Genomic DNA, 144179 nt, shown 5'->3' with positions numbered 1-144179 from the left:
TCCAGTAGTTGTGGCGAGGCATCGTGGGGAAAAGACTGCAGAGGGAAGAAAGGGTGTTCTGTCAAATCAGCTCCTCTTTCTTATTTAGAATGCCCATCCCACTCGCAATGATTTCATAAAACCACACACTAGGGAGATGCACAAAGGATTTTGTGGCTCCCCCTGTCCTACTTACTGGTGCTCAATCTGGAAATTCAGGTGGCCAGTGAACCAGTCATTGAACGGGGACTGATCCACATTGCACGTTGCCTGGAGCTGCAGGGGGAAATATAAGAAAGGATGTGGAACAATGGAACTCTTTGTTTCACACAAAGAGACTGCAACTGAATGAGGCACAGTTATCTTTTATGTTCCTCTAAGTAGCAGCAACTGGATCCCACAGGAGTAGCATTCCAGCCAGTTTCTCAAGGGAAATGGTCAGAAAGGCAGGTATCCCACCTTTCCAAAAGATGCTTTGCAGGTAACGACTGATTTACGTGTGTCTAACTGACACATGGCTGTGCACTGTGGCCAGAACAAGAACAGGGACAGAACAGGATGGGACAGGGCAGAGCAGAGTGGAGCAGCCTTATGCACCCTCCGCCATTGCATGCCATGACACGGAACACATCCCCCACATAAATTGGGAGTTGCCTTAGCATTCCTTTCCCACAGAAATAAAAATGGGCAAAATATCCTCCATCCCAATTTGCAATTGGCTCAGCTTTTGTAGTAGTTGTTGTTTTAAAAAAGAAGACCTCTCAGAAAAGCTTGAGATTTACATTTTAAAGTACTCCTAAGCTCTAAAAGACTGTCTGGAGGAGTTTGCCCAGCAACACCAGTCCCCTGCCAATAATCCCCCCCACCTCACTTTTCTACATACACTAAGATATCTCTGGTGTTATTTGATTCCCAGCTTCCATCAGTCCTAGCCAGCATGATAAATGATCAGGGATGATGGGAACTGTCAGCTGGAGAAGACCATGCTGGCTACCTCTTTGTGGGACAGGGGAGGAAAACTCGCAGCAGGGAAAACTGGCAAGAGGCTGAGGATTTTTCAATGCCACCTGGATATCTTTCTGGTTTTGGCCTTAGACCCGACTTTCCCTGGCTCCTCTGGATTTGCAATCAGTTCTTTCTGTTTCTGTGCTCTTTTCATTTTACTTATATGCTACTCAACCAAGTTCCCCAAATTCTTTACACATACAACACAATACAGAATCTCACTAGAAACACTAAAACAAGATAAAAAACAAATCACAAAAACAAAAAGCCCAGCAAAAAAAAGGCCAAACAAAAATCAGTATAAAAACACAGCAGCCAACTAAATTTAAGTCCGCAAGGGGGAACTTTGTGCAAATTCTAAAATTGTAATTTAAGAGGTTTGGGAGAACGAGAAGATATTCAGGTTGCAGCTAAAAAGACCATAGTTGTAGGCACAGGACAAGCCTCCCTGGGGGCTCCACCACTGAAGGCACCATGTCCCTAGCAGGTGTCTGCTGTACTTCCTTCGGTGGGGGAACATGGAGAAGGTTGCTTTTTAAAAATAAAAAAAGAGCTGATTGCTTTCAAACTTTTGTTAGACTGCCTTGGACATTTCTATATATAATGGAAAGGTAGGATGTAAATACAAAAGGTAGGATGTTTTAACAAATGCATGAATGAATCCCTGTCTGACTCTACATTAAAAACTTCTGTGCGGTCAGAAGCACAGCCGAAGCATGAGTGGGGGTGGTATTCAGTTTGACTTGCCAAACTGGAGCTATATTGTATTCCAGTACCCAACCACCCCTCCATATTTTTGTCTTTTGCACCATCACTAGTCTAAAAGTGTCTGTGATGACTCTCAGAGCCCCTTCAGACACCCTTTCCACTGCGCATTCATGATTATTTTTGTTCATGATGTTACTGGGGTGGTCAGACGTGATCTCATTTTCAACATCGTTTGCGTCGCTTCCAAATGTTTTGGGGTGGTCACATTGCTTCATTTCCAGTCAGTGCATATACCATAGTTCCAGTAACTTTTTGAGCCACAAATGCTCTGCTTTATTTTGTCCCACTTTTGTTGATCAGTTGCCCCTCTAGACAGAAATAATGTAGTAGCATTGGGGAAACACTGCGGAACAAGCCAAAGCCACTAATAATGCACCAGTTTTGTGCCAATAACGTTTTGCGTAACACACGCACAATAAAACACCAGAAACTAATTATTTGAACAATAAGAAATTGTCTTACCTGGGTAGACACCCAGTCCATATTTCTATCATAATCAATGTTCATTGGGATATGATTCATTTGTGAAACCCAAGTAAACCAAGTGGACTCTAGATACCTGCCAAGTCAAATGCATTTATTATTATTATTATTATTATTATTATTATTATTATTGAATTTCTATAGCACAATCCATCCAAGGACCAGAGTGGTTTACAATATAAAAACACAAAGATGCATAACATAGTAACAAACAAAACAATATCCCCCCCTCCAGTTTAAAAGGACATTGATTGTTCACTTCCGGGTTGGCGCCATCGCCGAATGGCGGACTCCCTCCGAGCTCCGGAGGGAGTCTGCTCGGCAGGGGCTGGGTCCTACCGCGCCGGCGACGCGGGGACCCTCAAAAACCACGGGCACGGAGCCCGTGGACATGGGGACTCGGCTGGCACCGCTAGCGCCCTCCCGACTCGTGAAGGAGCCTTTTTAAAGGCTTCGGATCGGGTGCCGGGGAGTGGCGTGGTGCTTTGAGTCCATTGCTTCCCCTGCCGAGCGCAGCCGCATGCCATTCGACGGAGAGCGCTGACTTCTTCCATTGGAAATTCGGACTATCAACAACAACCCGTGAGTAATTGGGAAACCGGGTACAAAAGGAGAAAAAAAGAAATTTTTTTCGGATTCGGCACGAGCGGGGGGGATCTAAAAAGGAAGTCAGTCCCCCCCCCCGATTGTAAACATTCTAAAACAAGGACTGGGTAACCAAGATCGAAAGAGAAGTTTATTGCTGACAAAAATCATTAATTCCACGATGGGAAATTACAAGAATTGTGCTGGAGGAGAAGAGTGGAGGGTGAGAGGGAAAATGCAACCCCCCCTGGGAACCGGGGCGATTCGTAGAGCCTGGCGAAGAGAGACGGAGACTTTGACAGCTGTCAAAGTAGCTGTCAAAGTTGGAGAATATAAAGAGGACTTTGTTACAAGGACTTTGCTGGCTAATTCTGTTACAATTTGACACAATATGGATATAAACTGTCGGAAAATAAGGAACAACAATTTGACTTTTGGATTAGAGGATATAAAGTTACTACAATCCCCCTAGAGGGGTTTCGGGACATTACAAGTGGTCGTACGTGGAAAATCACTCTGGGATTCGCACAGGACTTATCTTCTGGGAAAGCTGCAAAACTGACATAGTATTTTGTCTACAGAGGTGTTTACATTAAAAGGAGACACTAGAATTTTCTATTGAAGAAAGGAAGGGACTGGACGTAAGTTTTTGTTCCTGAACAACAAACCTCTGTAGAGATACCAGATTTCGGAATAAGAACGTTTTAGCAGCTGAACAAGACAAGAAACCTGAGAAAGTAAGGAATAAAAAGAACAAAGGACTAACTACGACACGGAAAGAACAATGGGAGGAGCAGCAAAGACCAAGGAAATTAAAGGCCTCTATTAGACTGGATTTTTGAAGTTAAACATTATTAAAATAAATAAATTAAAAGAAAACCGGCAAGGTGGAATGGGAAAAATCTGGCCATGGACTTGAGACCTCCAGGCTGACAACATATAGACTGATGGACATGTGGAATTCAAACCGGGGAAGGGAAGGGGGAGTTTTGGAATCCAAAGGCTAATGTAACCATCTTTTTGAACCTTCTTATATTTTTTATCTTCTATTTCTTTATATAACTTTTGTATATCATGGTATTTTGATTTGGCATGTTTAAAAAAAAGGGAATTCGTGGAAGGAAATGGGGGTTGATCTTGGGGAAAAATCTTTTTTCTTTTTCTGTTAATGATGAGGGATGATGATAAAATTGTATAATTTAAATTGGTTAATGGGTTAAACATATTAAGTTTTAAACTGGGAGTGAGAGCTTGTGGAACCAAATTAATGAAAGGGGAATACAGTCGGGGGGGGGGAGGAGGGAGTCCTAGAAAGAAGATAACGAAAGTAAGGCTCTAAATGTATTCTATCTTTTCTTTTCTGTTATATTTTTATATTATTTGAAATTCTAATAAATATGATTTAAAAAAAAAAAAAATAAAATAAAAGGACATTGATTGTTCAGTCAGCCAAAGGCATGGGAGAAGAAGAATGTTTTTGCCTGGAGTCTAAAGATATCTAATGAATGTACCAGACGAGCCTTCCTGGGAACAGCATTCCACAAGTGGCGAGCCACAACAGAAAAGGCCCTTTCTCGTGTTGCCACCCTCCAAGCGAAAGGACTCAATTGATGATTGCAGGGTCCGGGTTGGTTCATACAGAGCATTGTCATACACAAAAAACACATCTTGTTACTTAACTTGGTATGTTGATCTGGGATTTGTCTGGTAAAATCCATCACAGCCATATTCAAGCTGTTTGCTGAGGACCACTTTACATATTAAAATAGAAACAGGTACACATTTAAACTTCAAAGAGTACACCCTTCACTGTAAGGTCCCTGCCCCACACCGATTGCATACATCATAGCATAAAAAGGTAAAGGTAAAGGTACCCCTGACCATTAGGTCCAGTCGCAGATGACTCTGGGGTTGTGCGCTCATCTCAGTCTATAGGCCGAGGGAGCCTGCGTTTGTCCGCAGACAGCTTCCGGGTCATGTGGCCAGCATGACAAAGCTGCTTCTGGCGAACCAGAGCAGCGCACAGAAACGCCGTTTACCTTCCCACCGGAGCGGTACCTATTTATCTACTTGCACTTTGATGTGCTTTCAAACTGCTAGGTGGGCAGGAGCTGGGACCGAGCAACGGGAGCTCACCCTGTCGCGGGGATTCGAACCGCCGACCTTCTGATCGGCAAGCCCTAGGCTCTGTGGTTTAGATCACAGCGCCACCCTCATCCCACTTCATGGCATACTTTGCACTAAATCTGTACCTCTATTGCTCTATTACTAGAATAGGCGAAGCAGTCCTAAGAAAATATCCATAGTAAGTGAGAGCAAGGCTGCCTCCACACCAGAAATCTTCATGTTCTGGGATTTTTTTTCAATGCCCTAAACATATTTAGTATGTTTATTTCAACTCATATTTGGTAAGCAAAGCTAAAATTGCCCATTTTGAATTTGACAGGCTGTATAAATTTGACAGGCTGTATAAATAACTCTAGAGCCAAAAGCAACTGAACTAAAATACTTGATTAGGGAAAAGAGAGAGAGGAAGTGTTGCAACGATGGAGGACATAATAATCCTCACATAACCTAGGGGGGGAAAAGACAGGAAAAATAGGTAGAAAAGGAAATTACGGTAAATGCCTGAGGAGAGGGGAACTGAAATTGGAAATGTGTGCTTGACAAAGGCAGGAAAGGAAATTGCTTGATGGGAGTTCTACTTCCCTAAAGGTTGCCTTTTCTGCCTTTAACCACGCGGTGGCACCAAGCCCTCCTTGATGTCTTGCTGCTGAATCTGGAGAAACATGATTTCCAGGTATACAAAATTATTGTGCCTCAAAACAATTGAACAAGGAGCTGATGGGAGGTGATGCTAGATGTAATCCTAAATGCTTTGGGTGTAAGATATAAGGGTAGTTAAACTGACTGGGAACAGTGACAGCTATGTCAACATATACACAAGTGGGAAAGGGGATTAGTTAGATGAAAGGGGTGACAACGCTGTTCAAATCGTTCCAAAATCCTTGGGAGATTATTTAAAACCAAACTAAAGGAAGCTTCCAAGAAGTATACACAGATTTAGGAAAGACGCCATCAAATTAGCTGAGATTCCTGCATTGCAAGGGGTTGGACTAGGTGACTCTCTTCCAACTCTATGATTCTATGAAATTCAGGAGGCTGCCAGTTAAGGAGCAGAGTCAAGGAAGCTTCCTTCAGAACAATGAAGCTCTGCCCAGATGAGGAGGACTCAGGAATGCAAACTGCAGGATAATCAGCATACAGCGACAAGGATGGAAATGAAAAGAGAATTTGGGGAGTGTAATAAATAAAAAAAGAGTGTGTCTGCTTTAAAAAAAGCCCAGCAAAAATATTTGTTTAGATACCTCAAAATCAGGAAACTGGCCAAGGAGGTAGATAGCTGGGCCATTAGACAACAAGGAAGTAAAAGGTCTGCTATGGGAGAATAGTAGTGAAGCTGAACGCATTATTTCCATATTTTTTCATCTGAAGAAAGCAGTGGTCAGATACTCGACTGAACTGGATTTTTAAGGGAGGGAGTATAAAGAATTAAGCCAAATAGGGGCAAGAAGAGACTAAGTCCTGGGATTTATTGACAAACTAAATAAACCCCTGTGTTTGGAAGGAATTAACCCAAGATCTTGAAGAATTCAAGCTGAAATTGCTGATCTTCTGACATTTGTGTCACTTAGATTTGTGGAGTTGGAAGGGACCACATGGGTCGTCTAAGTCAAACCCACTGCAATGCTGGACTTGTCTATAAATGGACCATAATTTTAGCTTGATCAAAAAGCAGTATAAAACACTGTTATCTCTGTCTTATTGATACAATCTCTGTCCATATTGTTAAATATTGATAATTATTTAAAGGGCTTTGAGGGGTTTACTGAAAATTATTTTATTATGTGCACTGCTTAGAAATTTTCCTGAGTAGGCAAATAACACAGGACTGGAAAGTAGGCAGTGTAACAATTGCTTTTTAAAAACCAGATCCACAAAAGATATAGGAAATTATATCCTTGGCATTGCAGCTTACATGTAAAGTAATAGAGGAAATTTTATTTGCTAATGCTGACTAACTATGAACTGATGTTGACTAATCAGGAAAGAAATAGCACACCGGCTAATTTATCCTGCAAAAACTATTTTGAAATCAGTATGTGGGCAAAGCTGCTCTTTTAGCTGCCATGTTTTCCTTTCCCATATAATGCAAAGTACACTGCTGAGAAGATGAAAGTGACAAGAGGTCTGTGTGTGGCCAGTGACAAACCCAAGCCTCCTGCCTGGCTTAACTTTTTGGTATTTCTCCTTTCATGCAATACAAGCCATGCCTGATACTTACCACCAAACCACAACCCAAATATCTAGCTAGCATTTCATTCATCTGTTTAATATTTTAAAAAATATCCATATAAACCATGAAGAGCATCCATTAAAACAAGAAATACAGCCTAAAATCAATAATATCTATGAAGCAACTGATGGTTGCTGCTTCACATACAGTAAGAGGGAAGGATATAGCATCAGGATCTGCTCTAGTTTTTGAAATTGACATGTTCAATTGTAAGTTTTTGAACTGCTTTAAAATGTATTTTAAATTGTTGTAGCCCACCCTGGGACTTTAGGGTAAAGGGTGGGTTTTAAAAAACAAACAAGCAGATCCATGTGACAGTGTCGAATGTGGTGGTAAGCCAACTTGCTGTCAATCCCCCATCTCCAATTTATTTACTTGGCCCTTGAGTACTAAGTAAAGTATTTCACAAATGAAGCAACGCAATCATTTGTGCTACTTAGCCTGCAGCTATGCCCAGTCCCGGATCCGCAAGTGCAAAAGACTGCCCTGCCTCCCTGATTGTGAACTTTAAGCGACGGATTTCAGGACTGCTTAAACTGATTGGCAGCAGCTAAGATCCTTGGCTAAGTGTACAGGGTGGTGCACAGAAATTAATATCAGAAGAAAGCAAATGAGAGAACAAAGGCAGGCCTGACCTTTCCCCCTTCTGTCCCCAGGAGTTGAAAAGGAGGGATTTCTCCTTTCCATTTTTTCAGAAGGCAGGTTACCCTATCCACCCCAAACAAACACTAAAGCAACCTCCTGTCCCCACTTGCATTTTGGCAAGCCCACTGGGCCTATGTAAGGTCCCTCTCCCACTCCTCTGCTACATTCCCACAACCGTTCATGGTGCTTAGAATTAGCTTAGATGATTCCCAGCTTTTGGAGTAGCAACTCTACTGTGGCAGGGCCCACCACCAACTATGCTTAGGGCTCAGCCCCCCAAAACACAGCAGCCCCAGCCAACATGAGATGCACTGATGCTGGATTGAATGCACCTACCAACTTGCGCTGCAAAGAGGCAGCGTTTGCGTGCACCCACACCAAACACAGACGTGCACTTCCAGAAATGGAAACACAGGCAGGCTAGGGTGCACTTGGTTTTACCTGTCTCTCCCCGTCCCCCTAGCTCTTTACCTCCACCCCCATCCTACCAACCATCCCCTCACAAGTCAATTGCCAGCCACGGGTGATGCTCCCGCCTTCCCCAGCTCTGCCAAATCCCCAGGCACCCAAGTCACAGAAGGAAATGAAGTGCCAATCTCTGACGGTCTTCCTTGTGCCACATTGCTCAGGGCCACGGTGATCAAGTGTGGGGAGCGGGGGAGAGAAGAAAACAAGAAACAAGGACCTGAGACCCTAGGAGCTCTGGCAGGTCCGTGGTGCCACAGCTCACCTCCCCCTCCTCACCTTGATCCCTGGAACAAAGAAGGACCGTGGTGGAGGGGGACACAGCACCTTGCCATGGTCAGGGAAGCAGAGTGCCAGATGTGTTTGCTAGTGCTTATTTTCCCCGTTGCCGGTAATTTAGGAAGCCAGCTGCCCATTGCCCATAATTTAGCAATCGCCCCTCCACCTGCTGCCCAGGGCACATACTTTTTTTTTTTTGCCCACACCCCTTTCCATCACTGGCTATGCTTTCTAAACAAAATGTGAGAAACACTTCTCTTTCTGGTGTCTTAGTTTATAAATGTCTCTAAAATGTTAACTAAAGGCCATGTTGAGCTAGCATCTTAATGTGTGCAGGACACAACAATATTTATGGGGCAAAAGATTTGAGTTGCAGTCTGGGGGCTGATGCGATGCAAACTGAAGACCATTTTGCACAACCTGAAAGCGTTTAACCTAAAATGACTAGCAGGACCTAACTGTTGGAAGTAACATATGTTCAGAGTATATCACAATTGGATAAAAAAATATAGATATTTGAGATTAAACATCAACAAAAAAGAGATGAGAGTTCAGCAGAGAGAAGGATTCTGAGGTTTCGTGTTACCTGGAGAGCCAGTAGTATGCCATGAAACAATTAAATCCCATAAGAGGTATGTACATGAGACAGACTCTGATGTTGTATGAAATGATCAAGACTAGATCCTGTCAAAGGAAGGAGAAAAAGAAAGGTTATATTTTTTGCTACACAGTGGTGTGTGTATTTAAAAGTTGTGTTGACCGCTGCTGGAATTAGTATATGTGAAGAGTGAATTAACCTAGGCAAACGTCCTAAGGTGTATATCTGTCATTGCTTTAAGGCTAGGCAATTGAAAAGTGTAAAACCTAATTTCATTTGAGGTAATGAGCCATTTAGAACATCAAAGGAGTGCAGCCTCTCCCTGTGTTAGTAGAGGCCAGAGCTTATTAAGAGGAAGGATCAGAAAGCAATGGGAGCTCAGAGAGGAAGCCAGTCAATACGTGGGAGTCAGCAGGGATGTATGCTGGAGAGTGGGCAAAGCATGATGGCTGCTGTCTGCTTGAGTGCAAGGCTACGGCTAAGGAAGAAGCAGGGACCTTTTGGGGTGGCAGTGCTCTGAGCCCCTTCATCTAGGCTTCAGGTTGTATATATGGATAAACCAACCATATACCATAAAGGCACCACCAAAAGGAAACACAAACCCTGGGTAAGTGCCTGGAACCCCTGAATTTGCATGCACCACTCGGCAGAGATTGGGATGGCATGTAACCATTGCTTTTTTACCTAAAAAAAATGTTTAGGCGTACTCTCATTTTGAAGAAGAAAATCACCATTTTATAGTTCAAATTGGGAAAATAAATACAGTAAATGGACCAAAGTACAAAGATTCACAAAATGGTTAGGGGTATGTGTACCCCTGCGTCCCCCCGGAAAAAAGCACTGCATGTAACAATATGTATAATAATGCATATAATGTGCAATAACTGCATTTTTAGTGGAACGGATTAAAAAGAAATCTGCTTCTTGGTGGGAATTAGGGGAAAAAATCAACACAGATAAGATGCTCATCTAGATTTTTTTTTGGAAATTCAATCACTACTTACCACCCATTCTTTGCGCTTGAATGAGAAGTAGAATACAGACCACTGGAAGAAGGGAACCAGCAATGCTGGGGCTACAACTGTTGAAAAACAAAAGGAAGACTTTAAAAAACAACCTTTATAAAAATTTCAAACTACCATCCATCTTCCTGAGAAAGTCGAGAATTGCTTGTCTTTGCTCACAGAAGGGTTCTTCTTTTTCACTTTTTTCTGCCTTTCCCTTATCCACCTAGTATTTGTCCTCACTTGAGAACTCCATTTTATCTGCTTCAAGGGGTGAGGCTGACGGCCAGCAAGATAAAATTTCTGCCACCTTTGTTCCAATTCTCCCCTGCAGTGTGGTTAAAGCAACTCAATGCATAGTCTAAAATGTCTCTTCTTAAGCTATACATTTTTATTCTCAATTTTTTGCTGATCGTACTGCTATATCTCACTTTCACCCTATGGCCCAACAGATAAGCAGTGTGCTATTATCCTATATTCTCTGGTTTTCAAACTCTGCTGGCTAGGATTCTATAACCTGTGCCCTTTCTATGTATGGCAATGTCCTGAGAGAGGGGCACATTGAATGCTCTGTGGTCCGTGGGGAGCAGGGGAGAGAAGATGAAGCTCAAAAGCCATCTCCAACTAACAATGAGACAAGGAAAGTACATCAGCTCAAAGTTTATTGAAGGTTAGTGCTGGGTACAGGCCCAGGCCCCTGTAAAGCCAGATTCCAAAGGTCTAACAGAGCAGAAACAACTCATTTTTCATAGACTCTACCTCACCTTTCTCAGAGCCTGGGTCACCCCCAGAGACGTCAGAGACAAACATCAAGGGCTCAGTTCAACAGGAATGAACATACACCCCAATAGCTCCCTTTCCTGAGCTACAGAGCTTGGGAAGTGAGAGATCTAGAGGTTATGGCATTCTCAGCCTAATCTCCATCACAGGGGGGTTGTGAGGATAAAATGGGGAGAAGGAGAAGGAGAATTCTGTAGGCCACCTTGAGTTCCCTGGAGGAAAGGTGGGATATAAATATAATGCTACATAAAACCAAAATGGCACAAGATCCTCTTTGGGGCACCCCAGTAGCCAGGTTCCCTTATATAGGGGGACAGGGGATTCCCCTATTCAAAGCTCTCTGTAACTTCATGCAAGTTGGGAAAGAACCTCTCAGGAAACCAAGAGATGAAAGCTCCTTAGGCCTCTGGGCCCATCTTTCCCTTCTCAGGAAACTTTTCTCCCCTTTCTCTCTGATTGGTTCCTCCAGGGAATTTAAACTCATGAGCTCCAAGAGCCCTTCGTTAGGATTTTGTGGTAGCAGCTGCTCCCTGCCCTGCCCTGCCCCTGGCTGGACCTGATGAGTTGTGGCAGATCTGGCTCTTGGGGAGGTGGATCAGGGACTCCATCAAGCGCAAGTCCCTTGACAGAAGACTCTCTATCCAGCAGATATTCACACTATTTCACTTAGAAAAGTATCTTCAGGAATGAGAAGCTCTGTGACAAAGGAGTGGAAACTTGTGACATTTTTCAGGGACAAAGATACTCACGCCAGAAGTACTTGTGCTGATGGTTGTAAGGCATATACTTCTTTTTCTGCAACCCGAGCTGTGAAGGAAGAGGTATCAACGTCTCACTCAGGCTATAGACACCCACCTTATCACCTATCGCCTATTCTTTCAGTCTCTAGGTGACAGCTGCTACATAAATAAAATATACTTAGCACCTTAACTCCCATATCCCCCTGGGCTTCATCATAAAATGGGGTGTGTGGAAATAAAAATCATAACCAAGGCTGGGTCATGAACTTATGAAATTACACATCCTTGTTACCATAAACAAAAGAGAGAGAGGCCAACTGGGATGATCTGCCCCCCAAAAGCTATTTTATTTATTGCACTTTAAGCCTGTCTTTCGTCCAGCCAGGACCCTCAGAGCATGAATGATCATTCTCTGCTTAGGGCCCGTTGTACCCTCCTGACCCCATTATATATTTCTTTCCTGATGGACAACATATCATAAAAATGTAGGCAGCATTCAAATCAACAATCCAAACTAGGAGCTCGGAAGACACACAGAACATAGAAACAGGAAAGCAGGTACTTGGCTTATTAGGAAATTCAGGTGTTGCCCCTTTATATCACAATCCTCTGCATATCTACTAAAACTAAAACCTAAAATGCCTCATTGAAGTCAATGGGACTTACTCCTGTACACGTTTACCTGGAAATAAGTCTTATTGAACTCAAGAGGACTTACTTCTCAGTAACTGAGCAACTTGAAATAATTTTTAACCAAGCGTAAAATTATAAGTTATGCTAAGAATGAAAAATTAAGACATAAGAAATAAGAAATACTTTCTTTATGGACATTCAGTTTGATTATATCTATACAAAATGTTGGTGGTATGTTGCTTCTATATGAATGTATAGTTACTCAGTTTTCATTTCTTTTTCTTTCCCTTCAGACAGTTTTGTTAGTGTAGGTAAAGGAAATAAGGTCTGAAAACATGTCAATATTTTATCTCCTATATATCATGCTTATATATTATTTGTCTTTATAATTGTGTGTGTGTGTAATCTTTATATTTTATACAATTTATTATATTTTTCATGCTGACGTTTTCCTGCTGAAAATCATGGCTGTCTCATGTAAGCTGCCCAATAGCTTTATTCTTGGCTGTCCACTCTTTCTGGCTGCTTTCCTAAGCAACCCTTCAGTAGCATACACCTTGCAAACGTACCTCTGTAGCCAGCTTCTTCCCCAAAGCAAACACCAAGGGGTGCATGTTGAGATCAGGGTCTTTACGGAAACAGTTGGGTTTGGCATGGTGCTGGAAATGCAGGTTATTCCACCACTGGGCTGGCATTCCCTATAGGAGAGGAGAACACAGGGTTGAAAACAGAGCAGAAGTCAAACTCACTGGCTGTCAGAAAGGACAGCTTCCACTCAGAAGGGGAAATATACCTACTTTCACTGTGCCCATTAAGATCTTGTGAACCCAGTGGTTCAATGTGGATGTGCTGAAGACTGAAAGGTGCCCCAAGTCATGCTGCAACCAGGACATTTGATTCTGTAAGATAAGAGGATCATTTAGAAAACATAACTCAGATCCATTGCACAACATAGATTCAGGTAGGTGGCCGTGTTGGTCTGACGCAGTCAAAATAAATAAAAAAATTAACCAACTAAGTTTGTTCTGGGTATAAGCTTTCGTGTGCATATCTAAAGAAGTGTGCATGCACACGAAAGCTTATACCCAGAACAAACTTAGTTGGTCTCTAAGATGCTACTGGGCAATTTTTTAATTTATTTCAACAACTAAACATAGAATGAAAACAATGCAATTACTCTTATTTTAACGAAGTCCCAGGAAATCATCCATGCCAAAGGCAATTATTTTTAGGGTTGCAGGCTTTAATTATCTCAAATGGAATCCCCAAATAGCTGGGAAACACTATGGCCTGGTTTGGATGTAATGCTAATATGTCGTTAAGGATTACGTACTTCCTCAAGCCATGGGCTTACTTGCTTCTCTCTCATCTCTCCTGCTCTGGCATGGCCACAAAGATGAGACTGAATAATTTTAATTCTGTTTTCAATTAATGGCACTTTAGTGTTGTGTCTGTTATTAACTATGATTTTGAAAAAAGCCAACTTCATAAACTATGGTTGGAGTCTGGCTTGTTTCAGGTAACCATAGTTCAGACTAACCACAGTTTATCCTGGCATGAACACAACACTAAACTAAGGTTAAAGACAAAAGCTTCTTATTTCCACCTTGCAGCTGTACCAGAAAAGCAGAGGGTGGAGCTAACAGGCCTGAAGATTGTCTATATGATGCTGATCTGAACCAAGGCAAAGAATTTCTCAACTAATTGGGGATGCCCTTTTGAATGATTAAATACACAAATTGAATCAATGAAAGTGATTAATATATTTGTTCTTCACATAGCAGTTAAAAAATACAAGTACCAAAACACACACACAAATATTATTCTCCCTATCAGCAAGCAGTAAAATAGTCACAACAGGCTCCAGCATTAATTCCTGACCTTTTTAATTCTAATATTACAGCCCATGCCCCATGATCCCTTTCTAAACTAGTGTAAGTATATTCAATCATGCTATTTAAATATATCTATTAATCACAATCCAATGCCACAGCTCCATAAAAGCTTTTAGGGGCTCCTAGACTATTTTTCTTGAAAGATTCAAGTCCCTGGGGCTGATGGGAGCTGAAGTCAAACAACATCTGGAGGGTCACAGATTCCTCACCTCTGCCTTACACAATAGGCTCTAAGTCTGTGTATATTGCGTCTTTGTTTGTTGGAAGACGGGGCAGTTTGACTCCCTAGGTCAAAGAAGCTGGCATAAGGGATGTAATAGGTGCTAGAAAGGTCTAGAAGGCTTTTCCTTCTTTACTAAGATTATGCCCATGCAGAAACAACAACACCCCCATATTTACCAGGGTTGACCCATGAAACTGAAAACAGATTTTGTGTCTGATTCTTGGTGAGGCTATTAAACTATAAGTGCATGGATAAACTACCCTGTCTGAATACGGATTTTCAAACAGCAAAGTTCTCTAGAGACTTTCCAGAGTTCCACAAGTACTTTATAATGTAGCACAAGGAAATAGCTTTGGTTTTTGTGGTAACAAACAAACAACCCCAAACCCAAGTGTGCTGTGAAGAGCTAGCTGCATTGGGCTGTGTTCTGGTTTCATGAACCCCATGGTATTTTTGAAATAATAATGTGTAAAAAAAAACAGTTTCGAAGATGGAATGGTGTCTCTGACATTCTACCTGAGCGGTGGTAAACAGTGCAACGCCCACAAAGAACGGCACTAAGGATGATCCAAAGTACCAGATGGTAAACCAGGCAGCAGCATCCAGCACCATGATTTGAAGGAACATCAGGAAGAAGAAAAGAGTGTTGGGCTTCAGAAGTCCCATCTTCTCAACAGTGGACCGCAGCTCCCGGAAATCTTCTACTAGCAATTTCTGTGGGGAAACAAAGAATAGCAACCAGTTGTCCCAGACACACACACACACACACACACACACAACATTGGAATGCATCAAATGAAAACAGGGAGAAAGAGCGCCAGCCACTTACGGGTGTTGTTGGGCTCCAACTCCCATCATCCATTGGGCCACACTGGCTAGGGATGATGGGAGTTAAGAGTCCAAAAACATTTGGAGGACCACAAGTCCCCCATACTTGCTCTCCACGGTACTAGCCGCATCACTAAATCCTCTGGTGATTCCTGTGGCACAGGGAGAAGCTTCCAGCTGTGCACATTGAGTTGTGGCAGTGAAGAGAGACCACAAACTGTCATCTGTCCTGAGCACAGGCTCGGTTATGCCACTGTTTATGCCATTAAAAGTCTTCTCGCCTTCTCAACATGAATGCTTATAAGCCTTTGGAGAAATATATGGCCGGGGAGCCCATGTAGTCTCCCTGTTACAATTGTAGTGTTTCCAGAAGTTCATTCCCATTCTTTAGATCACCATTTACCAACCAGTCTTTGACAATTACGCTATCTGTATGAACCGTGGTACTGCTCTCTGATGAGCCTTCTTCCCAGGATTCAAGCTGCAGAGATGTGGAAGCGTCATTATGGCAGATCCACAGTGATTCCCGCATCCTCACCAGATGCAAGTTTTGGAGGAAAGCTGAGGGTGAGGAGCTGGAAGTATACCACCCTCCACAATCTCCCTTTCTCGCAGGAAAAGAAGGTGAGGAGGCAGATGCAGCTACTGTTCGGCAGAGTGGCAGGGGTTCACTATCAACATGAGCTGAAGCCCACAGGCTCCCCTGCCTCTTTCCTGCAGAACAGAGAAGTTGAGAAGAGAGGGAGACTCCTGCAGCAGCTGCTAGGTGGAACTGAACCCCTTCCCCCATTATCAGCCAAAGCTGGAATGCTCACCTCTCCCTTGCCTCCTGGAAAGGAAAGGAGGGTGCAGGGGTGGAAAATGCCTTTGCTGATTTATGGAAATGCTTGCTTGTCTGCATCCAGATTGTAAGGTGGCCACAACTTTTGGCTTGGCCATTGTAGCCCCAAATCTCTCTCTCTCTGTGTGTGTGTGTGTGTGTGTGTGTTAGTTAGTTAGTTAGTTAGTTATACCCCTAAGTGTAGCAAACAAACTTTGAAAAGTGTTGGATAACAGAAGGCAAAAAGCGACTGAGGGAAGTGCAGGCTTCCTGTGGGCTTGCTGATCAGAAGGTCAGCAGTTCCAATCTGCGCAACAAGGTGAGCTCACATTGCTCTGTCCCAGCTTCTGCCAACCTAGCAGTTCATGGCGTTTCCATGTGCTCTGGCTTCCGTCATGGTGCCCTGTTGTGCCAGAAGTAGTTTAGTTATGCTGGCCACATGACCCGGAAAGTTGTCTTAACTGTCCAGGGGTCCTTTACCTTTTTTTTACAGCTTACGTAGTAAAGTGCAACAAGGAAGATTCTCTTGTGAATTTTAGTTCACAGATGAGTTTGTTCAATAAGAGATCTAAACATATTAATTTTCTTTCTTCTGTGGGTCAGCAGGGAATCTACGACCCTCCATATGTTGCTGGAGTGCAATTCCCATTATCCCTGACCATTGGCCATGCTTGCTGGGGATGATGGGAGTTGTAGCCCTGCAATACAGTGATACCTCGGGTTACAGACGCTTCAGGTTACAGACTCCGCTAACCCAGAAATAGTAACTCAGGTTAAGAACTTTGCTTCAGGATGAGAACAGAAATTGCATGGCGGCACAGCAGCAGCAGGAGGCCCCATTAGCTAAAGTGGTGCCTTGGGTTAAGAACAGTTTCACCAGAATGAATTAAGTTCTTAACCACTGTATCTGGAAGAGCAAAGGTTCCCTGACACCTGCATTACATAATGAGGGATAGGAATGGATTGTAAGCCTAGTTAAAGGAGAAAACAGGAAATATTATTTATTTCGGGTGTTTGCCATACTGTCTGAAGGCTCATTCACACTTCCATTTGTCCCATTACTTCTTCCGTTTGGTCCATGACTTCTAGACACAGGTCAGAGAGGTTTTTCTTAAATTCCGCTGTTTACTGCTGAATCAGAACAAACGTCAATCCACAGAACACCCAACTGATGTTTGCTCCAATTCAACAGTAAAGCAGCAGGACGAAAGAAAAACCTCTTGGACCCATACCCTAGGAATCATGGACCAACCAGAAGTGTGGATGAGCTCTCAGTCACAATGTAGTCTTAGCTTTCCTGTTTTGAAATGCAGATGAGATGCGTCCCCTCTGCTGACAAGAGAACATAAACCACTCTTTAGTGGTGCAATATTATGTGCACCATATAGTGATATGCAATGCGGAATGGAATTCTGTTTTCCCTGCTTTCTTCCAGTGTAAAGGTAAAAAAATGATAGACATATAAATTGTTTCCCATGCCCAACTTACATTTTTGCTGGACTCAGAGCTAGGTTGATCTGGTGCCAATTCTCCTATCAGCAAGGGATTCAAGAACTTGCTTACATAATCCCTATGAAGGTGGAATGCCGTGAATGCATCCTGGGAGAGAAAAAGAAGCATGAAATTGGGATGGAATGAAAGGCAAGCATACATCTAGGCAGAAGTGAGATATGAAAAGTAGCTTCAAAACAAAGAACTTGCTGCATGTGCTACACAGCTTATTTGCACCCATTTTCATTTGAGGGTTGAAGGAGTGTTGGCTGTGCACCTCATCTACATTCATATCTGTTGTTTTCATGCTAGTGTGTAAGGTAACATGGCCTGTGTTACTTCCAGGTCCAGTATCTGTTTCTTTTCTCCACTACTTTTCATTCACCCTGCAATTGAGGGTAGTTTCTCAACAGTTGTGCATGGGGGGGGGGGGGACCTGTCTTGTGCATTCTATTCAACATAAAATTCTATGTAGGAATTTTGTACTGTGATGAAACAACTCTTAAATCCCTTCCCTTTATATCACAGACACGACGTATCTCCAGCCTAAGCACAGGTCTCATATACTATACTAGACAAAAGTATTTAATCTTTTCTTGACTTTGCATCTATGGGTCTTAAGATGTGTCGTCTTTTCCATTCCATTGATCTCTCTGCTCTGTGGGTACATGTATACTTCTTAAATGCTTAACAGTAATGCAATATTTTAAGAGACAGAGTAACATCTTTTCTACTACACATATATGGTCATTCATTCACAACCCATTTCTTTATTTATTAGCATCCTTCTCACCACTAGTGTGATGATTTAACATCTCCTGTATGCACATGTATATATGCTACACCCATTTCTTATATGTGTGGCCGCATGCCTCCTTCCACAACAATCAGCACATAGGCAAGAAACCAGGCTTTTAAATATTTGCTTTATCACCTATGGTAAATTAAAATTATCTCCATGCAGGACTATGCAGAAATAGTGAAACTTACCGGAAGAATAAGAAGTCAAGATAACAAACTTTTTGTAAAAGGACAGAAATGGTTTATTGAATATTTACAAAAAAAATTGTAAACAGATAAAGACATTGGCAGGATTATTGAAATAACCTGCAGTTTCGAAAGAATATATAATTAAAATAAATGAATAAAAGAATAAGTTAATTTAGAATATGCAGGAAATGATGAAAATAAATTTAAGGAACCGCAGAAAGAGAAGGAAGGAAATTGAGGTTTTAAATGTTACAACTATTGTAAAACAACTAACTGAAATGTATATAAATGAAAACTACTATATATATACACACACACACCTCCACACAACCCAAGAGTTGTTATAAAAGTCAGTTTTTATCTTTGGGATCACATATAACTAACACACAGACACACACATGGACTGGTGGGCTAGAAAAATTTGCATGATGAGTAAATGTGGCTGGCATATTTCCAAGGATGGATTAGGCTTATTTTATGTAGGACTCAGGGAAGCTGACAGTGAATCTTCATATATTTGATGAGAAGAAAACTATTTATTTATAGGTAACTCAATGCCAAAATGCACAGGTTTTCAACTTTTTTGAGTTCACGGCTCCCTTGACCAACTACCTTCTTTCTGCAGCACTTCTGTGGGACTCAGGAGCCCAGTTATGTCACCCCTTGCCTGCAGACCTGGCAGCCTCTCACCCTTTTTCAAACACCCTCCCTTGTGGAGTCTTCCCTCAGCCTTCTCTCCACTCTCCTTGGGAGTCCTCTAGACAGCCACTGCTGCTGCCCCTGGTCTATGAGCTGCCCCACCCCACCCCAAAGATAGGTGCCCCCTCACACTGCCCCACAGGGGCCCTGGAAGAGGATTCCCCCAACCTTAGTGGCTCAATGAAGACTGACCAAAGGTGAACATGGGGCCAGCACCTTATCTGGGGGGGGGGGGGGGGAGCAGTGGGCGCTGCTGGGCCTGCATGTTGGAAAGGCCCTGGGCTCCCAGGCAGGCCTAGCACAAGAAAGGCCTGTGCAGTGCCTGCTCGTTTCCGCTGGACCGAGATAAACCTACACATTATTGATCTGATATGGAACTCATTATGCTACGCTTGAGGCCTTAATAGTAACAGCTAATTAGCAAGTATGAAATAAAAGGCAAAGACGCAGCAAAAGGATATTGACAGGTAGTTTTGAGACCATCCCCTCCTGAGGAGGGAAGCACCAGCTATGAGAGCGCCAGGAAGAAACCGTCAGGGCAGGGGGGCCAACTATTGCCAAGCTGAAACGTTCACACGACCTCTACGCGCATCCCGTGTCATTCACCAGGATAACTCCGTTCTAGAACCATCCCAAAAGTTGCCGGTCCCAGGAAAGAGCGACTGGTAATCCGCATCTCCGCCTTGCGCACTTGGTAATCCAGGGCTAGGAGGGATTCCCCGCCGCGACCTGCAACCCCCCCGAGGAGGAAGAGGAGCACAACCCGCACACCACTCTCACCGTGGCGTCTTGCCCGGCATAGTGGCTGATCACCCTGGAGCCTCCCGGGTGCCGCCGGTGGAAGCTGCTGATGTCGTAGACTTTCCTGTCGATCACCAGCCACCGCTCGGGCTTGATCCGACCCGAGCGCTGCTGGATCTCCTCCCAGGTGAAGAAGCGGCGGGAACGGACCTCGCCGCCCCCGTTGGCCCTCTTCTCCTCAACTCCCGCTCCCGACCCCACTCCCGACGCGGTCTCCTGCAGCGGAGGAGCCATTCTCTCCCGGCCTTCTCTCTGCCCGCTGCGATCCCCACGGCAGCCACGGATCTCCTGGTGGGAATTCCGACGTCCGCGCAGCGCCGCTGTCAGCGAGAAACTCGCTCGAAGGCGAGGAGATAGATCATAAACGTGCTTTGCCCAGCGCCTTCCCGCAGCGACGCTCCCCTCCGGGATCTGATTGGCTTCCCGCGCTCTCCGGGGAGCCCATTGGCTACTGGGCGCCGGCTTCGGTGTCTCCGGAGGCGCCTTGAAGAGCCACACCCAACAAGAGAGCGCTGCCTCTTGGATCCCTTTTGAAAAAGCCATAATGGCACTTTTTTTTGTTGCCCAGTTACCGCCCCGAGAGTTGGCATGTGGTTGATGAAGCTATAATTTCAGACCCCGGACTTAATGATCTTATGCCCACCCTCCCTTTTCGACAGCCACGTGGAGCACGCATATTTCATCTCCTTCCTCCGTCATGTTTTACATGTTTTACAACTGCTGATTTACACCCCCGCTTTAATAAAGAGATACTTGGATGGACTCTGCAAGACTGGGAAAGAAAAAGCGATTGATATGCGTGGTGTGTGCGATATAACATTGTGTCCCCAAATGGCGACGTGGAGTCCCGTTTTTCTCTACCTGTTTTCCCTGTTTAAATTTGCAAAGCTTTAAACAGAGACGCTTCTTGGATCATGTGTCTAGATCCAGCCAGACTGTAAGCATATGCAGTTTTGCGTTTTAAATTTCAGTCACGGGACCATCATGGTGTCAGGCGTAAAACAGGATTTGTTTCTGCTGCGCTGATGGTAAATAAGCGCTACTGTATTTTGTTGTAAAAAAAAGAAAAAGAAAAAAGATGACGTATTCTTAGAAGCAGAAATAATGAAATGCATACTTGTAACCGTGCACCTGCTTTGTCAGCCACTCCCTTTAACTATAAACTTCTCCTTCTTCTTTTAAAAAAAGGTTGTTGCAGTGACTAACCATGCCCTGGCATGCCTATTCTGGACCAAACGCTGGTGTAGGGTTTGGCTGGTCCACTGTCCCTCAGACCTTGTGGCACACATTCTACTCATGTAAAAACACACTGATGATTAATGTTTAATAGGTTATTGTATTTTAGTGTTCTATTGGAAGCCGCCCAGAGTGGCTGGGGAAACCCAGCCAGATGGGCGGGTATAAATAATAAATTATTATAATATTATTATTATGATTCCCGGACCATCCGCGGGCTGGATTTAGAAGGTGATTGGGCCAGATCTGGCCCCCGGGCCTTAGTTTGCCTACCCATGGTCTAGATGAGCAGCTCCTTCTTCAAGTATTGCTACAAAATGGTGTGAGGTGATGTGGGCTCTGGATGGCTGCTAAGGAAAGAGCCTTTTCAGTGGTGGTGCTCAGTTGCAGAATACACTCCACAGACAGCTCACATGCCACCTGTGTTGTTGCCTTTTTGGTGCTAGTCAAAGTCCTTTTTATTTTCACTGTCTTTTTGTTAATGGAAGGTATAAAATAAAATAAATATTTCAGTGTGCCAACATTATGGCAATAAAAACTGACACTAAAAGCTTGGTTGTGAAATGGACTATGCCCTCTGTTATTAAATAAGCCTAACCTTCTTTTGTAACAGACTCATATTTTTGCATTACAGTGGTACCTCAGGTTACATACGCTTCAGTTTACATACGCTTCAGGTTACAGACTCCGCTAACCCAGAAATAGTGCTTCAGGTGCCAGTACTCATAATGAAGTTGTTACAGTAAGTGCCACACTTTTAACATGGGGGGGGGGGAGGATAAAGGTGCCAGTACCCTTGAGTACCCCCAGAAAAAGCACTGGTGATATCCAATGTTAATCCCAATTTGCACTATATATTTAAAGCAGTACCATGCCATTTTAAAGAATCATGGCTTCTCCCAAAGAGTCCTGGGAACTGTAGTTTGTTCAGGGTGCTGAAAGTAGTTAGGAGTCAATTCTCAGAGTTCCATGGAAAGCGGCTTAGAGGAATTGATTGTTAAACCACTCTGAAAACTGTAGCTCTATAAGGGGAATAGGAGTTTCTTAACTACTATCAGCACCCATAACAAACTTTGTGCTCCAGGATTCTTTAGGGGAAGTCATGACTCTTTAAAGTGGTAAAATATTGCTTTAAATATATAGCGCAGATGTGGCCCAAGTTACACTCGGTGTAGAGCTATTGAAACCAATGTACTTCCTTTGCCAATTTTTATGTGTAGCTGTGATAGAATAAGAGCTCATTGTTTGCCTCTCTCTACTTAGTCTCCAACAGAGAGACCACCTGCCTAATATTGGTCTCCAAGAAAAATGATGCAAACACTGCACACTTTTAAATTTCAGTCTCCAATTAGTGCCCAAGCATAATTTATTTAGCCCCAATACAAATTTGTAAGATGTTTCTCCCCTTCATCTGCACTCCAAGCAAGGCTTAGTTCTGGCCTCTGGTCCAGCAGCTTTTATGTCATGGTCTATATTGATGATGCCTCCTAACTTGTTACCAGCATCTGTTTCTGTTGTCTAAATTGCTAATAAAAACATTGGATAAATTCATTTCAGTATTGATGTTGCCTGTCCCTTTTCACCTAGATCATCTGCCATATTATCCTTATGTTATCATTAATTATTAAACATGTTGTGCCCCTAAATCTCTAGTCTGGATAGAAATCTAAATTTCTAGAGCCTCTGGAGCAGGTTTGGATGTGCTGGGGTACAAGGAGGAGAAGGACATTGGATTTCACTTGTAATATCGGTTTGGGTTCAAGGTTTAAAAGAAAATGTAATTAATCATCATTATCACCACCTTTCAAAAATATTTTGCTTTCTTACATTTGCACCCTATGAAAAACAAACAAACTTCCCTGTACCTCCGGTCAGATAAAGCATTTACCTCTCTTATATAATACAGTGGGTACCTCAGGTTAAGAACTTAATTCATTCTGGAGGTCTGTTCTTAACCTGAAACTGTTCTTAACCTGAAGCACCACTTTAGCTAATGGGGCCTCCTGCTGCAGCTGTGCCGCTGCTGCATGATTTCTGTTCTCATCCTGAAGCAAAGTTCTTAACCCGAGGTAATATTTCTGGGTTAGCGGAGTCTGTAACCTGAAGCGTATGTAACCCAAGGTATCACTGTATGTGTTATCATTTTTCCATGACCTCAAATGCCACCCTATAGCTATTGTATAATAATTTCCTCTGTTAGCTACAGCTGGTATAAGAAAAGAAACACCCTTTTGAAAATAAATACCTGAATTTTCAAAGACTTACTATTGTGCAGGTAATTAAAAAACATTTAGTTAATGAGATGCATATAAGATTTATCTCGTTTGCCGGCGCCAAAAATATACGACAACATTTCACTGCAAATATACACACATTAGTTTTCATGTGTGTGCTGTTCTGAGTGAGAGCAGTTACAGATTTTTTAAATTTAAAAATCTAGCCTAAGTTCCTTGCGATGAAGTTTAACTGTCAACAGTGCAGATTTGGGGACAAAAGTATGGGTGCTGCAAGAGTGAGCAGCAAGAAATCCTCCAAATAATTTCTACACTGTTCCCTTAGACCAGCAGCAACAGCAGCTTGCGGACCTCTGCCTGGGTGGGTATAGTCTTGCAAGTGAGTTTAATGGGTTTAAACTGTCAGTGTTTGTAAAAAGCAAAAAAAAGAAGGTAAGGGTTCTGACCTCCCTTTGTCTCTTCAGCCTGGTCCTCGGACCCTTGTCTGCATAAAAGAGTCCACGAGAATATCCTGGCAGAGTTTTATTCCTAAAAGTCTTTGTGCAAAACACGACTGAATAACTATACACACCAGCACGCACTCACTCACTCACTAACTAACTAACTAACTAACCAACCCAAACACCAGCCTCAGCACAAACTAACATTTCTCACTTATATATACAACTTGCTGCAAGCCGCTGAGTCATGCTGACCCAGCTTTATTCGCATTAAAGAAACAGCGGCCATTTTAGCCGTGACACCCCTTCTGTTTCTTAAATGCGAAAAACCCCAACAGAAACAATACATACATACATTATATACATAAACCGAGTTTTGTCATTAATTCATTATGGCATGTTGCTGGCAAAGGCTTGGTAAACAAATCAGCAATATTATCTTGTGATTGACAGTACTCCAGTTTGATTACCCCATTCTGTACACAATCTCTTACATTTGCATGACGGATAGCAATATGTTTTGATGCAGATTTCATTATTTCCGAGCCCGCTAATGCAATGCACGATTGGCTATCTTCATACACTTGGATAGGCAAATCTACTTTACAATCTAGATCTTTTAGTATCTGTATAAACCACATCATTTCGTTGCATGCTAGCAATAGGCTCCCATATTCTGCCTCACAGGATGAGGTCGCAACAAATCCTTGTTTCTTTGACCTCCATCCAATTATGGAATTGGCAAACATCATAACCATTCCACTTGTAGATTTTCTGGTAGCTACACAGCTTCCCCAGTCCGCATCAACAAATACTTCTAGTTTTTCGTCTTGTGTACTACATATCTTCAAACATACATTTAATGTCCCCTTTAGATATCTGATAAGCCTTTTCAAAGCACACCAATCAGCAGTACTGGGTTTAGATACACGTTGGCTCAGAACATTTGTAGCACATGCAATGTCTGGCCTTGACCACTGGCTTAAATACGACAGTGAACCTATTTTTGAGTGATACAACTCAGGCTGATCAAATTCATCATCACACACTGTCTTTGGGAAATCTGGTGTCATGGGAGTCTGAACTGGCTTGCAGTTTTCCATGCCAAACTGCTCTATCAAATGAAGAATTTTCTCTTTCTGGCTCAATAGGAAGCTTCCATCGGCTTCCTGCCTTACTTCTACTCCCAAGTAATTGCTTACAGGCCCTAAGGCTTTAAGCTTAAACCTCTTTTCCAGTTGACTTGTGAGCTTCTGGATCTCATCTGTGGAACTCCCTGCTACAAGCAAATCATCAACAAAGACTAAGAGCATTAGATATTTGTTGCCTGTCCCCTTGGTGTACAGGCATGGATCAGCCACACTCCTTTTAAAACCAAGTTTTACAAGGGCTTCATTTAAACACTGGTTCCAACACCTTCCTCTTTGTTTGAGACCATAAACAGCCTTTTTCAAATGCCAGACTGCACCATTCTCCTCTTCAAACCCAGGGGGTTGTCTCATTAACACTTCATGGTCTAAATTTGCATGCAGATATGCAGCATCAACATCAAAATGGTGCACTGCTAGTTGTCTTACAGCAGCAATGGAAAGCATTAAACGAAAAGTTTCACTCTTTACAGTGGGAGAAAACACTTCATCATAACTCTCCCCTTTAATCTGAGTGAACCCTCTGGCTACTAATCTGGCTCGAAAACGTGGTTCCCCAGATGCAAGGGTTTTCCTTTTGTAAACCCACTTGCATGACACCACTCTGCCACCAGGTGGCGGCATTATAACCTCAAACACTTTGTTACGTTTAAAAGAGTCCATTTCTTCTTTCATAGCTTGTTCCCACAAAGCACGTTCTCCAGGGGGTAAGTCTAAGACTTCATTATAACTTTGTGGTTCCACACAATTCACATTGCATACTCTCACTCCTCCTAGGGTCAAACGCTGAGGAGGTACACCCTTGTTTGAACGTTGGGAGCGTCTAGGCACAACTACTTCTTCTTCCCCCCTTATCTCTGGCTCTTCTTCCTCTTCCTCTGGAGAAGTATTATCTATTGCCACATCTTTTGGGGAAATCTGTGCCTCCTCCTCATCCTGCTCCTGTGTTGCCAATGGCTGAGAAGAAGCCTCTTCTCTTACTTGCAGGGGCAGTAGGCAATCTGGGTTGGCATGGATCGCAGTCCATCTGTCCTGGTCAGCAAAGTCTGCACTTCGTGACAGAACCACGCGTCCTGGGCGTAAATTGAAACGCCACCCTTTGCCATAGGACTGATATCCCACAAACCGCAGTTTCTGCGCTCTAGCGCCCCCTTTCTGGCGCTGAGCTTTTGGGATATTTACATGTGCCCAAGAACCCCAGTTATGGAGCATTGTCCACTCTGGTTCTTTCCCAAACAACACACGATAAGGAATATCTTTTATAGAGCTAGACCAGGTTCTATTAATCAAAAAGTTCGCTGTCAGAAAAGCCTCGCCCCACAGCCTATGGTTGTGACCCAATCCTGCATCCACTAGCAGGCAGTCCTTTACTGACTGTATTACAGCCCCACGTCTTTCACACAGACCATTTTCAGCAGGGCTATAAGGGTTAGTCAAACGGTGAGTGATCCCCTTACGTCACAACCATGCCCCAAATTGTTTGTTCAGAAATTCTCCGCCCCTATCTGTTTGCAACTGCACAACAGGGCGAGCGAAGAGCTTTTCAGCTTGGGCAACCCATTCTCTGAATGTGGGGAAACACTCAGATTTCTGCTTTAACAAAAACAACCAACTAAAACGTGATTTATCATCTATTACCAGAAAAGCATATCTGGCGCCCCCTTCAGTCTTCTGTGGAAAAGGGCCTATCACGTCACAATGGACAAGTTCTAAAACCTCTTTAGATACTCTGTCACTTTTAGAAGCCACAGGCTTCCTCTTAGATTTGGCCATTTTACATACATTGCAATCTAGGAAACAGTTACAGCTATTTACTTTTAGGTTCTTGCACACCTTTTCCATCTCTGAAAGCACACGGAAATTGGCGTGACCCAGTTTTCTGTGCAGTTCATGTATACACCCCTTATGAACTGGCAAATTATCCTGAACCACCTGGGCTGCTTTAACAGGCTTGTCCTGCATTACATATAACCCATTTTCCAACTTTGCATGGCCACATACCTGAGTTCCATTCTTTATCAGACAGCCATCCTGTGTGAACTTAACACTATACCCTGCATTAATCAAACAGCTTACAGACAGTAAACAGTAGTCCAAACTGCTGACAAACAGAGTTTCTGGTAGAGTAGTGTTCAAGCACTGCAGGAAACATGTTCCCTGGCCATCAATCTTGCTTCTACGACCATCAGCAAGATAGATTGAGTCTTTTCCATCAGCTGGCTTCTCCAGGGTCTTAAAGTCCTCCCGACTGTTGCAGATAATCCTGGCGCTGCCAGAGTCCAGCAACCATGTTCCTCGAGGTATCTTTCTCTCCTCTCGAGAAAATGCAGACACAAACTGAGCAGAACGCATGTTCTTCTTCCCTGAAGAGAACCCCTTCTGCTTACGTTTCTGCGTCAATTGCTGTCTCTGCTCCACGTCGTCTCCTGGAAGTCTTGCCCTGCATTGACGTTGGAGATGCCCGGGCATCTATAGCACCTCCTCACCGCCATGGCCAAGTCCAAACCTTGGCGTTGCTCCATTGGCATATTCTGCTGCTGGCCCCTTCGGCTGTAACTCCTCCGCTCTTGGAGTTCAGCCTGTCTATCTGACCTTCTTTCTGCTTCTTCAGTCAATCTTCCAACCACATACTCAAGGGTCAGATCTCGGGGACGCATACTCTCCATGCTGTTAATCACAGGCAACCAGCTTTCAGGCAAACTTGAAAGGATAATGTATGTTTGGTCAGTCTCATCATAACGCTTACCTCTCTGCTGTAGTTGAAGAAACAGAGATTTCAGCGTTTGAAGATGAGTTGCCAAACTCTCACCTTCTTTCATAACAGTCCTGAACAGCCTTCTGGTCAGAGAAATTATAGTTCCAGCAGTTTCTCTGACATGCATTGCCCTTAATAAATTCCAGCACTCAAACGCTGTGCTGGCATTTGCTACATGCAATAACTGAGAGTTGCTCAAACACAGCATAATTTGGGCACGGGCCCTTTCATCTAGCCGTTTTTTCTCAGCAGAGTCCCGTCTCAAAACCTCAGTTTCAATACAGTCCCATAGTCCATCTCTCCTTAACAACTGCTGCATTTTAATTGACCAACTCAGCCAGTTGCTCTCTGAGAGAAGTTCAAAAGGGATGCCTCCCCCAATATTTACAACTTGGGAAGACTGGAAATCTGCCATCTCTGCTGGTGCTTGCTGAGCCCCTTCTGTGGGGCCTCCAGCAATCTCTCCTGACTCTCTCTTTAGAGTCTGACTGGATGGTCCTGGCTGGCACTCACCGGCTTCTAGCTGCTGCCTCTGTTGACCCTCAGGTCCCGCCTGGCCCTGCAACTGGTGTAGCCGCTCTGTGAGTCGCCTGCTGTGGTCCTTTAGCGGTTCAAACTGTTCCAGTAGCCAACGCTGAGTGCTTTCCTGATCCTCAGATCCTAGCCGCTCCAGCGTCGTTGCAGACAGTTACAGCTTGCCACCAACTGCTCCAACACACAGCCACTGGCTCCATGCACCACCAGGACTCACCAGCTCCTTGCTGAAATGCTGTTAGTCGTTTTGCACTCTGCACATGCTCAGAAACACTGGGCCCATAACCTGTCAGTGTTTGTAAAAAGCAAAAAAAAAAGAAGGTAAGGGTTCTGACCTCCCTTTGTCTCTTCAGCCTGGTCCTCGGACCCTTGTTTGCATAAAAGAGTCCATGAGAATATCCTTGCAGAGTTTTATTCTTAAAAGTCTTTGTGAAAAACACGACTGAATAACTATACACACCAGCACGCACGCACGCACTCACTCACTAACTAACTAACTAACTAACTAACTAACTAACTAACCAACCAACCCAAACACCAGCCTCAGCACAAACTAACATTTCTCACTTATATATACAACTTGCTGCAAGCCGCTGAGTCATGCTGACCCAGCTTTATTCGCATTAAAGAAACAGCGGCCATTTTAGCCGTGACATAAACGACTTGTCCTAGAATGTACAGTGGTACCTCAGGTTAAGTACTTAATTCGTTCCGGAGGTCTGTTCTTAACCTGAAGCACCACTTTAGCTAATGGGGCCTCCCGCTGCTGCCGCGCCACCGGAGCCCAATTTCTGTTCTTATCCTGAAGCAAAGTTCTTAACCTGAAGCATTATTTCTGGGTTAGCAGAGTGTGTAACCTGAAGCGTATGTAACCTGAAGCGTATGTAACCCGAGGTACCACTGTATAATAAAAAGAAATGCCAAATGCCGGAAGTGGTCCACCAACTTAAGCCTGTTAAAATGTGTTCAAATTTTGGGGTGTTTAGCATAATTTTTAGAAGCAGGAGGAGGGAAGCACTGATTGTGGTGCTTGAAGAGCCTAGCTGTTTGGAGTGCAAAAGCGACATTCTGTACCTGCTTGTGTTTCTCTAATAAATACATGTTGGATGATAGCCAATGCTAATCATAGTCAGAGTAGACCCACTGAAGTGAATGGGTATATTCTGAGTAAGAGTTAGTTGGATATCACCAGCTCTCTTTGAATTGAAAATTGCTCCGGTTGTATCCCTTTGAAAGAGAGGGCCATGTAAATGCATTCATGAAAAGATGCTGCTTTCCCATTCACCACTTCCAATTTTATTTTTCCTCCTTTTCTATAAACCTGATGGATTGTAGCCAGTACTGCAGTTCCATTTGCACAGTGGACTTCCGTATGTGCGACAGAACTTCCCCTCCCTCTCCAGCTGCCTCCCCTTGTGTGCCTTCAAAATCTTCTGCAGAGGGTTGGGAGAGGAGAAAGGGAAGTCCCATTGTGTGAGTGAAAATCCACTTGTATCCACCATATAGCCAGGTTCTGTGGATGGCTTACAGACTATTAACAACAACAACACCTGAGGTGAACCACAATAATGTCACCTCGCCTTGACAGGGAAGCAAGGGCGAGTGAAGACCTAGATTTACATCAGGATCTGCTGTCCCTGTGGATTCTGCTGCCTGAGGAGGTTTCCTCACCATGCCTCATAGGTAGGTCAGCCCTGATGAAAATGCATGAAAGCCAATTAAATATAAACAAATCAAAACAGCTTCAAGCAACACAAACATCGAAACTAGGAACACTTTGAAAGCAGCAAGGAGAATAGATGTAATTAAAAGAGCCCAGTAGAATTAAAAGAGCCCAGTAGAACAAAAAGTCTTCACCTAAAAGATAACAGGGTGGGCACCAGGCAAGCGTCTCTGGAGAGGGCATTCTACCAGTGGGGTGGCACCACCAGGAAGGTCCTATCCCAGATCACTGCTTGCCTTGGGAGCTGCTGAAGAAGGGACTCTGGGGAAAGGTTTGTTTGGTTTTTACATTGCTTTGTGTAAAGCATCCTGAAGTTATTTAACAATTTTAAAAAATCAACAGAAACATACAGTGGTACCTTGGTTTACGAACTTAATCTGTTCCGGAAGTCCGTTCTTAAACCAAAACCGTTCTTAAACTGAGGTGTGCTTTCCCTAATGAGGCCTCCCGCCGCTGGTGCCCTTCCACCATTCGGTTTCCGTTCTTAGACCGAGGTAAAGTTCTCAAACCAGGACACTATTTCTGGTTTTGCGGAGTTTGTAAACCGAATCATTCTTAAACCAGACTGTTCTTAAATCGAGGTACCACTGTATATAGAAACAGTGTTCAAGTCCTACACAGTTACAGTCTGGAGTACAAATCTCTGCATGTGAGAAGGCAATCCTTCAACATTCAAATTGAATTGTAAACAATCAGGGAGCCAGCGCAAATGGCAAAGTGCTGGTATGGTATGATTGTATTTATTAATAATAATAATAATAATAAATTTTATTTATATCCTGCCCCCCCCCCAGCCGAAGCCGGGCTCAGGGCGGCTAACAACAATAAAACAGTACAAAAGTACAACACAACACAACACAACACTCTAAAATCATTCATTATAAAATTAATTCATGGATACGCCATCAGCATATCCTCCCTGTTCAGGATCAGTTTCAAAGGCAGCTCCACATACAGTGCAAATGGGAAATTATAGCTAATGTGATAAAAGGTGCTCTGAGCCACCTGAGCCTTAAGCAACAATACTAGATTTAGGTGTACCCCCAAGCTACAAGCCTACTCCTTTAAGAGAGAGAGCCCCCATTCAAAGCAGGCTGAACACCACCTAACTGGGTAGACAAGCTTCCAACCAGCAATACTTCTGTCTTACTTTATTGGCCCTCATCCAGTCTATTGCCAAGTCCTGGCACTGGTTCAGAATGCCTCACCTGATCATGATACTAAACTGGATATCATCTGCACACACCCAGAGGGCCTCTCCCAGTGATTTCAAGTAACTATGATATAGATGGGAGAGGGACAAAACAGAGCTCTCTGAAATCTCACACTGTAATCTCCATGGAGTAGAAGGATAATTCTCCAGCTGACTGGTTTGGCCACACTGGATACTGGGCTGCAGGGGGTGTCACAACAATGCTATAGAACAGAATTCAAGAGGCAGGGGCATACACTGAATTTTAGCATCACATAGAGTACAGCCTAAGGTCTGCCACTGCCTCCAGATACACATTCTGTTTTTTTTTTTTTATAAGATATTTATTAAGGTTTTCAAGATATTACAAAAGATAGAAATTAAAGGAAAAAAAGAAGAAAAATACAAAATAAAAATGATTAAAAACAACACAATCTTTCCATTACTTATTTTTCATTAGCTTGTTTCCCGGACCTCCTCACGCCTCCCTTTTTTGTATTCCAGTTCAGTTTGTTGGTTCAGCAAATCCTTCCCCTCTTTATTTATCCTAGTCTTTAATCTTAAAATATTGTAACATTAGATTTTTACCTGTTAATAATCCATTTTTCATATTCCCTTATGGTATTTCAGGTAAAAACCACTTACCGTATTTTTCGCACCATAGGACGCACCGGACAATAGGACGCACTTTGTTTTAGAGGGGGGAGAACAAGAAAAAATTTTTTTCCCCCTCTCTGCCCAGCGCCCCTTCAGTGAAGCAGCAGGAGGCGCTGCACAGAGAGGGGGAGAACTTTCCCCCTCTTGTTTTCCCGCTCTAAAACAAGGTGCCGTTTAAGGTGCGTTCAGGCGGCTACCTTGGAAGCCTGGAGAGCGAGAGGGGTCAGTGTGCACTGACCCCTCTCGCTCTCCAGGCTTCAGGTTCCTTTCGACTTGCTCTTTGGGGCTGGCGGGGGGAAGCCCACCACCAGCCCCAAAGAGCAGGTCAGGGAGCAGCGGAAAGGCGCAGCGGAGAGGCTCCTGCCATAGCCGCGCGTCACCTCTCCAGCCGGGAGAGGTCGCGGGGTGCTTCTTTAGCCCCGCGAGTGCTCTCCCGGCTGGAGAGGTGACGCGCGGCTATAGAGGCTCCTGCCATAGCCGCGCGTCACCTCTCCAGCCGGGAGAGGGTCGCGGGGGGCTGCTTTAGCCCCGCGCGCGCTCTCCCGGCTGGAGAGGTGACGCGCGGCTATGGCAGGAGCCTCAATAGCCCCGCGTCACCTCTCCAGCCGGGAGAGGGTCGCGGGGGGCTGCTTTAGCCCCGCGCGCGCTCTCCCGGCTGGAGAGGTGATGCGCGGCTATGGCAGGAGCATCTATAGCCGCGCGTCAGCTCTGCAGCCGGGAGAGGGTCGCGGGGGGCTGCTTTAGCCCCGCGCGCACACTCTCCCGTCTGGAGAGGTGACATGGGGCTGTAGAGGTTCCTGCCATAGCCGCGCGTCACCTCTCCAGCCGGGAGAGGGTCGCGAGGCTATGGCATCTTCGCTCCATAGGACGCTCACACATTTCCCCTTCATTTTTGAAGGGGAAAAAGTGAGTCCTATAGAGCGAAAAATACGGTAATTTCTATCCAACATCATTCTAACATTCATTAATTTTGCAATATTTCTGTAAGTAGTCTTTAAATTTCTTCCAATCCTCTTCCACCGACTCTTCTCCCTGTTCTCGGATTCTGCCAGTCATTTCCGCCAATTCCATATAGTCAGTCACCTTCATCTGCCATTCTTCCAGCGTGGGTAGATCTTGTGTCTTCCAATACTTTGCGATGAGTATTCTTGCTGCTGTTGTGGCATACATGAAGAAAGTTCTATCCTTCTTTGGCACCGATTGGCCGACTATGCCCAGGAGAAAGGCCCCTGGTTTCTTCAAGAAAGTATATTTAAATACCTTTTTCATTTCATTATAGATCATCTCCCAGAAAGCCTTAATCTTTGGGCACGTCCACCAAAGGTGAAAGAATGTACCTTCGTTTTCTTTACATTTCCAACATTTATTATCGGGCAAATGATAAATTTTTGCAAGCTTGACTGGGGTCATGTACCACCTGTATATCATTTTCATAATATTCTCTCTTAAGGCATTGCATGCCGTAAACTTCATACCTGTGGTCCATAACTGTTCCCAGTCAGCAAACATAATGTTATGTCCAACATCTTGTGCCCATTTGATCAAAGCCGATTTAACCGTTTCATCCTGAGTATTCCATTTCAGCAGCAAGTTATACATTCTTGAAAGTATCTTGGTTTTGGGTTCTAACAGTTCTGTTTCCAATTTTGATTTTTCCACCTGGAAGCCGATTTTCTTGTCCAAATTATATGCCTCCATTATCTGATAATAATGAAGCCAGTCTCGCACTTTGTTTTTTAATTTCTCAAAACTCTGCAATTTCAATTTGTCTCCTTCTTGTTCCAAAATTTCCCAATATTTCGGCCATTTGGCCTCCATATTGAGCTTTTTCTGAGCCTTTGCTTCCATCGGTGACAACCACCTTGGGGTTTTATTTTCAAGTAAGTCCTTATATCTTATCCAGACATTTAACAATGCTTTCCTAACAATATGGTTTTTAAATGCTTTATGTGCTTTAACCTTGTCATACCACAAATATGCATGCCACCCAAAAACATTATTGAAACCTTATAAATCCAAAATGTCTGTGTTCTCAAGAAGCAGCCATTCTTTCAACCAGCAGAATGCTGCTGATTCATAATAAAGTTTAAGGTCTGGCAGGGCAAATCCACCTCTTTCCTTTACATCAGTTAATATTTTAAATTTTATTCTGGGCTTATTGCCCTGCCAGACAAATCTAGAAATGTCTCTCTGCCACTTCTTGAAACAGTCCATTTTGTCCAAGATTTGCAATGATTGAAACAAAAATAACATTCTTGGCAATACATTCATCTTTATAGCAGCAATTCGACCTAACAAGGAAAGCTTCAAGTTTGACCATATCTCTAGATCCTTTTTCACTTCTGACCAACATTTCTCATAATTGTCTTTAAATAGGTTTAAGTTCTTAGCGGTCATATTAACCCCCAGGTATTTTACTTTCTTAACCAATGTTAAACCTGTCTCCTTCTGAAACCTCTCTTTCTCAATCGGTGTTAAATTTTTCTCAAGCACCTTAGTTTTTAACTTGTTCAGCTTAAATCCTGCCACATGACCAAATTCCTGAATCAATTCTAATACTCTTTTAGTACTAGATTCTGGCTCCTGTAACGTCAACACTAAATCATCTGCAAAAGCTTTCAATTTGTACTGTTTAGCTCTGACCTGTATACCTTTGATCAGACGGTCCCTTCTGATCATATTTAGCAGAACCTCCAGGACCAAAATAAAAAGCAATGGGGAAATTGGGCAGCCTTGTCGTGTCCCTTTCTCTATCTTAAATTCCTCTGTCACCACATTGTTAACTATTAGTTTAGCCTTTTGTTCTGAATAAATTGCACCATTTTCAAACCCTTGACCAACCCCCATCCCCTGAAGACTTTTCTTCATGAAACTCCAAGAAATATTATCAAAGGCTTTATCCGCATCTACAAAAATTAAAACAGCTTTAGTATTAATATTCACTTGCAACATCTCCAAAATGTTGATTATATTCCTCGTGTTGTCAGACAAGTGTCTACCCGGGAGAAAGCCAGCTTGGTCTTTATGTATCTCCTCCACTAATACTTTTTTTAACCTTTTAGCCAAAATATCTGCAAAAATTTTATAATCCACATTAAGCAGGGATATGGGGCGGTAGTTCTTAAGTTGTGTCTTTTCAGATTCATTTTTCGGTATTAGTGTAATATAAGCTTCCTTCCACGACTCTGGCGCTTCTTCCCCCTCCAAAATTTCATTACAAACCTCCTTTAGTGGTTGAATTATCCAATCCTTCAAGGATCTATAATATTTTGAGGTTAAGCCATCTGGCCCTGGAGATTTGCCCAACTGCATGTTCTGGATGGCACCTTCCACCTCCTGTTCTGTTATTTTATAGTTCAACATTAACTTATTTTCTTGAGAGATTTTTTGAAGTCCATTTGTTTTTAAGAATTGGTCTAAATCAAACTCTTTCTGTGGCCCTTGTGTATATAACTGTTTAAAGTACCTCTGGAAGCATTTTCTAATTTCCACTGGATTCTGGATGTTCTTTCCTTCCACTTCCAAGTTGGTAATGGTGTTAAGTTTTTGTCTTTTTTTCATTTGCCAAGCTAACAGTTTTCCACATTTATTGGCCGATTCGAATGTCCTTTGTCTCATCTGTTTAATTTTCCATTCTATTTCCTGATTCATCATCTTCATATATTGAACTTGGTATAGCTTTATTTCTCTCAGAATCTCTTGTGACTTTGGTTTCGCTCTCAGTTTCTTCTCACCCTCTTTTATTTTTTCCAAAATTTTATCTTTTTTCTCATTTTGAGTTCTCTTCTTTATTGCATTCTGTTGAATTAGAAACCCCCTCATAACTGCTTTACTTGCGTCCCAGATTACTCTTTTTTCGATGGTAGTGTTCATATTACACATTCTGGTATCAGTTAAAGGTAAAGGTAAAGGGACGCCTGACCGTTAGGTCCAGTTGTGGACGACTCGAGTTGTGGTGCTCATCTTGCTTTATTGGCCGAGGGAGCCAGCGTACAGCTTCTGGGTCATGTGGCCAGCATGACTAAGCCGCTTCTGGCAAACCAGAGCAGTGCACGGAAACACCGTTTACCTTCCCGCCAGAGCGGTACCTATTTATCTACTTGCATTTTGACGTGCTTTCGAACTGCTAGGTTGGCAGGAGCAGGGACTGAGCAACGGGAGCTCACCCCATTGCGGGGATTCAAACCACTGGCCTTCTGATTGGCAAGCCCTAGGCTAACTGGAATCAGTTAGGTAACAGCAGAAGCACTGCCACCCCCAACTCAGACAGTGTCTCCAGGTGGAAGCCACAGTGATAAACGCTACTAAGACGTCAAAGAACGAAAGGGACACATTACCTGCCATCTCTGTTGGCAAAAACATGGCAACGAAAGTAGTTTCTGTTCCAAAACTGAATCTAAAGAAAAAAAATTATCTAGAAAAGCAGTGTCATCCGACAGCTAAGAACTATCCTGTCTAACATGTTGCCCTGCAAGGCTGGTCCAGGACGTTTTGCTGTCCTGGGCCAAAATGAAAATGCTATGCCCCACCAGAGAGGCAGTGGCAGTGGGTGGGTGGGCATGTGTGTCATGGTGGGTTGGTGGCAGCAGGCAGGTCCACCACCAGGGGGGCAACAGCCTGAGGCGACTGCCTCACCCCGCATCATGGGCCAGGAAGGGGATGTTGCCCAGGAAGGGGATATTTGTAACTGGCCTATAGTTCAGGAATGGAGAATGAGTGGCTTGCTGTGGCCAACAGAATTTTTGTTGCTATATTTATTTATTTACTTATATCCCACCTTTTTCCCAGACCAGGACTCAAGACAACTTACATAAATTAAAACAACACAGATAACATCAGAAGGCTAGAAACATATAGAAGATAATAGTTTTAAAAAGTAAGTAAACGAGAATAGAAGTTAAACAAAATAACAATATATTAAAAAACAGATGTAGTGGTACCTCGGTTTTCAAGCGTCTTGGAAGCCGAATGTTTCAGTTTTTGAACACCGAAAACCTGGAAGTAATTGCTTCCGCTCTCGAATGCTTTTCGGAAGTTGAATGGCTTCCGCTGAGTCCCCCCCCCCCCCCATTTTCTCAATAGAAATTGCAGACGGCCCTTTGCACCTCGTTTTTTGAACGTTTCTTCTGGAACAGATTACGTTCGAAAACTGAGGTACCTCTGTATATTAAAATGCAGATAGGAAAAGAATACAGCACTATTTAAAAGTCCTATCCTTAAAACGAGTCTGTTGTGAAAAGCTTGATGGAATAAAAAAGTCTTTCCCACATACAGTGTGTTACAATAATCTGAACGGATGTAACTAAGGTATGTGCCGCTGTGTCTAGATCAGATATTTCCAGGAATGGGTACCACTTGTGGCCTAGTTATAACTGCAATGCATTCCTGGCGATTGCAGAAACCTGGGCATCCAGACTCAGAGCTGAATCAAGGAGCACATCCAAACTATGAACCTACTTCTTCATGGGGAGTGTTAGCCCATCCACCACAGGCTGAATTCCAATTTCATAATTTGGCTTCTGACTAACTCGTATCGATTAAATTTCAATTAGTTTGCTCTTATCCAGTCCATTATTGATTACAGACACCAGTTTGGAACCAAGACAGCTTCTTTGGATTTAGATGAAAAGGATAAATAAAGCTGGATGTTATCAGCATACTGGTGACACTGAACCCCAAAACTCCCAATGACTTTCCCCAGTGGTTTCGTGTAAACATTAACTAGTATGTGGGACAAAACAACACCCCGAGGGACCCCACAGGCCAATGGCCAAGGTGTTGAACAGGAGTCACCTAGCACCTCCTTCTGGGTTTGCTCCTCCAGAAGGAAACAGAGCCACTGTAAAACAGTTCCTCCAAGTCCTATCCCAGCAAGGTGGACCAGAAGGATACCATGGCCAATGGTAATCAAAGGCTGCTGAGAGGTCCAGCAGAACCAACAGGAACACACTCACCCTGTCCAATTCCTGGCTAAGTCATCCACAAAGGTGACCAAAGCCATCTCTGTTCAATAACCGGGCCTGAAAATGAATGGAAATGGATCTAGATCAGTGGTTCCCAACTGGTGGTCCCCATGGGGGTCTGTAGCACCATTCACATAACAAAAACTACCATAAAGATATCAAAATTTTCAAAGTAGAGGGTCCATGGTTTTTGAAAAATTGGGGGTATGCAGTACTTAGCTGATTGGAAACCAATGAGCTCCTGGAGCTGAGATGCCACCTCATGCTCCTTTACCTTGCCCAGAAATGGAATATTGGAAGCTGGCACATAATTATACAATATGGCACAATTCAGGAAGAGCTTTTTCAATAAAGGTATTACAACTGCCTCCTTAAGGTTGGAACTCAGCACTCAGAAGCACTCAGGAGGCACTTGGCTAGTCTCCCACTGGTCTATTTAGTGAGCCAGGAAGGACAAGGATCTAGCACACATGTGGCAACTCGGACTATAATTTCCATCATTCCTGAGCACAGCCCATGTTGGCCTGGGTTGATGGGTTGGAGTAAGTAAAAAATATCCAGAGGAAGGGTCGAGGAAGTGAATTTCATTCATATAATTTAACAGGACATTCGTCAGTCTCAAGGATCTGAGAGAAAATGCAGTCAAATCATAACATCATCATGTAGCAATAAAATCAACACAAAACCAACACACAGAATACATTGGACATTTCTCAGATGAAAATAGGGACACCCTGTTCCACTCTGGGCAGCTTCCAACATATATAAAAACACAATAAAACATTAAAAAGACCCCTATACAAGGCAGCCTTCAGATGGCTTCTAAACGTTGTATAGTTGCTTATCTCCTTGGCTCAGGGGTCGCATAACTCCATACCCTCCAACATTTCTCAGATGAAAATAGGGACGTCCTGCAGAAAAGCAGGACATTCCGGGATTGAATCAGAAACTGGAATGGCATCTGTAAATCTGGGGCTGTCCCTGAAAAATAGGGACACTTGGAGGGTCTGTTCTGCTGTCCTCTGCAGGAGCAAAGTCTTTTTACAGCAACCTTGGAGCAGACCTCTCACCGCAGACCAGCAGGCTCCCTCTCACCACCCATTCCTGTTCCTAATCGGTTACTACTAGTTCAGATACAATAAACATATATATGAAGTGATTTTTTTTTGCCCTGTCAGGTATCACTACCTTTTTCAGCTGTGGGCCGGTCCACTGTCCCTCAGACCTTGTGGGGGGCCGGACTATATTTTTTGGGGGGGGCGGAATAAACAAATTCCTATGCCCCACAAATAACCCAGAGATGCATTTTAAATAAAAGGACACATTCTACTCATGTAAAAACACTCTGATTCCTGGACCATCTGCGGGCCGGATTTAGAAGGTGATTGGGCCGGATCCGGCCCCCGAGCCTTAGGTTGCCTACCCCTACTTTACACTGTTTGCATAGAATTGCATTTGCCCATTCATCCAGTTTGAAGGTTATTTGAGAGCTCTTCACAATTCCTTTTTGTTTCAACTGCTACAAACTATTTACTATCACCAGTAAACTTGGCTGCCTCACTCTCACCTCTAACTCTAGAACATTTATGAGCAAGTTAAAAAGCACAAGTCCCAATAATGATTCTTGTGGGACTCCACTTTCAATATCTCTCCTTTGAGAGAACAGCCCACTTGTTCCTACGCTCTGCTCTCTGTTACTTAACTATTCATTGATCAACATGATTGCTTAACCCAGTTTCGTAAACACCTGAAATTTCATTTGGGAGTAATTTAGGGAAAGGGAATGTGTAGAAATGATTGTGATAGGAAAGAACATGAGGCCATGATGTACAGAAAAAGAGTTTTGATTATGTGAAATTAAGGCTTGCTATCCTTATGTGAAATAAGTATATTAGTATCACATTCAAGTTTGAACATGGGTAGGAAACAATCAGTAAGGGACTCAGGTGGCGCTGTGGGTTGTCGATCAGAGCCTAGGGCTTGCTGATCAGAAGGTTGGCGGTTCGAATCCTCGCGACGGGGTGAGCTCCCATTGCTCGGTCCCTGCCCCTGTCAACCTAGCAGTTCGAAAGCACGTCAAAGTTCAAGTAGATAAACAGGTACCGCTCCAGCGGGAAGGTAAATGGCGTTTCCGTGCACTGCTCTGGTTCGCCAGAAGTGGCTTAGTCATGCTGGCCACATGACCTGGAAGCTGTACGCCGGCTCCCTTGGCCAAAAAAGCCAGATGAGCGCCGCAACCCCAGAGTCGGCCACGACTGGACCTAATGGTCAGGGGTCCCTTTACCTTTACCTAGGGAACGATCATATCAGTAGGTTTGCTTATTACAAATTAGCTCTGCATTCCCTTTCCAATATGATTAAGAAGAAATGATATGAAGAGAAAGGAAATATTTGTTGCAGGACAGGGAGGGTGGATTCTCATGTAGACTGGCAGAAAATGAAGTATTAGAAGGAGATTGTGGGAGGGAGGCAGGTAAAAATAAAATCAGATGCCTCTGTTTTTGCTCTGTCTGAGCTAGTCCCCCCCACCCCCCGTGTATCATTTTAATGAATCCATTGCATTTTATAAAGGTTGCAAATCAATGGACAAGCAGGATATAAATCAACTAGTAGAAGATCTGAACACCTCTGGATTTACCTTCTTTAGATATATGAAGGAAATCAAACCTAATTAATGGCAACTCTTTATCAACTCACACTAAATGTCTCCAAAAAAATCTGTCAAGGAGATGTCTCCAAAATCTGTCGAGACAAGGAAATGGCAACTATTTACTAGAAAAAGCTACCAGAAAATATCCTAATATACAGAGACAGGTGGGTTGGGTGGCTACTTATGCATCACCCAAAAAGAGAAAATGAGTTATTAGCAGAACAAGGATAAAAGAGGGACTTGATTTGCATAAAATGTGCAGCTGCTTACTTCTGCATATATAAATGTAGAAATAATAAACAAATAGAACTATACAACACATCTCAACCACAGTAGGGAAGACTGTGGCCAGGTGACCTGTGTGCCTGCTTGGTCTTCTATCCAAGTTCTACAGAACAGTTTGCTCTTATTAGGTGGTTGTTGTTGTTTTAATAAAGTTATTTTAAGGTAGATATTCTTGTTCTTTGTGGTCTCCAGGTTAGAATTGCCATACATCCAGATTTCCCCGGACATGCCCGGGATTCTAAAGGTGAAATCACCACCTGGGCAGATTTTTAAAAAATTGAAAAATGTCCGGGCTTTTCCTTTTGCATAGTCACTACCAAGCAGCGCCACTGTTACAAAAGGAAGCAGCTGCTGCGGCACTGTTGCTTCTGGTGGCCGTGTGAGCTGCATCTGTCCTCCTTCTCCTCCCCTCAGTGGCCTCCGGGCCCAGGCCAGAGCCCCCGCAGGCCCTGCCGCCACCATGGAGCCACTCGCTGGAGGAGGAGGCACCCAGGGAGACAGGAGACAGGCAAGGCCGAGGCCTGAGGGAGCAGGCAAGTAGTCTGGATGGAAATGGCAGCCCCCAGGGAAGAAGCCTAACCCAACCCCCACTCACCGAGATCACTGCTGCTGATGGCCTGACCGCCGGCGCCAATCGCCCATTCACCCCACTGCTGATTGCTCACTTGCCTGCCACCACCAATTGCCCGCTCGCCTCACAAGTTTGCATTACCATTAATGGGGGCGACTCCACTCCTTTCACAAACAAGGCTGTCCACTATTGCCCCTCCTACTCGCAGTGGCAATAGAGGCCTCAGCTATGAATCTTAAGATCCTCTGCTGAAATTAAATGTATCCCAAATTCAGGAAACTGAACACAAATTGAATCTGTTTGCAGATGTAAAGGTAAAGGTAAAGGTACCCCTGCCCGTACGGGCCAGTCGTGTCTGACTCTAGGGTTGTGCGCCCATCTCACTTAAGAGGCCGGGGGCCAGCGCTGTCCGGAGACACTTCCGGGTCACATGGCCAGCGTGACAAACTGCATCTGGCGAGTCAGCGCAGCACACGGAAACGCCGTTTACCTTCCCACTGTAAAGCGGTACCTATTTATCTACTTGCACTTAGGGGTGCTTTCGAACTGCTAGGTGGGCAAGAGCTGGGACCGAAAGACGGGAGCTCACCCCGCCATGGGGATTCGAACCACCGACCATATGATCGGCAAGTCCTAGGCGCTGAGGTTTTACCCACAGCGCCACCCGCGTCCCAGATGATCTGCCCTTTAATTGCTCTGTGATCCTAAAAGAGCTCTCCTGCCTCTACAGCAGGCTCTTAGTATGTTTGCTAAGGTTGTCAGGTTAAAAATCAATTATACGAGATCAGTCATGTTTGTTTTTGTTTTTATAATAATTTTTATTGGTCTTTACATATATTTCCATACATAACATCATGGTATACGGAAGTAAATAAAACATTTGGCTCGTCAAGCCTGTGACTTCCCCCCTCCCCGATTGTTGGCTTTCAAACTCTCTGGATACTGCATTTTCCTATATTTCTTATTACTATTAAATCATAATCTTATGTAAATACTAAATTAACTATAAGTAATAATTAATAGTTTAAGCCTTACAAAACTTCTTGTAACCCTACTAGCAATGTTAATTGTTTACAATTGTCTTTCAAGTATAATAAAAATTTGTTCCAGTCTTTCAGTCTGATCCTGCTGGTTCCGGATTTTTCCTGTTAGATTTGCCAATTTGGCATAGTTCAATAATTTCATCTGCCACTCTTATTTCCTTGGTAAATCTTCTTGCTTCCATCTTTAGGCTAGTAACATTCTCACTGCAGTTGTTGAATATAGTAACAAAGTTTTGTCCTGTTTATGTATTTCTCTACCTACTATACCTGGCAGGAATGCTTCTGGGTTTTTTTTTGTAAATGTATATTTCAACATTTTTTAAAGTTCATTATATATCATTTCCCAGAAGACCTTCACTTCCTTACAAACCCACCACATATGGTAAAAAGTACCTTCTTTTTCTTTACATTTCCAACATTTATTATTTGTTCTATACATTTTTTGCTAATTTCACTGGTGTTAAATACCACCTATACATCATTTTCATTATATTTTCTTTAAGCGAACTGCATGCAGTAAAATTTATTCCATCTTTCCACCATCTTACCCAGTCTTCTAACTGTATATTATAACCAATATCTTTTACCCAATGTATCATTACAAATTTTACTTCTTCATCTTTCATATGCCATTCCAAAAGTAACTTATACATTTTTGACAATATTTTAACCTTGTTGCTTAATAGATCTATTTCAAACCTGGATCTTATTAATTCAAATACATTTTTCTTTTAGCTTCTTTAAATACTTCATTTATGTGATGATAATGTAACCAATCGTTTACCAACTCTTTTATTCCCTCATATGGTTTCAATTTCCACTGGTTGTCCACCTCTTATCACCAAGTCCATTTTGGCCCATTTTGATTCCATATTTACCTTTTTAACAGTTGTTGCCTCTAACGGCGACAGCCACCATGGTGTTTTACGTTCTAATAAACTCTTGTATCTAGACCACACCTCATAGATTGGTTTTCGAATTATGTGGTTCAGAAAACCTTTATGAACTTTTGCCTTCTCGTACCATAAATAAGCATGCCACCCAGATCTGTTGTCATATCCTTCCAGGTCTAGTAGATTTGTATTTTTTAACAATATCCAGTTCCTTAACCAACATTCCTTAACCAACAAGAAGCTTCATAATACAATTTCAAATCTGGCAGGGAGAAACCTCCTCTTTCTTTAACATCTGTAAGTATTTTAAATTTTATTCTTGGTTTTCCCCCTTGCCAGATAAATTTTGTAATGTTTGTTATGTCCTAGTTTCTTCCTCCCCCTTTCCTGATTTATTGTATTTTGTTGTTGACTCCTTTATTGTGAAAAGTCTATGTGTAACTTGTGCTTATACTCTCACAGCAAAATGACAATAAAGATTTCTTTTTAAAAAACAAGAACATGAACAGTCTATATAAAGTATGAAGAGATAGCAACCCTGTAGTGGCGACTTGCATAACACTTTGCTTTTGACAAGAGGAAATAGTTTTTGTGCTGGGCATAACTTTATACTTTGAGGCTTACTGGTATAAAGGAACTCCAGTCACTGAAAATGAGAATGAAGTCAATAATGGACAGTTCAGAGAAATTTTTCCAGTTTTCTAAGAGGTGAGGAACCTGTTGCTGGAGCTGCTTACTGGAGCCAGTGATGAATGAGCCTGCAGTATGGCTGGCCCTAACGTTAGGCAGAGTGAGGCAACTGCCTCAGGAGGCAGGTGCTCGGGAGGGGGAGCAATGGCAACACCCCCCCTTCAGCTATTTCTTCTGAGCCCCCAAGCCATTCCCCTCTGTCGTAGGACAGAACTGTGTGTGCCACCTAGACACATCTGTATCTAGTCTGCTGCCCTTAAGTGCGATGGAGGATGCTGCTCTGTTGCCTGTATTCCAGTTGGATTTGCTTGTGCATGGAAGGGCAGTTCCCAAGAACTCCCAGAACAGGAACAAACACATAAATAAAACAATATTTTAAAAATACAAAAATGAAACAAAGTTTTTGTTTTTTTAAATACCCATCCATAACAGGAATAGCAGGTTTAAGAAATGATGCAAGGAAGGAAATGAAATAATTAAACAACCTGAGAAAATGAGCACACTCTGTCTCAGCATCTGAATGATATTAATACAGTATTTTAATGATGCTCCCTGAAGCTGGAAAGGATGTTGGCTGTTGTGAAAAAGTGCTGGACAGGGTATATCTCTTCCCACCTCAATATGTGTTCCTTTCTGTGTGTCCTACCACAAACTCCACCAAACCATCACACCTTCTTAATTCACCATCTGCTCATCTGACATGCATTTCAATGGGTTGCTTTCCACACCCAGCTGAGTTGTGACTATCCTTGTTTCTTCTCTTGACATGTGAGGGTGTGTATGGAATCTAAATCTCAAGAAGGCTTTGGAATGTGCTTTGGCTCTAGGAACTTAGATTGGGATTCACCTAACGAGCCTTAGGGCTTCTGCTTGCGCAATGGGGCTCCCCCCCCAATCTCCCATTGCCTCTCAAAATTGGCTGGTGGGGGCAGGAGAATCCTGATGTCAGGGGCTAGACTGAGGAGGAATGGTGGGAGCCACCCCTCCCTTCTCCTGAACCTTCCCGAGAACAGGAGGACAGTATGGATTTAGAACAGTGGCTTGCAGAAGGACATAGTTCAGAAGCTGCAGAGAGGGAAAGCTGGGAAGTATTGGGAGAGGAACAGCAGGAAGGAGAAGCACCAGAGGAGAGACAGCTGACAGACTCTTTCAAGAGCATTCCTGACCGCCCAGGACCAGGACCAGGCGGGCATTGAGGATAGGAGAACAGAAGGCTCAGAGGCAGAAAGATCAGATTAGCAGTCACAAGGGTGACGTAGAATAGGAGGGATGAAGGGGGTTGGACTTTATTCGGAGCAACGCCATTCTTTTAGGGAGGCTGTATTCCTTTGTCTCTCTCTGTGAACTATGGAATAAATTACTTGGTAAGAACTCCTCTTGTTTCTCTGTTTACTGGCTGCCACCGGGGGAGGGATTGGGTTCCCTGAAGCCTGACACCCTAAAATAGCAGATGGTGTGATCCAATCCCAATCTTACAGGTCCAGCCTGATATTAGGTTCTCTGTACCACGAGAAGCTGCTATGTAGTAGGTGATGGATCAATTTAAATAATAATAATATCTGCATTGTGGCATTACACCTACGTGTATCTAGGATCAAAGTGTGAGAATCAATTTTAGTTGTTTCTGAAGCAAGAGAAGGCAATGGGGTGTGGGGTTTTTTTTTACAAAGAAAATGTGAAATTATGCTCTTTTATATAGCCATAGCCACATAAGGAAGCATAATTTGCATGTATATAGAACAAAAAAAGTGAAAGTATTTTAGTATTTTTAAGATCTACTGATGTGTAGCAGCTTTACAGGCGGTGGAGGAGTCCTATTGGACTAACTTAGTGAGTTTACTTAGTAGGCTACATGGGACTGGGCTGTTCATTTGAAATATACTGTAGGCTGCAGATTTCCGAAGTGTACATATGGACCTAATCCAGCTGTAATGACAGACGACTAGTCCTGTGCAACAACTGATAACCCCCAGAGGTGGATGTGCACCCACAGCCACATCAAAGACCACCCAGGCAATTCAGTCTGGTTTGGGTGACTACCTCAATGCAGAAGGAGTTGTGACATCTTGGTGTACACAAACAATCATACCGGCATTGTGCACAGATCTCTTACTGGATCAGGGTGGTAGTCTTCCAGAATGCTTTTACACTTTAAACATATTTTTAGCCAAAGAGCAGGCTTCACCTATGTGGTGTATGCCAATGCAAAACAAAAACAAAACCCCCATATAAACCTATTCTTTGAATGACATAATGAGTTCTCACACCTTCCTTGCTGGGCGCCCTTTGTGGGACCGCGCACAGCACCTCGGGCCACGTGGGACTCACCAGCTGGTTGGGCTGCCCCGCCTCCCTGTGCTAGTCCTTGGGGGTTTCCGCCAAACCCCAGTTAACCTCTCAGCACTGTTGGGAGATGGGGCCAGTTGCACTTCACTTTTTCAGTTTCCCAAGTTGTCGCAACTAGCTTAGGCATGCAGTCAGTATTTTTATCTAATCCCTTTGGGCAGGAATTGATTCAAACCTGCCTATTTCATATTCTCCCCTTCATGGATCACTGCCTTGCCGTGGCGAAGGGGCTTGAAGAACTCAGAGAAGCTATGAACTATGCCGAGCAGGGCACCCAAGATGAACAGGTCATAGTGGAGAGTTTTGACCAAACGTGATCCACCTGGAGAAGGAACCGGCAAGCCACTCCAGTATCCCTGCCAAGAAAACTCCATGGACAAAGACAACAGGCATATAAAAGTTATGACACTGGAAGATGAGCCCCTCAGGTCGGAAGGTGTCCAACATGCTACTGGGGAAGAGCGGAGGACAAGTACAAGTAGATCCAGAGCTGATGAAGCGGCTGGGCCAAAGCCGAAAGGACGCTCAGTTGTGGATATGCATGGAAGCGAAAGGAAAGTCCAATGCTGTAAAGAAAAATATTGCATAGGAACCTGGAATGTAAGAACCATGAACCTGGGTAAGTTGGATGTGGTCAAAAATGAGATGGCAAGAATAAACATTGACATCCTGGGCATCAGTGAACTAAAATGGACGGGAATGGGAGAATTCAGTTCGGATGACTATCATATCTACTACTGTGGGCAAGAAACCTGTAAAAGAAATGGAGTGGCCCTCATAGTCAACAAAAGAGTGGCAAAAGCTGTACTGGGATGCAATCTCAAAAATGATAGAATGATCTCGATACGAATCCAATGCAGACCTTTTAACATCGCAGTAATCCAAGTTTATGCACCAACTACTGGTGCTGAAGAAACTGAAATTGACCAATTCTATGAAGACTTACAAGACCTTATAGAAGTGACACCAAAGAAGGATGTTCTTCTCATTATAGGGGATTGGAATGCTAAAGTAGAGAATCAAGAGATAAAAGGAACAACTGGCAAGTTTGGCCTTGGAGATCAAAATGAAGCAGGGCAAAGACTAATAGAGTTCTGTCAAGAGAACAAGCTGGTCATCACAAACATGCTTTTCCAACAACACAAGAGTCGACTACACATGGACATCACCAGATGGGCAACATCAAAATCAGATTGATTATATTCTCTGCAGCCAAAGATGGAGAAGCTCTATACAGTCAGCAAAAACAAGACCTGGAGCTGACTGTGGCTCAGATCATCAGCTTCTTATAGCAAAATTCAAGCTTAAACTGAAGAAAGTAGGGAAAACCACTGGGCCGGTAAGATACAATCTAAGTCAAATCCCTTATGAATACACAGTGGAAGTGAGGAACAGGTTTAAGGATTTAGATTTGGTGGACAGAGTGCCTGCAGAACTATGGGTGGAGGCTCGCAGCATCATACAGGAGGCAGCAACGAAAACCATCTCAATGAAAAAGAAATGCAAGAAAGCAAAGTGGCTGTCCAACGAGGCCTTACAAATAGCGGGGGAAAGAAGGCAAGCAAAATGCAAGGGAGATAGTGAAAGATACAGGAAATTGAATGCAGATTTCCAAAAAATAGCAAGGAGAGACAAGAAAGCCTTCTTAAATGAGCAATGCAAAGAAATAGAGGAAAACAACAGAATGGGAAGAACCAGAGATCTGTTCAAGAAAATCGGAGTTATGAAAGGAACATTTCGTACAAAGATTACCATAATAAAGGACAAAAGTGGTAAGGACCTAACAGAAGCAGAAGACATCAAGAAGAGGTGGCAAGAATACACAGAGGAACTATACCAGAAAGACATGGATGTCTCGTACACCCCAGGTAGTGTGGTTGCTGACCTTGAGCCAGACATCCTGGAGAGTGAAGTCAAATGGGCCTTAGAAAGCACTGCAAATAACAAGGCCAGTGGAAGTGATGGTATTCCAGCTGAACTATTTAAAATTTTAAAAGATGATGCTGTTAAGGTACTACACTCAATATGCCAGCAAGTTTGGAAAACTCAGCAGTGGCCAGAGGATTGGAGGAGATCAGTCTACATCCCAATCCCAAAGAAGGGCAGTGCCAAAGAATGCTCCAACTACCGCACAATTGCACTCATTTCACACGCTAGCAAGGCTATGCTTAAAATTCTACAAGGAAGGCTAAAGCAGTATGTGGACCGAGAACTCCCATAAGTGCAAGCTGGATTTAGAAGAGGCAGAAGAACCAGAGACCAAATTGCAAACATGCGCTGGATTATGGAGAAAGCTAGAGAGTTCCAGAAAGACATCTACTTCTGCTTCATTGACTATGCAAAAGCCTTTGACTGTGTCGACCATAGCAAACTATGGCAAGTTCTTAAAGAAATGGGAGTGCCTGATCACCTCATCTGTCTCCTGAGAAATCTCTATGTGGGACAAGAAGCTACAGTTAGAACTGGATATGGAACAACTGATTGGTTCAAAATTGGGAAAGGAGTACGACAAGGCTGTATATTGTCTCCCTGCTTATTTAACTTATATGCAGAATTCATCATGTGAAAGGCTGGGTTGGATGAATCCGAAGCCGGAATTAAGATAGCCGGAAGAAATATCAACAACCTCAGATATGCAGATGATACAACCTTGATGGCAGAAAGTGAGGAGGAATTAATGAACCTTTTATTGAGGGTGAAAGAGGAGAGCGCAAAATATGGTCTGAAGCTCAACATCAAAAAAATGAAGATCATGGCCACTGGTCCCATCACCTCCTGGCAAATAGAAGGGGAAGAAATGGAGGCAGTAAGAGATTTTACTTTCTTGGGCTCCATGATCACTGCAGATGGTGACAGCAGTCACGAAATTAAAAGACGCCTGCTTCTTGGGAGAAAAGCAATGACAAACCTAGACAGCATCCTAAAAAGTAGAGACATCACCTTGCCAACAAAGGTCCGTATAGTAAAAGCTATGGTTTTCCCAGTAGTGACATGGAAGTGAGAGCTGGACCATAAAGAAGGCTGATCACCGAAGAATTGATGCTTTTGAATTATGGTGCTGGAGGAGACTCTTGAGAGTCCCATGGACTGCAAGAAGATCAAACCTATCCATTCTTAAGGATATCAGCCCTGAGTGCTCACTGGAAGGACAGATCGTGAAGTTGAGGCTCCAATACTTTGGTCACCTCATGAGAAGAGAAGACTCCCTGGAAAAGACCCTGATGTTGGGAAAGATGGAGGGCACAAGGAGAAGGGGACGACAGAGGATGAGATGGTTGGATGGTATTCTCGAAGCTACCAGCATGAGTCTGTCCAAACTGTGGGAGGCAGTGGAGGACAGAAGTGCCTGGCGTGCTCTGGTCCATGGGGTCACGAAGAGTCGGACACGACTAAACAACTTAACAACAAATTTCATATTCTTGGAGCATGATCACACATGGTCCCTAAAATACTTCTGGTGAATAATGATGCATGTTTAATTTATTCAGCTCTAATGGGTGAAATTCATCAAGTGCATTGATACCTGGCATGTCAAAAACCTGCTGATGAGGTACTTTCTCTACTTGTGCATACACAGTGTGCCTGTTTGACCAGAAAAGCAAGAAAGTAACTTTCCTAAATTGCCACAGAGCACAAAGTTTCAAAACTTTGCTGTACTTGCTAACCCTGCCTCCCACACCCTTCCTATCTTTCTGAATGGGCAAGGAGTTGTGCCCTGGGGACAAGATTTTCCCTGCCTTTACATTCTTTCTTCTTTTACTAGTTTCATATCGCACAGACACCCAAAATAATAGCTGAAGCCAAAAGTATAAACACAGAAATTAAACAAGACTCATTAACTGTTTAGTGAAAGTCTTTTGAACTATCAGAAGAGGGATGCAGATCCAGACCCCCTCACTCTGCCCAGCCTGCATCCCAACTCAACAATGGTAACTATTTTATTTAAATTTGTTAGTTGCATTTATACAGAGAACCTTCACCCAAGCTGATTGACAACAAAAGAGACACATTGGCACCCACATCAAAAACACCAAACCATTTAAAAATGAATTAGAATACTAAACAACAATGGGGGGGGAACCAATAAGTAGAAATCAAAGTGGGATGTCAAGCCAAGCTAAAACTGAACAAACCAGGAGGGGAAAAGCTTTTGGGGGAAAATATGCAACTTCTGAACCTGGTAATGTGGTAGATTTCACTCAGGTTCAGAAACATCTGTACACTTAGACAGGAAATTTTAATTGCAAGCTTTGTAGGGCTGGGGGGTTGTTTTCTCTCCTAGTACAAGGATTGTATGTGAACTGATTTCTGAAGATAATGTATTTATGTAAGATGCATGAATTTTCACCATATTTATTTACCGCTAACTTATTTGTATTTACTTTTTAAACAATGTATATGCCACCTTTCAAAGTAAAACTGACCCAGTGTGGCTTATATCAAAGTCAACATGCATGATCAATAAAACCACAGTATAAAACTGAAGCATTACATCAGAGCTTTCCAAACTGTGTGTCGCAACACGTTAGTGTGTCTGTTGACTGCAGGGTGTAGGTGTGTCTCATGAACACTCCCCGTTCTCCTCCCAGGGCTGGAAAGGGGTTAGTTTAACCTCCGGTTTGCTAGTAAAACTGAATTACTGTATTGTGAAATGATGCATGTCTAAAAAGTGGTCACCAACATGAAAAGTTTGGAAAACTCTGTGTTATTGTCATGAACTACTGCAGTAACTTGAACTATTGCTTTTGCTCTTTCAGTTCAATCATCAATTTAAGTTACTACTGATACATTATATTCAAATGATCCTATGCAATACCAGCGCTCTGCCACTGTCTCTATCCCTGTATGTTGCAATATATGAATTCATAAGGTTGAACACCACCCCAGATTGGGAGAAGTGCAAGATTCTAGGGCATCCAGTCACTTACCCAGGGTTTGTTTTCCTTGGAATGAGGTTCACTGGAGACAGTGGTGTCTTTATGATATATGGTTTATATATAACCTGAGCCTATGAGGCAATTGCTTCTCCCATAATGTATTGCTTCTCCCATACCTACAGCCAGCGGCGGAGCTAGCCATGATCCCTACCTTCTCCAGGTATGCCACAAACCAGTGGGACTGCCCAAGCCTTTGTAGACATTTATGACTTCCACATCACAGATGCAGCCTTCCTTGCTGCTGCTCCCTCACCTTCAGCATGTACTTTGAAATGGGAGGCGGGATAATGCCCATTTTGTAGCTTCCAGGGGTAAAATAGTAACCACAACAATTGCTCTTAAAGGCCAACTCTTTCTTGCCATTTAATCTTAACACATTCAAGAACTAGTTGTGAGGATGTGGAGATTTACATGGATTATATTTGTGAATCCCTGAAAATAGAGACATCACCCTATTTCTGATATACAGAAGCCCTATTCAGACATTAATGCCTCACATGGGTTGCACCCGTGTCACACACACACACACACACCAACCAGGGTCCCTCCCTGACAGGTCTATCCACAGACCTGTAGGGGAATCCTTCTGCCGAGCGCACTTAGAATTCTCCCTGCAATTGGGAACCTTTTGTGACCAGGGCTCACAGGGTTAGTAGGACAGCACGCAGGGCAGCTAGCAGTTGATGGAGCCAGAGTCAATGGCAGACAGAGGCAGCTCATTTCATACCTATCCCCCTCTGGGCCGAGTTCTACAAAGGGAACCTGGAGACTAAGTAGGAGGAAGGTGACTGCAAGTGCCACCTTCTGGAACGGTTGGAAGGCAGATAGAGGATGGCTGGTGGGGCAATACCTCATTGCCCCCAATGGAGGCGATTCCACTGGTGGGAAGGACCCTAAATGTTCCCAACACTTGATGAGGATCTAGCTGGTGGGGATGTAGGCACTGGAAGTGAGGTTAGTGTGCACTGTTCAGTTCCTCTCTCCACATGAACACAAGAATAGCCTGCTGGGTCAGGCCAATGGCTCATCTAATACAGCATCCTCTTCTCACTGTGGCCAACCAGTGTTCTCCATGTGTTCTCAAGCAAACACCTGGCTAGGGGTCCGGTGAATGCTGATATTTAGGTGACTGTCTCAAAGCAATGATGCCCTGCGGATGCTGACATTCAAAAATACACCATTGGTATTGTCAAAATTCACATTTGAATGCTGACAGGCACTATAGCACATATGCATTGCACACCACAGTTAATAGCTGGATAGCATCACATTTGAATATCTTGTGTTTACTTTGAGAAATATAAAAAATAGCGAAAACTGAAATGGTCAAGATTTTGATGGCAGACCTTTAGGCTACAACACTTTCTTAGGTGGAGAAATTATTACATCTGATGCTTCTCTGTGAGCCACATTGTTACCAACTCCTCTTGTGTGTTTATGCTACAACACATTTCAACTCCTACCCCTTCTGCACCATCAGTAAAAATCAACAACAATTTTGACAACTTTTGCCTGAAAGTTTTTTCCCAATTAATGAGAAGGGGCACAGTCAAATTAATGCTGCTAGACTGTTCTTGCCCTGTTACATATCCTTGTTATCTAACCACAGTACATGAGCCTCTGTCAGCTCCCACTTAGTTCTCAGGGACGTTATGCAAAAAGGTATGTTGCAATTACTAGGTTTGTGAGCAGCACTTTTCTCAGCAGGTTTGTCTGTGTCACCCATTTGCAGCTCCAGGCATGACAAACCTCTTGCAATTGTTTTGCCTTTCTTACCATTTCTTTACCATCATGAGTGCAACAGCTGGTTCAAGAATATAATAAGCTCTGTGTGCTCCATACAAATTGTTTGTTGGGAAAAGTTGCTGGACAGAAACATTAACATGTTCAAGCATGAAAAACATACCAGAAAACATCCAGCAACAGCACAACTCACCACACTAATCTCTTGTGATTAAGCTGGTGGTTTATTATATTTGTGCCTATGGAGAGAGCGGCCAGTGATTTAAGGTGTTTGGTGCTGCCTGTGAGGCAGGAGCCAAGGCAGCAGGAGGAGGAAGGGGCAGGGCAGTCCGAGACAGAGGGAGGTGCAGGGGATGTGGCGGAGGAGAAAGAGACTGAGCCAGGGCCAGTAGATTCCCTGCCATGATCTCCCACCCTGCTGTCTCCTAGAGCCAGGAGGGGCTTGAGGAGGGAAAAGCAGCAATGGCTACTGTGTAAGTGGCACCTCAGGTTGAGCACATGCCCCATCAGATGAGGATTCATAAGCTGCTGCTGGTGTGTATGGGGGGGGGGTCCCCTGTTGCTTCAACTGTTCCACAAGGCACAAATCCGAGGACAGCTGCCTAGATGCCAGAAGATTGTGTGCCCCTGGAGCACTGTGGGAGCTGCTGTAAGTGCTTCTTGTCAATAAAGACTGTCAACGTGAGCTTTCCTTGTCTGGGGGCAGGACAAGACACATGAGGCTAAAAAGTGTGTCCATCCAAAAGTGATGTAATTCTACTAGGCATCCAATGTTTTGTGTGGTGTAGTGGTTCAGAGCAGTGGACTCGTAATCTGGTGAACCAGGTTCGATTCCCCGCTCCTCCACATGCAGCTGCTGGGTGACCTTGGGCTAGTCACACTTCTTTGAAGTCTCTCAGCCCCACTCACCTCACAGAGTGTTTGTTGTGAGGGAGGAAGGGAAAGGAGATTGTTAGCTGCTTTGAGACTCCTTAGGGTAGTGATAAAGCGGGATATCAAATCCAAACTCTTCTTCTTCTTCTCAAAAAATGTGTTGGCAGAGAGAGCAGAATTCAGCTCCAACAGAGGTTTCACCATTGGAAATGAATTCTGCAACCCATTCTGCACGTGTTGGGTAGGAGAGGGCTCCTGACAGATCCAGATTCTTGCAGCCTTAGCTTGAATCTGACACTTTTAAAATTCAAGCTAGGGCTGCAAAAGAAGAACGCAAGTGCACTTCCATATCTTCCTTTGCTGCCATAGCTTGATTTCTTTTTTGAACTTTCCCAGTCCAAATTTTCCCATGGGTAGTTGTGGTTTGCTCAAAACAGCCTTGTGGACCTCATTAGGCACACAGGAGATTTATTATCACTGATATAGACAGTGCATCTCTGTGCAAGGCTTCTGTGAGGGTTTATGTAGATCAGAGGTTTATTCTAGTTAGCAATTAATGCCCACATTTTTTAAACAGGGAGATTACTATGCAGATCAAGACAAGTGGGGTATTTGTCATTCTGTGCGATTCCTCCCCCCCCCCCATGGTTTCATCAGTAGCTGCCAGAATTCATTTTAAAATAACAAGCATTTTAACGGCAAGCTTTTGAAACACTGGCAACCTGGTTGCCCAAAACAGGTCTAAAATATCTAAATACTTTGGATGGAGTAGGACAAAGAACCAATAATGAGAAAGGAACAAAATTAAAACTGTTGTATCCTGCCTTTCCTCACAAAATTGTCAAGTGTTAAAACCAATGCAATACTGTATTACAATCATCTACAACCAAAAGCTTTCTTTAAAAGGAAGGTTTTTACTAGGGATGTTCACCAACCACAAGTTTTGGCTTGATGCTAATCCAGCGTCTTGGAAAATAGCCTGATTCGGGACTGGGCTGCTTTGCCTTTGTTGTTTTTTTTAAATAATTTTTATTAAGGTTTTAAGCAACAAAGAAAGAGGAAAAAAAAACACATACGCAATACATATAACAACAACACACACAAAAAACAACACAAAATTCAACAATAAAAAAACAAAAAACAAAAAACATAACAATTAAAAACAATATCTCTTTTCCATTTCCATTTTTAAATTACTTATTTTCTGGACTTCCTCATACCTCCCTCTTTTGTATTCCAATCCAAATTGTTTGTCCAGCAATTTCTTTTCCACTTTTTTAATCCCAGTCTTTAGTTTAATAAAATATTAAAATATATAATTTCAACTTCTTTAAACCTAATCCTTGGTCTTAATATCATATAACGTTAAAATTTTCCCTCTTAATATCAAATTTCCAATTCTTTAAACATCTTTAATCTTAATCTTTAATCTTAGTCTATCATTAACTTTAACCTGTACAGCTGGAAACCACTTGTTTTCAGTCCAACATCACTCTAGCATTCCTTAATTTTGCAGTGTTTCTGAAGATAGTCTTTGAATTTCTTCCAGTCTTCCTCCATCGACTCTTCTCCCTGGTCACGGATTCTACCAGTCATTTCCGCCAATTCCATATAGTCCATAAATTTCATCTGCCATTCCTCCAGCGTGGGAAGTTCTTGTGTCTTCCAATACTTTGCGATGAGTATTCTTGCTGCTGCTGTTGCATACATAAAGAAAGTTCTGGGCTGCTTTGCCTTTGTTCCAAATCCAAGTGGTGTGTGGGGGGTGTGTGTGTGCTGGGAACATGAAAAAAGAATTTAAGGAACTATCTATAAATTAAAAAAGCAACAACATTTTTGGGGGGAGTAGAATTAGAATCCTACCAAATCTCAAGAGATAGCTACAGTGGTTTCCCAGCAAAGGCAGCTTTTTCAATTTGAGGTGATTGAAAAAGGATAAATTTAGTCTTCGCTATCATTTTGTGAGCAATTTGTTTGCAAATAGACAGAAAGGCGCCATTGGCGCAGCCAAGGAGGAGGGCAGAGGGGGGGCAGGGCGGGGCAGCCCCCTGATCAAGTAAACAATAGAAATACTTAACTAACTGACCAATCATGTTGGTGCTCCCCCCCCCAAAAAAGTCCTGTCCTCCCTATCTTAAGTCTTGCCTGTCCCCAACAAAAATCCTGGCTATGCCCATGAGAGGAGCCCCTACGTAAGGAACATGCCAAATTTCAGGAGGATTGATGCAGGAATTTTGCCCTAGGTATTCTGCTCTATTTGTCACCAAAAGTCAGAGGGGGAGCTAAGCTGAAAGCTGATTTGGCAGGTGTCAATGTGTAGGCAGATGGCAGAGGCAAAAGGACGAACATCCGGCATCTTCCAAGCTAGCACCACTCGTAGAACATAGAATGCATTCCTTCAACATCCCTTGCCCAAAGCACTCTGATAGGATTTCTGGTAATGCCATTCTCAATTTTGGCATTTCTCAGCTTCTTTTTCCCCCAGACTTAAATTTGGTTCTCCACCCTTCCACACCAGTTTGTAATTTTTTTTTAAGTCCTCGTGAAAATTCAAAATTATTTCAAAACAACTTTCTCTTATATAATGCATTTTTTTGTAATTTTTCACCAACATGTCGATTTCATTCATGCTCTATCCTAGTATATGCATTTTGTTGACAGCACACTCCAAAATTCTGACCTTTGAAAATAACAATAAGTTAACAATAGTGCCTTTCAACAAATTACCGTATTTTTTGCTCTACAAGACTCACTTTTTCCCTCCTAAAAAGTAAAGGGAAATGTGTGTGCATCTTATGGAGCAAATGCAGGCTGCGCAGCTATCACAGAAGCCAGAAAAGCAAGAGGGATTGCTGCTTTCACAGAGCAGTGATCCCTCTTGCTGTTCTGGCTTCTGAGATTCAGAATATTTTTTTTCTTGTTTTCCTCCTCCCAAAACTAGGTGCATCTTGTGGTCTGGTGCGTCTTATAGAGCAAAAAATACGGTACCTCACTGGAGCATTGCATTGCAGAATATGGAGAACTGTGAATTTTGAAGGATGACTTTCGAAGGATGAAATGTGCTGTCAGCAATATACTTATGATGCACAACTCTGATCCTCTTTTACAACTGCAGGTGTGGCAGTGGATGTTCTGGATGAACTGGATGAGAGTCAATTGACTGAAGCTTCCTCAAGGTAAGAGTAAGGTGCTAATAATGGGTGGTTTGCTAGACTGGATGGGTAAGGCTTGGCCTGCTCTGGGTAGGGTTACTATCCCTGTGAAGGAGCAGGTACCTAGCTTGGGGTTACTTCTAGGATCCATTACTGTCACTTGAGGCACAGGAGGCTTCAGTGGCATACAGTAGCTTCTGTAAGCTTTGGATGGTGACCCAGCCATGCCTGCTTCTAGACATCTGTTGACCGTGCTCTTGTAGCCTCTAGTTTAGATTACTACAACGTGTTATACATGAAGCTGCCTTTGAAAACGGATCACAGATAGTAGCTGGTGCAGAATTTAGCTGAGAAACAGCAGACTGAGGCAAGACAGTCTGAACATATAACACCAATCTTAGTGCTACCACACTGGCAACCAATCATGTTATGGGCTCAGTTGAAAGGGCTGGCTTTGACTGATAAAGCCTCTTGTGGCTCAGGATCCCAGTTTCACAAGGACTGCCTCTCTCCATATGAACCAAGACATAACTTACATCCATAATCCGAAGCCCTTTTCCACGTGCCTACTCCCACGTGGAGGAGGATGATACAAGATGACGAAATGTGGGTGGCTCCCTGCCTAAGCAATGCTCTCCCCAAGTCAACGCTCCTAGTACTATTGATGGCTGTTCTTAGGTGCCAGGCAAAAATATTTCTATTTTCTCAGGCCCTTAATTTGGAGGGTTATTAGGTACATCTGTGACTCCTCTTGTGCTCATCCTTTCACTAGTGTAGATTGGAACTCCCTTTTTATAAATATTATATGCATTTTAGGATATTATTTTTGCTCTTATTTATGGTGTTAATGTGCTTTTACAATTGTTTTGAGGCTGTTTATGTAAAAAGGGATGAAGCTGTGATGATAATTATGTGATGTGGTGGTGCTGATAGAATCCAGTTGTCCCTCATCCCTAGCTGCAGGGCTGGACAACTCATGAGGCAAAGTGAGGCAACTGCCTCAAGGGCAGCAGTTCTGGCCTCCAAGGAATACATTGCCTGCTGCTACTTCCACAGTGGCAACAGCAGCTACGGTGAGCTCCTTAGAGGCCACATTGACCTCTCTCATGCTGCCTCTACAGTGGACTCTTGGCCAATAGGAGGCACTGCTAGTCTCCTCCCCCCCTTGTTCCTGATGTAGATCTTCACTAACCCCCTTTTCCCTGGCTGGGGGTGGGGGGAAGTACCATTTTGTGGGTCACCTCAGGTGCCAAAATGTACTGGGCAGGCCCCACCTAACTGCCAGTCACAAAAGAGCCCTGCCTCCCTGCACTCCTCACCAAGCTGTTTTCCTTATATGGCAAGCTTAAGAAGAAACGTTTCCATTTTTGCAGATACACTGTATGCAGGCCTTTAATTTTTTTTAATTTTCATTTTCATTACAGTGGTACCTCGGGTTAAGTACTTAATTCGTTCCGGAGGTCTGTTCTTAACCTGAAACTGTTCTTAACCTGAAGCACCACTTTGGCTAATGGGGCCTCCTGCTGCCGCCGTGCCGCAGGAGCACGATTTCTGTTCTCATCCTGAAGCAAAGTTCTTAACCTGAGGTACTATTTCTGGGTTAGTGGAGTCTGGAACCTGAAGCGTATGTAACCTGAAGCGTATGTAACCCAAGGTACCACTGTATTATTATTTTTTTGGTAATCTTTTTTATTTGTTTTTTCAAACATAGATTTATAAAAAAACCACATACAGTGGTACCTCGGGTTAAGAACTTAATTCGTTCTGGAGGTCTGTTCTTAACCTGAAAGCAGCACTTTAGCTAATGGGGCCTCCTGCTGCCGCCATGCCGCCGGAGCACGATTTCTGTTCTTACCCTGAAGCAAAGTTCTTAACCCGAGGTAATATTTCTGGGTTCACAGCATCTGTAACCTGAAGCGTATGTAACCCGAGGTACCACTGTACAGAGATTTCTCTGAATCCCATGGCCTCTCCCCCCATCCCCTCAGTGGGTCCTAATGTCAATGTTTTCAACTGCATATTGTATCATAATCTATGTTTTATAGCTATCCATATTATCCATCATGTTTGTTACACTACAAGTGTTCTAATAATCCTGCTAATGTTTTCATCTTCTTACAGTGGTCTCCTAAATAAATTATAATTTATCCCATTTGTCTGCAGGCCTTTTAAATCTCTACACCTAGGGTTGCCATATGTCTGGAATTTCCAGGACATAGCCAGTAATTGGCCGTCAGGAACAGTGTCCTGGAAAATCCGGATGTTTGGCAACCCATGTCGGCAGTGTCGTTTTTGTCCTAAAATAGCTCAAAAACCTCCCCCCAAAAACAGAGAGATTTTTATATATATATAAAAGCTCAACAACTCTGCCAAAAAAGCTTTTCTGTCCAGATTTTCACTTTTTGAAATATGGCAACCCTACTAAATCACACTTACCGTAATTGCTTCAGAAGCCATGATTTGGTTCTTATCATTGTAAGAAGAACCTGCTGGATCAGGCCTATGGCTCATATAGTCCAACATCCTATTCTCACAGTGGCCAACCAGATGCCTGTGGGAAACCAGCAAGGAGGACCTGAACACAAGAGCATCTCCTCTAGCAACTGATACTCAGAACTGCTTCCAGCTGTGGAGGCAGAGCATAGCCATAATGGCTAGTAGCCATAGTCTTTACCTTCATGAGAGGTAAAGGGAGAGGGAGAACAACTTTTCTCTGTTGATTTCCTCCATGCCATGCTTAATTTTATAAACTATCATGTCACCTCTTACTCATTACCTTTCCTCTCCCCTCCTAAGGGAGCCACTCACTCACAATACCTCTGTCTTGCCAGGATTCAATCTCAGCTTCCCCGCCCTTCCCCCCATCTCCTTTGCCTTTGCCTTATGGGTGACAAGACTTGTGGGGGTAGAGGTTTCTCAGCCTCTCCCATCTAATTTCCTGAAATGCTAGTCTCTTGAGTGGTTCTCGGAGGCAGAACTGGAACTACAGTGGTACCTCGGGTTACAAACACTTTGGGTTACAAACACTTTGGGTTACAAACTCCGCTAACCCAGAAGTAGTACCTCAGGTTAAGAACTTTACCTCAGGATGAGAATGGAAATCACACGGTGGCAGCGGGAGGCCCCATTAGCAAAAGCACGCCTCAGGTTAAGAACGGTTTTGGGTTAAGAACTGTACTGTACCACAGTGTCCCCAATTCCCATTCCTCAGAGCTGGTTCAAGAGTGTACCATGGTCAATGGGATCAAAACCCACGAGAGATCAAGAAACAGGAGCATGGCCACACTGCTGCAGTTCTGCCTTCTGCCATCAAAGCCAACTCAGTCCTATGGCCAGGCCTGAACCCAGACTGAAATGAACCCAGAATGGATTGAGTCTCTCCATTCAGAGAACTGCCCATCTATTCCTACTCTCTGCTTGCCACTGCTGAACCAATTCCTGGCCCACAAGAAGACTTGCCCTCTTCTATGACTGCTAAACTTACTCGGGAATCTTTGGTAAGGTACCTTGCTGGAAGCTTGTTGAAAGTCCAAGTGCCCCTTGTGATGGGCGGGTGGCAGAGTTTCTAGGGCCGCAGTGGAAGTATCTTGTTACTATTGCTACATTAGCATTCGTTTCGCCATCTGTTCTCATAAGGCTGACTAGAAGCGTGACTAAGCTTTGTTGGGATCTCCCTGGCTTAGCAGGGCCATTGATTCTTATCCTGCCCAAGGTAAATGAACCAGTTATGAAAGCAGAGATGCTGCGCATCAGTTTTCAAATTAAATTAAAATTCAATCACCAGGAGCTGACAAGGAAATAAATAGGCTTATTCATACCCAGCTAAATCTAAATCCTTAAGCCTAATTACACTCTGTGGTGACTCAGGGCCAAACAAGGGCACATAAAGCATTGGTGCAACTTCAGCTGCTGTAGATCCACACACAGGCAAGAACCAGATTTAATCCAATTCCACTCCAAAATTAGAAAGTTAATCACTATTCCTTTTTTTTAAAAAAGAAAAAAGAAAATATCACATTTTTGGAGGTGCCCTGCATGAAAGCCCCCAGACCTATTTCCCTGTTGTTGTGATGAATTTTATGTACTCTGGGTTGTCTAATATTCTTAGGAATTTCACTCACTGTGGTCAAAAGAAAAAATAGTTAAAATTCTATCCAATTTTTAAAAGTCTATATTTTTATAGAAATATGAAATGCAGCAAATTTATATTCAAAGATGGCAAATGAAAAAGAAACTAAAACTCTTAAAAGCCCTTGGGTACATTGCACTAAGTACCGTAGCAGTATTAGCATGCTCATCTTTACATTGGTTGTGAACCATAGAAAGGATTATGGAGTCCATGGGCGGCATCCAACTCAACAGCCCTACCAGTGCAAGGACCAGTGCACAACTTTCCTGCCCTCTCCTCTCCCACTGTGATCCTCAGACCAGTTGTGTTCTGGGTTTTCTCTCAAGCCGCTGGGGAGATTTGCGAGGTGTGCACTGGGTGTGCACTGGGTGTGCAGGGAGAGGATAGGATGGGAAAGTTTTATTGTCCTGCTAAATATCCTTGCAGGAGTGGAAATGTTTAGTTGGACACCATACCTTGTTTTTGGAGCTACAGACAATGCAGGATATTCTACGCTACATCAATTGGTAAATGAAATAAAATTTGACCAAACAAGGATGTGGAGCCCTCAGATCTTCCATACAACCTCCACATAATGTATTCCTGTCCCGGTAATATGTGTACAGTGGTACCTCGGGTTAAGAATTTAATTTGTTCCAGAGGTCTGTTCTTAACCTGAAACTGTAACCTGAGGTACCACTTTAGCTAATGGGGCCTGCTGCTGCCGCCGCGCGATTTCTGTTCTCATCCTGAAGCAAAGTTCTTAACCCGAGGTACTATTTCTGGGTTAGCGGAGTCTGTAACCTGAAGCGTCTGTAACCCAAGTTACCACTGTAGTTTTCAACGTGAAGTTCCAGATTCAATGCAGCAATTCAAAAGAAATATTTTATTAACAAGCAAACCTTCTCTAACTGAACAAGCTGACGGGCCTCAGAGGCGGAGCTAGCTGTGTGCCCAGGAGCTAGCCACCCGTGGGGGTGGGGCTAACCTGTGGGGGCTCCCCTGCAGCAAGCGGCCCAGGGGGGCCATGCAGCGATGTCACCCCCCCTGAGGGATGACATCTAGGGCGGCCCGCCCCCCTTCCCCTGCCACTGACAGGCCTACTCTTAAGAGGCTATTTGTTTTAAAGATAAGTAACATCTACCATCATGGAGAGACTCCAATACTTTGGCCACCTCATGAGAAGAGAAGACTCCCTGGAAAAGACCCTGATGTTGGGAAAGATGGAGGGCACAAGGAGAAGGGGATGACAGAGGACGAGATGGTTGGACAGTGTTCTCAAAGCTACCAGCATAAGTTTGACTAAACTGCGGGAGGCAGAGGAAGACAGGAGTGCCTGGCGTGCTCTGGTCCATGGGGTCACGAAGAGTCGGACACGACTAAACAACAACACAACCATCATGGAGTTGTGGGGGGCAAGAAGGCTGCAGAATAAGAGAGAGGAGGAGGCATGGGAATGGAGGTGTTCTGTGTGCAGGAGGCAATTGAGGAAAGGAAGGAGGAGAAGTGAGGGGAAATGGGGGGTTACAAAAAAGGAGGGATCAGGAGGCATGGCAATGAGGGTGAAGATGAAGATGTCTGGTAGTATTCACTCCCTTGATGGTTTCTGATGAACCATTCCAGTCTTTGTCTCTTAACTGCCAGGTTGGCATGGCTAATCAGTGTAAGCTGCACCCAGCAGAGTTTGGCACACCTTAATGAAATCTTGATTAACTCTAACTTTTACTAAATCCAATAATTATAGGTGCCTTGCACCCACAAAACTCTGGCACCCCAACACATAGTAATATTTATTTACTTTCTGCAAAATGGCAGCAATTTTGCTTTTGGGGGGGGGGAACCTTTGGCCTTTATTCATATTTCTCTTCTTTACTGCTTTATTTTGCAACTGATTTTTTTATTATCCCCGGAACCTAGCTTCAATGCAGGCATTTCATATGTCTTTGTTTTGTTGTTGCGTAATTGCTTTTATCTTATGATTTCTTGGATTGTATCTCTCCTCTACCCTGCTGTGACTTGTCAATCATCTTAAATTGCCAGGAAAGGTCAATGCATTTGTCTATCACTTATTCTTGGGAAAGGCAGTTAGCCATATTGTTATCATCATAATATTGGTGGGGATTGATAAGAGAAACAAAAGTTGTATGCAGAGGAAAACATTGTCTTACTTTGACCTGAACCCAGTGAGGTTGTTTAATTACATAAGAGCGCCAAATAAATTTCTCAAAACTCTTTATCACCTATATACATGCAAACTTTATGTTGTAAAGCCTCCTTTTCAAGCTGAATTTAGTAATGCTTAATCTGCTGGTTCTTGTTTCCACAGCCTCCTGTCTTAAGCTTCTTAAGCATGCTTCTTCATGCTGTGCTTTGTCATATATATCTTTTAGCATATGAAAATAGGAAGCTGCCTTAGTCCATCCAGCTCAGTATGGTCCATTAATGTAAAATGGCCCATTAGTCCATCTACCTCAGTATTGCCCACACTGACTGGCAGAATCTCTCTAGGTGGCCAAGCAGGGGACATTCCTAGCCCTACTCTGAATCTGAACTCAAGTCATTCTTCATGCAAAGTGTGTGCTTCACCCCTGAGCTATAGTTCTTCCTTCTGATCTTGTATCCTTTTTAGTCCTCTTCCTTTTACCAATCAAGTGAAACTCTTGAATCATTGCTCTAACGAGAAGCATTCCATTCCTTGCTTTGATCATTTACTTACTTCCTTCTGCACCTGCTTCAGCTTGTTTGAGACCTTGCCTAATGCACCTCATTGAATTTTCTCTCTTCCCAGTGATGCTACCTACCCTATCAGTTTACACTACATGATAGGGTAGGCAGCATCACTGGGAAGAGAGAAAATTCAGTGAGGTGCATTAGGCTTTTAAATGTTGTATTTTAATATGCTGTGACCTGCCCTGGGACCGTAGGGTGAAGGATGTGTAATTAATCAAATTAATTGTAATAATAATTTCCAGGTGGTAACAAACATACCATATTTTTCGCTCTATAGGACGCACCCGACCATAGGACGCACCTTGTTTTAGAGGGGTAGAACAAGGAAAAAAATTCTCCCCCTCTCTGCGCAGCGCCCCTTCAGCGAAGCGGCAGGAGAAACGGAGCCCCTTCCATTTCTTCTCCCGCTTAGCTGAAGGGGCATTGCGCCTTAGCTGAAGGGGCACCTACCCTTCAGCGAAAGGAACCCGAAGCCTCCAGTGCGCAGCGGGAACTCCTGCTGCGCTCCGGAGGCTTCAGGCGGCTATCTTTGAAGCCTGGAGAGCGAGAGGGGTCAGTGTGTACCGACCCCTTTCACTCTCCAGGCTTCAGTGAAGGCAACCCAAAGCCTCCGGAGCACAGCGGGAGCACTCCCACTGCGCTTCGGAGGCTTCGCATTGCTATCGCTGAAGCCAAGGAGCCTGCATTCGCTCCATAAGACGCACACACATTTCCCCTTAATTTTTGGAGGGGAAAATGTGCGTCTTATAGAGCAAAAAATACGGTACTTATTTTGTATTGGTTTAGAGCAGGCATAGGCAAACTCCGGCCCTCCAAATGTTTGGGACTACAATTCCCATCATCCCTAGGTAACAGGACCAGTGATCAGGGATGATGGGAACTGTAGTCTGTAGTGCAGATGTACCTATCAGAACATTTAGTAGCCTTTGCTATTATGCAATTTAATTTTGTTGCTGTTTCAGCTCCTCTAAGCCAGGCATGTTCAAAGTCCGGCCCGGGGGCCATTTGCAGCCCGTGGCCCAGTTTAAAATGGCCCCACAAGCAATTTTGAAAAATCAATCTGTTGTGGCCCCCGAGAGCCTGCCTGCTGCTCTGCTTGCTGTCCCCTGGAGCCAACGCTCCACCAAGGAAGGTTAGAGGCGGGCGGGCCTTCTTCTCCCTCCCTGCTTCTCTTTGTATCTGTCACCCTCTCCCAGCTGTCTCCACCCTGCGCTCCCCGTCCCATCGCAGGTGTTCCTGTCACTGCCAAAACATTGCAAATTTAAAGGAGACTGGGCAGGGGTGGTGGGGAAAAAGGTAGAACAGCCCCCCTCACTTTACATATACAGATTTTTTTGGTCTCTGTCATCTTGTGGAGCACAATGTTTTCTCATCTCTCTTACACCCCCCCACCCTTCTCTTTAATCTCATCACCCCGCATCTACTCTCCTCCCCCATCAGGTTTTGAACTGTGTGTGTGTGTGTGGCACGCACATACAGACACATATATACTGTCTTTTCCCCAGCAATGGAGAGGAGAGTCTTTTAAGGAGAGAGGGAAGAAAAAGGGGGAGACAAACACCCACACCCACACCCTCCCTTTAACATTTTTTTGCTGGTTTGTTTACTACCCTCATCAAGAGGTTTGTGCCAACTTGGTGTTGTGTTCCTGTTCATATTTTTTGAACTTAAAAGTTGACAAACAACCTTTATTACCAATAATTTGTAATGTACGTTACAGTGTTCCTGACATATATTTCAGTTTCCTGGGTTTTTTTAATCTGGCCTTCAGATATGAAAGGCAGAGTGATTTATCACCTGTTTAGATATGTCATCCATGTGACGAAATGAAAATTAAGCCGTTTGCAATAAACTTTGCATAAAATAGTTAATTTGCATTTAATTTAATTTGCATTTAATTTTAATGGTTCAAAGGAGGTCATGGTGCATAGACGTTGTTGTTGTTGTTTGTATACTGCCCTTCTCTACCCACAGGTCTCAGGGTGGTTCACAGCATAAAAGCACAAAATAAATAAATAAATAAATAAAAAACTAAAACAAGAAACACCCAATAATCCCCCCTCCCCATGTACAGATGCCTCTGGAGGGGGGGAGATTGTGGATATGTGGGTAAGCAGGGTCTCACCAGCACTGTGGTGCTCTCAGTCACCATGTGACTAAAGATACAACATTTTCCAAAGTTTTAAGAAAGAGGAGGGGGAAAGGCAGGAGATCTGGGGCCTAGTGCAAAAGATCCAGTGCTTGGTCCCTGTGGGTAAACTGTAACAATGTCAATGGTGTCATGACTGCCTCAGATGGCCAATGCTAGAGACCAATAGTGGTAGCCTCTCCACCCCAGCTGTTCCTCCTGGGTCCTCTGGCCATGGCCTCCTTTTGACCCCCCATATCTAGCTTGTTTCCCTCAGGTGTGGAGGAGGACACAATACTAGTGCCAGTATTGAAATACAGTAAGATTCAGTTGCCAGTCCAGTAGGCTTCCAAAACTGGGTGTGTGTGGGCTCAGGATCTTGTCCTTTGCTTTAGGCAGCAAAGCATCTTCAGCCATCTCTGCTTTCTGATGGAATAGTGAAGGAATGATGCTGAATTTCTTAAGTAGTGTGCCCCAAAGCAAGGTCAGTTTTATTGCAGGCTTTATTCTAGGGTTGTGTACATAGCACATAGTTAAAGCACATCTAAAGCACAAGATGCCCCCCCCCCCCAATCCTGGGAACTGTCATTTGCCAAGTCAGCTAGGAATTGTAGCTCTGAAACTACAATTCCCAGGATTCTTTGGGGGAAATCATGTTTTTTAAATGTATGATGTGTACAGAGCCTATGTTTAAAATCAAGGTTGCCTTCAGTGAATCTTGCTCCGGAATCCCTTATATGTTTGGAAAAAACCCTAGGGCTTTTCCTTCAACCTTGCTCTGGTTTGATGAAGTGGGCAAAAGGAACAATATTGCCCTTTGTGCACCTTGGGTCTTGTCAAAGATAATCTCAGACATTTTAATGAGCTCTATTTAAGGAAGAACAAGTAAGGTAACCCAAGCAAAGGATGTGTGAGCAGTGTATTAGAGAGGTGCAGTCTGAGCACCCAAAAGGCTCTTTTCCCTCTATCATTATATTTAATAGCAGGCAGGAACTCTTGAGGAGAAGCACCAATTATACAATGACTCGGGGCTTGCTGCTGCAAGCCAGGATCAAATGTTTCCGAGACAATTTATTGTAACTTGATGCACTGATGAGTTTGCTCTTGGCAAATTCTTAATCTGTTTAATGACTGGGAACTGTTTAATCCACCTTCTATTGAGAAAGGGTTACAAGTTTAATATTCAAAATCCCTGCCTGAACTGATGCGGGTCTTGGTATATGACAGACATGAAGAACCATGTTGTTTTGTTGTTGTTGTTGTTGTTGTTGATTTGATTTATATGCTACACTTTATCCTAAGATCCCAGATTGATGTACAACCTTTTTTAAAATAATAATAACAATTTTTATTATTTTCAATAAAAAAATCCAATATATGCCACATTGTATCAGTACCAGATTACCCCACACATTTCTCATTAACATTAAAAAATAATTAAAAAGAACACATTTTTGCCCCCCCCCCAATCCCCAGACTTCCCTCCATCCCCTCTTCTGATTCTTTAAATAAACCAAATCATTTTACATTCCAGATCCCTTTTCCCAAATTTCCAACTACTAAACAATTAAACTTGTGGTGTACAGCACAGATATTTTAAACATTCAGACTACTTTAGACATTACACATCTGTGCTTGCATGCTATTTCCCCTTTTAAAATTATCCTAACTGTTGCTTTTTGCAAGCATTTAATCCATGTCTGCTGATGTTCCAATTTATTTCCAACCATTTTCCAGACTGTTAGCCATTCTTTTTTTTTCTTACTTTGGCATATTTAAATCTCCTCCAAAAGAGGCTTCCCATTAGGACAAATCCCCATTTCAGCCCTCCTTCCTTCCAAATTTCTCTGTCTCCACAGTTGTGATTTCACCCAAATTTCTCTATTTCCTGTCTGTACTCATATTTAAAGCTCCTCAAGAAGCTGCTACCAATTAAGGCCATTTCCAGTTTCAGCTCCTCTTGTCTTAACATTGGTGATTTTACCAATACTTCCTCAAATATTTTTTGTGTATGCTGCCCTTCAGATTCCCCTGCTTTTTGCTTTTGGATTTTCTTCATAACAGTTAGCCTCCCTTCCCCCCGCTACAAACTGTCCCTCCTGTCTTTGCCCGAGAGTCTCCCCTGCATCTATTCTTGTTTCCGGTTCTTCCGCTGTGTTGTTATATTGATCCAATCTGGTACTGATGGTCTCTGATATCTTAGCCATACTTTCCATAAATTCTCTTTTCAATTGGTTCCAAAATTCCATAATTTCTGCATCTGAGCTCATCTCTGGCTGCCCTGCCCCCTGTCCTTCCATTGTTTTCAGCACAGCCGGTTTTCTTCATCAGTCCTGATTAAGTCCAAGGCCATTCAATACAGTTTCCCAGTAAACACCAGGGGGTTCCAGTACTTTTCCATGGGGAACGTATTCAAACCACTTGCCCGCTTTTCCGAAATGTCTCAGAATGGGGTACAAAGTCACTTGCAAACTGTTCCTTAAAGTCTCAGTTGTGTTTATTGAGCAGACTTCAAGCTTCTTCCTTCTTTTATTCCTCCCAACAGGAAATCTTATAATCCTCAGCAAAGCTCTTCATATATCTTAATCCAAGTCTCTTCTGCTGAGTTCCTCAACACAGTACAAAATTAAATTCCCAGTTTTATAATCCATTAGTGATAATATGCAATTATGAATAGAGTTCAGTTGTTAAGAACTTTCCTTTCCACAACCACAAACGAAAGGTTTGAGACAGTGGTGTTAGGGCTCCCTGACGCTCACAGGAATCTCGCACTGCCTTCCTTTTTCTGTCTCTCAACAGAGCATCGTAGCCACTTTTAAACTCTCCTGATACAGTGGTACCTTGGGTTAAGAACTTAATTCGTTCCGGAGGTCCGTTCTTAACCTGAAACTGTTCTTAACCTGAAGCACCACTTTAGCTAATGGGGCCTTCTGCTGCTGCTGTGCCGCCGGAGCATGATTTCTGTTCTCATCCTGAAGCTACGTTCTTAACCCGAGGTAATATTTCTGGGTTAGCGGAGTCTGTAACCTGAAGCGTATGTAACTGAAGGTACCACTGTATTGACAATCAGTAAAGAATGGGTTTTGGTGGCTCATCAGCAGCCACTTGTCCATAACTTTTTAATAAAAGAAGTTCTCCTACTTACAGCTTTTCTCCATGTAACGTAATTTATCCAGAAATCGAAGGGTGGACCTCCTGTTTTAACCCTCCATGTATCGCCGAATTCAGTCTAATTAAATCCTATCTGATTCTTCAATCAAAATGGTAGAAGATGCAAAATTCTTCTTACTCTTTTATTTCAGCTTGAATATTTTTAGTTGAGAATCTCCTGCTGTCAGTAGGCAGCTCGAAGCTTCGTCCCACAGAGTCGTGTTGCAGCTGAGAGCACTCTCAACCGCTCCCCCCCCCCCACTGCTTGCCTGTTGGCAGTGGTTTTTTCCGGGGATGGCGGGAGAGTTGGTGCCCTGCCAGACCTCTTGACACTCCACACAACCTTGTGGAGCTTGGGGGGGGGGGAGCTTGCCTTGGCGCACTCCCCTCTAACCTCTGTGGGCTCGGGTCTGTCCGGAGCTCAGACCTGCACTCCCTGTTCTATCGGCAGGAAACCTGAAGTCTCTTGAGTGATGTACAACCTTCATAATATAATTAATGCAGCATAATTTAAAAAAACATAATACACAGCATAATAATTAAAAAATCATAATAACAGTCCATAGATTATTTAACTGCCAAAGGCCTAGGTAAAAAGGAATGTTTTCACGTGGGGCCTAAATATGTAATGATATTACATCTCTGGGGAGCCACCACAGAAAAGGTCTGTTCTTGTGTTGTCATCCTCCGAACCTCCCAGGGAGGGGGGACGTAGAGAAGGGCCTTGGATGACAAGCTCAAGGTCCGGGCTGGTTTATATGGGGAAATGCGGTCTTTAAGGTATTGAGGTCCTGAGCTGTTCAAGGCTTTATAGGTCAAAACCAGTACTTTGAATTGGGCCCGGAAACTATTTGGCAGCCAGTGTAGTCTGGCTAGGATTGGAGTTATAAGCTCAAATTGTCTTGTTCTGGTGAGCAACCTGGTAGCTGAATTTTGCACCAGCTGAAGTTTCTGAATGGTAGGCAGCCCAACATATAACTCATTGCAGTAATCCAGCCTAGAGGTTACCATAGTGCCAGCCACAGAAGTTAGGCTATCCCTGTCGAGAAAGGGGTGTAGCTGAGCCACCAGACGAAGCTGACAGAAGTTACTCAGCGCCACCAAGGCCACCAGGATCCATTCTGGAACTCTGGATCTTTGTCACTGACAGATTCCCCGCTTCCTCTGCCTCACACTTTGCATTCCTGAATTGGTATGAATTTATATGGCTCGTGGTTTGGAAGAAAAGTGGTTGAGGTGGGTCTTCTGTATTTGGAAGCTATTGAGGGTCACTCTTTGGTCTGATCAGAACCAGATTAGTTTTTGTTAAATGTTTGCTGCTGCCAACAAACACTGGAAACTCAGATTTCCTTAAGTGTGCATCACCTTGGTCTGTCCTCAGTGCAGTCAGGTCCCTTTTTTCCAAAATGCATAGTGATGAAGCTCAGGTGGCTTCCAGGGTAATTGCATGTCACTGGGAACCAGAGCCTCTTTGTAACTTGTTCATCATACCTCCAATTAGTCTGAGTGTTCCTTGTGAAAAATGAGCTTGCACAAGGATCCTGTACAGTCTATGTAATTAGACACTTTCAGACAATAAGGGACAGATTCCTAAGAAGTGACAAGACAATGCCTTTTTATGGCAAATTTTTCTTGTGGGTTTTGCTCCTTGTAACTTTTACATAGCTGTCAACTTTCAGATTTGAAAATAAGGGATCAGCAGCCTCGAAAATAAGGGATCAGCAGCCTCACCTGTCCCAGGGAGCCTTGAAAATAAGGGAACAGCAGCCTCACCTGTCCCGGGGACAGTCTACGGGATATCTAACAATCCCGTAGCAGCGGGAAACGGCACTGGAATAAGGGAATTTCCTGCAAAAAAAGGGAAGGTTGACAGCTATGAACTTTTAGGGAAAGAAATGTACAGTGGTATCTCGGGTTACGAACTTAATTCGTTCCGGAGGTCCGTTCTTAAGCTGAAACTGTTCTTAACCTGAGGTGCGCTTTCGCTAATGGGGCCTCCCGCTGCCGCCAGCACACGATTTCCGTTCTCATCCTGGGGCAAAGTTCTCAACCCGAGATACTACTTCTGGGTTAGCAGCATTTGTAGCCCAAAGCGTTTGTAACCCGAGGTACCACTGTATACATACAGAGAGGTATGCAGAGATGTGCTAGAAAGTGTACATAACTCTCTGCTTAGCTTTTAGCAAAAGTTAAACAAACAAATAAAACAACCCTTGATGATCCTGCAAGATCATGGCTTCTTATTGCTCTATCTACATAGCACCGGGGGGGGGGGGGATATAAGACACAGTTAACCCAAAGTTCAGCACTTCACAGAGCAACCCTATGCATATCTACCCAGAAGTAAGCCCTGCTGAGTTTAGTGGGACTTACAAATGCTAAGGATTGCAGCCCTAAATTCCTGTTCACGTATGCATGTTTAACTCTAGAATCTTTAAAGAATGGGTAAGCAAACTAAAGCCTGGGGGCCAGATCTGGCCCAATCGCCTTCTAAATCCAGGCTGCGGACAGTCTGGGAATCAGCATGTTTTTACATGAGTTGAAGCCCCCCCCCCAATATAGTCCAGCCCCCCACAAGGTCTGAGGGACAGTGGACCGGCCCCTGCTGAAAAAGTTTGTTGACCCCTGTTTTAAAGGAAACTGAAACCTAACCTACTTCTGGAGTTTCTTAGCAGTTAGGAAGCACATAGCAATGTTAAAATCCAGTCATGTCATATTTTGAAACGTGCTTTGGGAGATCTTCAGCGTGTACCACTTTTCATAACAACTACTTTAATAGGTTATTCTCCCTATTAAAGTATCTGGCTCTTATCTTTAGTTTAAAGGTTATTTCTACAACTTTTCCCCTCCACTCCCGTCCCTTTTGTGGGATTACCACAAAAGTATCCTCCGTTCCGGAGCCCCGTTCACATCCTGAAACGAACGTAACACGCGACTGCACGTCTGCTCGTGCGTGGGTCGTGTTTCGCCGCTTCAGCACATGCGCGTGATGTAATTTTGACCATCTGCACAAGCGTGAGCGACAAAACCCGGAAGTAATGTGTTCCGTTACTTCCGGGTCACGGTGGAACGCAACCCGAAAACGCTTAACCTGAAGCATATTCATCCCAAGTTGTGACTGTATTCCAAAGGAGAGCTACCAGTCTGTGTACTGAAGGGTGATGAAATAGTTCAGAGGGCATTACGCAAATTAAGGTTGTTTCCAAACAACCTGTCAGCTTTACTGTGATGTATGGATTTATCTTTGCTTTAATGTTTTCATGTAATTTTGGATTACATATGATAATCTCTTTGCGTGGACAGGTGGAGTCCCTCAAACCCTGGGCGTCCTCCGTATGGAATAATGACTCAAGACAATGTGCTATGGGATTAAAATTGGCCACAACTTTATTATGTTCCAGATGTGGGTAGACCTTGGCTCAGGCATTGGGCATTTATCCCTCCCAGTCCCCCGCCGGGGATCTGGGGAACATCAAGGTTATCCAGTGTGAGTGGGGGATGGGCTGGCTCTGGAGAACATATGTTCAAGCAGAGAGAGCCCACCCCTGTTACGCCACTGCCGCAGGGGAGAGCAATGACGACCTCTAGGCGTACGGCCAACACCTCCCCTCAAACAACCCCTTTAATGCGAAAGCCTGGTATCACTGCCGTGAAGAGTAGGGGGCGTGGTTCATCGCTGCATGCCCCGCCCCCATTTAGGGAAGATAGACTAAAGGCTTCCGCCCAAGGCCTGATACCACCAAAGTTGTGACATTTTGCTACGGGAAAGGCAAACCTGCCAATGCAGGAGAATTCCTTTCCGGCCCTTCAACAGGTAGCAACGCCCGCGTACCTGTGGAGAAATGGTTAACCTGCAAAAGAACCCTTAACTGAGGGTGGGTAGGGTGGGAGAAGCTCTGGAGCCAACTGACGGTTCCCAGGTAAGATCCTCCCCCTATTGTGTGGACAGGTAGTCCCTCCCCCTACCTGGCCTGATCAGCTTGGCAACGCCTCCCCAGGCGGGATTGGGTAACTGGCTGAGGTAGGTGGAGACCTCCAGGTATCCCACCTGGGGGAAGGCGAAGCCAACCATGTGCTAATGGGGTCCAGGGGGCTGTGCGTGACTACGCAAAGGGCGCCCCCCCAATTAATGTGGGAAGTGGTCATTATACAAATTTTATTGGAGGAAAAATTGCTGTCACACTGCACTTCCTGCAGGTAGGCAACCATAACAACTGCAGCATGATTTATTTATTTATCATTTATTATTACGTATTAAATTCAAATACCTCCCATTTCCACCTGCCTCACTGCTGTTTTGCCTTCTCACAGGGCCATTGGTTCTAAATGGCCTCTGATATGGTCCACTTCAAGTCAAGTGAGGCGATGGCTTTTATCAACAGTTCACATTTAAAGCTGCATCTCTTGAATTTCCAAAACAATACAAGAACCGAATCACAGCCATTCTTTGAAATCTGTGCTTATCTGAATTGGATGATGCAGTACTCCAACCAAACAGTGCTTACAGAAATGCATATATCTAGGTAAAGTGTGCATAAAAACCAATGTATTATTTTAGGGGAAATTGCTTTACAAAAATGAGTAATTGGGCAAGATGGCATAGAAAAATAGATTATCTATATGTAGATAGTAGATAGATAGATGATAGATAGATACAAGCTTTTATATATAAGCTTCAAAAACAACAATTGCTGCAGAAATGTGGAGAACAGAAAGAACCAAAATAGAGAGATCCTTCTATCCCTAGAATCAGCAGATCTGAATGGCATCACTTTGCTTGCCAAGCTTAGGGTGTTGCTCTAAGCAGTTGTATCCCAAACTGAATGCTACTCCATACAGAGAGTGAGTTTGCCCCACGGGCTTGAATCCAAGCCCTTTGCTGGCCACAGCACAGGGTTGCTGAGACTGGGCTGTGAGCAACATCGTGACAGAAACCACTTCTAGAGGGGCAATTAAAGACAGTGGGCCTTCACGGTTCTTAATGCTGCTACTGAATCATTTCACTTCTGTCGCAGTGGCTCACCCTGTTTATTTTTCTGATAGATCTTTTTATTAACACTAGATTACTGACTTTGCACTATAACACTATAATTTTACAAAAAATTATAGCATGATGCTATTACAGGACCATAGTCCTGTTTCAATAAGAAAACAGCAACACAAAAACTGTTTTAGCGTTAATTAAAAGATCTATTCAAAATAAATAAATGTGGTCATAAAATCGCGACTATCACAAAGGCTATAATGAATGTGTGCTGAGCTGCCATTTCTTATGTAACAAGTCTGACTTTTTACAGCCTCCAGATGGTCAGTATTTCTCAGGAGTGATTCAAGCACATACCAGAACTGTAGGTTTGCCAACTGAAAATGGATTAAAGGGCTCTGTCATCCAAGCACAACAAATGTTTTTTTAAAGAAAAAAAAGATTAAGACATTTTGCAGTTTGGAAAAGCATATGGATATGTGCCAGACAGTTCAGGATGCTAAACTGCTTCTAGGAGCCACAGGTGAGAGCAGAGTGCAGGGTGGGGACCAAAGGTGGACAAACTACCCCCACAAGGAGCATAATATGTCCCCCACCAGAGGTATTACTCCTCCCATAACACCCTTAACACTCTCTGGTGTTCATATATGGAACTGGTCTTTAAACAGACAAGAAAGAAATTGCTAGTGCAATGGTGAAATTGAATTAGGAGCCCCCTCCTCCTCCACTGGAACCTTTGTGATATGAAAAGTTGCAAGGTTTTAAGAACGGGGACGCCGCAGGGGTGCGTGTTGAGCCCGCTTTTATATACGCTCTACACAGCTGACTGTGCCCCCAAATACCCCAGTAATAAGATCATTTAAGTTTGCAGATAATAAAACGGTGGTTGGTTTAATCACGGCTGGAGAGGGGGAGGCAGCCTATAGGAAGCAAGTTGAGCAGTTGGGGGAGTGGTGCAGGAAAAACAACTTACTCCTTAACTTAAAGAAAACAAAAGAGATTATTGTAGACTTTAGGAAATGTAAATTGAATATTCAGCCACTTATTATTGAGGGGAAGTGTGTGGAACAGATCTTGGTGTTTTGATTTCTGGGAATGGAGTTGAGAGATGACCTAACCTGGGGGGGGGGGGGGAGCAAAGACCTGATGAAGAGAGCACAGCAGAGGTTATATTTTCTGAGAATCCTCCGGAAAAACAATCTCTCAAAGGACCTGTTGATGGCATTTTACCATTGTATTGTGGAGAGTGTATTAACTTATGGTCTGTGTGTGTGGTTTGGGAGCTGCACGGTCAGGGGAAAAACAAGATGTCCAGGGTTGTAAAGTCTGCGGAGAGAATAATTGGGTGCACTCTTCCCACCTTGGGTCAAATCTATGCTTCCAGGTGCCATAAGAAAGCTGCAGAGATAGCGCAGGATTGTGCGCACCCCGGAAATGATTTCTTTCAGCTTCTGCCTTCTGGAAGAAGGTACAGGGTTATAAAGACTAGGACTAGCCGCCTGAGAAACAGTTTCTACCCAAATGTGATTTTGGTTTTAAACGCATTGTAAGGAGTCTGTATGGAAGTATATTGTATTTAAAAATGGGGTATCAGAGTTTTTAGGGGGCTAACCAGGTTGGGATAGCTGGGATAGCAGGCTTGTTGGGTTTTGAATGTCTTATGTAGATTTTTCAATTTCGTTGTTCTGTATGGGACAATGACAATAAAGATTATCGTATCGTAAGAAACTACAGGACATACACCTGTTGCAAATGAAGCCCTATAACATCCCCTGAGTCTTTTGCAGGTGCAAATGGAATTGAAAGCATGATTGCACATAACCACCCTGACAACATTATGAGCACTAACCATGAGGAATGCGTCACAAAAGGGATGCATTGACTTGAAGTTCCCTGTCAGTCCATCCAAACTTAAACTTCACTGCAAATGTTCCTTTTAAAAAACACAGGTTTCCAAAATGTGACATGGGTTCCTTGGCACTGGAGAGCCATTTTTAAAAAATGCATTGAGTGTTGTATCTCTTATACACATGCATGCGCGTGCGCACACCCACACCCACACACATGCACATTAATTCTCATCTAGTCACTCTTTCACATACACACCACCCATCACCCATTCACACCCACAGAGTATGGTGGCCAGAGCACCTTTCTGAATGAAGGAGCATGGCGAGCACAGCATTTTCATTAAGGACACTCTAGCTGCTGTGCTCTGTTATTGAACCGCTGAACTTGTTTGTGTGCCTCCCTCTTCTTGCTTGGCCCTGCAGCTTTTGAAAGGAACTGGAGAGTCGAGTCTCTCTCTCTCTCTCTCTCTCTCTCTCTCTCTCTGTGTGTGTGTGTGTGTGTCTGTAAGAAAATGTGAAGCAGCCACCACAAACATACCTTCCAACATTCCTCAGATGAAAATAGGGACATTCTGTTCTACATCAGTATCATGAGGCGTTCTCAAAGTAAAGGAAGGATTGAACTCTGATTAATAAGAATACACACATAGGCTTTAACCAGCAAGATTCTGGGAAGGGTGCGTATAATAATCTCTGCGTGCCTCCACCCCTCGGCCCAGGTCGTTTTATTCACAAAAGAACTTTTACAGAGTGTTCGTAAGAACCAATCAGATTTCTTCTGAGCATTTCAATAAACCTCACGTGGGGACAAAGTTAAACTACAAACACTAGTTAAGAATGCATACTTTTGGGGTAAATGAATGAAAACTTCAAAGGAGTGTTTTCAGCAACCCAGGAGGTCATAAACAATCAATACACATGATAAGAAGGGTGGCCAGGAGGACAGCGATCATTATCACCTTTATGTGAGACCTGTTTCCTGGCCCTAAGATTAACATCCTAAGATTAACATATCAGAAAAGCTACATCAACGAAACTGCCCACTATCCTTGATGACCCAGGAGCCTTGATGACGCAGGAGCCTAAGTGTGTACGTGCCTTGTGAGGAAAGAGAAATGGAACAGGGATGCAGAGGTGTGGGTTGATCAAGAATCATATCAAAATAGTTTAAACCCAGTCAACGCAATGCTTTCATTGCTGACACAGACGGCTTACTCTATATTTGCTATAATTCCTCATAGCAATCCCACCTGACCACTACAGTATCACATTAATATTTTTATTAGTTTTTCATGATACAGACAAGCCTGCCCTCCCAAACTCCTGCAAGGTGGGCATTATCTCCCACTACCTCTTTTATTTTATTAATTAAAAAGTTAATTATAGTTCTTATTTTTTTCTGCAGTCTATCCATGCACAGACTTGTTGCTGGGGACCTAGTCCTAAATTTAACCCACTCCCTGAGGAAAGTGAGATGCAGAAAATCTGGCCAACCTCCAACTCAGCTTTCAGCAACAGGCTCACAAAAAACTCCATTACAGTGGTACCTCGGGTTAAGTACTTAATTCGTTCCGGAGGTCTGTTCTTAACCTGAAACTGTTCTTAACCTGAGGTACCACTTTAGCTAATGGGGCCTCCCACTGCTGCTGCGCCGCCGGAGCACGATTTCTGTTCTTATCCTGAAGCAAAGTTCGTAACCCGAGGTAATATTTCTGGGTTAGCAGAGTCTGTAACCTGAAACGTACTTAACCTGAAGCGTATGTAACCTGAGGTACCACTGTACAATCACTTCGAGGCTCACATGTGTGATCCTTTGGTAGCTTATGACAAGCAGAATGGCAACAGGTGAAGTTCTTCTCATCACAGTATCTGCAGATGCTGGTCAGAACCTCACCTATTGATTTTCTGCCTGTCATAAAGCTGCTAAATGAAACGAAAATGTTGCAGCTCCGTATATGATGGAAGAGCAGCAGATGCAAAAGAAGACAGTGCTCTTCAACTTTTAATAGTTGTATAGAAGGGAGAATTTCATCAGGTGTATTTTTTCCTGCTGAAATTCCCTCTTCCTCACAAGTATTACAGGTGCAGGAGCACTGCCCTCTTCTACATCTGGCCAGCATATGGAGATACAGTGGTACCTCGGGTTAAGAACTTAATTCGTTCCGGAGGTCCGTTCTTAACCTGAAATTGTTCTTAACCTGAAGCACCACTTTAGCTAATGGGGCCTCCTGCTGCTGCCACGCCGCCAGAGCACGATTTCTGTTCTCACCCTGAAGCAAAGTTCTTAAACCGAGGTACTATTTCTGGGTTAGCGGAGTCTGTAACCTGAAGCGTATGTAACCCGAGGTACCACTGTAATTCCAAAGGAGAACCCATCTTCTCCCACAGGACATGGGGAAATATGCTCCAAAAGCAAACTCACAATTGCATTACTGGAGATGGGGAAATACCTGGAGAGGGCAGGGAGTAGGCTCACAATTCACCCATGCTACAGATGAGCAATTTACACCCAGCTAAGGTCTATCTAATACTACACAGTCTCTTTCTCCTCCCATTCTCTCTCACACACTTCCACCCATAGGACCCCTAGGGAAGTTCAGACATGATAAAACTGCAGCTAATCTCAAAGGAATGATCTAAACAAGCTAAAGCAACGTATGCAAAAACAAACTGCAGCAGACAAATGAAATGAAACAAACTGTTGAACTTCGTAATTACACCATTCCATCATAGAACTGCAGAGTTGGCAAGCACCATCTTATTCAACCCCCTGCAATGCAATGGGGACTGAGCTCAATGGGGATTGCTCACAGGTTGCAATCCTAGAGTTACCAGGGGTTATTTCTGAGGAGACATGCACGCAGATAAATCCTAGCCTCCCATACTTAGGAGAAAGCAACCATTAAACCAAATGGGGCATACTTCTCAGCAGAAAACCACAGGATTGCAGTGCAACCAATTAACAACATGCAGGAAGAAATGTGGGGCTTTGGGGTCTGATCAAGCCAGGAAATTATCTGGGACTCTCCTATTTAATTGCCCATTAAATGCACTCTTTCCTCTCTCTCTGCAAATCAGATGACTCTCCTCTTCCTCTCAAACTAAAGATGGCTGCTGCCCTCTCCTCCCAGCCAATCGCAGCTCCCTGAAGTCAGATCAGGTGACATGCGTGGCTAGAGCATTTGCTTGGCTCCCCACTGGCTGTAGATGAATGAGAAGAGAGGGCTGTGCATGCACATCTAGGTACTAGGTACAGTGGTACTTCAGGTTAAGTACTTAATTCGTTCCGGAGGTCCGTACTTAACCTGAAACTGTTCTTAACCTGAAGACCACTTTAGCTTATGGGGCCTCCAGCTGCCGCCGCGCCGCCAGAGCACGATTTCTGTTCTCATCCTGAAGCAAAGTTCTTAACCTGAAGCACTATTTCTGGGTTAGCAGAGTGTGTAACCTGAAGCGTATGTAACCTGAAGCGTATGTAACCCGAGGTACCACTGTACAGCTCTGTCCCCAACCTACCCCCCATTCCCTTTCCCCGCTTGCAAAATTCAGGACGCGGGTCCTTTACCTTTTAAGGAAGCCAGTACTGTATATGATCTGTACTAATTCAGACCCCAGGTGGGCCGGACAAAATATTGCTGAAACATAGAAAATCGGCTGCCCTTGGGTCCAGTATTGGAGCACTTTGACCGGATATCCCCAGCCGATGTGGACAGACTACTCTGAGCTGGAAAGCCCACCACCTGTCCTCTTGACCCGTGCCCGTCCTGGCTGATTAGAGGCTGTCCAGCTGAGGTGCGGGCCCCCCTAGGGGATATCATCAATTTGTCCATTGGCACGGGACATTCCCAGGGGAATTGAAGGAGGCAGTGGTGTGCCCGCTCTTAAAGAAAACATCATTAGATCCTTTAAAGGTAAAGGTACCCCTGCCCGTACGGGCCAGTCGTGCCCGACACTGGGGTTGCGCGCTCATCTCGCTCTAGAGGCCGTGAGTCGGCGCTGTCCGAAGACACTTCCGGGTCATGTGGCCAGCGGGACGAAGCTGCAGCTGGTGAGCCAGCACCAGCGCAGCGCACGGAAACGCCGTTTACCTTCCCGCTATAAAGCGGTCCCTATTTATCTACTTGCACTTAAGTGTGCTTTCGAACTGCTAGATGGACAGGAGCTGGGACCGAACGATGGGAGCTCACCCCGCCGCGGGGATTCGAACCGCTGACCATACGATCGGCAAGTCCTAGGCACTGAGGTTTTACCCACAGCGCCACCCGCGTTCCATCAATTATCCAATTACTGCCCGGTTTCGAATCTTCCGTTCCTGGGTAAGGTGATTGAGAGAGCAGTTGCTGAACAGCTTGATGGGTTTCTGGATGAAACATCGGCCCTGGATCCATTCCAATCCGGCTTCCGTGCTGGTCATGGGACCGAGAAGGCTCTGGTCACCCTAACAGATGATCTCCGCAGGCAGCTGGATCGAGGCGGGACAGGGCTGCTGATTCTTCTAGACCTGTCAGCAGCCTTTGACATGGTCGATCACGAACTCCTGGACCACCGCCTTGCCGACTTAGGGATCCAGGGCACAGTCCTTCAATGGCTGCGCTCGTTTCTCTCTGGTCGGGGACAGAAGGCGGCACTTGGGGGGGAACTGTCATCGCGCCACTCCTTGGTGTGTGGAGTGCCTCAGGGTGTGATACTCTCCCCAATGCTTTTCAACATCTTTATGCGCCCCCTCGCCCAGCTTATCCGGAGTTTTGGGTTGGGCTGCCATCAGTATGCTGATGACACCCAACTCTATTTGTTGATGGATGGCCATCCTGACTCGGCCCCAGACAGACTGATCAGATGCTTGGAAGCTGTGGCTGGATGGTTACGTGGGAGCCGGTTGAAGTTTAATCCTTCAAAGACAGAAGTCCTGTGGCTGGGTCGGGATGATATGGGATTGGTGGGGCAATTCCCATCTCTTGCGGGAGTGCAATTAGTGCCAGCACCGTCCATTAAGAGTTTCGGTGTAATCTTCGACACCTCCCTTTCCATGGAGGTGCAGATTGCAGCTATAACAAAGGCGGCATTTTTTCATCTCCGCCAAGCTAAGCAGTTGGCTCCTTACCTTTCTCGCCCTGACCTAGCCACTGTGATCCACGTAACGGTCACCTCCAGACTGGATTATTGTAACTCGCTATACGTGGGGCTGCCCTTGAGACTGACCCAGAAACTTCAGCGGGTGCAGAATGCTGCAGTGAAACTCCTTACGGGGTCCTCGCTGCGAGATCACATTCACCTGGTACTATACCAGCTGCACTGGCTCCCGGTGGAGTACAGGATCAGGTTTAAGGTGCTGGTTTTAACCTTTAAAGCCCTATACGGCCTAGGACCCTCGTATCTACGGGACCGCCTCTCCTGGTATGTCCCACAGAGGAACTTACGATCTTCAAACAAAAACATCTTGAAGGTCCCAGGCCACAGAGAGGTTAGGCTGGCCTCAACCAGAGCCAGGGCTTTTTCGGCTGTGGCTCCGATCTGGTGGAACGCTGCGTCACAAGAGACTAGGGCCCTGTGGGACTTGACATCTTTCCGCAGGCCCTGCAAGACAGAGCTGTTCCACCAAGCCTTTGGCCAGGGCACAGCCTGACTCCCTCCCTCGCAATCTTCACAGAACTCTAGCCCAATGGTTGCCATCAATTTGATTTGAATTAATTGTATAATGAAATGATTTTAGAATGTTGTATTATTTTATTGTTGTTAGCCGCCCTGAGCCCGGCTTTGGCTGGGGAGGGCTGGATATAAATAAAAATTATTATTTATTATTATTATTATTATTATTATTATTATTATTATTATTAAATGTGGTGAAGAAAAGTTCCAGTCTATCCTTCCTGGCATGCCTGTTCTCTGTGCGCATGCTGTGTACGTGCAGTAGAATCATAGAGCTGGAAGGGAACGCATAGCTCATCTAGTCCAACCCTCTGCAGTGCAGGAACATGTACACGTACGGGGATCAAGCATATGACCTTGATATTATCATGACCATGCTTAAACTAGAAGCATTTGTTCCAAGAACCCAACCCACTTCATCAGATGCATTATGAAATCCACAAAAGCTTGTGGCATAATGAATGGGCTAATCTTAAATGTGGTACAAGAGAGGCCCGATCTTGCTGCAAGATAGCTACCCCTTTGTAAATCATTATAATTTGGGACACAAGTTTCTGTTTACAATTTATTCAAAGTAGTTTTATTGGCTTTAAGAGGATCACAGATACCTGTTTACCTTTTAAATTCTACGTGGGAATTACAAACATTCCTGGAAATGCAGCTTATTTTCTTCCCATGAAGAAAAACAACATGAAGTAAAAAAACGGGAACTTCTGGCTTTAAGCAAGTAAGTAGGGCATGGAGAGGCTTGTCTAGAGCTCTGATTCTGAAATAATGTGTAGCTTGCTCCCCTTAAGCAACACTGACTGTTCAACGGAGCATTAAATAATGCAGAGCTGTGGTTATCAATGACAACTTGATATGCAGAATGCACAGTGCATGAAAGCATTACTTTAAAAGCTGTGGGTGGGTTGAGCCTTACCTAATCCTGAGCTGTAAATTGGACCATGGTATTTGTGCTTGTGGAATTATTTGATGGAGGAGCCTGGAATGAAGGCAGGCCAGGCTGGCTGACACGTTGCGAAGCTGACAAGTGGGTAGCAGCTTCTTGTTTCCAGTGTTCCATTTCTTTGTTCACTGAAGGTGCTTCCAAACAGGTGTTTATTGTGAGATCGTGATTCCCCCATGCACACATGATTTCGACAGTCTTCACACATAACACCATTGCCATCAAAATGGCTGCCCATATTTTTTCCTTATTTAATCTGCATTTACTCTTCCTGGGGAAACTCTGATCACTATAATGATAGCAAAAACACACGCACTGTTGCCAGCAACTCATTTGCACCATCTCAACCACCGCTTTATAATAATTGGGCCCAGAATCTTGCCTGTTTAACTCCTGCCTCTAGAGGCAGAAGATGAAAGGATAGGGCTTTGCTGAAGATGACAGAAGTGATCTAAGAGACAGAAATGGGGTTTTCCCCTTCTTTTGGGAAAAAGGAAAAGATGCTTTAATTACCAGCATCGATGATGATGATGTATTATTCGCTTTATCTTGCCCAGGGTAACCAATAGAGACTTAAGAACTATACGAAGAACAAGAGGAAAAAGAAATAAATCAAAAACATCCCTTCCACATCTAAAAGGCCACAAATGGTTAAAGGCTGAAAGAAGGATCCTTGGGCATCTGGGCTGAGAAAGACATCTTGTCTGGGAAGGAGGGAGCTGGAGAGCCGCTGTCCGTCACTGGAGAGAGGCATGGGTTACTCTCCTGCACCCAAAGTGCCAGAATGGAGAAGGTTCAAGGGCTACTTTCTGTCATTGGCAGCTGGTATGTACTGAGTTGAATAGGATCCAAAAGGCAGCAGTCTGATTGGTCCTAGAACAATAGGGTCCAGAATGCAGCAGTCTGATTGGTCCTAGAACAATGCAGCAGTATGATTGGTCCACAGGAGCTACCCAATCCAGCTCCAGGTGGAAGTGAATCCACAACCTGATTGGCCTACAGGAGAATCCCAGAATTAGCCAATCACGTGCGGCCCATTGTGTAAATAATGAATATAAAGCAGATATTTTAGGGGAACTTTTATTCCTCACTACTATGAGCTGAATAAAGAGCATGAAATCCACACTCGACTCAGAGTATATTTCAGCAGCCTTCTGGGGAAAGGACATGTGCAGCCGTTAGGTGGGAACAGGGCAAAAGTGGGTGGGACAACAGCAGTGTCTACTGGTGCGTACCAATTGTGGCTACACTCCTCACCGGGGTCCTCTTCCCCTTCCTTGGTGTCCTGCCAGTTCATAACACCACCTCACATTCTGTACCTTGCCTAGAAATGGGATATTGTAAACTGGTCGGTGATTATTTAGTATGGTGTGATTCAGCAAGGTGCTTTTTCAATAAACATATTATAACTGCCTCCTTAAGGGATGCTGGAACCCTGCTGTTATGTACTAAGGTTGGATCCTAGAACAATAGGCAGGTAGGATCCTAGAATGCAACAACGGATTGGCCTACAGGAGCAGCCCAATCAGGCTGCAGGAGGGAAGCAGAATCAGCCAATCAGACGGGACTCATTGTATAAATAATGTATATAAAGCCTGAGGTTTGGGGGGAGGCACCAGGGTAGTCCACCACTGGCCTTTTTAGTGAGCCATGAAGGACAAGGATCCATCACACATGGGGTACATTTCCAAGGATCCTGTCCACATCCCCAGGCTGTAGAAATAGCAAAATGTCCATTATCACTGGTCAAGCAGGGTCCAAAGATGATGATGTTGATGGTGAACAACAACAACATTTATAATTTAAATAATTTTATTATTTATAACATGCAAATCTGGCTGGATTTCCCCAGCCACTCTGGGCGGCTTCCAGCTCATCTGAAAACAAAATAAAACATCAAGCATTGTATTCACTGGACCTGTGTCAACTATAGTGTCCAAATCACAATGGATCCAAGCAATTTTGTCAGCAAAGTTTTGGGCAAATTGTTCAAAGCAAGTTGTGGTTCAGCAACATCTGGGGAACAAGCTAGAGGCATAAGAGCCATAGGAGCAAGCGGGGGGGGGGGCTTACCTGCCCCTCCCAATATTTTATTAAAGTTGGCACTCCTGATCGACACTACAAACAGTACGAACACTCTTCCCTGCAACCAGATATTCCACAGGTCAAGCAACTGCTGCAGCACAAAGCACACAGGATGCCAGTTGAGAGAACAGACCAGGCAAGGAACAAGTTGGTCCCTTGTTTCCCCATGGATCTCAGTAACGCCCCCTTTCCTGACCCTGTTCTCCCAGACAATCCTTGCAATGACGTTCCCATCATCCCTGACCATTGATTGTGTTGGCTGGAGTCGATGGGAATTGGTGTGTGATAAGATACGGAGGAGACCAGGTAGGTGAAGCCTATGACTTGGATTTGATATTCAGAAGTGCGGAGAAATAGTGCAATCCAACACTTCCATTGAATAGGGCTTTGCACGACTTCCGGGTTAGCGCCATCAGCTAATGGCGGACTCCCTCCGATCTGGAGGGACTAGCTCTGCGGAAATTGGGTCTATACCGCTATGGCGAAGCGGGGACCCTACAGAAATCATAGGCGGGTGAAGCCTATGAACGTGGGACTCGGCGGGCACCCTTTGCGCCCCCCCAACTCGCAAGGAGACCTGTTTACGGGCTTCGGAGCGGGGTGAGTGGCGCGGTGCTGTGAGTCAACTGCTTTTTTCGCGGAGCGAAGCCGCATAGCCGTTGCTGGAGAGCGCTGACTTTTTCTTGTGGACAATGGGATTTTAAACAACAACCCGTGAGTAGAACGGAAATTGGGATTTTAAAGTATTTTTAAATTGGCACTGATCGGGGAAGGTCTAAACAGGAAGTCCACCTCCCCTTTCTGTAAATAAACTGAAGCAAAGAACTTGTTAACTAAGGTCGTGGAAAGTCTTACATAAAGGATCTAAACTCCACTGATGGAAACTACTATCAATATTTTCTTAGAAGCAGGGAAGCCTGCAGGTGAGGGTTAAAATTTGGGAACTGAAGCGCCATTTCCCTAAAACAGGGAGCGGTCTGTGAGAGCCCGTTGACGGATAAATCTGACAGCGGTCAAGTTAGCTGTCAAGATACAAGCTAGCTATCAAGATATAAAAGAAGGACTTTGTTTCTACTGTCCGTTTCAGTATTTAAAAAGAAGGAAGGAATTGTTACAACCTTACGTTTGGGACCTTTGGGACTGTGCTGGAAGGAGTGATAAAAGGAACTTGTGTCCCTCTAGAGGGAGCTCTGGGAAATTTTCGTAAGGATGCAGCTGGGAAATTGCTTAAGATAAAAGTTTTGAGAAACTAGTTTTGACCTTGGACTTCTTAAGGATGGCGGTCCGGAAGGAAGTCGAGTGTCAATTGAATAGAACATTTTATTTGTTGGGAAAGCTGCAAGACCAGATAAATGTTATGGCTACCAATGTTGTAACCTTGGGAACAAAAGTGGGCATTAGTAAAGAAGTTGACAAGAATCCGGCACAAGAATTTTTTCTAACTGAACAAATTGAAGAATTTGAGAAGGAGGAATCTGTTGTGATTAAAGTGATGCAAGGGGGAGCCGTAACCCTACAGAGGCAAATGGTGGACTATAACTTGAGGCCTTACATGATGGCAACTAGGAGGAGCCAGTTTTTGGAGATGGAAGCCCGGCTTGGTTTGGAAAATGAAAGATGGAGAGATCACCCTATGTGGAGATCAAATGACTTTTGGGACACAAATCTGAGTCAGGCGGAGGTTGGAGTTTTTAGGGCCTTTGGATTTGAAAGGAGTGTGAAACAAGATTTGGAATATCCTATAGGCCCTACTTCTAACTACGGAAGTCTGGCATACCTGCTAAGAAGGAATATGACTACCGACGGGTTGGAGCTTCACCGAGATCTGTTCTTTAATACCAAAGAATACCAAAAAGACCGGCAGAGGGGACATGAAAGAGATTTAAGAGCCTCGGACTTAAGATCTCCGGGTTGATGGTTTTCCGAGATTGATGGAACTATCGCTAGGGGCCGAAACCGGGGAGGGGAGTTGGTGAAAGAAAATTGGGAATTTAAAATGTATATATTATAATTTGTTTTGTTTTTTTATCTTTTAATGAGAGATGGGGAAATCGTGGAATGGAATTTTTTCTGACCCTAGGGGAAAGGTTTTAAGAATAAGCTTAGATATATAAGTTTTAAGAGAGATAAGATTAAATAAAGTAAAAGTGGATGATTAATTGGTGAAAGAAAGAATGGGAAAAGACTATTTATAGAAATACTGCAAAATTAATGAATATTAGAATGATGTTGGATAGAAATTAACTGGTTTTTAGCTGTAAAATTATAAGGGAATATGAAAAATGGATTATTAATAGGTAAAAATTTAATGTTACAATATTTTAAGATTAAAGACTAGGATAAACAAAGAGGGGAAGGATTTGCTGAACTAACAAATTGAATTGGAATACAAAAAAGGGAGGTGCGAGGAGGTCCGGGAAACAAGCAAATGAAAGATAAGTAATGGAAAGATTGAATTGTTTTTAACTACTTTTATTTTGTATTTTTCTTTTTTCTTTTTTCATTTTGTAATATTTTGAAAATCTTAATAAATATCTTTTTTAAAAAAATGAATAGGGCTTTGCAGCCCTTTCTTAATACAATTGTGCCCTCTCGTGACCATTTGTGGAATCAAACCTTTGCATTGTATTCACTTCCATCCTCTTGGGACTGCGGGTGGAACTGAGTCATTTCATGGCATTGATCAATTAGCAGGGGTCTTGACGAGGATTTTTAACATCTCTCTGCAAACCGCTTATGTTCCATCATGTTTGAAAGTGGCCACCATTATCCCAGTCCCAAAGAAAACATCAATTAACTGCCTAAATGACTATAGACTCATTTCATTGTAGTGATAAAATGCTTGGAGAGATTGGTCCTTCAACACCTTAGAAATGTTTTCCACTGGACTTTGATAAACACCAGTTCGCCTATAGGAGAAATAGGTCAACAGATGATGCCATTGCTACAGCTTTTCACCTTGCAGCGAGTCATCTGGAGAGACCAGGGCATTATGTCAGAATGCTGTTTATTGATTATAGCTCGGCTTTCAATATCATCCTTCCGGACATTCTCATCAGAAAGTTAAGGGACCTGGACCTTTCTTCTAACATCTGTGATTGGATTAAAGACTTTCTGAGAGATCAGACACAAATAGTGAGGATTAGGCCTGTTACATCTACCTCCCTGAAGCTCAGCACTGGCACTCCACAGGGATGCTGCTAAGTCCATAAATAATAATAATAATAATAATAATAATAATAATAATAATAATTTATTATTTGTACTCCGCCCATCTGGCTGGGTTTCCCCAGCCACTCTGGGCAGCTTCAAACAAAGATTAAAAATACATTAAAATGTCACACATTAAAAACTTCCCTAAACAGGGCTGCCTTCAGATGTCTTCTAAATGTCAGGTAGTTGTTTATCTCTTTGACAACTGATGGGAGGGCGTTCCACAGGGCGGGCGCCACTACCGAGAAGGCCCTCTGCCTGGTTCCCTTTAGCTTTGCTTCTCACAGTGAGGGAACCGCCAGAAGGCCCTTGGCGCTGGACCTTGTTGTACACATATGATTGCATTTCATCTGGCCCATCTACTGCAATTATTAAATTGCTGATGACACCACCATAATGGGTTTAATTACAGGCAGAGACGAATCTGTGTACGGGGGGTGGTTCAAAAGGTATCCACATGGTGCTCAGAGAACAATCTGCACCTAAACATTGGCAAGACAAAGGAGATGGTGTTGGACTTTCAGAGGAAGAGAGGGGAGCTAGCCCCATTGTATATCGGGGGGCTGTGTGGAGAGAGTCTCTTCCTTTAAATTCCTGGGAGTCCATCTTAGTGAAGACCTTACTTGAAAGGTCAATACAGCCCAGGTGGTTAGGAAGGCCCATCAGAGACTTCATTTCCTTAGGGTCTTGCGAAAACAATGTTAGACAGCAACTGATGATTTCCTTCCATTGATCCACGATAGAAAGTGTTCTCTCATACTGTATTACGGTGTGGTACGCTGGGTTGACAGCCGTGGACAGAAAGTCCCTCCAGAGGGTGGTGAAGACAGCACACAATATCATGGGCTGTCCCCTGAGTCCGCTAGATGTCCTAGATATCATCGCAGGAGACCGTTGCCTCAGAAGAGCGAGGAACATTCTCAGGGATGACTCACACCCTGGCCAGCACCTTTTTAATCTCCTGCCCTCGGACAGGAGATATAGAAGGATGATAAGCCACACCAACAGGTTAAAGAACAGTTTCTACCCATGGGCTGTGAGGCTGCTGAATGGAAGACAGCAACATTGCAGCTGACGTTCAGGGTTGGTGGTCATATGACAGCACACAGAGTGTAACAGGGACTGAGAGATGGGGGGGGTGTCATTTAATCACACTGTAAACAAGTGGTACAGTGACAATAAAGTCTATTTCTATTATTTCTATTATTTCTATTATTTCTATTATTTCTATTATTTCTATTATTTCTATTATTTCTATTATTTCTATTATTTCTATTATTTCTATTATTTCTATTTCTATTAAGACTCCCTGGAAAAGACCCTGATGTTGGGAAAGATTGAAGGCACAAGGAGAAGGGGATGATAGAGGACGAGATGGTTGGACGGTGTTCTCGAAGTTACCAACATGAGTTTGACCAAACTGTGGGAGGCAGTGGGAGACAGGAGTGCCTGGTGTGCTCTGGTCCATGGGGTCACGAAGAGTTGGACACAACTAAACATATGGATAAACAATAACTACCTGCCCACCCATCATCCAAAGTCACCCTATACAACTGGGTGATGAGGGCCACAGATAACAAATTAAGGCTCAGTAGTATGGCTATAGGTGTGAGATAAATGTTAGACCAGGCATCCCCAAACTTGCCCTCCATATGTTTTGAGACTACAACTCCCATCATCCCTAGCTAACAGGACCAGTGGTCGGGGATGGTGGGAAGTGAAGTCCCAAAACAACTGGAGGACTAAGTTTGGGGATGCCTGAGTTAGACCAACTATGTTTCCTGTGCCAGGCTCTGAGAGTTCACCACCTAGAACAGTGGTACCTCTGGTTACGCATTTAATTCAATCCGGTGGTCTGTTCTTAAGCCATAAGCACTTGTAACATGATGCGCGCTTTCGCTAATGGTGCCTCCTGCTGCTGCCGTGCCGCCAGCGCGCAACTTCTGCTCGCATCCCAGGGCAAAGTTCGCAGCAAGGGGCATCTACTTCCGGGTTAGTGGAGCTCGTAACCCAAAGCATTCGTAAGGAGGGTGGTACATAATACAGTGGTACCTTGGGTTACAGATGCTTCAGGTTACAGATGCTTCAGGTTAGAGACTCCGCTAACCCAGAAATAGTACCTCGGGTTAAGAACTTTGCTTCAGGATGAGACCAGAAATCATACGTCAGTGGCGTGGTGGCAGCGGGAGGCCCCATTAGCTAAAGTGGTGCTTCAGGTTAAGAACGGACCTCCAGAATGAATTAAGTTCTCAACCCGAGGTGCCACTGTATGAGGTTCCACGGTATGTCCGTTCCATTAGGAACTTGTATGTCCACAAGACTAACGTTGCTGGAGCTCCCTCTAGTGGAAAAAAGGAAAATGGACATTGACAGACTCCGCTTTTTCTAATAATAAAGCTAATCCATCAAACTGGAAGAAAAGAACAGATGCTGTGCTGTCTATTTTTCAGATCCTAGCTGGGAAGGGATTGAAGATTACAAGTGAGATCTGCCGCAAAATGTTAGTGTGAGGAGAAGGGATGGGTGGATCTGCCAGTTTCCATTTAGCCGTTCGTTCCTTCGTTCATTCGTTCAGCAGTTTTGGCAAATCGCTTTTTAAGTAAATAATTCTTTACAAAGTGGCCAACAAGGTAGGCACCCAACATTAAGAAAATATTATTTTTAAAAAGGCAAACCTCAGTTTCAAAATTTCACAATACTACTACAAAGCTGGCACAGAAGAACCAGCAACACCCCAGGGTAATTGCAGATCACTCCATCTCTGTGGGAAACTATTTCCCACTATGTCTGAGGGTTTACCGCTGCGTCACGGGTGGCACGTACAGACCTTGGGGTGGGGCAAGTCACCACACTGGCTGGATTAACACAGAGCGCCCACCGGAATGTCACAACACAGCACAACACAAGATTGCTCCACAGGAGGGGGAAGCTGGTTCCTTGTTCCCCTGTGGAGCAATCTTATGCTGTGCCCCCACTTTCTTGGAAAGCTCTTCCAGCTTCATCATCCCACGTGCAGCCTTGCGCCATGCTTCAGGGGCCCACTGTCTTCTTCATTGCCTTCTTAACTTCTTTAACCCTAGATTTCCTCTCTACTCATTGCTTTAAGACTACTTTGTATTATCTCATGTCCACCTTAGATCTTAGATGACATAACTCTTTTCTTCTTTTAAACTGCTTGAAAACTGGAGAGCTTTACATCTAGGTTGTGTGCGTGCATTTTGTAGAATTTTGAACTGCCTCCCCTCCTTGGGCTGGCCCCTTCACTGCTTATAACTCCTGCCCTCAAAAAAAGCAACCTACAATTGAGGATAACTTTCCCTGCATCTATTGTCCATGAAACCGATGACATGATTAATGTATTCATCCCTAAGGTGCCATTAGACGCTTTGCTGATTTTGCTGAAACTGATTAACATGGTTGTGCCTCTGGAAACAAGAATCTAAGCCAGACAGGTCTCCAATTAAGTCATGTTTATTCAAGAGAAATAGTCATAAGGGTAAGTGGAAGTCGACATTTAGTGTTCACTATCAAAGAAAAAACAACTATCACAGTTTACTAGCTCAACCTGTATTCTATAGTAGTAGTAGTGGTAATAACAACAACAACAACAACAACAACAACAACAATAACAATAACAATAACAACAACAACAACAATAATAATATTTATACCCTTCCCATCTGGCTGGGTTTCCCTGGCCACTCTGGGCGTCTAACATACCTGCATACAGAGCATAGAACTGTAGAGTTGTAAGGGGACCCATGGGTCATCTAGTCAACCCCCCTGCTATGCGGGAATCTCAACACACAGTCCCTAATCCAATTTGAAGCCATACTGAACCCTGTCCAGTTCTTCAAATGTGCTAGCAGTTTATTTTCTTCAGGCACACCAAGGTCTGTAAAGACGTTTTGGTTGCAGAATTGTAGGAGGTGGAGGACAAAGCATGGGTGAGAATATGCCATTTTTAACTTTGAGGCTGCAGAGTAGAGGATTGTGCTTGGTCCAACAGAAAAAGCTGCTGATATTGGAGCCCCTTAGCAGGTAGGCAGAAGGGTAGTTGTCATGGACTGACGGGATGCAGAGGAACGGTGGGAGGCACCAGCTGGGGAACCCCCAGGGGAAGAAGGCTGAGAGCCAGGGGGGTTGGTGATGGGATGATGATGAGTGGTCAGAGGGAGCAGACTGGGAGGAGGAGGTGTCGGAAGCTGAAGAGGCAACAGGGTTTAGTGAGCAGGAAGATCTATGGCAGAGAGCAATCCAGAAACAGACACAGAAGCAGAGGCTGGAGAGGAGGGAGGCCGAGAGGTTGAGATGAGACATGCTGCTGAAGAATCCGGGGAGTCTCGCCCTCCTGCTGTGACCAGCTCCCTTCCCCACTGGTCTCATAGAACACACATAGTTGTGAAAAGAGCAGAACAGAGATTGGTTGTGCACAGATACAGTTTGTGACTGCTTGGAAAAAACCCTGGATAGGAGGGGAGGGACCTTCAGTCCTTGCATCTGCCTCATTGAGGCAAGACCTACTGGGAAGGGTTGCCTGCACTGTTTTGGTTTCTTTGAATAGTGCTTTGAAAAAGCACTCACACAGTGGTTTTTTATTGCTGACCTACGCTTAACTCTGGTTCCTGACAGTAGTCTTCTCACTTTGGAGGAATCATGAGACTGGGCTTGGAAGTGCTAATTAAAAAGAAAATTATTCAGCCAACTCTGGTAGACTTAACATAGGTAAAAAAGGTAAAAGACCCCTGGATGGTTAAGTCCAGTCAAAGGCAACTATGGAGTTGCGGTGTGCTCATCTTGCTTTCAGGCCAAGGGAGCCGGCGTTTGTCCACAGACAGCTTTCCGGGTCATGTGGCCAGCATGACTAAACCACTTCTGCCACAACGGGACACCGTGATGGAAACCAGAGGGCATGGCAATGCCGTTTACCTTCTCGCTGCAGCGGCACCTATTTGCACTTGCACTGGCGTGCTTTCGAACTGCTAGGTTGGCAGGAGCTGGGACATCCCCGTCATGGGAATTCAAACCGCTGACCTTCTGATCGGCAAGCCCAAGAGGCTTAGTGGTTTAGACCATAGCGCCACTTAACATACCACAAGGGATCACTGAATGAGTATCAGAAAGTGTTGAGGAGATGTGATCTGGGAGTTATCATGTTGTGGTTGTTATTATATGGTTTCTATTATTCTAGTTTACCACAGCCAACTATATGGGATTCTTAATGCAACAGACTTCTGACTGTGACTTTTATTAAAACTCTTCCCTTTCATACATAGACTCAGGCTGTTGGGGTCTGAGTGTTTAGGTCTTGTTGAGTATGTGTGAGGTGGTGGGTGATTTCATGAGAAAGATCCATGTGTTCAGCACCACCTACTGTTGCTGCTTCCAGAGGGAAAGCTGTGTTGTCTGTTATAGCAAAAACAGAATTGTGGGGCATTGTAAAGACTAACAAATTATGGTGTCGGCTTTCATAATCCAGAACTGTCCTACTGCATCCCACCCAAGGCCGCACTCCACCAGGACAGAAGAGGGAACTCTCTGATGGCCACAGTGATAAGGATGAGTTCGCTGCTCTCAGGACCAGGACCGGCCTTTTCCTCACTGCCCCTGCCACACACCCTCACTGTAGGGCCCACAGAAGTCAGCATATAACTGAGGAGGTGCTGGGTGTCATCCATCTCTTTGTGGTCAAAGGCCACACTGGCTGGGAGCAGCAGGGGTGGACCTCCATTTCAGGGGCCCTGAAGCTTGAACTATCATGGGGCCCCCTCTGTAACCAGCAAGAGGTCTGGGTAACCTCTGTTTTCTTCTTCAACGGGGTTGTTCCACAACAGATCACCACACCTTTGCAACATCTGTGCTACTGACTCTCAAATTTTAGGATAAAATACATACATACAACAAAAATCAATCCATTTGAGTCATGCAATTCAAATTGGGTCTTGTAGACCCCAAAATTTGAAGCCATCTGGACTAAAGTCACTTCTGGGGCCCCTGCGGGATTGGGGCCCTGCAGCTTAAGCTATGTTAGTTTCATAATAGAACTGCCCTTGCCTGCTACACCTGGTGAGTTGAAACGGAGGCAGAATAAAAGAAGGATTTGTTATAACACCTTCTGAGTGATTCATATAAGTTGCAATTTGTAGGCATGTGTATGGGCATGTAGGATTTTTTTATATAAGGGAAGATAAAGTTACGTGTTGTGGTGTGGATTGCACAAATACCTGCTTGTGCAACGGAACCTCTCCTTCCTCTCCTTCCCTTGCAGCCTCCCTGCACCTATTAAATCTGCTCCAGAGGGTTTGGGGACCCTTCAGAGTAGATTTCAGGGGTGCATTTGGAAAGAAGAGGAGGAAAATTCCTGTTGTGCAAATGGATCTGGTTTGAATGGTGTTGGATGCAACGCTGGGTGCATGTGTTGTGGGTGAGTTACAACTTCCAGGAGCTTCAAATAATGAAATGAACTCAAATGACATTTTATGGGGTCAACCAGCATTCCCTTTGATCTAAATGATCCCCACCCCCAACTACCTTTTATGACATAGCGTTTAAAATAAAGCAACCTTCCATTTTCAAAGGAAAATGGGAAGCACAAAAATTCTTCTTAAATTTAACTGACTAAAATGATTTACAGAACTACACATCGGCTCCTAGCAATTAGTTTGGCTGAAACTGGCCAAGTGAGAAAAACAAAACGAAACATTGCACACTCTCTCCATCTCCATCACGAGGATATGGCCTTTACAAAGGCAAACTGCAAGTCTGGCTGTTGGGAAAACAAAATCCTTGTGGGTTCCACCATTTGGAGGAAAAACCAGTACCGCAGACCCACTGTAGTTCAAGGTACCGGTACGTATGGTGGTTCACAGTGCCATGTGAAGGGCAGCAGAATGTGCCACAGCTGCCTGGGCAATCTGCTTCCTTCCCTACCCCAAATCTACAATTCCCAAGTAGCAATGCAAGAATTCTAAAAAGGTGCCATTGAGAATTTTATATTTATTCATTTATTTAAGTGAGGAAGGGATATTTTTAAGGCTCTTGGATTACAACTGCAACTGAAAAGCTGGTTGCAGTTTGGAATGAGGGAAACTCACAAGCGTTTTGTTTTCCATTACTGGGTCAGTCCATGATGAGAAACAGCGCAGTGAGGCAATGAAGCAATTTTTATGGGAACGCTGCCTTTTGCAACCCTGTTGATAAAACCAGAGAAAGCTGAGGGAGGCACAGATTGATGCATTATAGAATGCAGTGATGTAATCGCCTAACTCTATGATAAATACACTTTACCTGGCATGGGTGGGTAGTTAACACATTCCTGCAAGTTAAAGCCTGCTTTAAAAAACCGGGATCTTGCGACAATGCCAGTTTCTAGAGGAGGCAGTTACCATGAGATAGCTATGCCCTGTGAAGATTGAAAGGAAGCTTAAGTATTTAAGTGAATGGTTAACAGCAACTAATATAAATCTGTGTAAAGATAATTATTAAAAAACCTGGGAAGATATTAAAGGAAATTTGGAAAAGAATGCATCTTTCACTGTTAGGTAGAGTGTTGACTACAAAAATTAATGTATTACCTAGAATGTTATTTTTGTTTCCGTCAGTTCTGGTGATTGACAAGACAGATTCTTTCAATGCATGGCAAAAAGATATTTCTAAATACATTTGGCAAGGGGGGGAAATGAGAATAAAATATTAAATACTGATAGATGCAAAAGAGACAGAAGGTTTCTCCCTGCCAGATATAAGATTATATTATGAAGCACCTGGTCTTTGTTGGTTGAAGGAATGGATGACATTGGAGAATTCACATATTTTTGATTTAGAAGGTCATTATAATATTTTCGGTTGGCATGCTTATTTATGGCATGAAAAGGTGAAAGTACATAAAGGATTTACAAATCATATAATTAGGAAAAATCTGTATAGAGTATGGGATAAATACAAAAATCTATTAGAGGCCAAAACACCACTTTGACTCTCACCATTGGAAGCCATAGAGATAAAGAAGAAGAATATGATAGAAAGTTGAACCACTTATAGAAATTTATTAAAACAAGAGTGGGGGAGTATCAATGAAAAGAAATTAAGGATTTATCAGGAAAATTAACAACATGGATACAATATCACCATTTGAATGAAATATTTAAGAGAGATAGAATATGAGAGTTTGGGAAACAAACATCACAATTGGAGAGAAATCTGTTGGAATGCAATGTAAAAGTGCTGTCTAAAATGTCTAAGGTACTATTAGAATGGGAGACAAAGGATGAGCAAGTAAAATCCTCAGTGATACATTGGGCAATAGATATTTGCTATACTATAGATATGGAAGCATGGGAATGATTGTGGCATATGGATATAAAATTCACAGCATGCTATTGTATGAAAATGTTATATTGATGGTACCTGTCAGGGAACTGACATCGGAGCTAGAGGCGGAGGGAAGGCTCTCAAATGATGCTGGAGAGGGGCCCAGCAGGGAGAGAGGCAGCTCAACAGATGGGGAAGCAAATCAGCGCAACACCAGGGATAAAGGGGGGCAGATGGGGGAATCGGCGAGAGGGCTCCAGGACTCTTCACCGGACACCAGCGGGGAGAGCACGGGTCCTCCGCTACCCACGCCCTCCCTGCGCAGAAGACTTCCACGCAGGGAGAGTAGGAGGAGACTTGGTGTCAAACAACTTTTATGTTGGAAAAGGTTTAAGAAACGTCCACTGACGGATTCTGCTAGCGACTGAGGCAGCCACGAAGTGAAGGGCTGTCCAGACAGAAAGGTTTAACAAGGCAACATAGCCAGGAGAGGCGGCAACTTACGCACGAGCAACCCATACTCATTACAGTACCTAACATTGAGTAAAAAGGCAAAAATGTATAAATCCAAATCAAATAAGTGTTGGAAATGTAAAGAAAAAGAAGGTTCTTTTTATCATATGTGGTGATCTTGTAGTAAGGTTAAAGCTTATTGGGAAATGATATATAATGTATTGAAAAAGATATTTAAAATAACATTTGTTATTTTCCAACCTCAATTCAATTTCATGATTGTATTGCTGGAAAATTGACAGGATGGTTGCAATACCATCAAGTCAATGATGTTTTTAAAGAGGACAAAAAATTAGGATTTGAAGACAAAAAATCGAAATTTCAAATAGACATTATAGAAAGTAAGTCTAAACTACTTTCAAAAATGTATAATCTCCTATTAGAATGGAATACAAATACGAACTTATAAAAGAGGCTATGATAAAATGGGCTATTGATCTAGGACACAACATAGACTATGATGTATGGGCCAAACTCTGGAATGAGAGTATAAAATTCACCGCTTGTTCTGCCTTAAAAGAGAATGTTATGAAGATGGTCTATCGTTGGTATCTTATGTTAGGATAGATTTATTGCTTTACTCTTGGTGTCCGGCACACTTCCCTGTGGCTCTGCAGGTCGTAAAGCAATTAGCAGAATTGCACAGCGTCCGTGTCAAAAGGGCAGTAAAGGAAGTCCCACACGTTTCTTCTTTTCTAGTAGCACTTTATTTGCTCAAAAATAGCATATTTACAATCCATCTGACTCGAGCTGCATTTTGCGACTCTCTCTCAGCTTGCAGCTGCGTAGCAAAGCTGCTTTCACTTTTCACTCAGCTCACAGCATTCCAAGCTGCTTTCGTCACATCCTGGCTTACTTCCCTTGTAAGCGCCTCCTCTCAGCCTCGAGACACAGAAGGTTAACCCTTCACTACACCCAACACCCCCTCTTGTCTCGCGCCTGAGGGGAGAATCGACCCTTGGTCGTCCCAAACCCAGACCTTCACAAAACTCTCCATGTCTTTGGAAGGTGAGTGGTTTCGTGAACCCATCAGCTAGGTTCTTGGCAGAGGGACAGTATTTCAGCGCAACTAATCCCTCCTGAACACTCTGGCACACATTCCGAAAACGAATGTCTAGGTGTTTAGTTCTGGCCTTGAACTGATCTGACTCTGCCAAACGCAGGCATGGTTGATTGTCCTCGAAAACACGTATCGGCAGACAATCCACTTCGCAGAGTTCCTGCACCAAGCAAGCATAGAACTCTACTTCTCTGCACATCTCTGAAAGAGCACTAAACTCAGCCTCAGTGGATGAGAGTGCTATCAGACTTTGCTTCTTGGACCTCCATCCAACTACTGAGTTCCCAAACTTCACCACTAGGCCAGACACAGACTTGCGATCCTCAAGATTAGCCCAATCCGAGTCCACAAAGCAAGTCAGTTTCACTTCTCCTTGTGCTGGCAACCTAAGACAAAAATCTTTGGTCTCCTGCAAATACCTCAGAACTCTCTTGACACCATTCCAGGCTTGCACACTAGGGTTTGATGCTTCCCTGCTGAGCAGATTGACAGCAAACGCTATATCAGGTCTGCTCCACTGGGACAAGTACAACAAACTCCCTAGGGCTGATTGAAACACTTCAGTATTTTCGAACGCAGCGCGTTCTGCTTGCTGGCTGTCCTTCACAAAACTAGTCTCCATAGGACTTCTCACTCCTGCACAATCACTCATCCTCATTTTCTGAAGCAGTTGCTCAATTTTACCTCTCTGGCTGAGCAAAAAACTTCCATCCTGTGCACGCTCAACATTGACACCTAGATAGGTTTTGACAGCACCAAGCTGTTTAAGCTTGAATCGTTTACCTAGCTCTTTGGCAAACTTCTCCGCCTGTTCATCTGTTTCTGAGACGAAAAGCACGTCATCAACCCAAATCAGCACCAGCTCCTGTGAGTCTCCTGATCCTCTAAGGAACAGGCAACTATCAGCAAGACTCTTCCTGAAACCTAGCTTCTCCAAAGCTTCATTCAGGCACATGTTCCAGTTTCTAGCAGATTGACGTAATCCATAGATGGATTTGTGCAATCTCCACACAACATCCTGCCTTGAGTTCTCAAACCCCGGAGGAGGAATCATGTACAGCTCCTCCTGGAGATCTGAGTTAAGGTAGGCAACATCCACATCAAAGTGGTTTACCTTCCAGCCTCTCTGTGCCGCACAAGCTAAAAGCGTTCTCAGAGTCTCTGCTCGTGACGTTGGCGAATACACCTCCGTGAAGTGTATTCCCTTCCTCTGAGTAAATCCTCGAGCAACTAATCTGGCTTTACACTGCGGCTCTCCAGCGTCAGTGGGTTTCAAGCGGTAAACCCATCTGGAACTCACAGCCTGCTTCCCCGGTGGCAACTCTGTGAGTGAGAACACACCTAGATCTTTCATGGACTTCATCTCTTTGTCCATTGCCCTGTGCCACTTGCCTGCTTCTTCCTCAGGTAAACTCTGAATATCCTCGAAGGATTCAGGTTCACATCTTGCAGAACCTACCCAGACGCCTGAAGCGCCGTACCGATCAGGAGGCCTCCTTGTCCTCGCTGATCTCCTCAGTGTGACTCCTGGTGACCCTGCCGCTTCACTGGGTCCAGCTAAATCATCCTCAACTTCAGTGTCTTCCCCCTCTGACCTGCTGCGCCTCTTGGGCCTTACAGCTGGTCCAGCAGGTGAAGAAGGCTCACTCTTTGGCTCAAACTTGACACTTGCCTGAGGAGGTGTTCTAGGTTCCCCCCTCTGAGGGATCCTGAGCTGTCCCTGCCTTGGACTCTGTTGCTCTGGACCGTGGTCCCCAGCAACAAGTTCCTCCTCCTCCTCGTCTGAGTCATAGAACTGCTGTGGAAGCACGTCTGGATTAGCGTGCAGACGTTTCCAACCAGCTTGCTCACAGAACTCAGCGCTATTGCTGATAACCAACCTAGACTGGTCTCCACTTGGGTACGCAAACCTCCAGGCCTTTGAGCCAGGCTCATACCCTACAAAGATCATCCTTTTAGACCTTGGCTCACCTTTCTTGCGTAGAGCCTTTGGAATAAGCACCCAAGCCTCACAACCAAACACACGAAGGTAGTGTACCTTGGGCTGCCTTCCATGAAGTAAGAAATACGGTGTATTTCCTACACTAGAGTTGTACACTCTGTTCTCGGTATGGACCACATATCTCCAGGCCTCCGACCAAAACTTCTGGGGTAGCCCTGCGTCCCACAAGATCGCAGACACAGCTTCCTGCACCGTCCTGTTCTTTCTCTCTGCGACCCCATTCTGTTGCGGAGAGTAAGGAGCGGTCAGTCTGTGGCTAATCCCCTTCTCCCTAAAGAAATCCTGTAAAGCAGAACCAGTGAATTCAGCACCTCTGTCACTTTGAAAACCACGAACTTTGGTGGAAAAAGTTACCTCAACTGCGGTGATCCAATCCCTGATCATTTTAGCCGCCTCCCCTTTCGTTTTCAGAGAGAAGGTCCAAGCAGACCTCGAAAAATCATCAATCAAAAGCAAAGAATACTTCGAACCTCCCAGTGACTCAACAGACATGGGTCCACACAAATCTGCATGAATTAATTCAAAGGGTTGCGTGGTCTGTCTCTCTGACTTTGGATATGAGCATGTCACAACTTTCGCCTGTTTACATGCATTGCAATCTAGAAATTTGTCACAAACATTAAATTTGCACCCTTGTGTCAGCTCTGGTGCTTTCTGGAGAAATCTCCAATTTAAATGAGCGAAGCGTCTGTGCCAAATATGTAAACAACCATTGTGGGGCGCTACATTCACACATTGGCCCTTCGCATCTTCGGTGTCATCCTCTCCTGTGGAAAAAGGCACATTTACTGCAAACAAATTATCTTTAGACTGCACTGTGTACACGTGTTTCCCATCCTTGGAAAATTCACATTTGTCACCTGCAAAAGAAATTTGAAAATTATCAATCAATAGATCATGCACACTTAACAAACAGTTAGTTAAACCGGGCACTGCATAAGCTTTGACTTCATGCTTAAGGAAAGAACAGTAGAACAGTCCTGTTTCTGTTAGCCTTTTTCTGCTCCCATCTGCAAACGTCACAAACTTCTCAGTTTTTACTGTCCTGCAATTCCTCAAAAGATCAGCAGATGGCACTAACGAATTTGAGGCACCACTGTCAATGATTATAGTGAGAAAGTCTTGTTGTTTACATTCCTGGGTCGCCAGGGCAACAATCTCCTCACTACCCCCCTCCTTGGGGCTTCTGCAGATGTCCTCTCTGGTTGTCACGGCAACAGACTCCCCCCGGCAGGAAGACTTGCCCACGACCTTGACAGCTTCCGTAGATGCAACTCTCTCAGTTGCCATGGAGACTGGACTTGTCTCGGCGTTCCCACACAACTCCGAAGCGCTTATCTCTACTTGCTGCAGGTGGCTGACCTTGAAGCCTCTAGCCCTTTTCAGCTTCCCAGGCTCCGACTCACGACGTAAACAACTCTTGGCAGCTTTTGGAGAAAGAGGCGTCTCTGAGCTTTCACTGCTCACTGCCCCCCCACTGCTCACGGGGTCTCCAGAACGTTTTCCTGCACCCCCTCTGAAGGGTAAAGGGCTCTCAATACTTGGCCCCTCTTCAGGCTCTTCACACAAACACGTTGCAGCATCCACACAGCTCCCAGGCTCAGCAAAAGCACAAGCAGCATTGCTAGCAATAACAACAACAGTCCCTTCGCCCCCCTGTGGGGGCTCACAGCTCCGCCCAGCTGTGTATCGGCACTCAAGAATGTGGCCGGCGCCATCTTGCCTCTCCCTTTCGGATGCAGCCACTTCTCGGCCCTTGCTTCCCACTCCAGCTCCACAAGCTTCTCGGAGTGCTAGCCAAGCAGCCTCTGGCCTTCTTGCACCCAGGACAACAGGCACCAGATGAGCATCCACACTTTCTGCCAAAAAAGCAAGCACACGCTTCTCTGCTTCATTTTGCTCTGCAGCCCTATCAGCCTCTGCTTTCCCAGCTGCATTCTGTGTGGGGTGAATTACATTCCACAGCTGCTCCCCAACTAGCAAAAGCTCCACTTGAAAGCTCCACTGCAGCCAATTTTGGCTAGTCAGTTTCTGACATGGCAGTTTAAGCTCAAAGCCATGGTCACAGGGCTGAGCCATTGCCCCCTTCTGTTGGCTTTTCCCCAAAGGTACTCACTCAGCCAAACTGGAAACTCCGGACGTCATGGCTCTTGGCTCCCACTCTCTGTCAGCCTCCTCCGATCTGCCTCTTTGAAGTCTCCGGCAGCCGATCAAGCTGACATTCAGCAGATAAAACTTCAAAGCCCTTCCTCACACGCTTCACGTTGAACCATAACCATGTTAGGATAGATTTATTGCTTTACTCTTGGTGTCCGGCACACTTCCCTGTGGCTCTGCAGGTCGTAAAGCAATTAGCAGAATTGCACAGCGTCCGTGTCGAAAGGGCAGTAAAGGAAGTCCCACACGTTTCTTCTTTTCTAGTAGCACTTTATTTGCTCAAAAATAGCATATTTACAATCCATCTGACTCGAGCTGCATTTTGCGACTCTCTCTCAGCTTGCAGCTGCGTAGCAAAGCTGCTTTCACTTTTCACTCAGCTCACAGCATTCCAAGCTGCTTTCGTCATGTCCTGGCTTACTTCCCTTGTAAGCGCCTCCTCTCAGCCTCGAGACACAGAAGGTTAACCCTTCACTACACCCAACATCTTACTCCCACCAAATTGGCAAAAATGTACAGAACTAGTAGTAAAACTTGCTGGAAATGCAAGGAAAAGGATGGCAACTTCTTTCATATGTGGTGGTCATGTAATAAATTAAAAGAGTTCTGGGAATCGATTTATAACGAGTTAAAAAAGATGTTTAAGTATAGCTTTCCCAAAAAGCCGGAAGAATTCCTGCTAGGTTTGGTGGGAGAAGATATTAAGAAGACTGATCAAAGATTATATTTGTATGCAACAACAGCAGCTAGAGTTCTGATAGCTCAAAAGTGGAAGCAACAGGAGATGCCGACAATAGGAGAATGGCAGATAAAGCTGGTTGAATACGCTGAGATGGCTAAATTGACACACAGAATTCACAATCAGGAGGAGACAAAGTACGAAAAAGAATGGTGTAAATTTTTGATCTATATAAGTGAGAACTGTACAAATTTGAAAACTTTGGCAGGATTGAAGTAAATCTTATGTCATGTTGTAATATCTAATCAAAGAAACTGTGAACTATAGAATAGAATAGGAAAACTGATGGAAGGGAAGGACGGAAGTCAACAGCTCTACAGAGCATAAAGTAGGATATGTGTAATAAGATTTGATGTTTTACTGGTGTTGGTGGGTGTTGGTGGGTGATCTTAAATCTCAATAAAAATTATTTAAAAATAAAATAAAATAACATTTGTTAAAAACCCAGAAACTTTCCTTTTGGGAATGATAGGGGCAGAACTACCCAAACTGTATAGAAATTTATTCATGCATGTGACTGCAGTGGTAAGAATGTTATTTGCCCAAAAATGGAAATAAGAAGTCCCGACGAAAGAAGATTGGATACAAAAACTTATGGAATATGCAGAAATGGTGAAACTTGCCAGTGAAAAAAGATATCAAGATGACAAACTTTTTATAAAAAGAATGGGAATGGTTTATTGAATATTTACAAACAAACTGTAACCAGATAAGAACATTGGCAGGATTATGGTAATAACCTGCAGTTTTATTAGAGTATACATTTAAAGTAGATGAATAAATGATTAAGTTAATTTGGAATATGCAAAAAAGATATAAAATAAATAAATTTAAGGAACTGCAGAAAGAGGGGGAAGGAAGTTGACTTTCGAAATGTTAAAATGATTGTAAAATTATTGAAATGTATAAAATTGAAAATCACAAATAAACATTAAAAAAGAGAGTTCTGGGCACCTCAATTTAAGAAGGATATTGATAAGCTGGAATGGGTGCAGAAGCAGGCACCGAAATGATCCAGGGTCTGGAAACCAAGCCTTATGAGGAATGGTTGAGGGAGTTGGGTCTGTTTAGCCTGCGAAAGAGGAGACATCTAGATTGCATTCTTTTTCTTCAGAGTCTCAGGCTGGGCAAGAGCTAAAAAAAAAGGAAGGGGACACCCTGGTCCAGCCCAAAATTATGAAGAAGAGCAGGAAATGTTGAGAAGAACCAGGGCATATTAATCTTAAAAATAATATGGAGTTGTTTTGGGGGGTGGGGCTAGCAATTGCTGACGGTGGGGACGAAAGATGGCAAGTTCAAAGTACCCAAACAAGAACTGAGAGGGCATAAATCTGTACTGGAACTATTTAAAGTGTTTTTTAAATATAGAATTGTTTCTAAATGTCCTGCTATCCGAACACTATGTGTTTTCAGGAAATGGTTTGTTAGATGAATGGATGCAGAGCGATTCAATGATCTCCATTGCTTTTGGATATCTGAATCTGTGGTGTGCACAGGGAGTGAATTTTTTTTATAACAAATGTTTGATAGTGGGACCTGCATGTATATGAAATTGCATATGGAAATTATTTCATTTCATTTTCAAAGAAACTGCTTGGATTATGGGAGTGTATACTCTTTTTTAACCCTGTGATGCCATTGTTTTTCCTAACTGCTGCCTGTTTTGGCTTCTTTTCCATCTTTCCTGGATTATCTGATGTATGATTCAGCCAGGCAGGGATCACACCTTGACTGGAATGGTGCCACATAGCAGGGTCAGTCCGATTTGGGCTACATGATGTTGCAAAGGAGGGCAATGTGACTGAACAAGAGAACATTTTTGGCAGGAGTTCCCAATACAATTACTGGAAAAGGTTGCATTGTTTGACACAATTGATTCAACATGAATGGTGCTTCATAATTTAATAGGTATATTAACTTGATGAAACATGACTCCATCACGCATGCCCTCAAATCAGTTTTAAATAGATAGTTTGAAGAACAAAAACCACATGCAACTGCTCATGAATATTCTGTTTCATTGAAATAGGAAATTGTTTCATGATTACAAAATATCAAAGCACTGTTATGCATTTAAATAACAGCCACAGGTCCTGATTTATTACTGGATGTGATGAATATGGAATCCACTTTTACACGTGATTATGGCAGTCATATTTACATCATGTGACTTCATTTACTGATAACCATGGAACTCTTACATACAACAGAGTGATGCACTATCAAGAGCAGAAGTTCTTGGTGGCTTTGGGCAAGGCCCAAACACATGGCCTTAGTTTGTGTCCTCAGTGTCCAGGTTGATGCCCTGGAGAAGCAGCATGCAGCCGCTGGGGGACCAAGAGGCTGGATCCATCACCAGGACATCTCACATGCCAGCATAGAAGGTCTCCAAAACTAATGTTGTCCCCGATCTTCTCCACAGGCCTTTCTTCATGCTTAAGAAGCAATGGACCTCTTATCAAGAAAATGGCAAAGGCTATGGTTTTTAATAATCCCTGGCATCCCCAAGTAGATAGGGCTTTTGTTAAAAAAAGCACATTTCCCAGATTTTCCAACTGTGCAAATTCTCCATCAGATACCCCACACTTAAAATAAAAAAGGCAAATGAACACAAAGTGTCCTCTGCTCCTGGCTTACACTGCATATCAGGGACAGCTTCTCTGTAAGAGTCAGTAGGTCTTCGCTACTATACAGCAACAAGTCATTTATGAACCTGCCTTAGTTCAGTAATGTTACCTGCCTGAAGCAGAGGAAGTTGTGCCCCAAAAGAAGAATGTGTTTTAATTTGGTTTGGGCAGTATGTTTCAGGTATGGAAACTGAGTGCATTCTACATGGTATCCTTGACATTTAAGTGCTAGCCCTGTGTCAACACAAGCCAAAATGTTCTTGGGCAAACTGAATTGCAAGGCATTGTGGTGCTCCTGAGGTCATGTAACTTGGTGGATCAGTGCCAGGAGAGTGTATCTGTCTAGAACACGTCATTCTGAAAGGATTATCCATGCAAAGTCTTCCCAAGGATTGGCTGCAGAAGGAAAGCTTTGGGATGGATGCACCCAGAGTGGGTTGAGGCTGATCAGCTGCTGTGTCAGTGGTGTATCTGTTGCCATGCAGGCTGATTAAAACGCTAAAAGCAAAGTACCCTCTGCACTGATTTGCCTTTTCCAGTCTCTTTGGAGTTTCTCAAAGTTTCTAGAGCTAAATGTCCCTGGTTCAGCTCACCCATGCCTGTGCAAAAGAAAGAGAAAAACACCCATTCACAGTTTTATTAGGATCTAGCTAATCCCCACTCAAATGTATGCTTTCCAAGGCTGCTTTTTTCCATTTTCCCAGCAGCATCAGATGGTGGCAGGAGAAGATTCATTCCTGAGGACCTTCCTCTTCTTGTGCATGGAGATAGGCGTCTTGCCAGTGCTCCCCTGACTTCTTCAGAGAACTGCAGAGGGAAAGGGGGAAATGGCCTCATGAATCACAGACAGCAACATTTCATAAGAGTTATCTCTTCCATACCCTACCAGGGCTGCTGTCTGTCATGTCCTCTAAATCTGGGTCACAGCATTGCCCTGACTGAGGGGGATTCAGACTTGGACAAATCACAGGTTGCCTGACTTGGGGAGGGAAAACTTCGGAAACCCCTTCTGTATCCTCCTGGCCTAAGGATGTGACATCATCCTCAGACCCCAAGGATAACTTCCCTGGAGCTTCTGCTGCTCCACAGCCATGTAGGAACATGTGATCACAGAGCCAACATGTGATCACAGAGCCAACTTTGCAACCTTTAAGGATTGCTTAATGTTCCAGGGGGGTTCCTTGACAGTCATTTTTAACCTTGCTGAGACATCTTTCACAGGGTTGCAAGTGGGACCCACTGAAAGCTGTTCTGGCACTTGCCGTGACTGGAATAAGCTGTTTATTGCTTCCACTTTACATGTAGGTTCCAAGCCCAGTAGGATTTCCCCCACTCCCCAATTGATCCTACCTCACTGATCCTCCTTCAGTTAATTGACACTTACTGCAATATATCTGCAAAAGCCGTGAGCAGGGGCTTGCATTGGTACTCAATGCCATGCTTGGCACAGAGGGATTTCACCAGAGGAGTGACCTTCCAATAATTGTGGCGAGGCATCGTTGGGAAAAGGCTGTGATGAAAAGAGGGATAAATGGGGTCAAGCAGCTAGCAGAGAACCTTACGTGAGCCAAAAGCATCCCAGCCCTGCCCAGTTCAGCCTTCCACGAACTGGTGTTCTCCAGATGTTTAGGATAACAACTTCCATCAGCCTCAGATAATGTGGCTGTGTACCATGCAAGTGTCCCAGAAAAACAGGGACATCCCATTTTTTATCATGAGAGAATGGCGGCCATTTTGGCTGCTGTGCTCTTGCGGCATGATTTCCCCTTTTAAAAAAGCACTTTTTCTGGGGTTGTGATCTCACACTGTGCCCCAGAACACACATTTTTGGGTACTATGCCTGGGAAAAGTGTTTTTTTCTGGGGGGGGGGCAGAACCGTGGAGCAAAATCACATAAGATCCTGGCAACTGAAATGGACCACTCTGCTCCTGTGATAAAAAACAGGAAGATGGCCTCTGGGAAGATGGCGCCCTGGATTTTGGCTTCAAAATGTTGGAGGGTATTTGGCTGTCCAAGGCTGGTTTAGCCTATTAAATGTTTAGTTTATTAAGCAGTGCAAAAAGCACTAATGGCCCCCACCTGTCTTTCCAGGTGTGAAGTAACATTCAGGATTTGGGGGTGATCCATTAGGGGCTCTCCCACATACATTCATAAAAGGGTATATTTTTACTCACTGGTGCTCAATCTGGAAGTTTAGGTGTCCTGTGTACCAGTCATTGAACAGGGATTGATCCACATTACACGTTGCTGCAAGCTAAGTGAGAAAGAGGAATGTGATGAATCCCACTTCTTTCATTTTCAACACACCATATTCCTTCATTTAACCTTTGTTGTACTGCATACTACTGTTTTTAATTGTTCTTTGTGGGTTTCTTTTCCTTGTTGGTACCGCATGTGAGGCCACTAAAAAAACTTCTGAATCAGAACTCAACAACTGCATCTGAGTTGTGTGACCATTATGAAAATAGGCTATAATCACGAGTGGAGAACTATGTATACTGTGGAATTTTGGTGCTTGCACTGCTGAAGAGGCAAGTTGTTTTTCAACTGGAAAGTGTGTTTTCTCTGTAGCAGGTTGAAGAAACTTCAGAGAAACTTTGGACTCTTTCCCATGTTCCTCTGTTATTTCCACTATATTATTGGTGACCTCAGAGTGCACCAAATAGATCTATTTAAGCACTATAAAAGCAGCATTAAGAGGCACTGATCAACACATTTGCAATTTGTTATATCCACACACACACAATTTTCTTATACAAGAAGAAAAATAACTTTTAGAGTGAATTAATTGCATTGGGAAGTAGGAATAGGTGAATCTGCCAATTTTGGTTTCTTTCTGTTTCTTATTTTCTCACTCTTAAGTTCAATTTCCCCTATTTCCACATCAGTTTGTGATTTTTATTTGAAAAAAGTCGTCATGGACATTCACCAGCATTTTAATACAAATTTCTCTTAATATTCACATTTGTATGCAATTCTACTTAATATACACATTTTGCAATACAATTTCCTGTAATATGATGCAGTTTTGTATGTTATTTTCATGAACACATGCCTTTTAATGGACACTTTTATCCCAGTAAATTCACTTTTGTAACCATTATTCGGCGGGAGAACTGCATTGAAAAATTCAGAAAAGTGTGGATTTTGAAAGAGGACTTTTTTTGGTTTTCCTATTGTTTCAGAAAATGGAAATTAGGTAGGTTAACTTGAAATGTGAACTGAATAGAGGGCAAAGGTTAATTTCATTCATCTGATTATAGTCTTCCTTCTTCCCACTCCCCTTTTTATGACGATTACCCACTCTGGGATCCCACAGCTAATTCTCCCCTGGCCTCCTCGCTGGCCCAAATAGGACTAATTTAGCCAGCTAGCCCTAGTGATCATCTAATGTTTATTGGATGGATTTCCCCCTAAATTGATTTTTGAACTTTGAATTTATTGTTATTCTCCCTTTTATACTGTAGTTTATGCTGGGTTTTTTGTATCACAATTAAGTGTTTTAAATTTGTTGTTAGCCGCCCTGAGCCCAGTTTTCTGAACCAGGAAGGAACCAGGAAGGGTGGGGTATAAATAAAAATTTATTATTTATTATTATTATAAGTTGTATGGGTAAACCACAACATAAAGATCTGGCATTTGCCTAGCCTTAGGGAGCAAGCAAGATGATAAATAACTGGCTATTAAGAAACCACAAGCTATCCTTCCCTCTTGTCCACACTTTCTCCTTCTCTGCTTGTGTCAGGTCAGACACATAGCGTCTCTATGATCTTATGATCCCTATCTTTATTGGCTAAATTATGGGCCTTAGTAGACAATGGAAAGGAAGGATTTGCAATGCAGCCTGTAGGGCTGGGTGTTGTCAGCTTTCCAACATTGCGATGTATCACCAGCCAAACATCACAATACAGTGGTATCTCGGTTGTCGAATGTAATATGTTCTGGACGATTGTTCAACTTCCGAAACATTTGACAACCGAGGCGCAATGGGTGGTGGGCAAAACCCATTGAAAAAAATGGAGAAATATGCCTCAGAAGCCGTTCAACTTCTTTTTTAAAAAAAAAAAAATTTTTTTTATTAACAGACCAATCAAATCAAATCAAATCACATAAATTCCAAATTACAAAGCCGAATTTTAAATTTTTTGTTGGGGCTACCCATATTTCAAGTTCCGAAAGGGATTCAATCCTCTTGTTGTTGCTGCTGCTTTAATGTCCACAAATCTGTCCAAATAGTGTTCACCATTCTATCCAATCCTTTCTTGTTATTTTCCACATCTCTTCTTGTTATTTTCATATATTTTCCCATTCTCTTTGTGACCTCTGATAGAAGCCGTTCAACTTCTGAGGCATGTTCAAAAACGGAAACATTCACTTCCGGGTTGTCGGCGTTCAAAAGCCAAAATGTTCGACTTTTTAAGCGATCGACAACCGAGGTACCACTGCATAGTGATACATCACAGTGTTGAAAAGCAGAGGAACAAGTTTCAATGGTCCCAGCCCCACGAGGCACCAGGGTGAAACCGCATCAGCTCCCTTGGTGGGAGCGGCAGCAATTTCACCCGGGTGCCTCACAGGGCCAATGCAGGTTGTTTCTTCCGCCAGGTGCTGGAAGAAGATGGATTCAGGTGCAGGCAAGCCCCACCCATGATATACTGCCAGGAGAAGGCACCATCGCACTCTGGCTCCCATACCAGTCCTAGGTGATGTATCAATACATTGCCCAGGCCCAGCAGCCTGTCCCATAATATAGTAGTAGTAGTAGTAGTAGTAGTAGTAGTAGTAGCAGTAATTTATTATTTATACCCCGCCCATCTGACTGGGCTTCCCCAGCTACTCTGGAGGCTGCAGAATGATGGGGGTGGAGACGCTCCTTTAGGTATACTGGGCCGAGGCCGTTTAGGTAACTTGCAACTTACAGGTAACTTGTAACTTACATGCATTTAACTTGTGCGCATTCAGCTTTATGTTCTTTCATATATATATATATATATATATATATATATATATATATATAATTCAAAAGGGGGTAGAAAGAAGGTGGACATCCGGGCGCGGGGGGGGCGGACTTTGGCAATTCCTGTCACGGCTAAAATGGCCGCTGTTTCTTTAATGCGAATAAAGCTGGGTCAGCATGACTCAGCGGCCTGCAGCAGGTTGTATATATAAGTGAGAAATGTTAGTTTGTGCTGAGGCTGGTGTTTGGGTTGGTTAGTTAGTTAGTTAGTTAGTTAGTTAGTTAGTGCTGGTGTGTATAGTTATTCAGTCGTGTTTTGCACAAAGACTTTTAAGAATAAAACTCTGCAAGGATATTCTCGTGGACTCTTTTTGGGGCGACAAGGAGACTGAGGAGACAAAGGGAGGTCAGAACCCTTTCCTCCTTTTTTTGCTTTTTACAAACACTGACAATTCCACCAGTCATTGCACCCAATCTGTTTTGACAATACACGATTTTGGCTTTATGCACAATCCCTGGACCATAACCCCGGAAACATTGAGAGTTGCCCGTATTATTAATATTAACCCACCCTTCATCCTAAGGTTCCAGGGCAGATTACAACAATATACGATACTAAGAGTGGACTTCAGCATGATGCTCTTCCAAACATTCTGTTTGCACAAGCATTGCGGCTTGCCAAATGGAATAATCTCCCCTCTTCTCCAGCTGCCAGCCCACTGTTCCCAGCCCCCTGGAGCCAATTTCAGGAGATGTGGGGTGGGTGGAATGGGAAAGCCTCATTGTACAAGCCAAAATCCTTTAGCTGATGTGGTTTGTTAGGTGTCTCCTTCCCTGTGCCCAAATATATTCAGGAATGAGCTTGTTATATGAAAGAAAGATGAAGATAAAAGCAGTAGTTATCTTACCTGGGCAGACACCCAGTCTAAATTCTGGTCATAGTTAATGTTCATTGGAATGTGGTTCATCTGTGAGATCCAGAGAAACCAAGAGCTTTCTAGGAACCTAGGCAGACAAGCAACAACACTAACAATCACCATCCAGATAAGCTAAAGGTAAACGCATAGAGGCTACAACCCTTCTTTTTATTTTGCTTTGAAATCACTAGATCAGGGATGAGAAACCTGTAGCTCACCACATGCTGTTGGACTCTAACTCCCATGAGCCTCAACCAGCATGGAATGATGGGAGTTGGAGTCCAGTAACATCCAGAGGCCCACTGGTTTCTCAACCCTACATGAGACCAAAAGCCATTTAGAGCAGGGGTTTCCGAACAGTGGTCCATAAGCTTCAGTCAGGTGGTTTGCAACATGACTGTAAAAATGAAATTAAAAACCATTCGGCATCTCACACAGTGTATTACAATTACTACAACAGGCAGAATATTCATTAAGTGGTCCTCAAAGACACTCAACAATTTTCAGTTGGTCCATGGGTGGCTGTGGGGGCATCTAGAAACCACCTGTTTAGAGTAACCACTAGAGGAGGCACAGTCTCTCCTGTGAGGCACTTTCCTGGGCTGCCTTTGTGTCATTGTGGTATGAGGGTTTGACATATGTAGGAGCCAGTTTCTACATGAAGAGAGCATGTATTCTGAACACACAGCTCATAAATTAAGGAAAGCCTGTAGAGCAGAAAAAGCAGAAGCCAGAAGAACTATTACCTGGCCAACCAGTAGTATGCCATGAAGCTCTTAAATCCCATTAAAGGAATATACATGAGACAGACGCGGACATTGTAAAGCATCATGAAAGCAAACTCCTGCCACAGGGGGGGAAAATAGGTTAGAAAACAGTTGCCAGGTCCTTCATTTCAGATCTACTAACTGTATGCAACAACTATGGAGATCACAAAGGCCATAATGAAATATGGATGAAGAGCACTGTTTGCATGCATGAAAACATCCAGGGATGCTGTCGTGAAAAAAGCAAAGGACCTGAAGGGGATCAGTAATGGTCAAGATGGGACAAGATTGAATCTGATGGGCCAGGTAGATTTTCTACAGGAAGCTACATTTCTCTTCAAAGTGAAAAGAATTCCCGGAATAATTCATTGAAGGGATTTTATCCTTCTCATCTGCCGATGTCACCCAAGCTTTTTGTTAGGAGGGTGTTCAAATCAGATATCCCAGTGAAGCTCACTAATCTCAGGCTCAGATATAAGATTCAGAGGTTGTTTAAGGAAGCTTTTAATGTTTAATAGACTATTGTATTTTAAGATTTTGTTGGAAGCCGCCCAGAGTGGCTGGGGAAACCTAGCCAGATGGGCTGGGTATAAATAATAAATTATTATTATTATTATTATTATTATTATTATTATTATTATTATCTTCAGGCACCAGAAGTTATTCTCAAGCTCAGATAAAACTCAAACTCAAAGCCAGAGAAGAATTCCCATATTCTCACCCACCCTCCCCGCCATCCTCCAAATCTTACCACTTCCCCCTAAAGCAGGGGTCAGCAACCTTTTTCAGCCGTGGGCTGGTCCACCGTCCCTCAGATCATGTAATGGGCCGGACTGTATTTGGGGGGGGGGGGATGAACAAATTCCTATGCCCCACAAATAACCCAGAGATGCTTTAAATAAAAGCACACATTCTACTCATGTAAAAACACGCTGATTCCTGGACCATTCACTGGCCAGATTGAGAAGGCGATTGGGCTGCATCCGGCCCCCGGGCCTTAAGTTGCCTACCCCTGCCCTAAAGCATTACCAGCCCATGACAGCAGGAGCAACATGGAATGCAGGGGAGGGAGATCTGCCTCTTCCCCTATTTCTCTGGTGTCCTGATGCATTACATAGTCAACAGGCCCATAGCTGCCTCATAAGAGATGTACCGGTAGATCTTCCAAGGTATACAGAGAACGACGTCTTCCCAGTTGCCTTAGCTCACTGCACAGCAGCATACAATAGCACCAGAGAGCAAAAGGAAGTGTCAGGACCCTACCTTTCTCCCCGCTCCCTGCATACTGCATACTGCCACTGTTCCTGCTCTCTCTTATACCCCTCCCCAAACAGACTTATCCAGAGGAGAAACCACTGCAAATATGCAGGTGACTTACCCGCCATTTTTTCCTTTGAAATGCGAAACGCAATACAGCAAACTGGACGTATAAAACGAAGGTCAACGGGGCCAAAACTAGTGAAATCAGAAAACAAGAACATTACAAAGATGTAAATCACCCAAACTCAATACAGCCTATCTTTCTATCCATCTCTGGTCATACTGGCCAAATAGTAGTAGTAATAGTAGTAAATAATAATAATAATAATAATAATAATAATAATACAATAACAATATCTTAAAATAGAATTCCATATTTTCATCAAATCATCCATCTAAAACTTTTGTCAAAAAAATTTATGCCACCCAATAATAATGCCATTGTTCTCATCCACAAGGCATGGCTTTACTAAAGGTTGCAATTTCCAGATCCATACTCCTGAGGTCCATCTCCTGGAGCCTTCTGGCGGTTCCCTCACTATGATAACTAAGATTATAGGGAACCAGGCAGAGGGCCTTCTTGGTAGTGGCGCCCTCCCTGTGGAACGTCCTCCCATCAGATGTCAAGGAAACAAACATCTATTTGACTTTTAGAAGACATCTGAAGGCAACCCTGTTTAAGGAAGTTTTTAATGTTTGATGTTTTATTGTGTTTTAATATTCTGTTGGGAGCTGCCCAGAGTAGCTGGAGAAACCCAGCTAGATGGGCGGGGTATAAATAATATATTATTATTATTATTATTATTATTATTATTATTATTATAAAATGGCAGGGACACTCACGGGCGAAGTATATGTGCTGGTGCTGGTAAGGCATGTATTTCTTTTTCTTCTTGCCAAGCTGCAGATGGAGAGGAGAAGCAACATGGTTAAGCTGACAACCATATATTAACTTTCTGAGTGCCAACTTCCATTCATTACAATAGGGATCCTTGTGTTAGCTCTAATGAGTACAATTGGGGAGGAGACATTATACATAGTAGGGTCTTCTCAGTGATGGCACCCTATTTTGGGAGCCTACAGGCCAGAGTTTCTCCACCATTGAGCCCACCAGGCCTCAGAGGTTGGCTTGTTAAGCAGTTCTGGGCAAACCTCAAAGCACGTGACGTTTCATCCTTACGACTTCGCAGCTGTGGCTTGAATCCAGGGACACAAAGGAAGAATCTTTCTTCCTTTAGCCACAGCTGAAACTTTAAATCACCTGCTGTCACCTGCCATCAGGGGACCAACAGCTTGGCCTGTCAAAGGGATATGTGGAGGGATGGCCAGAAGGCTATATCCATTTCTGCACTCCCGCTCCAGCCTGTCATGAGCAGAACAGATGCCATCTAGAAATAAGAAAAATAAGAAACTAATCTAATGGTATAAACAGCCCATCAGCAACATGAGCTGCAGGAAGGAGCACTAAAGCTGTGTCCTGGAGATGGCATGCTTCCTTTCTTCCCAGGTTGCTCACTAAGAGTATGGATTCTGTTAACATGGTGTTCCCTTTTCTATGATTTGAGTCACTCCCAGTTCTTCTGCTCACCTCCACAGAGAGTGCCTTTCCCAGGCTGAACAAAAATGGGTGCATATTGAGATCAGGGTCCTTGCGGAAGCAGTTGGGTTTGGCATGATGCTGGTTATGCATATAGTTCCATTGGCTTGGTGGTCCACCCTTCATACAGAATGAAAACAGACATATATACCATTAATTTGTGGGTAGAGCTACATACTGTACTCATTCCTGCTGTATAAAGATTGCACAATATAAGAGATTAATAAATCTAGGTGTATACATTTGCTCAACTACAGCTGATTTTTAAAAAAACAAAAACGGGGGCACATGATACAACTTTACCATCCTGTACCCTCCCATTTCCTACCATCACATGTGAGTTCATCTCCTGCCATGTTGAGTTACTATTAAGTTCTGATATTTCAATCTAAAGGCAAGCGTTCAAAATTCACTCTCTGATCCTAAATAATAATGTGTGTGAGGGAGGAAAAACCCTCCCCCATTGTTGTTGTTTATTCGATTTATATACCTCCCTTTATCAGAAGATCCCAGAGCAGCGTAAAACATTAAAAGCACATTGCAATACATTGTTTCACTTTGGAAGTAAGAAGGATGTGCCATCTATCTCACTCAGCTGAATGTATGTCCTTACAGAAGACTCCAGATCTGTAATGGCTCTCTTCACGTCAGAAGAGCATCTCCCTGGCCTGGCCTACTGCCAACTCACTCACTGCTGGGCCTAGATGGCTGTGTGCTCCCTGGATCCCGCAAGTTTTTAAATATAAGCCAGACCAGCTTCCTGTGTTGAGGTGATCGACTGGCTGACGGGCCATTAAGGGAAACAAAGGAAAGGGGCTCTATGCGAGACAGCAAACTCATGGTTAGTTAGAAGGACAAGGCCTGAGTTTAGAGTGGAGTTTGCAGTGATATGACCTAGAAGCAAAGCAGCAAGGAGAGAGAGAGAGAGCCATGCTGAATCCAAGGCTGTGGCTATGGAAGAAACAAGACCCTCTTGTGATGCTAATGCTGTGAACCCCTCCATTGTAGACTCAGGTTATATATACATGTGTGTAAATAAACCATATATCCTAAAGACAACACAGTCTCTGTTGTGCCTCATTTCCAAATGGAAACATGAACCCTGAGTAAGCGCCTGAAATCACGGAATCTTGCACCGCTCAGAGATTAGGGTGGTATGAAACAGTGTATTCTATTGGCCAAAGACTCTTGTAAAGTTTTAAGACGATATCTATGTTACAGAGATACGTAGTGCTTATTTAGTACCTTGACTTTATTTGTTCTTTACTTCCTAGTGAACCAGGATCCACTGCTAGGTAGTACCCAAATTATTCTTTAGCCATGATGAACTGAGGTATTCTAAAGAGCCCCCTTACTGCCAAAGTGAGGAGAAAGAGTTGCCATAGTCCTTCACCTGAGACTTTTAGCCCCAACAGCTGGTGTTGTGTAGCAAGCTGTTCAAATCTTACCAAAATCATGAAGCCACTAAGACAGCCTTAAACCATGAAGCCACATGAAGCCACTAAGCCTTAAACCATGCTTTTCATCACTTTGCCCCCTGAGTATGGACCAATAGAGTTGTTGTAGGAATGAGTGAGATCCCGTATCTGAAGCACACTGAATGCTTGAAACATCATATCTTCAACGCTATATTCATTATCCTTGTTATCATCACACCAGACAAGCCCAAGAAATGGTCCTTCTTCCCCCAGCGAAGTGCAAAGAGGGCACTGCTATTGGGACATTGTCAGTTTATCCATTTGCATATCATTTTACCTTACATATTCCCATCACAATGAAGTGAAACGGTCTGTTCCACTTGGCCTTCTGAAAGACTGAAAGATGCCCAAGATCATGCTGTAAAAATCCATACTGGATCTGGAAGGCAAAAAGCAACACTAGGATAATGTGATGTGATATTTTGCCCACACCACACACACACACACACACACACACACAACTGGACGCTTCATAAGGTCACCTCTTACTCATTGTCTGGCCTTGCTATCTATATGTATAGTGTTAAAGTGGAGACTAGAGATGGGTGAATTTGTCAATTTCGGCTTATCTCAGTTTTTCATTTCTCTGGTGTTCAATTCTCCACATTTATATATCACTTAGGGTAAAAAAGGGGGAATTTTAAGTGTGAATTGCTTCTAATATACACATTGTTGTATGCAGTGCTTTTTTCTTTAAAAAATGTTTAGGGGTACTCTCATTTTGACTCAAGAAAATTACCATTTTATAGTCCAAATCAGGAAAAATAAATACAGTAAATGGACAAAGATTCACAAAATGTTTAGGGGTGTGCGTTCCCCTGTGTCCCCCCTAGAAAAAAAGCACTGGTTGTATGTAATGTATGTTCCTCCAGCACTGCAGCCAGTAAATGGGGGCTCCTGCACTGACTCATTCCGCATAGTTCCCTTTGCGGAGCAGGTGGTGCACGCAGCTTGCGAGGAACTGGAGGCCAGCGTGGGAGTGTGAATTACGAATGAAGGTTGTGTTTCAGTTTGTGTATTATTTAGAAAAGTGCAGATTTGGTTGGTTCGCTTTTAAATGTGAACTGAACTGAATTCCACCCCTATCCCTAGTAGGGAGACGATGCATACTGACTAGGTGGTGCACAAAATTCCCCATGGAAGCAATCAAATTGTGCCCGTCCTCCATGGTTCCATGCCCATGTGCACAATCACTAGTGTTCTTTCGCATTCTCCATCCAACTCACATCACCCACGCGTCTGAGCTGTCTCTGCAGTATGGCACCATATATTTGAGAAATGGTGAAGAATTCTGCTACTGCTTTACACAATAAACTCAGGAGCATCAGTGCTAATTTACTGACCAGAACGCCAACAAAGAGGCTGAAATTCCACTGACACAATAAAATTCCAGCATTGTGGCTAGGGAGAATACTATGAATCATAAAGCAGTTCATTAGTCCTGGAGGTGCTGAGAAACACCCCAGAGATCTTCATGACACAAATACATTACCTGTGCAACGGTGAACAGTGCCACACCAACAAGGAAGGGCACCCAAGATACTCCAAAATACCAGATAGTCAGCCAGGATGCAGTATCTAGCAGGAAAGCATGTAGAAACATGAAGCCGAAGAAGAGAAAACAGGGTTGTAGGAGTCCCATCCTCTTCACTGTGGTGCGCAGCTCATGAAAATCATTGACCAGCATTGCCTGTGAGAGGTGCCTAAAGTTAATATCTCTTATCTGTGGTTATGTATGATGCAGACTGTGTGTGGAACAGACTTACTCATAGAAACATACTCTGGAAGGCACCCAGCCAGCAGGGGGACTGTGAGACCAGGGGATCACCTTTAGCTCGGTGTCTAACCAGGGACAGGTTAAAAAAGCAAACAATCCCATCTCCACTATCTCCCCATCTTCATTTCAATGAGGGATGAAGAGAAAGCTGTAGCAAGCAGATTCTCCATAGGGGTGGGCGTCTTTGTAGCTTGGATTGTCTGCAAAAGAACAGCTGGCTACATTCTAATAACTTGAAATACTGAGCTTCTGCAGCATCATGAAAAATCACATGCCCAGTGTGTGTTTTCTATTCTTCAGTGATCTCTAGGACACAATTACTTAAGATGTTGAGAGCATGGTTATAGGGTCACAAAGGGAGTCCTACACCCAGTTAGGTGCCACAACTAGAACATGTGCTAAGCATGTTACAGAATTGTAGTTGCAAGCTACTGTTTATTTCCTGTATTTGTTATATACAGCGTTATTCCTACCATTAGACAGAGTTGGTGAGGGAGGGCAGTACCAGACCCCCGTATTTCCTCCTAAGTCCCCCAGCAACTCCCCTTTATCAGAAGACAAAACTGTGTATGTCATGCAGCCTACTCTCTGCCCCTTAAGATAGCCTGCTGGTCACAGGTGTGAAGATGGACACTGTCCTGACACCAGCATCACCAGCACTGAAGCTATGGGTCAGATTCCAGACCAGCAATATTCAGTATGTGTAATGGAGAGGGTGCCATCTTATCCTTCCTCCCAGGCAGCAAAATGTCTTGAGGCTGGCCACACCACATATCCTTAAAAGAAAGTTGCGAGGGAAACTCACATTTTTGGTTGGTTCACAGCTGGGTTGATCAGGTGCCAGCTCCCCAATTAGTAGGGGGCTCAGGTATTTCTTGACTAAGTCCTCATCCTTGTGGAAAGCTGTGAAAGCATCCTAAAACCACAGAGAGAACAAAATAGGGTGTAAAACGGAGGAGGCTGCTATGCTGAAGTGATGGAGCTGATATTCTGGGAAGTTTGTTTTGAGCTCCGCAACAAATGATACAAGGTGCTGGATGGTTCTCTTCCTTGAGGGCCGATAGTCTCAGTGATGCAGGCTGATGGGTGATTTTGGAATTACAGTTCATTGGACAGCTGGGATTGGGAGTCAAGAGAGGGGAGGGAGGTACAATCAGGGTTTTTTATTTTAAAAAAACAGTCAAGTGGTGTATAATTTTTATTAAATAAATAAATACAAATTCTGAACAAGGAAGGAGATACGACTTGACATTTGGAAGGGGAAGTAACAGGACCTCCGTGGGCCAGTGAGGGGTGGGGGGAGAAGCAGCAGTAAAATGAGGGGGAGGAACTGTTGTGAAAGACTGAGAGAAATGAGAATGGAGGTAAAGTAGGTGAAAAAAATAAAGAGAAGCTTAAGAAAGGACAACATACTGAGAATTTTGCCTGGGGGATGTGTAACTTTGGGCAATTCCCTCTTGCAGATGTATGCTGAAAGAAAATCCCAGTGACACATTTGGGAGTGACATACATTTCACCTGTTCACTGTTAAGTCAAATAAGGCACATATGAAGGCCACTCCATACAGAATTTCCCCACTGGTGCTGGTTCTCATTAGTGGTTCCCCATACAATTCTCTCCCCCCCCCCACTTGAGTTTCCTGAGTTTGCTGATACCTCCCTCTCTCAAGTGTGGGTGTGCTGCTGTTATCATTCCGTAAGTCCAAGCACTCCAAGACTAGGGTAAAGATAACAGTTGGGAAATGCTTTTTTTCTTCTGCATTCCCTTGGGGACATTTGTTTCTGGGCTGACATATCAGCAATAGTTAGGGCCAGAGCCACACCATTCTGTCTCTGACTCTCTCTTAAAGGTGAAACAGGGAGATGTCCAGGGAAGTAATGAGGGGTGATGGCTATCTCAAGATTATCACACACACCCTACGCTATACTCTTTCGATCTTATTCTCTCTCAAACAGAGTCAGAACTGGGTGTGGATGGATCCATTAAAGGATGGCTGTCTAAAACCCCCTCTCCCCACCACCCAAAGTAAGACCACTAACTCCAGCTTCTAAAATTAACCAGCTGCATTTTTGCACTCTCACACCTGAACATCCAGCAGAGGCGGATTTAAGGGAGTAAAACTTTTCCTCCAAAGAAAGCAGCACAGGGAGAGTTTCCTCACCTTCTTTGTACCAGGCTCTTCTGCCAACTCTGTGAATGTGAGTATTTGTGTCCTCTGGACAGTCAAACTGAATGACCGAATCCACAGCAGGGAAATCAAGCCCCCTAGCCGCAAGATCCGTAGCAAAGACAACTGCTGATTTCTTGCCACAAAATCAGTGTAGACTTCCATTCTATTCATGTGCTGCTGCTTGCCCCAAAGAGCCAGTATAGAGAGCCCGGGTCGAAGATGGCAAAAGACTCTAAACAAATACTGAACCTCTTTACAGCTTGAAAAAAATACAATACTTTTCTTATTCAGATGACTTCTCAAAAAGGAGTACAGCATATTGATTTTCTCGTGCAGTTCACAAGCAACATAGTTCTGTTTCAAAGTTGCTGGGGTACTGAAGTTTGCCTTCTGGTGTACCCAGATATATGCTGGGTCTCTCAAGCTCATCCAAGCCAGGTCCTCCACTGATTTGGTTTGCATGGCTGAGAAAAGCAGAGTCTGGTGCAATGCTGGGAAGACCCCAGAAGCCAGAGATGTAGTTAGGGCATTTCCTCATGTGCTGTGACGAGATTCTTGTTGTGGGAGTTTGTGCATGACTGACTGTCATGGTCCTGTGTGGCTGTTGCGCTCTGCATTTGGGAATTGTGTGGAGGAGAATATCTCTTTCAGGGGACTTAGATTTTTCTTCTCCATTCCGGTTTGCCCTGCCCTGTGGACTGCAAGTGAACTGCTTTCAACCTTCCCACTTGGCCTGAGTGAAAGGAACTTAAACACGAGGACTACTAATGGTCACATTCTTCATCTTTTCTACCCTCCTCAAAGACGCAGAGGGAAAAAGACAACCTGATGACTTCTGGTTTAAATTGTTTTGGAAGCTATTCAGATAAATGGTTGGAGGGGAGTTGTAGCAACAGTTATTGGTCATAATAGCTCAATTGTCCCTAAACATGATGAACAGGTTGCAATTAGTCCTTTTCTTCTAGAGAAAGGGTGCCAGCACTCACCATGAAGTTGTTAAGCAAGTGCCACATTTTTAATTAGTGCTTTTCTTCTAGAAAAAGGGTATATACACTTGAGTACCCACAAAAAAAGATGCACTGGTGGCAACCATTTTTGATCCTGGCATCTGAGGAGCATCAGTCAGTGACAGACTTGTTCTGTGCACCATAACTCAAATCTAAAAACTCTTAAAAGTTCTACTCCCTCTGGAGTAGAAATCATATATCAAACAGATGGAAAGCTCTTTAATCTGAGCAGGCTGAAAGCAAAGAGTAAGGTTACTGTAACTTCTGTCATAGAGCTTCAGTATGCTGATGACAACGTGGTGCATGTAGACTCAGAGGATGAAATCCAAACCATCCTAAATATCTTCACAGAAGCTTACAAAAAGCTTGGCCTATTGCTCAACATCCAAAAAAAAACCAAAAAAAAAAACCAAAGTGCTGCACCAACAAGCACAAAACAACCCCTCTGCGGCACCACAAATCCAACTCAATGGTGCAAAATTGGAAAATGTTGATCACTTCACCTACCTGGGCAGTTATCTTTCCACAAGGACCAACACTGATGTCAAAACCAGCATTGCCTGAGCTCTGTGAGTGCAGCTTTCTCCCAAATGAAGTGCAGAGTGTTTGAGGACTGGGACATTCACAGGGAAACCAAAACGTTTGTTTACAAAGCTATTTTACTACCAGCCTTACTGTATGCTTGTGAAACATGGACCACTTATAAACGCCATCTCCAACTCCTTCGAAATATTCCATCAACAGTATAGCTGAAAAATTGTACACGTCAACTGGGAAGACGGGCAAACTAATGCCAGTGTACTAGAAGAAGCAAAGATCACCAGAGTCGAAGCAACGATCCTTCAACATTAACTTTGTTGGACTGGTCATGTTGTTCAGATACCTGATTATCATTTTCCAAAGCAACTACTCTATTCTGAACTTAAAATAGAAAGTGTGCTGGTGGTCAACAAAAGAGGTTTAAAGACTCTCTCAAGGTAAATCTTTAAAAATGTAGTATAAACACCGACAACTGGGAAACACTGGCCTGTGAGCACTCCAATTGGAGAACAGCCGTTACCGAAGGTGTCATGGGCTTTGAAGACACTCAAACTCTGGTCGCAAGGGAGAAACATGCTAAAAGGAAGGCACACTTGGCAAATCCACACCATGATCAACTCCCTCCCAGAAACCTATGTCCCCACTGTGGAAGGACATGTGGATCCAGAATTGGCCTCCACAGTCACTTACGGACTCACTGTTAAGACCGTGTTCATGGAAGACAATCTTACTCGGCTACGAGTGATCTACAGAGGAGAAGAAGAACTCTGATCCAGCTAGACCAGCAGTGAGTCAATGTTAAGAATACATAGGCCAGAACAAGTCGTGTGGCACACCTTTTTCTCTATAAAAATGTATAGAGCTTGCTTGCCTGCTAGTCTGAACAAGGGAACAATTGCATAGTTCCTATTTAATTCAGTGGATCATCAAGCATAGTGAGGCAATCCAAGTGTGGGCATGGTCCAATAACCAGAGTCATGAGACAAAGTCGGGTCAAACACAGCAGAGCCAGCCAAAGGTAGGCATGATTCCAAAAGCAAGACATTATTGGCAGGCACAGACAGTTTAGCAAGGGCCACAGAACAAGCTTCTAGGTTGCACATAATAATTAGATAATGATTTCTGATGTAATTGTGATGCTTAGCTTATTTCTTAGTTGCTGCTTTTTGAATAGTGTTTTATAGCGTGTAATTGTTTTATTGATGATTTGTTAATTTTGTGTTTTATGCTGTATTTGTGGCGTTCTATTATGTCATTGGCTTTTTATTGTTTGTAATCCACTTTGAGATTCATTTGAATGAAAAGCATCATAGAAATAAGAAACATCTAGGTCATGTCCAGGTGCTATGCCATTTCCAACATGAATGCTATTTTTAGTTGTTATAATGCTCGTTTTAGCAACAGAAATAAACTATTAGTTATTTCTTTTGAGATTAATTTCAAAGGTGTGCTGCATACTACGAACCAAGTAAAATGTTATCAGTGCTAACTTTAATTCATCAAGGTATCCCCATTCATTTTCCTGCTTTATTGGATTTGGTTTTTTTTATAAAAAAAACAAGCTGCAGATGAAAAGACATAAATTATGCCCCTTACCAAGAATGCTCAATGAAAACAAGTTTTCTTTCAAACTCACCAAGTAGACCCACTAAAATGAATTTACCTAACTAGTCACGTTCATTAATTTCATTGGGTCTACCCTGAGTAAAGCTTACCTGAATGCCGCCCAAATAGCCTTTTCTTAGGCTACCCTTGATCATAGGCAGTGCTTTATGAATTTCAACTTCACTGAAAACACCACTGAATGAATTTGGTTGGGAAGCTATTGTGAGAGTATAAGGCTGTGCAAATAGAGAAATACAGTGGTGCCTCGCAAGACGAAATTAATTCGTTCCGCGAGTTTTTTCGTCTAGCGAATTTTTCGTCTTGCAAAGCACGAAATCCCATAGGAATGCATTGAAATTCAATTAATGCGTTCCTATGGTCAAAAAAAGTCCAAACAAAGCCAAATTTGGTACAACAAGAGTTTATTAAGTGCTCTTTAAAGTCACACATACTGTAAAGAGCATTTCAAAAATTGAAGGAACAATAAATTAAGTTTCTAAACATGACAGAAAAACATTTAAAAATCAACCAAGTGTACAGTACATTTTCTAAGACTCTGGGGGACAACTCGAAGAAGGTTCCTCTTCCACTCTTTGCTTCTTGCTGAAGAACCCCCTCCTCAACTGTTCCCCCAGCCACCCACCACACAGAAATTCAAATCCAGACTTTTTTAAAAAAACCAGCAGAGTGGCCCAATGGTCACAGAAAATCATAAAAATGCAGAAAAAAACCACACAAGCTTTCAGATTCTTGCAAACCCCTCCCCAACACCAAGTCCTTGAATTCCAAACACCCCAACCCAAAATCCAAAACCCCCCAAAAAAGTTTTAAAAGTTTAAAAGAAGTTTTGGAAAAGCTTCAAAAATCACCAAAGTCTTCAAAAACCTCAAAAAAGGCTACCACACCGCGTTCTATGAGTTGCTCCTCGAAGTCAAGTTGCAACTGTATTAACGGTGTTAAAAAAAAGGAAACAAACTTGCAAGACGTTTTCGTTTTTCGTCTTGCGAAGCAAGCCCATAGGGAAATTCGTCTTGCGAAGCAGCTCAAAAAACGGAAAACCCTTTCGTCTAGCGAGTTTTCCGTCTTGCGAGGCATTCGTCTTGCGGGGCACCACTGTATGAAATCCTAAGCATAACTTAACAAGAAACCACACCCACCCACACACCCAAACCTGAGAGATCTCACTGATGTTTCTGAAATTCCTCAAGGCTCCCCAGCGTTATTGATATTTTGTCTGAGGAAAACCCCTCAAATCCACTTGAATATCACCCAGACAAAATTTAGGTGGTGCTTCTGAGCAAGCATTTTTTGAATAATAATAATAATAATAAATGTTATTTATATCCCGCCCTCCCCAGCCGAAGCCGGGCTCAGGGCGGCTAACAACAATAAAACAGTACAAAAGTACAGCACAAACAACACTCTAAAATCATTCATTATAAAATTAATTAATTCAAGCCACTGGCAACCATTGGGCCAGAGCTCCGCGAAGATTGCCGAGGGAAGGAGTCAGGCTGTGCCCTGGCCAAAGGCCTGGTGGAACAGCTCTGTCTTGCAGGCCCTGCAGAAAGATGTCAAGTCCCGCAAGGCCCTGGTCTCTTGTGACAGAGTGTTCCACCAGATCGGAGCCACGGCCAAAAAAGCCCTGGCTCTAGTTGAGGCCAGCCTAACTTCTCTGTGGCCTGGGACCTTCAAGATGTTTTTATTTGAAGACTGTAAGTTTCTCTGTGGGGCATACCAGGAGAGGCGGTCCCGTAGGTACCAGGGTCCTAGGCCGTATAGGGCTTTAAAGGTTAAAACCAGCACCTTAAACCTGATCCTGTACTCCACCGGGAGCCAGTGCAGCTGGTATAGCACCGGGTGAATGTGATCTCGCAGCGAAGACCCCGTAAGGAGTCTCGCTGCAGCATTCTGCACCCGCTGAAGTTTCTGGGTCAGTCTCAAGGGCAACCCCACGTAGAGCGAGTTACAATAATCCAGTCTGGAGGTGACCGTCGCGTGGATCACAGTGGCTAGGTCAGGGCAAGAGAGGTAAGGAGGCAACTGCTTAGCTTGGCGGAGATGGAAAAATGCCGCCTTTGTTGTAGCTGCAGTCTGCGCCTCCATGGAAAGGGAGGTGTCAAAGATTACACCCAAACTCTTAACGGACGGTGCTGGCACTAATTGCGCCCCCGCAAGAGATGGGAGTTGCCGCCCCAATCCCATATTGTCCCGTCCCAGCCACAGGACCTCTGTCTTCGAAGGATTTAGCTTCAACCGGCTCCCCCTCCAATAGGCCTAACAGGGTGGCTGCTGGTGCACCAGGTGGCCGGTACACCAGCCAGACAGCCAAGCTCTCCTCGGAGCCCCATACTAGACCAACACATTCAATGCCGGGGATCGATGGCGATGGTAGAGCCCTGAAAGGACAATCTTCCCGGATTAATAATGCCACCCCTCCCCCCCGGCCCACAGTCCGCGACTGGTGGAGGACGGAGAAACCCGGAAGACGCTTTGAAGCTTAAGGTTGCAATCTCACACATTATTAGGCTGCTTAAATCCCCTGGGATTGAAATGCTGTGGGATTTAAGCAGGCTAACATTATATAAGGTTCTAATCTACTATTTGCCCCATTTCCATGTCTGAAAGAGGAGTTGCAGTCTCTTGCTTCATCCATCCATCCATTCCCAGATACAACCCAAATTCTTTTCTGAATAGCCTGCGACTTCTGGAATTTCCTTTTCTGTCCCTTCAGATGCTTCTTCCCTTAGTCTAAATCTTTTTAGCACCCTCATATATTATACAACGTTGGCAAGTAAGCGCCATATCATATGATCATCTGAGGCTGCCTTACATTAAGTCTAACCATTGCCCATCTCACCCAGTCCTGTCCATTTTGCCTGGCAGTGGTTCTCCAGGGAACCAGGCAGATGAACCAGGCAGATACTGTACCTTTTCTATGTCTCCTACTTGAAATCCACTGAGATAATAGGCAGTACCAAGATTGAACCCGGGACATCATACATACAAAGCAGATGTTTGGCCATTAAGCTATGGTTCTTCCCAAATGCTCTGGGTCCCCAGGCCCCACTACAAACTCTCACCGTGGCATCTTGTCCTGCATAATGGCTGATGACACGGGTTCCTCCAGGGTGTCGCAAATGGAATTGGCTGATATCATAGATCTTCCTTCGGATTACCAGCCATCTCTCCTCCTTGAATTCTCCCTTGCCTGTGCGGAGTCCTATCTCCTCCCAGGTGAAAAACTGTGGGGCACCTGAGGCAAGTTCTGGCTTTCCCACACTAGTGCCCGACTCTGGAGGCATCCTGACCGTCCACTGAGCACGTACAGCTCAGTTTTCTAGCTAACTACTCTGCTTCCACTCTGTCCAGTGGAAAGGTTGGTGCAACTGTGTCTCTGTGCTCCGCTTTTATAGAGACCTGTTGTCATCAGCACACACCACCCTTTCCAGTCCATTGCTCCAGGCGTTTTCTTTTAGAGCCGTCCTATTTTGCTCTTCAGCAATGCTTCATAGGAGTCACCCTTCACCAGTCATGTCAGCTCATGATTCTTCTTATGAGATTCAATGAACACATCAGCGTACATAACGTTTTATCCTTTGGGGCTATGCATTGTGCAAGAGCTACAGCCCATTCTAAGAAAGCCTTTATCTACAAGTGCTGTAATTCTCACCAACACTTTGAATTTCTTAAGCCACACAATGCGTGATTTCTATACCACACAATGTGTGGTTGTATGTTGTGTAATGCCAATCATACTAATTGCTAGTGATCTCTGCTCTGATACAGCCTTGAGTATTGGTCTAGAATTCCTAGGCTTTGTGATCTGCTATAGCTCTATATTGTGGTAACCTCTACTTCACAGCATTAGGCCCTCACTCTATTCAGTCAAAAGTATTGCTTCCCTCACTTGAGTGGTAGCCCCAAAGGCAGAGATTTGGGGGAACCATAGGGACAAGTATGGTTGAGGAACAGTATATGGCTGATGGTGATACCAGCAACCTCCTCCTTGACTAAGTAGTAATGAGAATATTTTCATTTGTCCCCATCCACAATGAATACATGGCAATGTCAAGAAACCACTTGACAATTTTGATTTGACAGTCTTGTGGATAACATTACTATTTTAATCCTGTGGCACAGAATCTTAGTTCTTAGGCAGGAACCAGATGCACAAATATAGGGTGAGGGAGCTCTGGCTTACTACCAGTACATGTGAAAAGGATCGAGGGGTCTTGGTGGACCACAAGCTTAACATGAGTCAACAGTGTGATGCAGCAGCAAAAAAAGCTAATGCTATTCTAGACTGCATCAACAGAAGTATAGTGTCCAGATCAAGGGAAGTAATAGTACCACTCTATTCTGCCATGGTCAGATCACACCTGGAATACTGTGTCCAGTTCTGGGTGCCACAATTTCAGAAGGATGTTAACAAGCTGGAATGTGTGCAGAGGAGGGCAACTAGGATGACCAAGAGTCTAGAAGCTAAGCCTGGAAGGAGCTGGGAATGTTTAGCCTGGAAAAGAGGAGATATGATAACCATCTTCAAATATCTGAAGGGCTGTCACATGGAGGATGGAGCAAACTTGTTTTCTCTTGCTCTGGAAGGTAGGACTGGAACCAATGGCTTCAAGATGCAGGAGATTCCGACTAGACCTATGAAAAAATATTCTGACAGTAAGAGCTGTTTGACAGTGGGACAGTCTCCCTCGGGAGGTTGTGGACTCTCCTTCCTTGGAAGTTTTTAAGCAGAGGTTCGATGGCCATCTGTCATGGATGTTTTAGTTGAGATTCCTGCATTGCAGGGGGTTGGACTAGATATCCCTTGTGTCCCTTCCAGCTCTAATATTCTATGATTCTATTAATCTTTAGATCTGAGGGCATCCCAGCCCACCTGTTTCAACTAAAGAAAGCAACAACTTAGAATAGGTCTAGATTGATCCAGCCCATGTCCTGGAATGAAGACATGAGATATGAATGCTGTAAAGGCCTCTACGGCCTTAGAGCAAAATATTATAAAGCTTTAACAGAATTTACAATTAACATTTTGTGATTATCAGAATTGAATAGAGGGGAAATATGAAATGCAATTTAAAAAGATATAATTTAAGGTAATCATGAACTGAGAGGGGGGGAGTCGTGTGCTCGCGAGAGCGGAAGATAATGTGAAAAATTTGAGTATTTATATAAAATGGAAACTTAATAAAAATGATTTTTTAAAAAGGAGATTCAGGTCTTCTTGTCAGATGTGTCCTTGTGAGCCCAAGTATCCTTTGGTCCAGGCGCACCCTGTTAGCTCTGGGCCAATCTACACTGTGCCCATCTCAGTAATTGTAGTAAAAATGCTGCAGACAGCATTCACTATCTGAGAAGGACTTACCTCCTCAGCTGAATGTCTCAGCTTCATTCTTCCTGTTTCTCCCCCCCCCACCCCCAATTATTTTTATTAAATTAATTAATTAATTAAATTTCCATAGATATGCATCTCTATGGTACAACAAGGTAAAGGCCCACAAGGGTTTTAAGAATCATGTAATTAGAAAGGCATTATACAATGTATGGACTAGATACAAAGCTCTCTTAGTAAGAAAAACACCAAAATGGATTTCACCAATGGAAGCACAGGCCCCAAAAAAGTTAAATATGGAAAACAAATGGTTGAGTTATTCAGATTTGTTGTTAGAGAATCAGGAAGGTTTTAAATTAAAACCATTTGAACAAATTAAAGATACAGTGAATTGGTTGCAATATTATAAAATTAATGAATTATATAAGATGGATAAGAGAAATGGTTTTGCAACAGAAAAAACCAAATTGGAAACAGAGTTGTTAGATACTAATGATAAGAATATGTCTAAAATGTACAATTTCAAGTGAATAAGATGACTATAATTGGAAAGGAAGATACATTAGTATGGGGTTCACAAATAGACATTCACACTTTGCCAGAAACCCTTTGCCAAATCTTTTTTTTTTTTAATCATATTTATTAAAATTTCCAATAATAACAGAATAAAGAAGATAGAAAAGATAAAGAAAGAAAAGAAAGAAAAAAGACCAATTTTAAACCCTTATTTTCATAACCTTCTTTCTGGGACTCCCTCCTTCCCCTCCCGACTGTATTCCCCTTTCCCTACGTTGGTTCCACAAGTTCTCATTCCCAATTTAACCTAATATGTTATGCCTAATAGCCAATTTAAATTACAATCTTAACATCACTCCTCACCTTTAACAAAATAGAACAAAGATTTTTTCCCCAAAATCTACCCCGCTTCCTTCCACGAATTCCCCCTTTTCTTTTCTTTTTCCAAAACTTGTTAAATCAAAATACCAAAGTTATATATAAAAAAAATTTAAAAGATAGAAAATAGAAGAAGGTTCCAGAAGTTGATTACATAGCCTTTGGATTCTAGAATTCCCCCTCCCTTCCCCGGTTTAGATTCCCCATGTCCATCAGTCTGTATGTTGTCGGCCTGGAGGTCTCAAGTCCACAGCCAAACTTTCTCAATTCATCTTGCCGGTTTTCTTTAAATTTACTTGTTTTGATGATGTTTAATTTCAAAAGTCCAGTCTAATCGAGGCCTTTAATTTCCCTTGATCATTGTTACTCCTCCCATTGTTCTTGCCGTGGCGTAGTTGGTCCTTTACTCTTTTGTTTCTTACTTTCTCAGGTTTCTGTCTTGTTCAGCTGCAAAACCATTCTTATTCTGAAATCTAGTATCTCTACAGAGGTTTGTTATTCAGGAGCTTACTTAAATAGAAAGATTCTATTGTGTTGTCACCTCTGTAGACAAAACAAATATTTCAGTTTTGCTACTTTCCCAGGAGCTAAGACCAGTAATACACATCCCAGAGTAGTTTTCCATATACGCCGCTTGTAATGTCCCAAAGCCCCTCTAGAGGGATTGCAATAACTTTGTGTCCTCTCATCCAAAAGTCAAATTGTTGTTTCTTTTTCCACCCGACATTTTGTATCCATATTTATATCCAATTGTATCAAAATTAACCAGCAAAATACTTGTAGCAAAGTCCTCTTTATATTCTCAAGATTTGACAGCTACTTTGACAGCTGTCAAACTCTCCATCTCTCTCCGCCAGGTTCTCTGAATCGCCCCGGTTCCCGGGGGGGGGGTTGCCTTTTCCCTCTCACCCTCGACTCTCCTCCAGCACAATTCTTGTAATAATTCCATCGTGGAATTTGGTATTTTTAATCAGCAATAAACTTCTGAATTGATCTTGGTTTCTCAGTCCTTGTTTTAGCATGTTTACAATCAGGGAGGGGACTGACTTCCTTTTTAGATCCCCCCCGCTCGTGCCGAATCCGAAAAAAAAAAATTCCTTTTTTTTTTCCTCCTTTTGTACCCGGTTACCCAATTACTCACGGGTTTTTGTTAAATGTCCGAATTTCAAATGGAAGAAGCCAGCGCTCTCCGACGAATGGCATGCGGCTGCACTCGGCAGGGGAAGCGATAGACTCAAAGTACCACGCCACTCCCAGGCACCCGATCCGTAGCCTTTAAAAAGGCTCCTTCACGAGTCGGGAGGGCGCTGACGGTACCAGCCGAGTCCCCATGTCCACGGGCCCCGTGCCCGTGGTTTTTAAGGGTCCCCGCGTCGCCGGCGCGGTAGGACCCAGCCCCTGCCGAGCCGACTCCCTCCGGAGCTCGGAGGGAGTCCGCCATTCGGCGATGGCGCCAACCCGGAAGTGCCCCCTTTGCCAAATCAAGGACATAAATTTGTACTATAACTAAAGTAAAGAAGGAAGAGTATGCAGAAGATTTGAAAATCAAGAATATAAATGGGACGACCAGTCAGATTTGAGGCCTGATTGACCTGCAGGGGTTTTTCTCCAGAGTGAATTGGGGATCTCTAAAGAGTTTTGGGGTGATTCAGATATTTGGATGTTTAAAAAATTCTGTAGACATCATGTTTGTGAAAATTAAAACATTTGTCTCCAAACTTGCAATATAACGAGGGCAGGGAGAAAGAAAAGAGCTCTTTTGTGAATGAGAGGTCTAGCTTCTATAAGAGAGATTTTTATCTGGGTTTTCCTGCCACACTGCTTTGGGGACTGGATGTTGAAAGTATAATATATCACCTTGTTCTGTTCTGTTAATCTTTTTTTTTAATGTTATCCACAAAGTGTAAGGCTGCTTTTGGAGAAAAACTGCAGCAGTGTGCTGGTCCCGGGAGCTAACCGAGAGGTGAGGTCTGAGTCCAGTCCGAGGTCAATGAAGGTTGTCCGTTAAAGCTGTAGCTGGGTCCAAGGTGGGGAGTCGGCTGGGATCAGGAACTCTGGCAGAAGAGCAGGTCAGGATGGAGGCAGGAACAGGCTAGCAACAATGTTGCTCCTGCAACCTGGGACTGGGGCTGACTGGCTTTTATCTGCCCTGAGGCATAGGGCGGCCCCGGTCCACAGGTGACTCGCCTCTCCTGGCCCAGAGGCGAGCACTCCTCCCGCAGGAACTTAGTTCCCTCCGCCTCTCTGCCCTGAGCCTCTGCAGCTCAGGAGAGGCTGGAGGGTTACCGGACCCAGAGGCAACCTCCTCTTCCCCTGACGGGGCTGAGAGTGGAGCACCTGCAGGCAATGGGTCCTCCATCACTTCAGGGGCCAGAGCAGACTCAGCTGGTGCCTGCACCTGAGGATCCAGCACAGGTAAGGACCCTTCAGGCTCAGGCCCCAGGCCCGACTCAGCTGGTTCTGGAGGCGGGGACTCCTGTGCAGGCTGGGATTCCTCAGGTTCAGCCTCTGAGTCCGAATCCCAGGCCGTCACAAGCAGCTATGCCCACAAATTTCATCTAACTCTGCCAAATATCAAAAAGTTATAGATGGTTATTGGGGGAGGGGGCAGTGTTTAAATTTGATAGGGGTCCAGCACAAAAACCCTTAGTCTGATTTGTCTGTAATCTGTCAGATATTTTCTACTCTAAAAGTTAATGAGCTTGGAGATAGCCCAGTCAGTAGAGCACGAGACTCTTAATCTGAGGGTCAAGGGTTCGAGTCTCACACTGGGCAAATGATTCCTGCATTGCAGGGAGTTTGACTAAATGACCCTCATGTTTCCTTCCAACTCTACAGTTCTATGGGTCTATGATTAATATTCCTGCAAATTTCATCCAATGCTGCCAAAAATATATATTTATATAGCAGTTTTTAACTTTTCCCATAATGGAGAATGGGAGTGGCAGAAAGCATTGATTTTCCCAGTTGGGAATCAGATTTGGACCTCAAGACAAACCAGCTAGCCTCTGATCTGAAGCACTTCAAACCAAACCTTGCTGTTTCCTCAAGTGCCAAAGTAGAGTCTTTACCAAATCTTGTGGGCAGTGAACACCCCTAGCAAAAATGTTGCTATAATAGAGGATCTCTACTGCCATTCCTAAGGGACGCAGGTGGTGCTGTGGGTTAAACCACAGAGCCTAGGACTTGCTGATCAAAAGGTTGGTGGTTCGAATCCCCGCGACGGGGTGAGCTCCCGTTGCTCAGTCCCTGCTCCTGCCAACCTAGCAGTTCAAAAGCACGTCAAAGTGCAAGTAGATAAATAGGTACCGCTCCGGCGGGATGGTAAACGGCGTTTCCATGCGCTGCTCTGGTTCGCTAGAAGTGGCTTAGTCATGCCGGCTCCCTCGGCCAATAAAGTGAGATGAGCGCCGCAACCCCAGAGTCAGTCACGACTGGACCTAATGGTCAGGGGTCCCTTTACCTTTACCTTTACTGCCATTCCTATTTCTAAATGTGTATTGCTGTTGATGGTATACTAAACAGCATACAGAAAAACCTGAACCCAGCTGTACAGCCTTGGTTATTCACCAACATTAAATGTATTTCTTACTAATTCTAATACAGCCTAATTGACCATAGCCATGTATGTGTTATCTATCCATTGCTGTTGGGGTTCAGCTGATTGACTACTAGAGAGGACAGGTGTGGAATAAAGTTTAAGACTGGCTTTAGGTTAACTAGGCTTAAAGAGCCGCTTGCAAAGCTTTAAGAGGTGGACTGAAAAAACTGTAAACATGGTGATAAGGGGGGTGAGGTTTAAAGGAGCAGCTCCATCAGAAAGACTGGAAACACCTTTGGACATTAAGCCAGTAACAGACATATATAAAGCTTCCTATAATGACCAATAATCCTTTGTTGCCATTTCCTCTCTCTTTTTTCTTAATTATAATTTTTATTAGTTTTTTTTTAACATATCATTTTCAACAGTAATTAAACATACTTTTACATCTTATTCAAGTTTTTGACTTCCATCAATCCTGTCTGAAAATTTTCCAGTCTAATCTCTCAGTATGCATTTCTTATCTTCCCTATTACATTTCAAACTCATAACCAATATCTCTATCTTTTTCTCCTTTGTAACACTTCGTATATTTCTCCTTACAAAACTTCTTGTAGTCCTACTAGCATAATTTGTTGATTACAGTTGCTCTTCAAATAATTCATATACTTCTTCCAATCTTCTGTAAATCTCTGGTCCCGCAGGTTTCGAATCCTTCCTGTCATTTTGTCCAATTCTGCATAGTCCATTAATTTCGTCTGCCATTCTTATTTCGTCGGAATTTCTTCTTGTTTCCATTTCTGGGCTAACAATACTCTTGCCGCAGTTGTTGCATATAAAAACAATTTAACATCTTGCCTATTAATGTCCTGACCTATAATACCAAGTAAAAATGCTTCTGGTTTTTAAAAAAATGTATATTTCAACATCTTTTTCATCTCATTATATATCATTTCCCAGAAGTTCTTTACTTTTTTACATTCCTACCACATATGATAAAATGTTCTTTCTTTTTCTTTACATTTCCAACATTAATTATTTGTCTATACATCATTCTCATCATATTCTCTTTCAAAGCATTACAGGCTGTAAATTTTATCCTTTCATTCCACAACCTTTCCCATTCTTCAAGCTGTATATTATATCCAAAGTCTTTTGCCCATTCAAATGCCATTCCAACAGTATTTTATACATTTTAGACATTGTTTTACATTCATTGTTTAATATTTCTATTTCAAATTTTGATTTTTTTATCATCAAATCCTTTTTCCTTTAAATCCTCTTTATATATTTCATTGACTTGGCGATAGTGCAACCAATCATTTACATATTCTTTAACTTCTTCATAAGGTTTCATTTTCCATTTATTTCCTTTCCACCCCCAACAATTTCTCATAGTTAACCCAATTTTTACTCATATTTATCTTTTTCACACTCATAGCTTCTAATGGAGATAACCACCACGGTGTTTTACGTTCTAATAAGTTTTTATACCTGTCCCATACTTCATATAAAGATCTTCGAAATATGTGATTACCAAATCCTTTATGGATTTTTGTTTTATTATACCATAGATATGCGTGCCATTTCCTCTCTTGACAGTTGTAGCAGCAACCACTCAGAGCTGTGTATTTCTGTCACTGGAGTTCGTGTTTTCTTTCTAAGAAACAACAGCCAGACTGCCTAATCCCTGATTCTCTAGGACTTCAGCAATGCTTTGTTTAGAGTTGTTTAGAGATGAGATTCTATCTTTCCTTAACTTCTTGACAAGTTGCCTACCTTCTGTTCTTCTTTTCTTCTTATTATACATGACTAGTACTGCTGCGATCTGATAAACAGGAGGTACAGTATTATATATGAGGGAAAACTCCACCATCTCCTTTGGGGCTTTTACTAAATCCCATCAAACATATTCAAAGTTTCTCATCAGGAGAGGATTAGGACATTCTGAAATAGCATCCCTGTAGCTTTTGGTTTCCCAAGTAGTTGCCGTTATGAAGGATTTAAAATTTAGCAACAGGTCTGTGATCAGATTAATTCACAGCAACGAACAAGCAAATTCTTCAAGTCTGAACTTGTACTCTTAAATATGAAGAAAAAATATCATCAGAAAAACCATAAGGAAAAGCTGCAACTTTCAGAGGCACAGAAAACACTTTCCTAGAAATCCCTAGATATTGTTAAGAGATTTATTTACAAATTACAGCGGATTATATCAGAGTAGTCCAAAAAGAGGTGCCAACTCAAATGACATGTGTGTCCTACTGAGATGTATCGGGGGCGGGAGGTTGGTGGGACTAGACCTGACTTAGCACTGCATGCTTGCATACTTGGTGCAGCACCAAGCCAAACTGCAGCAGCAGAGTGGGGGAATTGCTGCAGTCCACCAGGGTTTGCTGTCCATCACCAGGAAACCCCTCTTTGGAGTGGGACTAGTGGGCCTCCACCCAGTGCTGGACCAATGAGACAGGCTAAAGATGAGATTGTGGTGTTCTGCTCTCCCTGCCACCTAGTGGCCTCCCTGACCAAGCTGATCAAGGTGAGCCCCGGTGTGGTGCTGGAGCAGTCTGGAATGGTGAGTGACTTCAGCTTAATCTATGCTAAGGACACCTTGGGATTTCATGGCTTCCAGAGCAACCATAGGGCCTCTCTCATATGGTTATCTGCACACTACACAGAGCAGGACACATACTTGATCTGGTCTTTGTGGGAAGCTGATAGACTGGAAGTTGTATGTTTTGATACTGCATCATAGTCATGGTTAGGCCACCTCTTGGTGGTCTTGAGGCAGCTATTCCCACCTGCAACTGTTAAATACAATGGTGTGTTATAACTACTGGCCAGCTACCAATACCCTTTTTTTCTAGAGAGGGTGGTGGAGAGGGTAGTGTTGGAGCAGTTTGAAGAATTCCTAGATGACACTGATTATCTGGATCCACTTAAATCTGGGTTCAGGTTTGGTTTTGAGACTGAATTAGTCTTGGTCACTCTGGTGGATTACCTTTATCAAGAACAGGATAGGGGAAGTGTGACCCTATCACACTTATTAAGAACAAAGCTTGAGTGAATACAAACATTCACCTGGCACCTAAAAATTGATAATGATGGTGCTAAGTGCATCTTTCTAGGGAAAGCATTCCACAGTCAGGGAGCCAGCACTAAGCAGGCCAGAACTCACATTGCCATCCATAGCATCTGCCTCAGGTTTCATTGGAAAACTTGCTTGCACACTGACTGGCCAGCCTGCCTGCCTGCCTTTCTGCTCGTTCGCTAATTCTCACTCTGTAACTTACTGCCCACCATCTAGCCACAGTTCTTGTTTAGAAGGAAGAGCCATTCATTTAAATGGGACTTATTCCAAATGAAGTGGGTTTAGGACAACAGCTGCCAGTATTAAGTTCTGAGAGTACTGAAACTTTCCCAGACTTATTTTCTGCACAAGGCAAGTTGACACAAGAAGAGGGCAGATAGGTGATTGTGTGAAATAAAAAAATTCACAGGAGGTGACAAAAAGAAGAAGAAAATTGCAGGAAAGGGAGAGAAGGCTCAGTTCCCCAGGTAAGGAGAACCTTAGCCTTAATTAAATTAATTAACACAGCCTATGCATGTCTACTCAGGTCTAATTGTTTGAATGGAACTTACTCTCACATAATTGTGCACAGGGCTGCAACTACAGGGGCGATTTGGAGTGAAAATTGTTTGCAAAATGGCAACAGTGCAAACTAAAGACCCTTTTGTTCTTGGCATGCAACTACACGCGGGAGGCCCCATTAGCTAAAGTGGTACCTCAGGTTAAGAACAGTTTCAGGTTAAGAACAGACCTCCAGAACGAATTACCGGTAAGTTCTTAACCCGAGGTACCACTGTGTTTTCTGTTTCCATTTCTTCCCTTTTTTCCAGTCTTCAGTTCTCTATATTTCCATATCAGTCACAAAAATACCCTGCCTCCTAGGGCCACTTCCCACTTCTTCCCCTGCTCCTGTCTCAGCCCATGTGATGGATTTTCTTCACCAAATAGACCTTTCCCTTCAACTGACATTGTTTCATTCTACTTACAAAAAACTTCCTTGGTGGATTTTATATTACTGATTGTTCCAGATTATCACACCAGCTGCAGCCAATTGGTGCTAGAGGTGTCACAACATCCCTTAGCACATGACAGTAAAGATATGTGATGTGACATCTGAACACTTCTCTGCAGAGCAGGCCCACCCATGAAACAAGGTGAGGCAGTTGCCTTGAGTGGCAGTTTGGAAGAGGTGGCAAATCCACCTCCCTCGCTTGTGGGCCATAGCTACCTCCTCCTCTGATGCATATCACCCTCCTCTTCTTCCACTGCTGCGCAGCCCAGTGCTCTCAAATTTAGTTTAGCTCCCAAATTAACCCTTATCATGCTTATGTCAGACACCATGCTTACGCCTTATTTCTTGTTGTGACAAGCGCAGCGTGTCTTTGGTAAATGAGCACACAAAGTCGAAAGTTCTTTAGTGAAACAGTAGGTATACATTTCAGTAATACCTAGGTGTATATGTATTTTGTTTTTCTAGCTTGATCAAAATTATTTATTATTTCATAACAGGTAGATAGTTAAGAGCTTAGGCGGCTTCAGTGGCGGGTGCCTGGCGCCCCCCAGAATTCGGCACCCCCAGGTAAAGACGGCCCTGCTGCTGCGTGCCCAGTGTGCCTGCATGCCCATTTCCAGGCAGTGGTGGGCTGAGTCATTATGCCTCAGCCATCTCCCTTTCAGTCAGGTGTATACCATCGGAAACATATGTATAATCATGACCAGGCTTGGCTCTATAAATCTACGTACATAGGGAGAGAGTGGAGGAGAGAATAGAGTAGTTTTTAATTATATTTTTTGGTTGGGGGAGTGAAACCATGTGGTGAAAGAGAAAAGCAGGCTGACTGTTAACCAGCTGCTTATGTAGCACAGCAATATAACCATTGTAGAAGAGTCTTCTATGAGAGGCTGGCGGGCGAGGTGTGTGGGAAATAGACTTTGCAACACCTGCTGCCATGGCTGGGCAGGCCTCTAGTGTGGAGGGATAGGGATGTCATCTCTCTCATTTTGGGGAGCCTTGTGATGCTTAATTGCGGGAGTGTCTTGTGGAATACCGTATTTTTTGCTCTATAAGACTCACTTTTTCCCTCCTAAAAAATAAGGGGAAATGTGTGTTTTATGGAGCAAATGCAGGCTGTGCGGCTATCCCAGAAGCCAGAACAGCAAGAGGGGTCACTGCTTTCACTGCGCAGCGATCCCCCTTGCTGTTCTGGCTTCTGAGATTCAGAATATTTTTTTTCTTGTTTTCCTCCTCCAAAAACTAGGTGCGTCTTGTGGTCTGGTGCGTCTTATAGAACGAAAAATACGGTATATCCAGCCTCATATAATCAACATGTTTAACTGTAACGAATGTACAAAGGGGTTAAGACCACAGAGTAGGCTGTCCTGCCAGGCTTAGCTAGGTCACCTTGGGAGGAAGGGTTATCAAGCTCTTTGTTTTTTTCCCTTCCACCATGTGAACACTACCACTTAGGAGGTCTAAACTGGATGGTCCAAGCTTAGACCAAGTGGCTTAAGCAACCATCTTTGGTGTTTCTATGCAAATAATTTAGAAGCCTTTTACATTTTGGAACCTAAATTATACTGCCTGTTGCTTCTTGCTGCTGTATGGAGAAGCATATGAATCTGATCTCTGAAGGGTTTGTAAGTAAACCATTTATAATTTTCCAAACGTGTGGTCTCCTTTCATGCTAAGGCAGGTGGGGAACTTTGGAAGCAACTGTTGAAGGCAATGCAACAGTGTGCACAGGCGAATGGGGCTTGAGGCCCCATAGCATGGCCTTTCTACCACAGGTAAGCGGCTGCGCCCTGCATTTCTAGGGCCAACAAAAGGGAGATCCGAACCCACTCTTGGTGACCCTGGCAGTGGGTGCATAGGCATGCCTCAGTGGCGCCATTTTTCATTTTCCCTTCAGCTGCAAAATATCTAGGGCTGGCCCTGCTTCTCTGGATCAATCTGATTTCTATAGGGTTTCATCGCTAAATCTGATAACCTCATATTAGGAGATTATAATTTGTCCCTGTCTAGCTTCCAGTGTGTTTCATAGAGCTTAGAGATTTCTAGCATATTTTATGTAAGACAATAGTGCTGATATCTCACATCTATCTGCTACCAGCCAAATCGTCATGTCCCAATAGCTATGTAGTCCTTGAAAAGATCGCCTCGTTAGGCAATTGTAATTTGTCATGAATTTAAAATACCGTAATTAGCACACATAGTTTAGCATTGGCTTTCTTTCCCCAGATAAAATGCCAATCTCACATAACTTTGATGGAGGCGGTGTTCTTAGCCTCCCCATTTCTTCATAATGATATATGCATTTTGTGCTGCCCATGGCAATTTCACGTTCTCAATTTGTGTCCAGGCCTGCACCACTGCTGTATAGAAGAAAGACCAACTGAACACATTGGATCTTACTTCGGTGTAGAGGGGCAAAGGATTTCATTGTTTGTTGATAACATGATCGGAACAATCAATTAAAAACAATGTTATTAAATTAAAAAGCTGTCCAAATTCAATTGGGTAGTTGATTTTTAAAAAGTGTTTTTGAAAACACATTATCCAAAATTAAGCACCCACCAACCTCTGTAGAACTATTGTTTATTGACATGTGAAAGCATGTGCTCTTTTAATTAATTAATCAATTAAAGCTGCAATCCTACACACACTTATCTTGGACTTTGCAACATAGAATTCTGTGGGTCTTACTTCTCAGTACACATGTACAGGGTTGCACTATTAAACTAAGAAAATCAGTCAGCTAAGATTTATTTAGTCAGCAGATATCCACAGTGATATGTGATGCAGTGAAATGTGCTGCATTCAGATACCCACATTCAAATCGTCTTCAGCCATGAAACCCATTCTGGGAAAATTTATCATCCTCACATAGTTGTGAATGTAACTGAGGACAACTTATCAATATACCACTCAAAACACAGTTTAGCTGCTCAGTTATATTGGTGCAACCCCTATGTGCAGTTGAAACCCTTTAGAAGATGAAAAGTGGCAGCATTGTAGGAAAGAGATGGCTTACCTGTTTCACCTGGGATTCTACCAGTGCCATGTTGCCTTGAGTCACTCAGACCATGCAACTACACCCGCTTTTATGGCTGGGCCTCAAAGCATATGGTCTGCCACAAAACTACTCATTTCCCCAGCATCTCCAAAGCTAACGCAAGGGGTTGGGACAACATGCTGAGCATGCAGGTGCATGTTGCATCCACACGAAAGCTACTCTGAGGTTAGCACAAGGGCTATCAAAGTCCTGCCAGCCCTCTGTGAATTCATCTTGGCACCCAGTAGGTCACACTTTATTTACTCTATTGCAATTCCAAATCCAAAGTGGGTTATAAATTAAAACAAATCCTGGTGCATGAGACAAGTACTGGTACTAAAAACAAGGCAGATAGCTCCAACTAGCCAACTAAAATAAACTTATACACCGGCACTGAAGTCCACCCATATTTAGCGGGCATCAAAAGGTTAAAAGAGTAGGTGCTAGTGATATCTTGGGGGGGGGGAGGTCTAAAACTGGAGCACCACCACTGAGAAGGCTATCCCCTGTGTTGCCTTACAGCAGATCTCAGCTGTATGACACAGGTAAGAGACACTGTTGTAAACAAAAATTGCCCTTTTCCCCTTATGGGTTATCCAAGAGCCCATATAGAGTCTGTTAAGTTGTGGGTTGACATAGCAGACAACACAGCGATTTCTCCAAAGCAGCTCTTTATTTTGTAAGCTGGAACAGAACTAAGCGGAGGAGCTCAGTCAGCCTGCTTATATAGAGCTCTAGAACAATGTAACTGTTGCCATTTTCTAAAACTATCCAATCACTGAACGTCACTTTTCGATCCTTCATTTGCATAACTATCTACAGTATCCCCCTGCTGGCCCAGGGTGAGAACTTCAGTACATAACACCCCTCCCCACCAAGATAAGGCGTTAGTTACAATTGTAATGGTTTCCTTATATACAGCACTACACGTAATGGTTCAATTAGGCACAAAAGCATATTGGTTACATTTCCCATACTTAGACCAACAGTGATACATGTCCAACAACATAGTCCTTTAAATAAGTTGGGCGCTTGGAAACTCTGCCAGACCGCCAGGGACTGGTAGCCAAGTCCAGGGGGCCACACAATTCTTGCTGAGGCTGTGGTGCGACCCTAGGTGGCGTTGAAACCAAATCCCCTGGATCTGCTGCTGTGGGTGGAGCCTCCGCAAGTGGAGTGGTCTGAGCCTGTGGTAAGTCTGGCAGACCCTCTGAAGCGGCTTGGTTCGGCTCCACGCTGGCAGTTCGTGAGGGAGGTGTAGGTGGAGCCTCGCCATCTGTAAGTGTCTCTTCTGGAGCCACGAGCACAGTTGGGGGCACCACGGTAGTGTCCAAGTCCCCAACCCTGCGCCTAAGCTGGTCTATGTGCCGGCACCACAAACGTCCGTCTTCGAGTGCCACCTGGTACGAGCGAGGTCCAGTGACTCCCACTATTGTGGCTGGCACCCAAGGAATGTCCCCCACATAGTTCCGGGCAAAGACCTGGTTTCCTGGAACAAATGACCGTGGCGCGTTGGCACAGCCTGGGGGTTCGGCCACGGCAAAGTCCGGGTGCAGCCAGTCGAGCGGTGACCTGAGGCGGCGGCCCATAAGCAGTTCAGCAGGACTCCGCCCTGTGGCCGCATGAGGGGTGATGTGTTGCACGAACCAGTATTCGGCGACCCGCTCGTGCCAGTCTCCCCAGTCCAGGTGCGCCAGTGCCTCTTTTACCGAGCGCACCATTCTCTCCGCTTGCCCGTTGCTGGATGGTTGAAATGGTGCCGTTAGGGCATGGCGGATGCCCAGGTCCAAAAGATACCGCTCAAAAGTGCCTGACGTGAACTGCGGCCCGTTGTCGGAGACAAGGACATCAGGACACCCATGCATCGCAAACAGGCCTCGCAGCACCCGGAAGACAGCCTCGGTAGTGGTGGAGGGCATCAGGGTCACCTCCAGCCATTTGGAATAGGCGTCCACCACTACCATAAAGGTCCGGCCGTGAAAGGGGCCGGCCAGATCAATGTGCACCCTCGACCAGGGTGTCTTGGGCGTCTCCCAGGTGTGTCCCTTAGCTGCCGGTGGTGCAGGCCTCAATTCTTGGCACGCTTGACAGGCGGACACCCAGGCAGTGATGGCATCGTGCATGTTAGGCCACCAGACGTAACACCGAGCCAACGCCTTCATTTTGACAATTCCCGGGTGGCCAACGTGCAGAGCCTCCAGGACGCGTTGACGGAGTCTTTGGGGAATCATGACGCGGTCTTCCCACAGCAGACAGCCGCGATGAGCCGAGAGTTCATGTTGTCTGGTTGCGAAGGGCTGGAACTCTGATGCAAAAGGCCCTTGTGGCCACCCCCTCCACACCCAGTTGAGCACACGGCTGATGGTGCGATCCTGGGCAGATGCGGAGGCCACAGTGGCAGCCGATACTGGCGCTGCCGGAAGATCCTCAATCAGGAGGAGCGATAAAGCTGGAGCCGGGTCTTCCACAAACGCTGGAAGAGGGCAACGGCTGAGGGCATCCCCGGACGATGGACGAGCTGGTAGTGGTAGGCAGCCAGGAAAACAGTCCACCGCAGCATGTGCGGCGAGAGGACCGGTGGAGTTGGACGATCACCGGCGAGGAGGCCCATGAGCGGCTTGTGGTCAGTGATGAGGTCAAAAGTCCTGCCATAGAGGTATTCATGGAACCTCTTCACTCCAGCCACAAGTGCCAGTGCCTCCATGTCGAGCTGGCTGTAATTCCGTTCCGTTGGAGATAGCGTCCTGGAAAAGTAGGCGAGCGGTGCTTCTCTTCCGTCTGGAAAACGGTGACTAAGGACAGCGCCAATGCCAAAAGGTGAGGCGTCGCAGGCAAGGACCAGCGGCCTGGATTCACTGTACTGTACCAGCACACTGTCCGATGAAAGGAGAGCCTTGACCGCATTGAAGGCCGCCGTCTCCCGATGACCCCAGGACCAAGGCGTCTTTGTGCTGAGGAGTCGGTGAAGAGGCTCAGCCACCGTGGCTTTGTGGGGCAGGAACATGTTGTAAAAGTTCAGCAGCCCCAGGAACGCCTGCAACTCTGTCTTGTTCTTTGGGATGGGGGCCTGCTGGATAGCGCGGATCTTGGATGTGGTTGGGTGAAGGCCGGAGGCGTTGATAAGATAGCCCAGGAACTCTACCTGTGGAACGGTGATTTGGCACTTCTCCCTCTTTACCTTGAGCCCGGCCTCTTGGAATCTGGTCAGCACGGCACGGAGGCGCTCAAACAGCTGCTGGTGTGAGTCTGCGGACACCAAGACGTCATCAAAATATGGTACCATGCCCCGAAGCCCTTGCAGGAGACGCTCCATAAGGCTTTGGAAGATGCCCAGAGCCACACTCACCCCGAACTGCAACCAGTGGCAACGGAATGCCCCTCGGTGTGTGACGATCGTCTGGGCTTCAGCAGTGGCGTCATCGACGGGCAGTTGTTGATAGGCTTGGGCAAGGTCCAGCTTAGCGAAGACCCTACCCTCACCCAGGGAATGCAGCAGGTGTTGGACAACAGGAACCAGATAAGCGTGCTGCTGAAGTGCCTTGTTGATCATGCACTTGTAGTCAGCGCAGATTCTCACCGACCCGTCTGGCTTGACAGGCGTGACGATGGGGGTTTCCCACTTGGCATGGTCAACCGGCTCCAAAACTCCTTGGACGATCAGCTTGTCAAGTTGTTCGTCCACCTTAGCCTTGAGAGCAAAGGGAACCCAGCGTGGCTTTAGCTTGATGGGGGCGACTTGTGGATCAAGGCTAAAGGAGATGGGCGTACCTGTATATTGCCCCAAAGTGCCGTCAAAAACCTCGGCAAAGTCTTTG

The 144179-nt window shown here is 43.9% G+C and overlaps 2 protein-coding genes and 1 long non-coding RNA gene across 4 annotated transcripts in view; 1 reads left to right on the top strand and 2 right to left on the bottom strand.

The window, feature by feature from the left end:
* The window catches only part of LOC308485902 (acyl-CoA (8-3)-desaturase-like), a 24240-nt gene extending 3614 nt beyond the window's left edge, over window positions 1-20626 (bottom strand). The window contains exons 1-11 of the mRNA XM_081022146.1: window positions 20048-20626; window positions 17576-17686; window positions 14956-15153; window positions 13119-13220; window positions 12891-13019; window positions 11698-11755; window positions 10169-10245; window positions 9153-9250; window positions 2215-2311; window positions 176-255; window positions 1-35 (exon numbers count right to left, since the gene is read on the bottom strand). The exon at window positions 1-35 is cut by the window's left edge and continues 91 nt beyond it. Of these exons, the coding sequence (XP_080878272.1) occupies window positions 1-35; window positions 176-255; window positions 2215-2311; window positions 9153-9250; window positions 10169-10245; window positions 11698-11755; window positions 12891-13019; window positions 13119-13220; window positions 14956-15153; window positions 17576-17686; window positions 20048-20611 (1549 nt within the window). The 5' untranslated portion in view covers window positions 20612-20626. The remainder of the gene's footprint in view (window positions 36-175; window positions 256-2214; window positions 2312-9152; window positions 9251-10168; window positions 10246-11697; window positions 11756-12890; window positions 13020-13118; window positions 13221-14955; window positions 15154-17575; window positions 17687-20047) is intronic.
* Window positions 20627-43236: 22610 nt separating this feature from the next.
* On the top strand, window positions 43237-84205 carry LOC308486132. Its single transcript, XR_013990960.1, has 3 exons — window positions 43237-44821; window positions 57097-57157; window positions 83236-84205. It is a non-coding gene; the product is annotated as an uncharacterized lncRNA (long non-coding RNA).
* On the bottom strand, window positions 59795-127488 carry LOC308485967 (acyl-CoA (8-3)-desaturase-like). 2 transcript variants are annotated; one of them, XM_081022197.1, is made up of 12 exons: window positions 126544-127488; window positions 118944-119054; window positions 117854-118051; window positions 116639-116740; window positions 114875-115003; window positions 114130-114187; window positions 113405-113481; window positions 112006-112103; window positions 111251-111347; window positions 107560-107639; window positions 106829-106894; window positions 59795-59873 (listed from the first exon to the last, which is right to left on the bottom strand). In XM_081022197.1, exons 1-12 carry the CDS (start codon window positions 126763-126765, stop codon window positions 59810-59812), a joined length of 1302 nt encoding a protein of 433 aa, XP_080878323.1. In that variant the 5' UTR covers window positions 126766-127488; the 3' UTR covers window positions 59795-59809. The 2 variants fall into 2 exon arrangements, with proteins under 2 accessions (XP_080878323.1, XP_080878322.1); XM_081022196.1 differs by lacking the exon at window positions 59795-59873 and adding an exon at window positions 104762-106191 and having other exon boundaries at window positions 106769-106894; window positions 126544-126862.
* Window positions 127489-144179: the final 16691 nt, after the last annotated feature.

The sequence above is a fragment of the Podarcis pityusensis genome (genome assembly GCF_964106645.2).
Source record: "Podarcis pityusensis genome assembly, chromosome: 1".
NCBI classification, from domain to species: domain Eukaryota; kingdom Metazoa; phylum Chordata; class Lepidosauria; order Squamata; family Lacertidae; genus Podarcis; species Podarcis pityusensis.
Note: the sequence above shows the minus strand (reverse complement) of the source record. Positions and strands in the feature narration are given on the sequence as shown.

What these genes read in the sequence shown, in the direction of transcription:
- LOC308485967 (XM_081022196.1), bottom strand. Translation starts at nt 126,765, where the DNA reads ATGCCTCCAGAGTCGGGCACTAGTGTGGGAAAGCCAGAACTTGCCTCA. An exon ending in CACTGTTCACCGTTGCACAG is followed by an intron (nt 116,741 to 117,853) that starts GTAATGTATTTG and finishes TTTGCCTTCCAG; the next exon opens with ATCCAGTATGGATTTTTACA. An exon ending in GAAAGGCACTCTCTGTGGAG is followed by an intron (nt 114,188 to 114,874) that starts GTGAGCAGAAGA and finishes CTCCATCTGCAG; the next exon opens with CTTGGCAAGAAGAAAAAGAA.